We start from the raw sequence: 104,849 nt of genomic DNA, 5'->3' as shown, positions 1-104,849 counted from the left end.
TAGTTTTAGCTGTGGGGTTGGGGCTGTTTAAAATCAAGTGGTGTGATGTGGAGAGTGGGTGGTCTCTTTGCGAGCTCCAGCATGTTTTTGTCAAGACGTCTATGTCGATCAAACTATTGGGCGTAACTTACTGGAAGTTGTCAGTCGACTGTAGGAAATGACGCACCATGACGACGAAAAACATACAAAAATATCCATGGAGAAAGAGCTATGAGGACTTGTGTATGATCAAAATGGATGGACCCAACAGCTCTTAAACGTGAGTGTGTACACTTAGTTGCTACAAGTGTTTGTTTGAAAGTCTAAACATTTCAGTTGGAGCTCCTGACAGAGGGATTTGTGCCATGTCCATCTGTTAGATTCAGAGCAACAGAGCAGTGTGTTCTGGGAAAACCCACGGATTTGCATGACGCATCATCTACAGCAGGATTACACACTCAGTCCCACTCCCTCCATTCAGGAAGTGGCCTTCAGAACTGCCCCTTATGTGTAGAAAACAGATTGCTCTGTGGAGCATGTGATCATGGTGTGCTACGAATCGCAAGTCCCAGGCCGGGCAACACAAAAATGTGAATGAATGTGAACTGGCAGCTGGAAGGCTGCTGGTCTCTGATCCCATGTACCATTTCCTGCCGTTGTGCCCTTGAGCAAGACACTTAACCCCCCACAATTGCTCTCCATCCAGGGGCACTGTACTGCTGCTGACCCTGTGCCTCTCGACATGTGTGTGTGTCCGGCAGTGGAGGCTGGTGGGATGAGCTATAGGAGGACAGGCTCATTGTAATGTCTAGAATGGAATTGTGGTTTTCATATGTTAGATGTGTTTGATACCGTTCCATTAATTCCAATCCAGCCATTGCCCGTCCGTCTATATCTCCTCCCACCAGCCTCCTCTGGTATCTCAAGTGTTGGAAGAGGCTGAAAAACATTTAATTTTCAACTAATTGACAATACATTTGTTTTCGGTTCTATTGTTTGGTCACAGATATTCCTTTGAGTCACAGTTTAGTCTAGATTGGTGCCAGAAACATTGGTTCTGTTTATTGGGTGGGTCACAAGACATTGAAAAGGCTTTAGATGGGTCACATCCCCAAAACGGTCTGGAAACCACCGCCTTAAAGCGTTTACATTTTCCCATGCTCTCTCCATAATTAAACTTTACTTTAAATTCCTTCAATTTCAGGCCCTTTGGCACTTAACTGTAATATAGAATAGCCTGTGGAAAAAACGTTTATATGCCAATTATCACTATATGAAAAACTGAGCTGGCATTATTGAGTGGTGCATGCCATTGGATCACATTGAGGTCAGGTCTTGGTTGCTGATGACAAGATCATCAGGCCATTAAAGTTTGTACCAGAACTCAGTAAACTAGGCAAAATGGAATGGGTTAGCAGCGTCACACATTCTTCCCGCTATGTCATCATTTCATTAGAAAACAGAAAATGAAAGAACATAATTTAGAGCAGAGAAATTGTAGAACAAGAAATAAGATGTATATCAGAAAAACAACCACTTTTCGATGGCATTGTTATTGCCCGTTCGAGCAAACATTTACGTCCTTTCCCAATGTAATAAAAGGGTGCTTGGATCAGAATATAAACATCTCCCAAAGTTAAACCAGATGCTGGCCCAGTCAGTCCAGGAGTGGCTCTCAGTCAGAGTAAGGAAAACAAGGAAGGTATTTCATACAGAAAAGTGAGTCAGTCAGTGGCCCTCTGTCTCTCACCTCACCCACCTCCTCTCCTCCAGAGGAGGCTCCACAGGGACAGGAAACGGGGGCCTGTCCCCCTGCTTTCATGCTCCACCGCCCCTCTCCTCTGGTCTCCTCTCCTCTCCTCTGAGGCCTGTCAGTGGGCTGTCAGGCGCCAGGGCCATTGCACGCACAGAGGCTGCAGCATAGTAAAAGCCGTCCATCACTCTAGCCCACCTGCTGCTCTTCTGTGAGGGTAGTTAACGTGGACAGTTCACCACAGTTCATAATCATGAACGCGACCTCATTTTGGCAGTAAGTGATAGATGCTGTGCATATAAGCTTGTCACGGAGCCACATGAGGCTTGCAATGACTGCCATTGATACATTTCTTTACTATTGTGTGTATTTTTAGACTGGCAAAAGGCATGTAAACATTACATACAGAATGGTAATTACTGTGCATGCAGTGCCTGTACTGTAAGTGATATATTGTATGATAGAGAGTTAATAACAGAGGGTAGGACAAAGCCTTTCTGGAATTATACACTAAACCAGAGAGACCATAGCCGGAGTACCATTTTCTTTAGCTAACATTCCACTCCGTGTCATTGCCAATGAGACAATTCTGACTTGTGTAACAGGTGTTACTCATTTGTGCTGAATTTAAGTCGCACCAGAAATGAAAGAGGCCTCATGACAAATAGTATAGTTTATGTTGAGAGTACAAAAATACAAAAATAAGAAGATACATTGATCATTTAAATTTCACAGTAGGTACACTGGTACATGTACATGAAATGGAGTTGTATTTACAATAAACTACTTTTAATTGTTCAACAACAGTATGTATTTTTTTATTTTTTTATCCCAAAATCAATTAAATCATCTAGATAAATGGGAAGTACTATTCATTCACATTACAATAATCTGCCCATTTGGTTCAAATGGTTGACAGTATTTCAACATTGAACAGATATATTCAGCTGCAAAGTCTGGGGATCCGGTGAGTTAACTTGAGGTCATTTGGCATTCCCAGACAAATTTGATTCTGTTTTCAATTTGATAAGGCTAACAATATTTGTCAGATTTTTCAGTTCCACTGTTATGGTGTATTCAACAACCCGAATGGCATTATATTAAACTCGTATGACCTACAAACATATGAAATAAACAAAGCCAAGACTTCAACAGAGGAGGTATTGTAAAGGCGTGGTGTCAAACAAACAGCCTAATAAAACTGCTGCAGACAGAACTAAACTTTTAATTTCAGCAATCAGCGTGTGGCTCAGAGTTTTGATTGGGCTCCAGCGTAAACAGTATCATACTCTGTGTAGGCAGAGCAAGAGGAGACATGCTGTATACTTTGTTTTGGCTGAGTCTTCCCTCACCTCCAAACAAAGACTGAAACATACTTGACATACATGACTTCACATGATTGACATATACTAAATGTGGTATACAGTAACCAAACAAATTGAGGTTGCTTGCCATGTTGCTTTTAGGGGACTAATGCACTTCATTTAGGGATATGAAAAAACACAAAAATAAAAACAACTCTCTGAAATAAAAGAATGTCAGTGGCCATTGAAATACATGTACATCTGAAAACAAAACACAATAAATACATTTATTTGTAAAAGCTGACCTATGGATATATGGATTTGAATACAGAGTAAAAACATAAATATAACAGATTTGATACCTTCTCCAATAAATAGTAGTGGTATTTATTTACAATATACACATATCTTCCTCTACTCAAAGTCGACTAGATATTTATTTTTTAAGATATACGCCTTTCATCTGTTTCCACAGTTTCACGAGCAAATCATCCCATTTAACATACATTGCATGCATCAACAAATGCAGTATTGGTTTCCTTTTGGAATAAAAATGGTTTCTTCCAGCAGGTTCTCCCACATCAAATGTATCGTCATTCTATGTACAGGTGGTAGAGATGGAGGGGATAGGTGATTGTAAAAAAGATGTCAACATCAATCAGAGCTTGGGGAGTGAACAGCGGGACAACAACCTATCGAAGGTGATCTCTTGGAAATCTTCTTACCAGGTGGACTGTAGTACCAGGTGGACCACACCAGAACTGTCCCTCTAGAGTGAATTCTCCTCACTGCCCTCCAAATCCAGACTGTTCCTCGGAACACCTGAGAGAGAGAACCCAAGACAAAAATATCAAGCACAGCCAACACATGCCAAATCAATGCAAAGTACTAAATATCTAAAGTCACTAGAAAATGAATTGAGGTTGTTTATTCATTTCTATACTTAGGCTGTGTTGACAGATCAGGAAAGGTAAGGGGACTTACTAGAGCAGTTGCCATAGTGACGCACTCCTATGGAGCGCCCCAGAAAGCAGGTGGCTCTGCGGAGGTGGCAGGCGCTGGGGTAGGTGATGTTGTCATTGCCACAGATAGGCACCTCGGACTTCAGCGGTATTGGGCAGGGGGTCATGCGGCACATGACACAGTGGGCACTGTTAGTCTGGTCCGTCACACAGGTGTGGGTACCCGGGCACACCACGTTGGAGCACGACTCTGGACAGAACATGGACACATATTTGTATCCGATATTGTGTGTAATATTGCTTCAGTAGCACAATGAGTACTTAAAATAACCAAACTGCTGACACACGCAAGATAACTTGTTCGAAGCACAGGTGTCCTCACTTTTGCATTCTCCCTGGTACATGACCTCCAGATCAGGGTGGCCCTTACAGCGGGCCATCAGCAGAGCACACTCATCACGGTAGGACTTCCCATCGCTCCCACACACAGCACGCTTTATGGAGATGTTAGTGCAGTCAGGAGAACACACACACTGAGGACGTCCAACCATCATCTTACACACCTTCCCTGGGCCGCATTTCACACCATCACAGGTCTCTGCCCAACATAGAGTAGAAAGTCAGTATTATTGTCAAAGCGTTAACTTACATTCAATGTTCTGTTATCAAGTGATCCAGATCATCTGATGCTCAAGATTCATTCTCCACAGAACAGAATAAAATGGATGAAAAATGTTGCCTTCACCGCAGCATGATTCATCCAGCAAAACCTTTGCAATAAACACATATTTTGTTTATGGTCATACTCGAGGATGTCTAGTCTGTAGGAATGTGTCTGAGGTTGTGCCTGTTTCCATGACAGTGGAATGGATCCCTGCAATGGGCTAAGTCTCATAGATGGATGGAGGGGTGTTCGAGCAGACCGAGCCAGTTCAAAGGCCTGTCACTGGGTTTTACAGGCTGACAGATGTGGCAGGAGGAAACACAGGCTAAACGGACACTAGTAGACTGTCCAAGGCCCAGCCAGGTCAATAGGAAGTATCCTAGTACTGAGACCCTAAAACAACACAGATACCATCGTCACTTTTCAACAGGCTTCTCGGGACCTGTTTGATCCTGATACAGAGTGATGTTCGGCCCTGATCCCCGAGATCCTGTAAAAAAGCAGGACTTTATTTCCTTTCTCCGCGAGCACTTGCTTTAATATCCTGTTATTCTCCATCTCCAAAGAGGCCAACTCTCACACAAGTATTAGATTTATCCCCCTCCCTTCCAGGGAATCCAAGCAGTTCCCTTTTTCTGTTATGTTTTGGTCCGGCTTTACTGGCAGCCGGTTATGATTTTATACATTTTCACAAATCAATACAGATAGACAGATAGGCCAGTCATGGAGTTCTAGTCAACACCCAGGAATGCTTTGAACCACTGGAAATCAGTAGCCCCAAGAGGACCCACTGTGGAGGTTCAGTCTGAGTCTGACAGGGAGTGCTACAGTATGATAATAGAACAGCACTTCCCCACAGTATCACATGTACATTGATGCTTTAGTTTTGTTCTTTCAGTTGGACTAATGATCCAAATAGTGCTCCACATTATGAGGAACAGACGTCTGGGCATGTGGCAGACATTTCTCCTGTGGTAAACAGGAATGTGTTTTTTTTTCTCTGAGGGGAGGCAAACCAGGCCTGTGTCCCAGCCAGCATTGGGAAATAATTCATGCAGAGTGAATTAGAGGAGGGAGGAGGAGGAAGGTTATTTCCCATTTATTCCATTTTTTCAATGTCATTCACTTGCGCTGCAACTTTGAGGAGATATATTAGTGAATAATTCCATTGTGGTAGACCAGCCTCTCAATGGAGAGATAAAAATGCAGCAAAATGATTGAATTTTATAGCTTGTCTTTTATAACTTGTCTGCTTCTCATTCTGGATCACTTGAGTTCATTCACTTATCATTGAAGCATCATGTTATTAATGAGAACATTTCATTTTTTCCTTATGCTGACATGTCATTCTAATGCTGCTGTTGATTTGGCTCATACCATTTTGGTAATAAACAGCATGCTGGAATATACTTCATCTCCATTGAAAGAAAAAAACATGATCCATCATACACTAGTTGGCAGGGATGCTACTGCATTTTGAATCTACGATTCAATTGGTATTTGGTAGCAATTGGTATTTGGCTTCAGCTTTGCTGACACTAATCATCCTCACATGGCTTAAAATAATCATCTATACCCTGACCAGAGATCACATGCACATGTTCAGGTGCCTTAGTTCCTAAAAACAGGAATAAATATCCTTGAGTGAACCTGAATACCTGGCCAAGGCTTCCAATAGTGGGAGCGACTCAAGACAGCTGGACAGAGTTAGATGGAACGCCTGGCCCCGATCCACAGCTAAGTTTTCAAAAAACGTATAAGAGACCTCTGGAAATCAACTTAGCTTGGAAATTCCATTTGGATCAAAGTTATCCCAAGAAGAAGACAGGTGATCTGGTTATGGCCATATGAGCTGCCATTTGGAGCTATACTCAAATGTGGGCCCTAAACGTCTTTGCTTATGTCATTGTCAGTTATGTTGCTATGAATTAAATATGATCTATCTCTTATTCATCCAAATAGGCTCCAACACATCTAAATGAAATGTGGCAGTATGAAAAATGTTTTGAGAGGAACGCAAACTTAAGGAGGTTTTGGTGCTACATGTGAGCAGCTGTTTCTCATTTCAGATCGGCCACTGCTTCTCAGTGACTACGTTTTCCCACAATGACAAATGAAGACCTGCACCCAATCTTACATTTCGCCACTTCTTTGTCAGAGGCTGACAACAAGGGGGGACCATATGAAAAAGCTTAAACCAAACCTAACTTGTCTGAAGTACCTCCACTGCCTGGGATGGTGGCTTGCAATAAAATGGTAAAGCGTCAAGGACTGTGATAGTAGGGAATCATAATCAAAATAAATCAGCATCTACTTTTCAGTCAAATAGTTTGAGGAAAAAGCTAAACACCCTCATTGATGATAGGGTTGACTGATGTTGTCATTTTGACACAGTTGGTTCACAGCAGGTAATTGTGGGAACTGTAGTGTGCAGTTACCTTTGCAGAGTTTGCAGGACACGATTCCCAGGAAGCCCAGCAGGCTGACCTCATTGATGGGCAGACTGGTGTTGGACCAGGCCGTGTCTAGACGGCCCCCAGCGCAGCATTCCTCCCTGCTGACCCCACGCATCAGCACCATGTCACAGCGCTGCTCCTGGCTCTGCTGCAGCCAGCACATCCCCGCTGAACACACCACAACAAACACAAAAACACGTCTAGTTGGATTTTTTCATACATACTTGACATACATGACATACATGACTTCACATGATTGACATACTTAAAGTAGATATACTTAAGCAATAAGGCCCAAGGAGGTGTGGAATATGGCCAATATACCATGGCTAAGGGCCGTTTTTCTGCACAACGCAAAATGGAGTGTCTGGATACAGACCTTAGCCGTGGTATATTGGCCATCACAAACCCCAGGCCTTCCAAGTGTGGTCTAAGTGGTCTAAGGCACTGCATCGCAGTGCTAGCTATGCCACTAGAGATTCTGGGTTTGAGTCCAGGCTCTGTCGCAGCCGGCTATGACTGGGAGACCCATGGGGTGGTGCACAATTGGCCCAGGGTAGTCCGGGTTAGAGGAGGGTTTGGCCACCAGGGATGTCCTTGTCCTATCGCACACTAGTGACTCCTGTGGTGGGCCGGGCGCAGTGCACGCTGACACAGTCGCCAGGTACACGGTGTTTCCTCCGACACATTGGTGCGGCTGACTTCCGGGTTAAGTGAGCATTGTGTCAAGAACCTTGGTTGGGTTGTGTTTCGGAGGATGCACGGCTCTCAACATTTTCTCTCCCAATTTCGTACGGGAGTTGTAGCAATGAGACAAGACTGTAACTACCAACTGGATACCACGAAAATGGGGAGAAAAATGGGTGAAAGTAACAAACCCCAAAAATGTAAATATATATTTATCATAAACCCCAGAGGTGCCTTATTGCTATTATAAACTGGTTACCAATGTAATTAGAGCCTTAAAAATAAATGTTTTGTCATACCCATGGTATACGGTCTGATAGCCAATCAACATTCAGTGCTCGAATCACCCAGTTTATAATTGAATGTATACAATGGCCTCCAGGAAATACAAATAGCCCACTTCAGTTGACTTCAGAGCCAGAGCCCACTTGTATAATATTCAGGACTCTGTCTACTCTACATCAAAGTGGGCTGAATGGACCAGACCAGTCATAGTCAGACCTGGCTGACCTCTCTCTCCACACACAATACACTTTACCAGCATTTAATACACCAATTCAGACAGGAGAATAGAGACCTGCTGTTGCACTGTCATAGAGTTTTGTTTATAGGTTTTAGAACTCATCACTTACACATCTCTCATATTGTTAAAAAAATAATAGTAGACAAAATGAGACATTAAAATTACTTTGGAATCCATAAATGCAGTTCTGAATACTAATTCCAACCAGTGATGAAGTAGCTAACTGTATGTAATACATACATTATTATTAACCTGTAGTAACACCATGTGCACCTGCACTCTGTAAATATAGAATTCTCAGTATCAAGCGAGCAAAACTATGGCTTTAGTTGGTTTGTTTTCATTATACATTTTTTTACTATCAATTTTGAATGATACAAAACTTTGAATAACGTTTAAACATAAACTAATAAATTACTATTATTTTTTTAGAAAAACGTTCATAATGAATCATAATGTATAAAACATAATTTATTAGAAAATACATTTGAAAAGCTTTTACTCACCATTTACATGGTAACTTCCAAAGATTTGACACAAAGCAACAAGTGTCACACCAAAAAGAGCAGTCAAAAAGCCCATGGTGACAAGAAAATATAAAGTTCTAAAATAAAAGTTGTGGCAAAACTTGCAAAAAAATGTGTTTGTCCTTTTGCAAATGGTTTCAAATGTTTTGAACTTGCCAATGGAGAAGTTCGCAGAGTTCTCTCTCTTAAGTGAATGAATGTGTTGTAAGTGATGTTGTTCCCCTCTTTATAGATATTTAGGCCTAACCCACTGAGTTATGCTGCTGGGATAGGCAATGGTCTCAGCCAGTTAAAATGCTGGAACGGACAGTTTTCTACTTGAGACGTCCCCTCACCAGAGTGCAACAGATAACTGCACCATGCATCTTCTGATAATGTTATTGTGATTGTAAAGTAGGCATACCACATTTCAAATGGGTTTTCCATCATTTTAAATTATTATATGGAAATAAGTAATACATCATTTTTTCATATAAATATTTAAAATAATGTAGAACCACTTTAGCACTTTTCAGCTTTCAATTGTGTTACATAGAGATAATTTGCTCTGTGGACAATGTTAGCTATAATCAATAAGAACAATATCACATTTCTGTCTTTTAAAAAATGGTATACCGATAACAGGGTATACAGTTCCTTCGGGAAGTATTCAGACCCCTTGACTTTTTCCAAAATGGTTTACGTTACAGCCTTATTCTAAAATGGATTAAATCATGCTGTAGAGATGTTTTTCAGCAACAGGGACTGGGATACTAGTCAGGATTGAGGCAAGAATGAATGGAGCAAAGTACAGAGAGATCTTTGATGAAAACCTGCTCCAGAGCACTCAGGATCACACAAGTCTCTCAATGTCGAACATCTCTGGAGAGACTTGAAAATAGCTGTGCAGTATTGCTCCCCATCCAACTTGACAGAGCTTGGGAGGATCTGGAGAGAATGGGAGAAACTCCCCAAATACAGGTGTGCCAAGCTTGTAGCGTCATACCCAAGAAGACTCAAGGCTGTAATCGCTGCCAAATGTGCTTCAACAAAGTGCTGAGTAAAGGGTCTGAATATTTACCTGATATTTCAGTTTATATAATGTCATTGAGAAAACAGAAAGGCGTCATAATGTTTTTTTCTCTCTCAACGACATCCTTTCTGAATTGAAGGAATTATCAAGTTATTCAAAAGTATCTGTAATCTGCTTACAATATTTCTGCTGGTTAAGTAACTACAGTTAGATTATTTATTTTTGCAATCAAATTACATGTAACTGATTACTTGTAATACATGTAATCAGTTGATCCGTAACGCTGTCTGGCACTCACCGATAGAACCCCTAAGTGAGTATGGCAGAGTGAGCCCCATTTTAGCCACATGTATGCCTCTATCATTCTTCCTGCATCCCTGGTTCCCTGGTTGTTTATCAGAGAGCCGTCCTTGTGGTCTACATGGACACATCTGGCTGCTAGTCAATTGATTTCTGTGGAAATGAAATACCTTTCAGCCCCCCGCTTGGGAGCCAAAGTTGTGTCAATCTTCCCATCTGTCTGTCTCTGGCATTAATGTAGTCCCTTTGATGGTGGAGAAAATTAAAGTAGCACATGCTGTTGCTGTAAGTTGTGATGAATGATGTTGCCTTCTGTTGCTGTACAGAGACCCTAGGGCACAGCAGGAATGCAGACCCGTCAGAGTGGTGCAGTGGGTGGGCTGGAGCACTGGGTCACTGCAGCAGCTCACATGGTTTGGATCATTGGGCCACACAGATAATGAGGCCAGTGCATGACAACCCAGACTAACCACTTCAAATCTCCATTATTTATGTACTCTATGGTAAAGCAATACTGATGGGACCTTTCAAGTTGGAGAAATGTTGTGAAACAGCATGAAATTTAAGTATGTGTGGAATCTAGGGTTTTCTCAAAGCTATATGACTAAGGATATATGTTATATCAACCTATCAATCATATATTCTGTCTTCTGTTTGTCTTTTCTCTTTCCATCCATCTGTCTGTCTGTTTACTTGTAGGCTGTGTTGCAATGTGCCACTGTATCACTGGGGCCACTTTGCATTTGGTCCAGAAAAATATAATCTACCAGTGCTGCCATCAACTGGTGAGTGTTAACATCACATCCACATAAGAGAAGGCTGAATAAAATCATCATTATAATTTATTAGCATAATCCAATAATGTATTCATGCAGCCTCACCAGCTGATATTGACATGATAGGGCCCTTTCACAGGGCCCTCAATCCTTTGCTCATAGACATGTTTTCATTGAAGTCAGTTCACAGAAACAGTCCTGTTTCTACAGAAAAAAACTACACATGGTAAAAAGTATATATATATATATTTTTTTGTTGAGCATATAACCAACCTTAGTAGCAGACTACTGTATGACTTTCATATGGATAATTTTAACCCCTCGGAGGATCACGCCATGTATTCTTATACCACAATTCTTAGCGGTTGAAATATATTTCAGCATGGTGAATTTCTATGGTTTGGTCACAGCGTTTCTAAACCCAGAGGCCAACATCGCGAGACTTCCGGGAACGCTTGCGAAACCGACCAAACAGACCAGACCGGGGTTTGGGGCTTGATAAGTTAATGAGAGAAAATAAAAACTATTCCTTAGTTTTTCATTTTCTCGAAATCTGAATGCACAACCTAGATTCAAGACAAGTACTTAAGTAGCTGAACATGTTATTACTCCAACCTCGAGAAAGTGACAAACTGAAACATTTTTATTTTAGTCTACAACAACTTTATATCGAAGGAGTGCCTTTGATTTATTTGAGTTTAGCGCGAGACGACCATCAGACACGATGACGTTTTTATACGCATGCGCTTTGCTAGTCAACGTCGCCATGACATCGCCTACAACTGTGATCGGGGATTTCTATTGGAGAAGCAGTTTTACCCTATCTTCATATTGTACTGTCTTTGGTTTGGAGCATGGAGTGTGTAAACAAGATGGAGGCGTTTCTGACATCCAGCACTTCTACATGGGCAATCGATGATATCGGTCAAGTAGCATACAAGGTAAAGTTGACCTCTTTCAACACACAAAACATGTACCCCGTAACTGCAAATGTTATGAAAAATGATGTGGCGTGAAATAAATGTAGCGTTCGTTACGTTATCTAACAGGTTTGTCGTACATAGATAGATAGCTAGCTAGTATGTATGCTTGCTAAGCTAGCTAGCTGAATGCTAATAACATTGCTTGGTTTGTGGACGTGACTGCGAAGCGTTACAGTAGTGAATAGTTAGTTGTCAAACAGGCTAGCTAGTTGGGGAGATATTGTTATTACACGAGTTGGCTGCTACAATGAATCGAATCTCAGAAATGTTATTGTGCCTCTGTGCCATAGCCTCGCTAGCTATCTGCTGGTTTGCACTATCCTATCTCACTGATTACTGTATATTACCCATGGCCTGCTATTTTTGTTGAATGGATGTGATGTTCATAAGAATATTCAGCATTGCTTGTTGTAATTGGAGCTAGTATTCAAATGTAAATCGTTATGATAGCACATCCATATCATTGGTAGTGTGTATTTGTCATATTCCAAGCATTTGGAAGGTGCCATCTCATGATGTGAATTTCATCAAAATTCTTATGCGATTGTGCATTTGTAATGCAGATCTGAGGATCCCTGCAACGATTCATTGACGCTGGCAGACCAGTTTTGCAGTCTTGGCAAGTACCCCGGATTTATTCGGTACATGGGATGGAGGTAGAAAATTAGATCCGCTAAACATTGTAGAAGAACTCAATGAAAATCATATACCTGATTCACAATTAAGTTGCCCACAACATGACATTCACCAAGAACCAAAGAAAGCTGCACACATCACAACACCGCAGGTCCCAGGTGTCACAAGGACACGGCTAAGGAGGGAATAGGCCTATATCATCAGAGAACAAAGAACCAAACCATTCCCTCATACCATAACCAGACATTGTAATATTGGACAGTACCCAAACCCAGTCCACTCACTCCTTTGCTCAAGCAGTGCTGCATGGTCAGCAGGTTAAGAGGAACATTCTGTAGCCTTTCTGCAGTTGCAGCGTCCTGCATTTCAATATTCAGTATTGGAATATTTTTCTTGCAATTTCGTACAGTCCGACCCAGGGCATCCAGAAACAAACAGTACAGTAGTATTAAAGAACAGTCAAGTTGCTGAAGGGGCAACCATGAATGACGAGGACATCCATGAACACATGGACTATTTGGAGAATGACTTGACCATGTGCATGGAAACCTTCATCCACCGCATCGACTCCACTGAAGTCATCTACGAGCCGCGGAGGAAGAAGGCCAAGCTGATTGGGAAGTACCTGATGGGAGACCTGCTGGGGGAGGGCTCCTACGGGAAGGTGAAGGAGATGCTGGACTCTGAGACCCTCTGCAGGAGGGCAGTCAAGATCCTCAAGAAGAAGAAGCTGAGACGCATCCCCAATGGGGAGCAAAATGTAAAAAAGTATGTGGAATGCTTTGCATGGCCTTTCAGTGCTTTTAGTGTTGATCTACAGAATAAGCTAGCTGTGTTGATGGATTTGTTTTGGTGTGTGAATATGCTTCTAATCAAATTATGTACTTAAGGATTTACTCTGAGGAATTACTGAATGTAAAATTAACCTCACTATTGATTGAAGTGGGATGTAAATTGAGCTTTTAAGGACACTAATGTTTATCTCAATAAATCTTGCCTTTGAAAGGCCAGAAGATAAAACAACATGAAGGCTGTTCAAATTATCTTTGCCCTGTGTCTTTTGTTGTGAGTGCTGATGAAAATGCAGTATCATTCCATAGTGCAATTCCTCCAGTTTTCCTTTTACCATATATCTAAACACTTTTATTTCTTTACAGAGAGATTCAGCTGCTACGAAGATTAAGGCACAAGAATATTATCCAGTTGGTTGAAGTTTTGTATAATGAGGAGAAGCAAAAGATATATCCTTTAAAAAAATGTTTTTATTCTTTAGCATGAGTATCTAAACCAAGGGAGGGGGCAAAGTACGCCCCACGGTTCCTATCCGGCTCGCTGTGCACTTGAATCTGGCCAACTAGACATTAAATGTACTTTTTTTGTAGAAATGTGTATATATATATTATTATTTATTTTTCTTGCCAATTTTGTCATCCAATTGGTAGTTACAGACTTGTCCCATCGCTGCAACTCCCTTATGGACTCAGTAGAGGTAAGGGTCGAGAGCCGTGCGTCCTCCGAAACACGACCTAGCCAAGCGGCACTGCTTCTTGACACAATGTCCGCTTCACCCAGCCGCACCAATATGTCAGCGGAAACACTGTGCACTGTCTGCCAAACCCTCTCCTAACCCGGATGACGCTGGGCCAATTGTGCGCTGCCTCATGGGTCTCCCGGTCACGGCCAGCTGTAGGGATACCTCAAGCACTGCGATGCAGTGCCTTAGACCGCTGCGCCACTTAGGATGCCCCTGCAAATTGATTTTAACAAACAATTGGTCCCCCCAAAAAATGCGGTCCTCTGTTGAATTTCAAAAATCTCGATGTGGCCCTCAACCCAAAAGTTTGCCCACCCCTGATCTAAACCATAGTGATGTGTCATACAAATCGCACTAACAAAGCCTTCAAGCACTGCATAAGATTTGCCCAAGCATAACGTGTGGATAGTTGTTTAGGCTCGTCTATTTTGGGGTGACTTTTTCCTCACATCTGGAGAATTATCTTGTCCCATGGAACAGTTGTCGAGTAAGCTGTGCAGATCAACTGTAAAAACAATGCACTGTCCTTCAAAGCTCATGTTACTGTAATTCAGCGGTATGGCCACAAGGTGTCTCTGTTGGCCTCTTGGGGAGAAAAAGGCAAAGTTAAATCAGATGGACTAACTAACTTCACAAGTTTACCTTCTGCCCCCCCAACTCACTGTCTTTGATTTGTAATGATCTCTGGCTTGTCCTTAGTCTGCTGCTCTACACCACATAAACACTCAGTAACCTTTGTCTCTGACATGAAAAGGGTCTCCCCAATACATTTTAGTACAGTTGACACTTAAGATGGCTTTAGCACTTGCTTTTTAGGACCATGAAGGATTCTGCCAATGTAGGGTCAAGTAAATCCCAATTGGCATTTTAGTGTAATTGTTGAGGTGAGAACATTATTATAGGAACTAATGATCCCCTTTCACACCTCCTTCCTTCCCGCTCTGGCTGAGGATGCTGGCTAGATGAGTGCCTTCTATGCTGGCTAGATAAGTGACCCTGAGGAGTGTGAATACAGAAATGAGTATTGTTTAGACATTAATTTTCACGATTTGTACGCTTGTCATCTTCGGTCCATTCAGGAAGATTAATGTATTCTCAAGGACATTGCATGTTCCCAGACTTGGATCGATTTATATTTTGTGTATCTAGCTAGTTTCATGGATTAGTGACTAGTCAGTCAACCACATATTGATCAGTACTGTAGTAGACATTAGGATTCAAGGTTATTTGTGTAGAATTAATACAGATCCTTTGGTGATGATGTATAGCACGTTTGTTTTGGCGCTTTGCTAAATTACCAGTATGAAACATTGCCACCTTGTCTCTTTTCCTTGACTCTGCCTACGTATATGGTGATGGAATATTGTGTATGTGGAATGCAGGAGATGTTGGACAGTGTTGATGAGAAAAGGTTTCCAGTCTTTCAAGCTCATGGGTATGTGTATCTTTCATCTCAATTCAATAGTTCTAGATATGTGGCCTAAAGATATCTGTCCGAACACCAAACAGTGACATTAATACAGATGTATTGCTATTTTTCCCCAGGTACTTTTGCCAGCTGCTAGATGGCTTGGAATATTTGCACAGCCAAGGAATAGTTCACAAAGATATTAAACCAGGGAATCTACTGCTGACGACGGATGGCGCACTAAGAATCTCCGACCTGGGTGTAGCAGAGGTGAGCCCCTAGTCCTCTGACTGTTTTCCGATATCCACTTTATATTGCAGTTTAATTGGGTTACCTTTATGGGGCCGAATGATTATCTGTGTATTCCTGTTCTCCCTCCCAAGGCGCTGCACCCATTTGCAGAGGACGACACGTGTTGTACGAGCCAGGGCTCTCCGGCCTTCCAGCCCCCAGAGATTGCCAACGGCCTGGACACCTTCTCAGGGTTCAAAGTGGACATCTGGTCTGCTGGTGTCACACTGTGAGTGGCCACTCTGACATTAATTGTTTCAGCTGGTATATTTATTTCATGCCTCTTGGGTGAAAAATACAATTTATTGAATTGAACATGCTTTGCTGTCTAATAATGTGATTTGAATTGCAAATTATCAGGGGCATAACTTTGGTTTTAGAAGTGTGGGTGATATGTGTATATATATTACCCAGTTGGATAAACACTCCAAACAGCCTTCATGACTGTTCGGAGGTGTCCGCATGGTCCTAAACCACACTGTTGCCTTGTTTTTGTGTCAAATTCCAATGATAATACTGGGGGGGGCAAAAATGCCATTTTAGAGCGGGGGGGGGGGGGGCTCCCCAGTGAAAGTTGCGCCCCTGCAGATTATTCTTCATTAAAGTACTCTTCTTGATTTTGGAATTGTATTTTTTTTTTCAGTTATAACATAACAACCAGCCTGTACCCTTTCGAAGGTGACAACATCTATAAGCTGTTTGAGAACATTGGGAAGGGAGACTACAGTGTTCCAGAGGAGTGTGGCCCTCTGCTCTCTGGCCTGTTAAGAGGTAAGAGTCTAGACCAGGGCTCTCCAACCTTGTTGCTGGAGAACTAACCCTACTCACTCCAACCCTACTCGAGGTCACCTGATTCTAATAATTAGCTGGTGGATAAGCTTAATCAGGTTAGTTAATAGCTGGGGTTGGACTGAACATACAGGAGGGTAACTCCAGGAACAGGGTTCAAGAGCCCTGGTCTAGACTGACTAACACTGCTGCTGGCACTCCCAATATTCTATTTCATGTTATTAAGCCTTATTAGAGATGAAAGCAGTAGTAAGAGTATTTGAGGGATGCCAACGTTGATCAATTATTTCTCAATTATGCTTTTAGATATATATATATATATGTCAACAATTATTCCTCCAAATGACCATTCAGTGGATAACATTTTGTGAAAATCCCCCAAATCATGGCGTCTTTTTGTCCCGGTTTCGTGAGGAATCACTCATTACAAGAAGCGTATGGCCACAGAATTATAAATGTTCCTCTTTATTTGACTTAATTTGACCACTCAAATGTACTTAGTAGTTAGTAGTGATTCATTCTTGGAGGTTTGTCTTTTGGAGATGGTTTTGTGGTGATTGTACCTTCGGGGCCACAACAGTTGTTGTTTTGATGTATCACGAATATGCAGTGTATTGAAAAAATTTCTCAGATAAAGACGTGTTTGAAGGACAGCCACTCTGTTTTTCTCGATGGAAACGTTCATTATGCTCAAGTTGTTTTCATTGTTGTCAAATAGCCCTGATTTTAAACACTGCACAAAAATAAGGACATAATGAAAGGAATAAATGCATCATCAAATTGTTACATAGCTGTCAATTTAATTTTTGTATTTTTCTTACAGGAATGCTTGAGTATGACCCTGAGAAGAGGTTCTCAATACAAAACATTAGACAACACAAGTAAGTCATCGTGCTCCCTTTCTAGCTGAAGCAGCAGTTGAACTTACCTCCATACTTGCTGAAGAGAGTGCTCTTAATTGAAATGCAAATTCAATCGGAGATTGGGGGGGGGGGTGGCAGCAGCAGCAGTCCGGTGATGAGCGATGTCCAATCTATTTCTTTTCAACATAGGATGATGAATGTAAAGTGCTCGAGGAAACAAGCTGTCACTTTAGTGATTGATTTGTTGTCATTTGCATCTGTGCTCTGCTGAAGGCCAAATTGTATCACTTCGATAATGATGGGAGGAGAAAACAGAACCCACTGCCTCTTTCTTGTATCATGTGGAGGTCTAATGTGAGGCCCATTGTGTTGGAACAGGCTTTTATGGTAATGCAGCTCCTGTTTGTTTACAATACATAACCTATATGATATAGGCTACTGCACATTACCCACCACAGGAAAACATAATGGCCCATGTGGCTTACAAAGTTACAAGTATGGGCTAGCAAATGTAATGGGACCTGTTTATGTAATTAGTAGGCTGATGCATATATATCAAATATTTCCCCTAATGTTAGAGCCTACCTCTTTCTATTGTTGCTTCATTCCTTCCTCGCTTTCAACAGTTAAATGAAATATGTTTTGTTGTCCTTATCTTCATCATTCTAATAACATCCTTGAATAACATAGGTTTAGAATTAGACGCAAAAGGCTTTAACTTCTCTTCACAAAGATTGAACGGTTAAGGGTCTGAACCGTTAACTGCTACAAACCGCTATTGCGCGTTCGCTCTTCTTTCAAACTACCCATGAGTTCGATTGGCTGCTGTATTTAGCATTCAGGGAACAAGAGCTTGCGTCCCTATTCGAATAGTCTTTTGGTATAAGAAATCATGTCCAGCAAGCTATTCCAGTCTAGCTTTTCCTGCATGGGACTCCAAGAACTAAGGAACGTTATTTAAGGAGAGAGGCCAGTGGAACACAGGAGGTTCCGTATTGCGCAAGAGACCGAGGCTGTAAGTTAGAAGCTTATTATGCATAACCCATCATTAATTAGACTAATATAAAAGCTGATACTGCATTGAATTTATTACCTGAAAGAGGTAGACTAGGACATCTATATATAAATCTAGATCTGTTTTGGAAGCAATTTGAATGTAGTTGATGGAGAGCGAGGACATGGAGAGAGTGCTCGCGCGTGCAATGATTTAAAGTAAAGATAATCGAGTGATACGCCAGCTGGATGGGTAAATTAGGCACCCATGCTGTCTTTATATTATTGTAACATAGGCTATGTTGTAGCAAGTGTAGGCCTACCTGTCACAGGAAGAAAAGGGAAAAAAAGGTTACCGTGATGAGTTCATAGGTCTATATGCCTCCATAGTGAGATGGGCTGTCTGTCCCCACCCTGAGGATTGATTCATCATGCAGAGTTCGTAGCTAAGCTAGATTTAGACATTGCATATCATTTAACAGTTCCATTTCACGCCATGCTTTTCATAAATAATTTACCGGGTTCTCACAGCTATTTTATCCTGGGAGAAGTGAGTGGTTTTGGGAAATAAATATCGATAACCGGGTTCCCGCCATTCAACCTTAGTTACAACCAATTATGCTTCCAACCTTTTGTATGCCTCTATCTAACATCATCAAGAAGTCATGTGGTAGTGAGATCCTTTGCCTTATTTGGTGCTACCTCAGGGCTTCTGATGAGCTGTAGTTAAAAAGGCATCAGTCAGACAGGCAGCATTTCCCTGCCCAGCCAATCTATCGCTCCTCTCTCTCTCTCTCTCTCTCTCCTAACTTTCCATTTTTTTCCCCCAAGCCCTTAAAGACTCTTGACTACATGGGCTGATGCTCTGGTGAATGCCGGCTGCAGTTACCATGGCAACATGTGACTGAAGTGTATCTGTGTGATGCTAGAGCTCGGGGAGGGAGGGAAAATCACGTATTGTATTCACCGTGGGCGTCTCAAAACTGCTTTAAAATCATATTTCATTTTGGCTCGCTGTATTGGGTGCAAAATGGAATGAGAGAAAAATGATGAAAACAGGTAGTGTAGATACATACACATGCTTGTAATGAACTATGTTGGCATCCCGAGTGGCTCTGCGGTCTACGGCACTGCATCGCATTAAATGAACTGTGCTTGAGAGTTGGTTTAGATACCTCTAGCATATGCTTTTTCAATATTCAGTTTATTAACATGGCTTATTCATAGTTTATTAATTTGATAGCAAATGTGTTTTAACTTCATGTTTCTTTCACTTCCATGTATGGATTGCACATCATGATAGGATGTAGTGCGTCCCGTGTTGCCTAACCTACCTTAGTGCATGTTAATAGCAATTATTCAAGAGTACGTAATCAATCGCTCCTTCATATGTGGTCCTTCTATGTGTGGCCAAAATAAACCAAGGATAAGGAGACGTAAATAGGAGCTGGAGAAAAATGACAGTATAAATATTTAACCAGGGAAAAGGGCAGATGGGTCTTTAAAATGAATTACCCAGCTCTGTGCAAATATTAACATTAAGGAGAATTACAATGGGTAGCGACACCATGCTGGAGTCAATGCAACTTTAATGTCCCGGCTCCTTAGGGGCCCCCTTCTCGTTAAGTGAAGCAGTTTCACTAGGCTGCTTTATGGAGACTTGATACTTATTATACTACCCTACACACACACACACAACATTATTATACTACCCTACACACACACACACAACATTATTATACTACCCTACACACACACACACAACATTATTATACTACCCTACACACACACACGCACAACATTATTATACTACCCTACACACACACACAACATTATTATACTACCCTACACACACACACAACATTATTATACTACCCTATTATACTACCCTACACACACACACACAACATTACACACACACACACAACATTATTATACTACCCTACACACACACACAACATTATTATACTACCCTACACACACACACAACATTATTATACTACACACTTATTATACACACACACACACAACATTATTATACTACCCTACACACACACACACAACATTATTATACTACCCTACACACACACACAACATTATTATACTACCCTACACACACACACACAACATTATTATACTACCCTACACACACACACAACATTATTATACTACCCTACACACACACACAACATTATTATACTACCCTACACACACACACAACATTATTATACTACCCTACACACACACACACACACACACAACATTATTATACTACCCTACACACACACACAACATTATTATACTACCCCGACCTACACACACACACACACACATTATTATACTACCCTACACACACACACACAACATTATTATACTACCCTACACACACACACACACACACATTATTATACTACCCTACACACACACACACAACATTATTATACTACCCTACACACACACACAAACATTATTATACTACCCTACACACACACACACAACATTATTATACTACCCTACACACACACACACACAACATTATTATACTACCCTACACACACACACACAACATTATTATACTACCCTACACACACACACACACATTATTATACTACCCTACACACACACACACATTATTATACTACCCTACACACACACACATTATTATACACAACACACAACATTATACTACCCTACACACATTATTATACACCCTACACACAACATTATTATACTACACACAACATTATTATACTACCCTACACACACACTACACACACATTATTATACTTATTATACTACCCTACACACACACACACAACATTATTATACTACACACACACATTATACTACACACACACATTATTATACTACCCTACCACACACACAACATATTATACACACACACACACAACATTATTATACTACCCTACACACACACACACACATTATTATACTACCCTTACACACACACAACATTATTATACTACCCTACACACACAACATTATTATACTACACACACACACAACATTATTATACTACCCTACACACACAACATTACACACACACACATTATTATACTACCCTACTACCCTACACACACACAACATTATTATACTACCCTACACACACACACACAACATTATTATACTACACACACACACACACACGCACAACATTATTATACTACCCTACACACACACACAACATTATTATACTACACACAACATTATTATACTACCCTACACACACACACATTATTATACTACCCTACACACACAACATTATTATCCTACACACACACACAACATTATTATCCTACACACACACACAACATTATTATACTACCCTACACACACACACACAACATTATTATACTACCCTACACACACACACACAACATTATTATACTACACACACACACATTATTATACTACCCTACACACACACACAACATTATTATACTACCCTACACACACACACATTATTATACTACCCTACACACACAACATTATTATCCTACACACACACACAACATTATTATACTACCCTACACACACAACATTATTATACTACCCTACACACACAACATTATTATACTACCCTACACACACAACATTATTATACTACCCTACACACACACACACACACAACATTATTATACTACCCTACACACACAACATTATTATACTACCCTACACACACAACATTATTATACTACCCTACACACACAACATTATTATACTACCCTACACACACAACATTATTATACTACCCTACACACACAACATTATTATACTACCCTACACACACAACATTATTATACTACCCTACACACACAACATTATTATACTACACACACACAACATTATTATACTACCCTACACACACAACATTATTATACTACACACACACAACATTATTATACTACCCTACACGCGCAACATTATTATACTACCCTACACGCGCAGCATTATTATACTACCCTACACGCGCAGCATTATTATACTACCCTACACGCGCAGCATTATTATACTACCCTACACGCGCAGCATTATTATACTACCCTACACACACACGCACAACATTATTATACTACCCTACACACACACGCACAACATTATTATACTACCCTACACGCGCAACATTATTATACTACCCTACACGCGCAACATTGTTATACTACCCTACACACACACGCACAACATTATTATACTACCCTACACGCACAACATTATTATACTACCCTACACGCGCAACATTATTATACTACCCTACACACACACACGCACAACATTATTATACTACCCTACACACAACATTATTATACTACCCTACACACACACACACACAACATTATTATACTACCCTACACACACACGCGCAACATTATTATACTACCCTACACGCGCAACATTATTATACTACCCTACACACAATGTATTATCCTACCCTACACATTTTACTGGCCTTGTCTTAAATGCACATCACAATTATACACTGAACACAAATATAAACGCAACATGCAACAATTTCAAATATTTTACTGAGTTACAGTTCATATAAGGAAATCAGTCAATTGAAATACATTAAATAGGCCCTAATCTATGGATTTCACATGACTGGGAATACAGATATGCATCTGTTAGTCACAGATACCCTTTTTAAATGTAAAAAAAAAAAGGAAAAAAATGATGTAGGGGCATGGATCAGAAAACCAGCCAGTATCTGGTGTGACCACCACTTGCCTCTTGCTGTGCTACACATTTCCTTCTCATAGAGTTGATCAGGCTGTTGATTGTGGCCTGTGGAATGTTGTATGGAACATTTCTGTGATCTTTTATTTCAGCTCATGACCCATGGGACCAACACTTTTGCATTTTATATTTTTGTTCAGTATACGTATATCAGTTGCTTTAAGTAACTGCTTATTCCATTGGTTAGCCTTCTTTATATAACTAGTGAGCGGAGGTGGAGGAGAATGGCTGCAGCACTTGATCAGCAAATAGCAGTGAGTGGGAGTGTGTCCTGTTATAATCATGGAAAAGCTGGAGAAGATTTTCGACGGAGGTGTAGATTGAACGTAAAAGAGTTGTACACACAACACACTCAATCCCACGTCACAATGTACAGAAAACGCATGCACCCACACAAGCACTCGTACTGTGCGCACATACACCTACCTCTGTGGCCCCATGGCAAGGCTGTCGTCACTGATGCTCCATGTGTTACGAAACAAAAGGCCAAGGTCTCCACAGGCCTCTCTACCATTACTCACTCCTCTCAGAAAGGAAGCTGCCTGTTACATCGTGTGTTGCTTAGCTCTTTACTATTTCTAGCAATAGGAGGAAGGGGACGTGGGACATCTGTCTCCTAAAATATGAGCCCTGTCAAGGTGATTCTGTTTCATGACATGCAGGAGATTTAGTGGTGACACATACTGCAGTGCAAATGACAAAGAAATCCTTGGTCAGTTGTCATGACACATCGCTCTATTGTTGTGCATTGCGGCTCTGCTTCTGTTGTCCTCAATCCACACTTATAGTCTGCCCACTTCAGAGCAAATCATGCCTGGCTGCAAAGACTACTTTGTTGTCCTGTATTTACTAGGGCTGGGAATTTCTAGGGACTTCGCCATACGATATCATCCCGATACTGTATTGTGATTTTATTGCAATTTGGTGTTCCAAACATATTGCTCACCATATGTCTGCTGCAGAGAGACGAGGGAACCCCCCATTACTAGTAGTTAGCCCAATGTGAGGACACTGGAGATTTGGCTTTGAAGCTGGCTTGGGAGTAGGCTTTTCACACTAACAAGTCTCTCTCTATCTCTGTACTGTACTTCAGTACAGGAGTTGAGTATTTGCATATCAAATTACTATGATAGTAATGGATGACAGGGAGTGTCTTTTTAATTTTTTTATATGAAACACATGAAAGGCCGGTGCTCTTGAGAGAGCAGCTGTTTCCACCATGCCCCCTAATTAGGAGACCCTAGTGTGTGTGCACGCTATTTGATGTGTAAATGAGTAAGCGAACCAGACCTGGCTTCAAATACATTATCTAAGTATTTGTTATTTAAATACTTACTCTATGTATTTGATTATTTTCCAGTAATGTGGTGCTGAATCAACTATCTGTATTAGGAGTATTTTTAAAACAATTTTATAAACAGCCTGCTATTTGAAACCATTTTCAAATACTTATTTCCCAATACTTTATTTCAAAACTCTAGGACCAAACCGACCTGGATTTTTATGCAAGGGAGTATTTGTATTTGAAAATACACTTGCCTGTGTATTTGAGTATTTTCAAATACACGCCGATACTTTCCAACTGTATTTCCAAATACAATTAGTGGAATATTAGAATGTATCTTCAAAGGAAAAAAATCTAGAAATTCTTACTTTGAAATGTATTTAAAATAATTGAAATTGTATTTGAACCCCGGTCTGGAGAGAACACACACTGCCTAATGACGTGGTATATGACAGAAGCTTGCCTCTTTGTCATAGAGATGTCAAAGCCTGTCCCCATGTTCCCCTACATGTCAGCTGCAGAGCCCTGGGACATTCCCCCTTTAGTAGTTTCTTTCACACATTTAACAAGGATGTTACATATACAGTGCCTTCAGAACGCATTCATACCCCATTTTGTTGCATTCAAAATGGATTCTACAAATTAGAATTCACCCATCTACACACAATACTCCATAATGACAAAGTGAAAACATGTTTTTTAATTTAAAATACGGAAATATCGAATTGACATAAATATTCACAACACTGAGGCAATGCATGTTAGAATCACCTTTGTCTTTCTGGGTAAGTCTCTAAGAGCTTTGCACACCTGGATTGTACAATATTTGCACATTCTTCTTTTTAAAATTCTTCAAGCTCCGTCAAGTTGGTTGTTGATCATTGCTAGACAGGCATTTTCAAGTGTGCCATTAAAATCGGCTTGAAATTCTAAGTCAAAACTAGAACGTGGAACATTCAACAGTCATCTTGGTAAGCAACTCAAATGTGTAGGATTTGCCCCAAACACAACGCTTTGTATTCAGTATTTTTTTTTGCAGTTTTACTTTAGTACCTTATTGCAAACAGGATGCATGTTTTGGAATATCTTTATTCTGTACAGGCTTCCTTCTTTTCACTCTGTCATTTAGGTTAGCATTCTTGAGTAACTACAATTTTGTTGATCCATCTTCAGTTTTCTCCTATCACAGCCATTAAACTCTGTAACTGTTTTAAAATCAGCTTTGGCCTCGTGAAATCCCTGGGCGGTTTCCTTCCTCTCCGGCAACTGAGTTAGGAAGGATGCCTGTATCTTTGTAGTGACTGGACGTATTGATACACCATCAAAATTGTATTTAATAACTTCACCATGGATATTCAATGTCTGCTTTTAAAAAGTTTACCCATCTACCAATCGGTGTCTTACTTTGCAAGCCATTTATTTATTTCACCTTTATTTAATCAGGTAGGGTAGTTGAGAACAAGTTCTCATTTACGAGCATTGGAAAACCTTCCTGGTCTTACTGGTTGAAATCCACTGTTCAACTGCGGGACCTTACAATTATCTATATGTGTGGGGAAACGGATGTGGAAGTAATTCAAAAATCATGTTAAACACTATTATTGCACATGCAACTTATGTGACTTAAGCAAAGTTTTACTCCTGAATTTATTTAGGCTTGCCATAACAAAGGGGTTGAATACTTATTGACTTGAGACATTTCCACTTTTCATTTTTAGTTAATTTGTTAAAATTAAAAATTAAAAAAAACATTATTCCACTTTGACATTATGGGGTTGTGGGGTTGTGTGAGGCCAGTAACGCACAATCTCAATTGAATACATTTTAAATTCCGGTTGTAACACATTTCTTGGGAGAAAAAAGTAAAGGGATGTTAATACTTTCTAAAGGCACTTTATTGTGATGTTTCCATAAGCAAATCCTCTTGTTTAAGGGGATACTTCGGGATTTTGAAAATGGGGTGCTTTATCTACTTCCCCTGAGTCCGATGTTTGAAGGAAGTTGCTAACAAGCATTAGCGCAATGACTTGAAGCAGATACCCATAGACTTACAGTCATTGTGCTAACTCTATTTAGCATTGTCTCGGGGAAACTACCTCTAACATACTGGACACAGAGATACACATTTTATCCACAAGTTAATCTGACTCTGGTTAAGTAGATAAAGGGTCTAATGGCTAAAATCCCAAAGTATCCCTTTAAGCAAATAAGGTGTCACTGAGTTTTTTTGCCTTGGGCATCTCGAGCATTATTAAGAATTGGTTCTCAACTGACTCACCTAGCTAAATAAATGCTAAATTAGCTGCACAAACAAAGAATAAGCTTGATGGGTCCAAACTGAAAGGCATATGTCACCCCCAAAAATGAGGTAGGGGCCCACAATCTTTATTTTATCTTATTTTAAGTTTCTGGAATTTTTTATTCTGTAACCAATGTTCTGTGGTTTCAGCTGGGTAAGGAAGAAACACCCTGCAACGGAGCCTCTGGTGCCCATGCCCCCTAGTGCTGATCGGAAGGACGCGTGGCGTAGCATGACCGTACTGCCCTACCTGGAGCACCTGCACGGCTATGCCGACCAGGACGACGAGGATGACGACGAACTCTTCTACGGAGACGGAGAGATCATCTACTCTCAGGGTTTCACTATGACAGGTGAGAGGCGGAGGGATAGAGATCGATGGAGAGGTGGAGCGATAGAGAAATGGAGAAGAATCTTTGATTTCTGAACTTTACAGCTGGTAGGCAGATAAGGTACAAACAACATAAATACAGTATGTTATTGTTACAACAGCATTATGTTGGTGGAGGCTTCAAGTAAAGTGTTCCCTGGACAATAGTGTCAACTGTGTATTACATCCATGAGAATATAAACATCTACAGTTGAAGTCGGGAAGTTTACATACACCAGTTTTTCACAATTCCTGACATCTAATCCTAGATTTTCCAGCTTTTATTTCTTTCATCACATTCCCAGTGGGTCAGAGGTTTACATGCACTCAAATAGTATTTGGTAGCATTGCCTTTAAATTGTTTAACTTGGGTCAAATGTTTTTGGTAGTCTTCCACAAGCTTCCCGAAATAAGTTGGGTGAATTTCCTCCTAACAGAGCTGGTGTAACTGAGTCAGGTTTGTAAGCCCCCTTGCTCGCACACGCTTTTTCAGTTCTGCCCACAAATTTTCTATAGGATGAGGTCAGGGCTTTGTGATGGCCACTCCAATACCTTGACTAACTTGTCCTTAAGAACTTTGGAAGTATGCTTGGGGTCATTGTCCATTTGGAGGACCCATTTGCAACCAAGCTTTAACTTCCTGACCGATGTCTTGAGATGTTGCTTCAATAAATCCACATTTTCTTTCCTCATGACGCCATCTATTTTGTGAAGTGCAACAGTCTCCTGCAGCAAAGCATCCCCACAACATGATGCTGCCACCCCCGTGCTTCACGGTTGGGATGGTGTTCTTCGGCTTGCAAGCGCCTCCCTTTTTCCTCCAAACATAACAATGGTCATTATGGCCAAACAGTTCTATTTTTGTTTCATCAGACCAGAGGACATTTCTCCAAAAAATGCGATCTTTGTCCCCATGTGCAGTTGCAAACCGTAATCTGGGTTTTTTTATGGTGGTTTTGGAGCAGTGGCTTCTTCCTTGCTGAGCAGCCTTTCAGGTTATGTCGATTATAGGACTTGTTTTTACTGTGGATATAGATACTTTTGTACCCGTTTCCTCCAGTATCTTCACAAGGTGCTTTGCTGTTGTTCTGGGATTGATTTGCATTTTTTGCACTAAAGTACGTTCATCTCTAGGAGACAGAACACGTCTCCTTCCTGAGCGGTATGACGGCTGCGTGGTCCAATGGTGTTTATACTTGCATACTATTGTTTGTACAGATGAACATGGTACCTTCAGGCATTTGGAAATTGCTCCCAAGGATGAACCAGACTCGTGGAGGTCTACAATGTTTTTTTTCCTGAAGTCCTGATTTCTTTTGATTTTCCCATAATGTCAAGCAAAGAGGCACTGAGTTTGAAGGTAGGCCTTGAAATACATCCACAGGTACACCTCCAATTGACTCAAATGATGTCAATTAGGATATCAGAAGATTCTAAAGCCATGACATAATTTTCTTGAATTTTCCAAGCTGTTTAAAGGCACAGTCAACTTAATGTATGTAAACTTCTGACCCACTGGAATTGTAATACAGTGAATTATAAGTGTAATAATCTGTCTGTAAACAATTGTTGGAAAAATGACTTGTGTCATGCACAAAGTAGATGTCCTAAGACGAGGGGGGGGGGTGCATATTTGTAAACAACAGCTGGTGCATGAAATCTGAGGAAGTCTAGATTTTGCTCGCCTGAAATAGATTGCTGGCCACGCTACTTGCCTAGAGTTTTCAGCTATACTTTTCGTGGCTGTTTATTTACCACCACAGACAGATGCTGGCACTAAGACCGCACTCAGTCCGCTGTATAAGGAAATAAGCAAACCGGAAACCACTCACCCAGAGGCGGCGATCCTAGTGGCCCGGAGACTTTAATGTGGGAAAACTTAAATCAGTTATACCAAATTTCTATCAACATGTTAAATGTGCAAGCAGAGGGAAAAAAATTCTAGATCACCTGTACTCCACACACAGAGACGTGTACAAAGCTCTCCCTCGCCCTCCATTTGGTAAATCCTACCACAACTCTATCCTCCTGATTCCGGCTTACAAGCAAAAATTAAAGCAGGAAGCACCAGTGACTCGGTCTATAAAAAAGTGGTCAGATGAAGCAGTAAGTGCATCGAGGACGTCGTCCCCACAGTGACTGTACGTACATACCCCAACCAGAAGCCATGGATTACAGGCAACATTCGCACTGAGCTAAAGGGCAGAGCTGTCGCTTTCAAGGTGTGGGACTCTAACCCGGGAGCTTACAAGAAATCCTGCTATGCCCTGCGACAAACCATCAAACAGGCAAAGCGTCAATATAGAGCTAAGATTGAATCGTATTACACCGGCTCCGACACTTGTCTTATGAGGCAGGGCTTGCAAACTATTACATACTACAAAGGGAAGCACAGCCGCAAGCTGTCTAGTGACATGAGCCTGCCAGACGAGCTAAGTCACTAATATGCTCGTTTCAAGGCAAGCAACACTGAGGCATGAGAGCATCAGCTGTTCCTGATGACTGTGTTCACGCTCTCCGTAGCCGACGTGAGTAAGACCTTTTAAACAGGTCAACATACACAAGGCTGCGGGGCCAGATGGATTACCAGGATGTGTGCTCCGGGCATGTGCTGACCAACTGGCAGGTGTCTTCACTGACATTTTAAACATGTCCCTGATTGAGTCTATAATACCAACATGTTTCAAGCAGACCACCATAGTCCCTGTGCCCAAGAACACAAAGTAGCACTCATGTCCGTAGCCATGAAGTGCTTTGAAAGGCTGGTAATGGCTCACATCAACACCATTATCCCAGAAACCCTAGACCCACTCCAATTTGCATACCGCCCAAACAGATCCACAGACGATCTCTATTGCACTCCACACTGTCCTTTCCCACCTGGACAAAAGGAACACCTACATGAGAATGCTATTCATTGACTACAGCTCAGCGTTCAACACCATAGTGCCCTCAAAGCTCATATCTAAGCTAAGGATCCTGGGACTAAACACCTCCCTCTGCAACTGGATCCTGGACTTCCTGACGGGCCGTCCCCAGGTGGTGCGGGTAGGTAGCAACACATCTGCCACGCTGATCCTCAACACTGGAGCCCCCCAGGGGTGCGTGCTCAGTCCCCTCCTGTACTCCCTGTTCACCCACGACTGCATGGCCAGGCACGACTCCAACACCATCATTAAGTTTGCAGACGACACAACAGCCTGATCAACGACGAGACAGCCTATAGGGAGGAGGTCAGAGACCTGGCCGGGATTCCAGAATAACAACCTATTCCTCAACGTAACCAAGACTAAAGAGATGATTGTGGACTACAGAAAAAGGAGGACCTCTTTCTCTCTCTCTCTGCCACCTTTTGTTCTTGTCACAAATCCACAGACACACACAGGGGAGGAAGTGGCTTCTCTCCAGCCTGATTTAGTAATTAGTCATCTCTGGGTAGACTAGATGGTAATGGGAGGTGATTGTCTGTGGATTTCGTTCTGTTCTGTCTCCATTTGTTTTTTCCTCATCCTCCCATTTCTCTTTCATAATAATCTGATGTAACCAGTAGCCAGATGCTTATCTAGTGCAGGAGAGGAGACCGCCAGGTCTGGTGGAGCCAAGGGAATGCTGCTGACATTGTGCACTGCACTACGACCTACTAAGGACCCACACCATGACACAAATGTCAATGTTTTGTGGAGTTATGAAAAAAAAAGTTGAAGTACTATGTAGGTAAGGGGTGAAAAGCAGAAAGTCCGGGTAGCCATTTGGTTAACTGTTCAGCAGTCTTATGGCTTTGGGGTAGAAGCCTTTTTGTACCAGACTTGGCGCTCCGGTACCACTTGCTGTGCAGTAGCAGAGAGAACAGACTGACTTTGACCATTTTTAGGGCTTCTTCTGACACTGCTTCCTATAGAGGTCCTGGATGGCAGGGAGTTCGGCCCCAGTGATGTACTGGGCCATACGCATTACCCTCTAGCACCTTGCTGTCGGATGCCGAGCAGTTGCCATACCAAGCGCTGATGCAGCCATTCAAGATGCTATTAATGGTGCAGTTGTATAACTTTTGAGGATTCGAGGGCCCATGACAAATCTTTTCAGCCTCCTGAGGGGGAAGAGGCATTGTTGTGCCCTCTTTACGACTGTGTTGGTGTGTTTGGGCCATGATTGGTCCTTCGTGATGTGAACACGGGGGAACTTGAAGCTCTTGATCGTTTCCATTATTGTCCTGTCGATGTAAATGGGGGTGTGTTTTGCCTTTTGTTTCCTGTAGTCCACAATAAGCTAATTTTGTCTTGCTGGTGTTGAGGGAGAGGTTGTTGTTCTGGCATCACACTGCCAGGTCTCTGACCTCCCTGTAGGCTGTCTCATCATCGTCAGTGATCAGTTCTACTCCCGTTGTGTTGTCAGCAAAGTTAATGATGGTGTTGGAGTCATGTGCGGCCACACAGTCGTGGGCAAACAGGGACTGCAGGAGGGGGCTAAGCACACGACCCTGAGGTTAGGTGATTGATTGGGTTTGAGGGTCAGCACTGCGAATGTGTTGTTGCCTAGCCTCAGCATCCTGTCAAATTCTATTATCCAATTGCAGAGGGAGTTTAATCCCAGGGTCCTTATTAGTGAGCTTGGAGGGCACTATGGTGTTGAACGCTGAGCTGTAGTCAATGAACAGCATTCACATGTAGGTGTTATTTTTGTCCAGGTGGGAATGGGCAGTGTGGCGTACGATAGAGATGGCGTCATCTGTGGATCTGTTGGGTAGGTATGCGAATTCGAGTGGGTCCAGGGTGTCTGGGATGATGGTGTTGATATGGGCCATGACCATCCTTTCAAAGCATTTCATGACTGTAGATGGGATTGCTACAGGTGATTAGTAATTTAGACAGTGTTCTTGGGCACGGGGACTATGGTGGTCTGCTTGAAACATGTAGGTATTACAGACCAGGTCAGGGTTAGGTTGAAAATGTCAAGACACTTGCCAGTTGGTCAGCGCATGCTCGGAATACCCATCCTGGTAATCTGTCTGACCCTGCGGCCTTGTGAATGTTAACTTGTTTAAAGGACTTATTCACATCGGCTATGGAGAGAGTGATCACACAGTCATCCGGAACAGCTGGTGCTCTCATGCATGGTTCAGTGTTGCTGGCCTTGAAGCATGTATAGAAGGCATTTCGTTAGTCTGGTAGGCTTGTGTCACTGGGAAGCTCGCGGCTCTGTTTCCCTTTGTAATCTGTGATAGTTTGCAAACCATACCACATCTGACGAGTTTAGTAATCACTGTTTTGATGTCTAGAAGCTCTTTTCGGTCATTTGAAACGATGGGAGATTTTTTATTTTTATTTTTTAAACCCATCAAATAAAGAAACGTCCCTTTTTCAGGACCCTGTCCTTTCAAAGATAATTCTTAAAATCCAAGTAACTTCACAGATATTTATTGTAAAGGGTTTAAACACTGCTTCCCATGCTTGAGAGAGGCTGGACTGAGGGCTTGTAAGCCTGTTGTAAGGCAGGTCCTCACCAGACATCACCGGCAACAACGTCGGTTATGGGCACAAACCCACTGCCGCTGGACCAGACAGGACTGGCAAAAAGTTCTCTTCACTGACGAGTTGCAGAATTGTCTCACCAGGGGTGATGGTCAGATTTGTGTTTATCATCGAAGGAATGAGCGTTACACCGAGGCCTGTACTCTGGAGTGGGATCGATTTGGAGGTGGAGGGTCCGTCATGGTCTGGGGCGGTGTGTCACAGCATCATCGGACTGAGCTTGTTGTCATTGCAGGCAATCTCAATGCTGTGCGTTACAGGGAAGACATCCTCCTCCCTCATGTGGTACCCTTCCCGCAGGCTCATCCTGACATGACCCTCCAGCATGACAATGCCACCAGCCATACTGCTCGTTCTGTGTGTGATTTCCTGCAAGACAGGAATGTCAGTGTTCTGCCATGGCCAGTGAAGAGCCTGGATCTCAGGTCTGGGACCTGTTGGATTGGAGGGTGAGGGCTTGGGCCATTTCACCCCCCCAGACATGTCTGTGAACTTGCAGGTGCCTTGGTGGAAGAGTGGGGTAACATATCACAGAAAGAACTGACGAATCTGGTGCAGTCCATGAGGAGGAGATGCACTGCAGTACTTAATGCAGCTGGTGGCCACACCAAATACTGACTGTTACTTTTGATTTTGAACCCCCCCCAGTCACATGTCTGTGTGACTTGTTCCGTTTATGCCTGTTGTTTGATCTTGTTATGTTCATACAAATATTTACACATGTTAAGTTTGCTGAAAATAAATGCAGTTGACGGTGAGAGGATTTTTTTTTTTTTGCTGAGTTATATATATATATATATATATATATATATATATATATATATATATATATATATCCTCTTACTGTCAACAGCATTTATTTTCAGCAAATTTAACATGTTATGTTCATACAAATATTTACACAAGAAAAAAAAGCTCAGTCCGATGACGCTGTAACACACCGCCCCACACCATGAAGGACCCTCCACCTCCAAATCGATGCCATCCCCTCTGTCACCGTTATTTGATTAGAACAGGGCTCTCCATCCCTGTTCCTGGAGAGCAATCCACCTGTATTTTTACTTTTGCTCCAACCCCTGTTTTAACTATCCCGATTCAGCTTGTCAACCAGGTAATTATTAGGTAAGGATGGGTAGATTAGGGTTTGATCGAAGACCTACAGGATGGTAGCTCTTCGGGGACAGGTTTGGAGAGCCCTGGATTAGATGATCATCCCAGATCTGTCCTCAGGAGGATATTGAATTGTCCCAGGTGTTATCTATATATTGTCGAGTGAGTGAGTCCATCCGTCTCTCCGGAAGAGCTGGTCAGTCTATCTGTAATTGTATCAGCCCAGTGAGTGTGGGCTGGCTGCTACTATGGACCAGTAAGTCACTTTGCCCCGGCTGAGATTAGTGATTGGACAAGGTCATCGCTGAGAGGAGTCTGGAAGAGGAGGGAGCAGATGAAGTTGAGTACCTCATGCTCTGAGAATGTCCATGGACTTGGTTGTTGGGTTCATTTCCACTGTCCTTAGTAGAACTCTTTTTCTCTCTTTCTGTGATGTGCACATATTTATATGGATTATTGATATATTTCCCTTTTGCATTGAGGACATTGGTTTAGCATTGGTCATTTCTCACATTCTAACAGTTTGTCATAGTAATATAGTATAGCAGTAGCTAATGCCTGAAGGTAGACTTATATTTGCTGTCTTGTACAAATGTTGTAACATAAGGTGCTAGAAGCGCTCAATAAGTCCTCGCCTACCTCTGCTAATTACTGCATGCTGTTGGTGTCGTGGGTCCGGTTAGAGACACGGTATAGTCATTCTTGGCCCACTGTTAAAGCCCTAGGCACCGGCTGTGATGTAGGATACATTACACACTATGTATTTCAAGGCTATAGCAACTATGCGTTTCACTCAAAGCGACAGGGATCCAGTATCGAATTAATACAAAAAGCCCATCAGGCATATTATATCAAAAGATAAGATGGAAACGGGGAAGATTAGATTGTATGGCTTCTAGGAATCTAATCTGAAATCGGATTGTTCCTGTGTTCTGATTTGTTAACTGATAGCAGCACATTTGATAGATGCCGTGATAAGACCACACAGCTATTTGCCTGTTTTTAATGACTCATTCTAGTATGGGTTAGTTTTGGGTTAATGTTTTACTTTTTCCTATTGACTGCAGTGATTCGCCTACCTGAGTCATAATATAGAAGATTGGACAAATCGCCTCCTCTCTTATAACCACTGTGAAGTTCAAAACACTAAATCAGCCATTCCTAGCCATTCTGTCTTAGAGATAAGAAGGGATGGAAATTGTTTTCATTAGCTTTTTTAAAAATTATATTGGTTTTCAAGGAGATTACATTATTTATCTTTCCACAATAGACATTTATGGGCTTGTTTGAACTGTGGTAATGTTTCCAATCGGTCCATAACCAATTACATGAGGACAGCATGCAGAGAGAGTATCCATCATTCTTTTCATTTTTTTCCTTTCAATTCACTATTTCCTGGCAGTCTTTTATGAAGTGATTTGTCTGCCTTGGCTTCTTGTGCATTGTGTGTTGCCAATTAAAGTTAAGTCAATTTAAACCGGAATCTTGTTTATGTTCAGAGTACATTTTATTCCCTACTCTCCTCTTTAAAGGGAAGCACAAAAATATTTATTTGTATTTTTTGATTTGATTCACCATTGCTTCCTCTTGGGTGTCCTGTGGAGGATATTTTGCGAAATTATACCCACTACCCTTAAGAGTCCGACCGATATATCGGTTCACCGATATAATCTGCCAATATTGGCCTTTTACTTCCCATAACGGTATCGGACGATAAATCCACCGATAACCAATATTTAATAAATAGGATGAAAAAAGGGAATCTTATGCTTATCTGAACACTTGCAGTCATTCTCATGTTATTAATTTCACAATGTAAGAAATCAACATTTGAAGCATATTTATTGGACAATTGCTGGTTTTGGATGGCAATTTATAAGAATTCCGTGTGGAAAACATACACTTTTTAATTTCTCTGACATAAAATAGAATATCAGCAGATATGTCAGTATCGGTAAGTTTGTCCCCCCCAAAATGGGTATCAGATTTAAAACATTTTTTTAAAATTATTTCCCCTCACTCATCGGAGTCTGTTTGCTCTCTGACATGCTGGAGCTGTTTAAATTTGGAAAATAGGGCTTTAAAATAACCGGAATCACAGCGGGCAATGCCTGTTGGGAGGCTGATTTGCGAGAAAGGTGAACAACCGTGTGAGTGTGTAGGGGAACAACGGTGTGATAGAAATGTTCATTAGAATTTGTATCTGTCATATAGTAGTAGTCAGTTTTTTTTTTCTTGCCCCCAGTCTGAGCCTCCTATACTGCACACCACTCACTTCTGTATTCTCTCTCTCTCTCTTTCTCTCTCTATTCCTCTTACCGTTGAAGCATTCTTAAGCAATTTAAGAACTCCTAAAGGATTTGTATGTGTGTAGGGATGCGTAGTACATGGTTGCTACTCATTTAGTGCATAGAAACCACCCCAGCAGCACCCACTCATACTGTGCAACAATGCAACCCATTATAGAGGGAGCACAGCTTGACTGCATTAGAGAGGTGAGGTGTTTTAGAGAAAGAGAGGGAGGTGTATGTATGGCCTGGGGTGTATTTGACGTCAAACGTCCTAGTTTGTGACCCCGGCGTCAGCCTTGTGCTCATTTTGTGCATACTCACACACACCACCACGTATTTCAATTATTTCCGGAAACATAAACACCCCCCTCTCTCCGCTCGCCGGCTCCATGAGCAGCAGTTCAAAATCGCCGATTAGAGAGTAGCGAGTGTTTAAGTTGCCATGGCAACTAGGTGAGTCATCCTACTGCAGTTCGTTAAGTCACTTGCACTTTATATCCCCCCCTTCCTCCGCCTCTCTCTCTCCTCCCTCTCTTTATGCTCTGACACTATGATTCTACCTGTTCTTTTGTCACCTTTGCTGTTGTCAGAAAGGGGGTGACAGGCACAGGTCTTCACAGGTTAGCCATTGTTGGAGTAAAGGGGAGGAGAGGTGCTGTGAGGGGGAGGTTAATGAGAGCGAGCCTGGTGTCGCTGTGCTGCCTTTGATTACATATTTATGGCCCAGGCTAATCAGTAAGCCCAGTGTCGACAGCTTCACAGGGGGTTTAGCGGGAGAGCGAGGGCCCAGTCAGACTTCATTTAGCTGGTGTTCAATTACTGAGAGTACCGGAAGCACTTTGATTTCTGATTGAACAAGTCTAATAATGTGCAGATGTCAATTGTGGTTAATTATGGTGATGATTGTCGTTATGACCGGGGTTTTAGTCATCTTTTGCCTGGTGAACTTGTGTGCATAAATCAGGGTGACTTCATCACCCCATTCATGAAAGGTCATGATTAATGATTATTAATGTCATGTAGTTTGCTTTGAGAAAATTTAGTTTCCTTTTTCAACTTGTGTGTTTTACTAACCTGTTGCACACTTTATCTTGGTTCCTGGAGCAACATATCACTGAGATTTGTCATGTTCTGCTCTCTATAATGAAGCGAAACCAGTTCAGACAAGAAACACGAGTATTTGCATCATCTAAGATGGCAGCAAACATTTCTTACCTTATGACAGTCTATTTAAGTTGACAAGTTCTGTACACACATCCGAACTAGGCAATCTGGGAAGAAGGGCCTTGGTCAGGGAGGTGACCAAGAACCGAATGGTCACTCTGACAGAGCTCTAGAGTTCCTCTAAGGAGATGGGAGAATCTTCCAGAAGGACAACCATCTCTGCAGCACTCCACCAATCAGGCCTTTATGGTAGAGTGGCCAGACGTAAGCCACACTAGAGTAAAAAGAACATGACAGCCCGCTTGGAGTTTGCCAAAAGGCACGTCAAGGACACAGACCATGAGAAACAAGATTCTCTGGTCTGTTGAAATCTAGATTGAACTATTTGGCCTGAATGCCAAGCGTCACATCTGGAGGAAACCTACGTTAAAGCATGGTGGTGGCAGCATCATGCTGTGTTATTTTTTTTTTCAGCAGTAGGGACTGGTATACCAGTCAGGATCGAGAGAAAGATGAACGGAGCAAAGTACAGAGATCCTTGATGAAAACCTGCTCCAAAGCGCTCAGGACCTCCAACTGGGGTGAAGGTTCACCTTCCAACAGGACAACGACCCTAAGCACACAGCCCAGACAATGCAGGAGTGACTTTGGGACAAGTCTCTGAATGTCCTTGAGTGGCCCAGCCAGAGCCTGGACATGAACTCGATCTAATATCTCTGGAGAGACCTGAAAATAGCTGTGCAGCAACGTTCTCCAACCAACTTGACAGTGCTCGAAGAGGATCTGCAGACAAGATTGGGAGGAACTCTCCAAATACAGGTGTGCTAAGCTTGTAGCGTCATACCCAAGAGACTCTAGGCTGTAGTCGCTGCCAAAGTTGCATCAACAAAGTACTGAGTAAAGGGTCTGAATACTTATGTACATGTGATCTTTCTATCTATACATACAGTTGAGGTTGGAGTCAATTTAAACTCATTTTTCAACCATTCCACCAATTTCTTAACAAACTATAGTTTTGGCAGTTTGTTTAGGACACTTACTTTGCATGACACAAGTCATTCTTCCAAAAATGTGTTTAGACAGATTATTTCACTTATAATTCACCGAAAAAAAATCGTGTTTGGTTCATCCTTGGGAGCAATTTCCAAGCGCCTGAAGGTACCACGTTCATCTGTACAAACAATAGTACGCAAGTATAAACACCATGGGACCATGCAGCCGTCATACCGCTCACGAAGGAGACGCGTTCTGCCTCCTAGAGATGAACGTACATTGGTGCGAAATGTGCCAATCCCAGAACAACAGCAAAGGACCTTGTGAAGATGCTGGAGGAAACGGGTACAAAAGTATCTATATCCACAGTAAAACAAGTTCTATATTGACAACCTGAAAGGCTGCTCAGCAAGGAAGAAGCCACTGCGCCAAAACCGCCATAAAAAAGCCAGACTATTGTTTGCAACTGCACATGGGGACAAAGATTGCGCTTTTTGTAGAAATGTCCTCTGGTCTGTTTGGCCATAAGGACCATTGTTATGTTGGGAGGAAAATGGGTGAGGATTGTAAGCTGAAGAACACTATCCCAACTGTGAAGCATGGGTGTGGCAGCACCATGTTGTGGGGGTGCTTTTCTGCAGAAGGGACTGGTGAACTTTACAAAATGGATGGCATCATGAGGAGGGAAATTATGTGGATATATTTTAGACACGTCTCTACATCAACTGCATGAATCAGGCCTTCATGGTCAAATTTCTGCAAAGAGGCCGCTACAAAAAGATACCAATCAGAAGAAGAGGCTTGCGCCAAGAAACACAAGTCTTTTTTTTTTTTTGGCTGAGTCCGAATTTGCGATTTTTGGTTCCAACCGCTGTCTTTGAGACGCAGAGTAGGTGAACGTATGTTCTCTGCATGTGTGGTTCCCACCGTGAAGCATGGAGGAGGTGTGGAGGCGCTTTGCTGGTGACACTCGGTCTGTGATTTTATTTAGAATTCAAGGCACACTTAACCAGCATGTCTACCACAGCATTCTGCAGCGATACGCATCCCTTCTGGTTTGCTCTTAGTGGGACTATCATTTGTTTTTCAATACAAAACCTAGGAGGCTCATGGTTCTCACCCACTTCCATAGACTTACACAATAATTATGACAACTTCTGGAGAAATTACACCCACCTATCAGAGCACTTGCAGCATGAACTGAAATGTTGTCCACCCAATCAAAGGATCAGATAATTAATCTAATACTGAAAGCATAAGCTACAGGTAGCTAGCACTGCAGTGTATAAAATGTGGTGAGTATTTGACTCAGAGGGAAAGACCATAGTTGAACAAATTGAATTCCTTACAAAAATGAGGAAGAAGCAAGAGGGAAATAGAGATTTCATTTCTTTTTCAGTTTCACTTAACGTTACTTAGCTAGCAAATGCAGCTAGGTAGTTTAGCCTACTGAAGGAATCCCTCTGTTTGAGCAGGGTGTATGTTAGCTCACTGGGTTTGACCTTCCAACACAATGTAAGCTTTTGTTATTACAAATATATTGCCACGAGGCCCGCTGGTGTAACTGCTTACTGACTGTACACTAACGTTGATGTAGGCTGTGTAGCGGTTCTGTTTGGAAAGGTGTTTTTTTTTTTTTTTTTTGCCTGGTCACATACAGCTGACGTGTTGTCCACACATGAAGAGAAAAGGTGAGAGGAGAAGAGTGCAGAGTGAATACAACGTGGCTGCTATGATCAGGGGTGTATTCATCCACCGATTCTGTTGAAAAATGTTTCTTAAACGGAAGTAAACAAAACGGGATGAAAATGCCTGAATTTGTCCAATCGAAATGAATTTGCAAGCTAGATGCAGGCAAGATTGTGCAAGGCAGTATATAATGTGTAACTGTCTGTCACTGTGTGACCTCCATATTTCTCTATCGACCTGGTGTGCGTGTTCCTACGTTGTAAACTTTCATTCATAGGCTCGGTTGTGGCAACCTCATGATGGGTATAGGGAGAATTTGAGTATCTTGTAGTAGCCTAAACCTATCCATGTTACATTGAACTGGGTGAATGGAATATGAATGACAGTCATCCAATATGCTGTAATAGAAATAAGGCCATGCTCATGAAAAAACATTTGTCCTCACTTATCTTTAAACGACACTGACCGCCACTGCGTAACATGTGGTAGGCTATGTATTGTATAACAGCGCAATCATTTTTAATTCTGTTTTTTCTTTCGGGCTTGGGCTCATATATAGGCATGTGCATAAGCCCTGATATTCGTATGGGTGTTCTACATGCAATGTCTTAATTGAAGGCCTGTTGAATGAATCATCACCGTAGAAAGCGCTGTCCATTTCATTGTGTTTGGCTTTGAAACAACATCTACAACAACCATGTTTTCCATTCAGATCCAACCTGTTGAACTTCTTTCTTCAAATTGATAATCACAGATGTAACAAAATGTAGCCTAGTGGTGAGTTAAAAAAAAAAAGAAGCATGATACTGTTTTGATAAGTGTTTGATGTGATTCTAGATTGCATTTGCATTAACGTCAGAGTGGTTAGAGGGACAATAGAGCCCTGAGTGTCAGGCCATTAGTAACCTGAAGTTCATTAGTGAATTTAATAGGCCTACTACCAACACATTCTTGAGTCACGTGGTTTTTGACTGCAGTCATGACTCCCGGTGTGGTGGCAATACTGTCACCGCAACAGCCCTAACTCAACTCCCGGACATAGAAGCACAGTCTTGGACTGAAAAACAGGACTGGTGAGAATACTGTTCGTGTCTGAAGGATTTGATTTCGCAAGCGGACCCAAATGTGCTCAGTCACTACTTAAGCTAAAGCCCACCTCACCTTAGTTTTGCAAGACTTTTGCAACTTTAGAAGAACTGCATCTTAAATAAAGCAGGCTGTTTTGGGTTTGTGTCCACAGAAATGGCATGAAACGCTTTAGCATTATTTAGTAAATGTATTCTCTTTAGGTGAGACATTTGGCATTTTCTGGGATATGTGCGAATGTGCTATTCTTGTCATGTAGTGTTTTATTTATATGCTACATTTGCTAATAAAATTATATTGGGAGCGACCCTGAACAGTCTCTTTTGTAAAAATGCAAACTGCTGAACAGAGTAAAAATATGCTTACATTTAATAAAGGTCTCCCAACAGTTTTTGCCAGTCTACAAGCTTTCTTCAAGGCTGCTCAGTGCTCACCTCCCCCATTTATCTCGGGTCACTCTGACCTGTTACTAACAGTGTGGAGGAGAAACGTCCTCCTAGATACTTATCTGACAATGATTTAAGGGCATTTTTTTATTTCCACCTAATGGTTTGGGGGGAGTAAGCTGATCCCAGATCTGTGCATAAAGCTGACTTCCACCAGGAGTCAAACCTGATGGCTGACAGCGTATGTTTCCCTGAGTCAGCTTAGACCACTGACTTGCAACCTCTAATTCTCGTCTCTGTGTTCTCTCCCCAGGTCGGGTGCATGAGGATGGGCTGGAGCAGAACGGGCACCAGGGGGGTTGTGTGGGGCCGGGGCTGGGGCTGGGGCTCAGGACCCTATGTGTGAACGGCACGGAGACAGACCAGGACCACTACCCAACCACCAGCAGGACCAGGTCTCGATCAGAACGCCTCTCCTCCTCCTCCTCCTCCAACCCCTCACGCAAAGGAGTGTCCACCTACAGCCGCATCCGCAAGCTGTCCAACTGCAAGCAGCAATGAGGGCAGCCCCTGGACCCCCAGCCCTGAACACATATACTGGACAGGTGAGTAGGAGGAGGCATTGGGGGAGTGTTTAACAGCTGTACAATATGGTGTAGTTTAGACATTGTGGCATCCCTGTGACCTTCAGATGATAATGCTACTAAATCCAAGTAAGCTAACATTTTTATCAATTTAACTGAGATGACATACTCCTTTGATCCCCTCCTGAAACATACAGCTAATTGTATACAAAAAAGCAAATGGAAGTAAGATTCTGGCTACACGTCTGCCTGGTGTAATTACGCATGTGTGCCTTGATTGCCTTCCAAGCTGCTCTCAAGGTTAAAAAAAACACAGGCCTGAGGAGTCTAATTATGGAGCCGAACAGTAGAGTGGCGTCTCCAGGGAGGGAGAGGAGAGGGGAGGAAGGCTCGGTTATTGGAGAGGCAGGATTGGGCTGGTTGATGCAGCGTATGGTGCTAGGGACGGGGTGGGGTTGGAAGAGCCCTGACTGACGCTGATGCTCTCCTCTGTATGGATGGAGAGCATGAGTGTGTGGGCGGACTGCGTGGGAGGGAGATACAGCATAATCTGCTTTCTAGGCTTCTCTCTTCCCATTCCCCCTCCTCTCTCTGTGTTCCCCCCGAGGCACCTGCTCATTCATGTGGGTTCCCCTCTTTCTCCCTCCGTCTCCCTCACTCTCTCTTTCTTTCTCTCCCGATGAGTCATTGCTGAGTACGGGCTCTGACTCTTTAACAAACTCCCCCTGCCTCACATTCCTCTTTCTGAAGGAAAAATGAAGGATCCCATCATGCACTCCTGCCTGGTTAACAGGTTCATACAAATGCATTGCAACCGTCACACCATTTCCTGAGCCAATAGGGGATTCTGATGCTAATTTGAATAATATCCCTTCCTAACAAACATGTGTCGTGCTATATGCAACACATTTAACATATTTGTTAAAATAATTATATAATACAGTACCCCTTGAAACACTACATCTACAGTGCTGTATGAAATTGAAGATGACATCATTTCCCACTCACTGCGAATGGCCACAGAGGCTTACAGCACCAACTGAGTGGAGAAGCAATACAGATGCAGAATACTATCCATACAATCTTGGTTCCATTGTTCTTTTAGACTGTAATACTATGTGAGTCCTCCATTATTTAGACTAATACTATATGAATCCTCCATTATTTAGACTGTAATACTATGTGAGTCCTCCATTATTTAGACTGTAATACTATGTGAGTCCTCCATTATTTAGACTGTAATACTATGTGAATCCTCCATTATTTAGACTAATACTATATGAATCCTCCATTATTTAGACTGTAATACTATGTGAGTCCTCCATTATTTAGACTGTAATACTATGTGAGTCCTCCATTATTTAGACTGTAATACTATGTGAGTCCTCCATTATTTAGACTAATACTATGTGAGTCCTCCATTATTTAGACTAATACTATGTGAGTCCTCCATTTAGACTAATACTATGTGAATCCTCCATTATTTAGACTAATACTATGTGAATCCTCCATTATTTAGACTAATACTATGTGAGTCCTCCATTTAGACTGTAATACTATGTGATTCCTCCATTATTTAGACTAATACTATGTGAATCCTCCATTATTTAGACTAATACTATGTGAATCCTCCATTATTTAGACTAATACTATATGAATCCTCCATTATTTAGACTAATACTATGTGAGTCCTCCATTTAGACTGTAATACTATGTGAATCCTCCATTATTTAGACTGTAATACTATGTGAATCCTCCATTATTTAGACTAATACTATATGAATCCTCCATTATTTAGACTGTAATACTATGTGAGTCCTCCATTATTTAGACTGTAATACTATGTGAGTCCTCCATTATTTAGACTAATACTATGTGAGTCCTCCATTATTTAGACTAATACTATGTGAATCCTCCATTATTTAGACTGTAATACTATGTGAATCCTCCATTATTTAGACTGTAATACTATGTGAATCCTCCATTATTTAGACTAATACTATGTGAATCCTCCATTATTTAGACTGTAATACTATGTGAGTCCTCTATTTAGACTGTAATACTATGCGAGTCCTCCATTTAGACTAATACTATGTGAGTCCTCCATTATTTAGACTGTAATACTATGTGAGTCCTCCATTTAGACTGTAATACTATGTGAATCATCCATTATTTAGACTGTAATACTATGTGAATCCTCCATTATTTAGACTGTAATACTATGTGAATCCTCCATTATTTAGACTGTAATACTATGTGAGTCCTCCATTATTTAGACTGTAATACTATGTGAGTCCTCCATTATTTACTATGACTGACTAATACTATGTGAATCCTCCATTATTTAGACTGTAATACTATGTGAGTCCTCCATTATTTAGACTAATACTATGTGAGCCCTCCATTATTTAGACTAATACTATGTGAGTCCTCCATTATTTAGACTGTAATACTATGTGAGTCCTCCATTATTTAGACTGTAATACTATGTGAGTCCTCCATTATTTAGACTGTAATACTATGTGAGTCCTCCATTATTTAGACTGTAATACTATGTGAGTCCTCCATTATTTAGACTGTAATACTATGTGAGTCCTCCATTATTTAGACTGTAATACTATGTGAATCCTCCATTATTTAGACTGTAATACTATGTGAATCCTCCATTATTTAGACTGTAATACTATGTGAGTCCTCCATTATTTAGACTGTAATACTATGTGAGTCCTCCATTATTTAGACTGTAATACTATGTGAGTCCTCCATTTAGACTGTAATACTATGTGAGTCCTCCATTTAGACTGTAATACTATGTGAGTCCTCCATTATTTAGACTGTAATACTATGTGAATCCTCCATTATTTAGACTGTAATACTATGTGAATCCTCCATTTAGACTGTAATACTATGTGAATCCTCCATTATTTAGACTGTAATACTATGTGAATCCTCCATTATTTAGACTGTAATACTATGTGAATCCTCCATTTAGACTGTAATACTATGTGAATCCTCCATTATTTAGACTGTAATACTATGTGAATCCTCCATTATTTAGACTGTAATACTATGTGAATCCTCCATTTAGACTGTAATACTATGTGAATCCTCCATTATTTAGACTGTAATACTATGTGAATCCTCCATTATTTAGACTGTAATACTATGTGAGTCCTCCATTATTTAGACTGTAATACTATGTGAATCCTCCATTATTTAGACTAATACTATGTGAATCCTCCATTATTTAGACTAATACTATGTGAATCCTCCATTATTTAGACTGTAATACTATGTGAATCCTCCATTATTTAGACTGTAATACTATGTGAATCCTCCATTATTTAGACTGTAATACTATATGAATCCTCCATTATTTAGACTGTAATACTATATGAATCCTCCATTATTTAGACTAATACTATGTGAATCCTCCATTATTTAGACTGTAATACTATGTGAGTCCTCCATTTAGACTGTAATACTATGTGAGTCCTCCATTTAGACTGTAATACTATGTGAATCCTCCATTTTTAGACTAATACTATGTGAGTCCTCCATTTTTAGACTGTAATACTATGTGAGTCCTCCATTATTTAGACTGTAATACTATGTGAATCCTCCATTATTTAGACTGTAATACTATGTGAGTCCTCCATTTAGACTGTAATACTATGTGAGTCCTCCATTTAGACTGTAATACTATGTGAATCCTCCATTATTTAGACTAATACTATTTGAGTCCTCCATTTAGACTGTAATACTATGTGAGTCCTCCATTTAGACTGTAATACTATGTGAGTCCTCCATTTAGACTGTAATACTATGAGTCCTCCATTATTTAGACTGTAATACTATGTGAATCCTCCATTATTTAGACTGTAATACTATGTGAGTCCTCCATTATTTAGACTGTAATACTATGTGAGTCCTCCATTATTTAGACTGTAATACTATGTGAATCCTCCATTATTTAGACTGTAATACTATGTGAATCCTCCATTATTTAGACTGTAATACTATGTGAGTCCTCCATTATTTAGACTGTAATACTATGACTGAGTCCTCCATTATTTAGACTGTAATACTATGTGAGTCCTCCATTATTTACTATGTGACCTCCATTATTTAGTAATACTATGTGAATCCTCCATTATTTAGACTGTAATACTATGTGAGTCCTCCATTATTTAGACTGTAATACTATGTGAATCCTCCATTATTTAGACTGTAATACTATGTGAATCCTCCATTATTTAGACTAATACTATGTGAATCCTCCATTATTTAGACTGTAATACTATGTGAGTCCTCTATTTAGACTGTAATACTATGCGAGTCCTCCATTTAGACTAATACTATGTGAGTCCTCCATTATTTAGACTGTAATACTATGTGAGTCCTCCATTTAGACTGTAATACTATGTGAATCATCCATTATTTAGACTGTAATACTATGTGAATCCTCCATTATTTAGACTGTAATACTATGTGAATCCTCCATTATTTAGACTGTAATACTATGTGAGTCCTCCATTATTTAGACTGTAATACTATGTGAGTCCTCCATTTAGACTGTAATACTATGTGAGTCCTCCATTTAGACTGTAATACTATGTGAGTCCTCCATTATTTAGACTGTAATACTATGTGAGTCCTCCATTATTTAGACTGTAATACTATGTGAGTCCTCCATTATTTAGACTAATACTATGTGAGTCCTCCATTATTTAGACTAATACTATGTGAGTCCTCCATTATTTAGACTGTAATACTATGTGAGTCCTCCATTATTTAGACTGTAATACTATGTGAGTCCTCCATTATTTAGACTGTAATACTATGTGAGTCCTCCATTATTTAGACTGTAATACTATGTGAATCCTCCATTATTTAGACTGTAATACTATGTGAATCCTCCATTATTTAGACTGTAATACTATGTGAATCCTCCATTATTTAGACTGTAATACTATGTGAGTCCTCCATTATTTAGACTGTAATACTATGTGAGTCCTCCATTTAGACTGTAATACTATGTGAGTCCTCCATTTAGACTGTAATACTATGTGAGTCCTCCATTTAGACTGTAATACTATGTGAATCCTCCATTATTTAGACTGTAATACTATGTGAATCCTCCATTATTTAGACTGTAATACTATGTGAATCCTCCATTATTTAGACTGTAATACTATGTGAATCCTCCATTATTTAGACTGTAATACTATGTGAGTCCTCCATTATTTAGACTGTAATACTATGTGAGTCCTCCATTATTTAGACTAATACTATGTGAGTCCTCCATTATTTAGACTAATACTATGTGAGTCCTCCATTATTTAGACTAATACTATGTGAATCCTCCATTATTTAGACTGTAATACTATGTGAATCCTCCATTATTTAGACTAATACTATGTGAATCCTCCATTATTTAGACTGTAATACTATGTGAATCCTCCATTATTTAGACTGTAATACTATGTGAATCCTCCATTATTTAGACTGTAATACTATGTGAATCCTCCATTATTTAGACTGTAATACTATGTGAATCCTCCATTATTTAGACTGTAATACTATGTGAGTCCTCCATTTAGACTGTATACTATGTGAATCCTCCATTATTTAGACTGTAATACTATGTGAGTCCTCCATTATTTAGACTAATACTATGTGAGTCCTCCATTTAGACTGTAATACTATGTGAGTCCTCCATTATTTAGACTGTAATACTATGTGAGTCCTCCATTTAGACTGTAATACTATGTGAGTCCTCCATTTAGACTGTAATACTATGTGAGTCCTCCATTTAGACTGTAATGCTATGTGAGTCCTCCATTATTTAGACTGTAATACTATGTGAGTCCTCCATTTAGACTGTAATACTATGTGAGTCCTCCATTATTTAGACTGTAATACTATGTGAGTCCTCCATTTAGACTGTAATACTATGTGAGTCCTCCATTTAGACTGTAATACTATGTGAGTCCTCCATTTAGACTGTAATGCTATGTGAGTCCTCCATTATTTAGACTGTAATACTATGTGAGTCCTCCATTATTTAGACTGTAATACTATGTGAATCCTCCATTATTTAGACTGTAATACTATGTGAGTCCTCCATTATTTAGACTGTAATACTATGTGAATCCTCCATTATTTAGACTGTAATACTATGTGAGTCCTCCATTATTTAGACTGTAATACTATGTGAATCCTCCATTATTTAGACTGTAATACTATGTGAATCCTCCATTATTTAGACTGTAATACTATGTGAATCCTCCATTATTTAGACTGTAATACTATGTGAATCCTCCATTATTTAGACTGTAATACTATATGAATCCTCCATTATTTAGACTGTAATACTATGTGAGTCCTCCATTTAGACTGTAATACTATGTGAGTCCTCCATTTAGACTGTAATACTATGTGAGTCCTCCATTTAGACTGTAATACTATGTGAGTCCTCCATTTAGACTGTAATACTATGTGAGTCCTCCATTTAGACTGTATTACTATGTGAGTCCTCCATTATTTAGACTGTAATACTATGTCAATTTGTAAGTCGCTCTGGATAAGAGCGTCTGCTAAATGACTTAAATGTAAATGTAAATATGTGAGTCCTCCATTATTTAGACTGTAATACTATGTGAATCCTCCATTATTTAGACTGTAATACTATGTGAGTCCTCCATTATTTAGACTGTAATACTATGTGAGTCCTCCATTATTTAGACTGTAATACTATGTGAGTCCTCCATTATTTAGACTAATACTATGTGAATCCTCCATTATTTAGACTAATACTATGTGAATCCTCCATTATTTAGACTAATACTATGTGAATCCTCCATTATTTAGACTAATACTATGTGAATCCTCCATTATTTAGACTAATACTATGTGAATCCTCCATTATTTAGACTGTAATACTATGTGAATCCTCCATTATTTAGACTGTAATACTATGTGAATCCTCCATTTAGACTGTAATACTTTAGACTGTAATACTATGTGAGTCCTCCATTATTTAGACTGTAATACTATGTGAGTCCTCCATTATTTAGACTGTAATACTATGTGAGTCCTCCATTATTTAGACTGTAATACTATGTGAATCCTCCATTATTTAGACTAATACTATGTGAATCCTCCATTATTTAGACTAATACTATTATTTAGACTGAATCCTCCATTATTTAGACTAATACTATGTGAATCCTCCATTATTTAGACTGTAATACTATGTGAATCCTCCATTATTTAGACTGTAATACTATGTGAATCCTCCATTATTTAGACTAATACTATGTGAATCCTCCATTATTTAGACTGTAATACTATATGAATCCTCCATTATTTAGACTAATACTATGTGAATCCTCCATTATTTAGACTAATACTATGTGAATCCTCCATTATTTAGACTGTAATACTATGTGAGTCCTCCATTTAGACTGTAATACTATGTGAGTCCTCCATTTAGACTGTAATACTATGTGAATCCTCCATTATTCAGACTAATACTATGTGAGTCCTCCATTTAGACTGTAATACTATGTGAGTCCTCCATTATTTAGACTGTAATACTATGTGAGTCCTCCATTATTTAGACTGTAATACTATGTGAATCCTCCATTATTTAGACTGTAATACTATGTGAGTCCTCCATTATTTAGACTAATACTATGTGAATCCTCCATTATTTAGACTAATACTATGTGAATCCTCCATTATTTAGACTGTAATACTATGTGAATCCTCCATTATTTAGACTGTAATACTATGTGAATCGGCCATTATTTAGACTAATACTATGTGAATCCTCCATTATTTAGACTGTAATACTATGTGAGTCCTCCATTTAGACTGTAATACTATGTGAGTCCTCCATTATTTAGACTGTAATACTATGTGAGTCCTCCATTTAGACTGTAATACTATGTGAGTCCTCCATTTAGACTGTAATACTATGTGAATCCTCCATTATTCAGACTAATACTATGTGAGTCCTCCATTTAGACTGTAATACTATGTGAGTCCTCCATTATTTAGACTGTAATACTATGTGAGTCCTCCATTATTTAGACTGTAATACTATGTGAATCCTCCATTATTTAGACTGTAATACTATGTGAGTCCTGCATTTAGACGGTAATACTATGTGAATCCTCCATTATTTAGACTGTAATACTATGTGAGTCCTGCATTTAGACGGTAATACTATGTGAATCCTCCATTATTTAGACTGTAATACTATGTGAGTCCTGCATTTAGACGGTAATACTATGTGAATCCTCCATTATTTAGACTGTAATACTATGTGAGTCCTGCATTTAGACTGTAATACTATGTGAGTCCTGCATTTAGACTGTAATACTATGTGAATCCTCCATTATTTAGACTAATACTATGTGAATCCTCCATTATTTAGACTGTAATACTATGTGAATCCTCCATTATTTAGACTGTAATACTATGTGAGTCCTCCATTTAGACTGTAATACTATGTGAGTCCTCCATTTAGACTGTAAATCTATGTGAATCCTCCATTATTTAGACTGTAATACTATGTGAATCATCTATTATTCAGTCATCTTGAACTGTATTGTGCAAATGTTTAATTGAGGGGTGCTGATAACTCATTGAGTAATACTGTAAATGATTGTAGCTAATTGTCGGTTTTTGATTCCCTCAGGTTTGTGTTCTCTATTTTCCGGCTCCCTGACGTTTGGGTGATGAATGTTTTGACAGCCTGGTCTGCAGCATGCAATAACAGGACATGATGCACTACAGTGGTTTATTTCACTAGTTATTTTCTGTCTGACAACGTGATGATGTAAGTGAAGAGGCTAGGACTTACCCCCTTCTGCAAATCATACTGGGAATCCCACCCCTCACTGTATGAATGTAGCTCGTTTTAGACTACTACACTGTTTCTCCTACAGTTACTCTGTATTAAAGCGCACATTGTGATGTGTATTGAATGACATGGATCATTTCAATAAACTACAATATTTGTAACGGTAATAAGTATGGTCATTTAATAAAAAATGCATTAACGGCATATACAGGCTAAAGGAAAGGGAACTATAGACAAGCCAAGGATGCAGAACTATTCAAGAATGTCTTTGCTTGAGATTTTTTTGCATCTTTAGTTTTGTTTTGGTGTTTTAGTCCCCAAATGGGTTTTAATGATTATTTATATAAAATGCACCCCAACCTCACCAGCTGTTTGTTCTGTGATGTTCTCTTTTATTTGTGGCTGTATTATAAATAAATGTATCTTGTCAATCAAACAATAGGCAGTGTGAAACTTTATGACCGACTCGTCCCCAGGCTCAATTGTTAGGTTCTGAGAGCGAGCCAGTTGATAAACTGACATTTCACTGAGATTGATCAGTTCTGTAACTAATTTTGTTTGGTTTTTCTAAGAAGTGGTAATCTGTTCTATGTGTGCTCTTCCTATGCTTCCCGTTGAGTTTCCTTTCTGCGTCTTTTACTTTCGGTTTTGTACACCAGCTGAAAACACTATTTGGTACAATGATTGATTCTCTACGCTATACTTGCTTGTTTGTCACATATCTAAAATTAGGCGAACTATTATAATTTTTGCAACCAGGAAATGACCATTTCTGCATAGTGCATCTTAAAGGAACATCCTGTATTTGCTCATGCTAGTGTGCTGCTGCAGTCAAACCTGCAGGTTCCTCTGGCACTACAACGCTATACTGCAGATTGCTTCACCTTGACTTTGATGTATTATTCTGATTGGTGTATTGGCTGGTGGGAGGGTTGGCTGCAGCCTACTTTGATAAGATGATCTGTGGCTCCTGCTGTGATGGGCTTGTTTTAGTGGAGCTGGCCTTGCCACTATTGATCTGGACTGTCAAACCTTGTACTGAACAGGACCATCCCTGAGAGTGATGTTCACACAGACCAAAAAGGCTACCCCTACCCCAACACTGCATCTTTTATAAATCCAAGGGCAAAAGCGAACAGAAGTCATAGCTTTGCTGCAGGTTGGTAAATAAATCCACAGGGTATTAGTGGTTGATCATAGCAATATTGGAGTAAAGCTATTGGGGAATCTGATGGAATGTTGGCATTTTTTATATTTCATTTTATATTTCATTTTGTCATATTTGCTGATGTGGTGTTGGTGATGCAGTTCATATGGAGGTTGAGACTGCTGTCCTACTTTCACTCTGCTTTGCAATCGATTGGGAACCCTAATCACTGTGAAGTCATTCATTGATGTGCATGGGCTCTGGTGCATATTAACAGCTCCACACACTGTCAGACCCTCAACACCTGAAATGAACAACACATGGAGTGGGATGGAGAAGAGGGAGGATAGTGTTGCAGTCCCCTTGTCTTCCTCTTCTTCCCACTCTTTTGCTTTTGAGTACCATTAAAAAGTAAATATGAGACACAACCATTAATGCCTTTATTCATTTATTTACTTATTGGAAAATCGCCAAATAACGGTTTAATTGTTTGGTCCCTCAAGGCTCATATAGTTATGGGTCAACAAATCAGTTATTTATAAAGCTCTACTTAACTAGTTTGAGAAATATAGCAGTTATAACAAGCAGGAATACAGAAATAGATTGTATATTTTTGTCTTTCATGGAAATAAAACTCAATTGTAGATTATCAGTTAGCATGGCATGACTCCTAAACAACAAAGGTAGATTAAGTACCAGTGATGATTTAAATGTCTGTTCTGTCGACCGACGACCATGGAATCATTCATTTGGTGCAGTAGTTCTGAGAAATCATGAATATATGTACTAAAACGATTCATTATCATGCAAACCTATGCACAGTAATGCGTCAATGCATTGGACAGGCTACTTGTGTACAAAACGTCTTTCACCACAGTGTCCCCAGTTACGTCTACACCTAATAAAAGAGACTACACTAGTTCCTGCAACATTGTGCTTGTATACACAACAAAGTTACTCTTTGTACAAATGTACTAATTTATTTGCGCCTCTAATCTTTTTCATTAGGTTGGTGTTCTCACCCCCTTGCTAAGTCCAGAAATGATGCACCATTCCTCTCATTACTGACAATCAGAGAATGCTGAGTAACCAGTAACCTCAAAGGCATCTGATCTTGTTTGTTCCCAAGGCGACTGGCGAAAGGATCCGTCTCATTCCTTGACGTTCTAACACCTCCATAAAAGGCACCTGGTAATGACACAAAATGGTGCTGAGACATGTGAAGCCCCTGGGTTTCCTTCCCATGGTGACATAATGTGCACTGTCTACTGTGTGGGCTATGTGAAGTAGGTGAGAGAAAGGAAGGATATCACTAGCCTCCAAGCTAGAAGACCAATTCAAGCCCTCTCACCAGCTTTCATCTTAGGCCATTGTTCCCCTAATGAGTTAAGGTACCTTCTGCCTGTGAGTCCACTCAGCTATAACAAGGAGGTATCTGATGTCCCTATTAGAGGAAACATATCTGATTCACCGGGGCTGTGAAGTAGCACGGTCACACCCAAAAGGAGGGAAATGAAAGCTAGAAATATCTCCCTCTTTTCCATTTACGGCAATTTCTCTATCTTAATTGTGTTACACCCTCAGCAATAGACCAGGCAGAGTGGACTTCAACTACGGGAGGGGGACTCCCCTTGTTTTTGATCAAATATTCCTGCTGATTGTGGGATGTAGGAGAAGCAGACTCCCAGCCACTACACAGTGCAAAATAGTTTCCAAGGTAATTCTGGAACGGGCATGCCATTCCTTGCCTTCTTTTGGCACATAAGACATAATCTGATAATGGGGTTACACTTGAATGGCATTGGGTTGCAAAGTCCACACAGAGGATGTCAAAGGAGAAGGTGTGGAATTTGCTCCAAATAACAACTTTGTTCTGGTTTGGTAACAGACAAGAAGTGCAGTCCTTATAGCCCAGAGGGATGCGCTGCTGCGTTATCAACTTTCACAGGAGAAGGAGGGGAAAGAAAAGAAAGTGAGCAAACAAATAAAGCCTGTTTGGTAAACCCATGCACAAGAAAGTATGCCTTTATGAATAAATTCAATAAACGCAAATGTCTGCGAGGGCAACATCGGCCCCATTCAAAGCCTTCATTTAAACCTTTACAGCTATAGACCAGCACTAACCAACACTGTCGTGGGGGAGGCCAAGGGAGCCTTGCCTTTGATGTGTGATTCTAACAGCAGGGGTTGGAAGAAAGGAACAACATTTCATTTCAAGGAACAGAAACGGAACCTGGAATGAAAGTGATCCTTACTGTTCCAGAACATACCAGTTATTTTTCAAAGCTTTGGAACCGATTAATAACGTTATGTTACATTCCAGGCATTTGTTTTTAGGCCCACAACAAAACGCCTATGCAAAGCCCTCACTCAAACTTATTCCAGTGTCTGCCTGCAAGCTGAACATCTTTGTGTGGGTGTGTGAGAGAGAGACACCTGCTCCTCTCCAAAGCATAGGCTCCTGTACTGAGGTTACAAGCTTGATTCAGAAGTCAGGAGACCTTTTTAATTAGCTAGAAAATAAAGGATGAACTTTTTCAATGATAGTTAAGGATACTATAGGCTTATTTAGCATGTTTCATGTCGAATTTATTAACTACAAAAATATGTTTTTAATTATGGTGTGGCTCTGTACACACTAACTAGCTGGCTTGCTCGAAGGACATTCAACGTTCCTCCATAGAAGCCGCTCCGTAGGTATAATTCTGTGGACCAAATTCAGATAATTCATGTCATAACAAGATGCCCAGCACTTCAACCCTCTCTCGCTCTCTCCACCCGCAAAATTTCTGTTGCATCTTGCACCATAGGCTACACTTGCCTGTCCATCACGCATGTAAACAACTAGCTTGCCTGTCCATCACGCATGTAAACAACTAGCTTGCCTGTCCATCACGCATGTAAACAACTAGCTTGCCTGTCCATCACGCATGTAAACAACTAGCTTGCCTGCTCTGTCTGCACTGATTGGTGAAGTCATTTAATGAGCTAAATGTAAAGAAATTAAATATATGATTTGACAGGTTAAAAAAGGAACAATATAAACCAGTACTTTTTTGGGGGTTCTAAACTCTTGCTGGTCGGAAAAGTGGAACAAAATGAAAGATTTGCGGTTGTGTTCAAAACTAAACGATTGGAAAAAATGTTTTAGTTCCAACCCCTGGTTCAGTAACACTTGAGATGCCTCCATTAGCTAACAAGGTATTTTTGGCACAGGAATGAGGTAAAAACCTGTCATTTAAGTTGTTCTAACCCTGGCCTCCAATATGCCAGTTACTACAGTCACAACCAGCTGTGAAATGTAAAACAAGCATAGACAAACAACAACAAATACAAAGAACAACATGTCCTAACAACCATCACTTTTCTGGAAAGCAGTAAGACATTTTTTTTTATGGAAACATGAGGCCAGACATTAAGCAACAAGGATACTTGATGAAGAATATTCTCTGATCCAGTGTGGATATGACGAGGCAGTCCTAATATGGATACTGCAATTTATTTGGTGTCCAAATTAGGAGAGCATCTTCATACCCATTTAATGATCGTTTATGAGGGAAAAAAATTGCATTTTCAAATTCATCTGTTTCTGTTCCTAGTACCATAGATTCAGATTAAATTACATCACATTACAATTAAACAGTCTTGGCTGGCCTATCAGTCAAGACTGGCCTATTACACCCAGATAAACTTTGTATCCAGATCTTGAGATGATTTCAAAGCTAATAGCACCTAGTTTCACAGTGGATAGACTAGTGCAGAGAGCATACTGGCTCTTTACATCATCACTTCTCTAAGAGGAGAAAGGAATCACAGCAGTAAGAGACACTATGGTACTGTAAATACTATCTAGGGGTGTATTCTTCATATAGCCTACATGATACTGTGTAGTGTAGCCTGTTTTCTTGTTACTGGTCTGGGACCAGCTAATTCAGACAGACAGACAGAGAAATTGTAGTTACCCGGCGTAGACTGAAATCAAATGAAACACAAAAGATCAGGGAGGAGTGGAGGAGGACTGGAGACATGCTACACTGGGCTGTGGTCGGGGGAGACGTGAACGACCTTCACCATACACTCTGTCACCACCACTGTGTCCTTGGTCCGTTGCAGGCCTGTGTACAGCCGCTCATCCAGAGTGGCGCACAGCTTGTCCGTCAGCTCGGCTGTGATGGTCTGTCGGCTGTTGCCCGTGTCAGGAGGCTGGGGGGGCTCGTAAGGGGCCTCAGGGGGGTGTACCGCCTGCCTAGTGTCTTCCTGGGGGTTGGGCTGCTCCCCTAGCAGGCCCTCTCTATCCGGAACAGTGGGAGGGGAACAGGATGCCCTCCCTTCCAGGTCTCTAATGGTCACGGTGCTGCTGCCACAGCTACTGCTGGGACTCGCTCTCCTCCTGTCTCCTTCCTCCACCTCTCCTGCCCCGCCCGCCACCACCTCGGCCTTTGGCGTCTGGGGGGTACTGGGGGCCCCCTCGCTGGCCTCCTCATCAGGCGCACTGCCGATGCGTGGCAGTGTGCTGTGGAAGCCTGTGTCCAGAGGGTAGTTGACGCTATCGCCTCGTCGCAGGGGGGTCCGCTGCCTCTCAAAGGAGTGGTACTGGTAGCGAACGCCCGGGTCACTGTACTGCTTGTTGCGCTGCCACTGTTTGCGGAGGTGGATGCGCGAGCGATGTTTCCTCGGTGACTCCTGCTGGTCGAACTGGGGGTCGTGGCGGAGGAATTCATGGAAGAGCGCGTCAGTTTTCTTGTCGATGCTGTAGTCGCGGCGGTGTAATGATAAGGGTGGGTGGGAGTGCGGCTGCACCTCTCGTGGAGTGAACATCTGCCCATACGGAGACCAGCCCAGGGGAGACCTGGACGTTTCTATTGCGATGCCGCCCGTCGCCCCCACCAGCATCTCCTCGCCTGGCTCTTCCTCGAAGATGCGGGCTTCGAAGCTCTCGCCCACTGTGCCCGTGTGCCCTGCACTGGTGAAGTAGTGTCTCTTCTCCAGGGCCGTCCTGTCTATACTGCCACTACTGCCAAACAGTCTTAGCTCCTCTGGCGCCCGAGATGGAGCCTCTATAGACGTATAGCCACTGTCCATCTGCATGAGCTTACGATTGCCTGACTCCCCGTCACTGACCCTCTCTGACTCCACACTGTCCTGCTTCCCCCCTTTCTTCTTCTCTTCCTTCTCCTCTCCCATCCCATCATCCATGGGCAGCTCTACATCCCCTTCGGGTTCATCCCCGATGTCCTGGGAGGGGTTACTGGGCAGTTCCTCCCTCTCGGTCCGGCCCCCCAGGGAGCTGACACTGTCGGCGTCGCTGCGAACAGAGTCCCTGTCGTTGATCTGGTCTGAGGAGCCGTACTGCTCTAGAGAGGCCCGGAGCGTCCAGATGTCTCTGTACAAGGCCTGGTGGTCTGAGGCCAAGCTCTCCTGTCTACAGTCCCCCAGGCTCGCTGCCTCGTCCTGGGACTCTGGGGACAGGCCGATCAACCCCGCCACTTGGCCCCTGCTGCAGTTGGGCTCCACCACCACCTCCACCTCTAACCTGCATTGACACACACGTACAAAGACGCACACACACACGCACACAAACAGTATAACAGTCAGTCACAGAGCGCCCATACACAGATCTGATGTCTGATGTTTGAGTATGTTTGCAGCCACTGTGATTACAAGTGATCACCATGACATCTTAAGGTTGTAGCATGTTTTCCACAAACCACTGAACTGCAATGCACAAATGTCATGTGTTTTGCAAATGTGTAGAATTTCCCTACATTGTGATTTTACTGGTCCCAGTTAGTTATCCATTAGAAGCATGACATATGGCTTGCATTATGTTAGCAGCTATGCATGTTCAGGAATCAACATGAATGCTTCCAGCACTGTAGAAGAAACAAATATGGATAGGCTTTGATTATTACTCATTTTTATTCAGTATACAAATACATATTTGTATTCCTTAAAATCCATCACAGCTCTGCGTCCACAGTAAATTCAAGTAAGGGGGTCACTAATGGAAAATCTTAATTGCATACTGCTTGGGTCCCCTCGCGAGGAGAGGAGAGAGGATGCGAGGAGTTGGCAGTTGAGATTCTCCCATTGACCCCAAAAACTATTCCTGTCCATGCCATCATCACTCTGCATCAGCGATGGAATGGGCTGGCTTGTTAAGCAGCTGTGGGTAAAAGTTCCCTGTAGGCACAGATCTAGGATCAGCTTACTCTCCTCAAATCCTAACCGTGACAGGTAAAACATACACAAAGCTATCCATAATACTGTTAGTTACCGTAATGATGACTGAGGCAAAGCGGTGAGGTGGAAGGATGGCGAGGGAATTAAAGATACCTGCCGAGGGGAGGGTGGTGGCTTGGGGGAGAGGAGGCGGGCGGAGGGGCTGGGGTGGTAGGTGACGTCTTGGGTGCGGGCGATGTACTGGATGAGGTACATGTGGTGGGCGTCGTTATCCTCCTGGTCCATGCTCTCGCTGGCGGCGCGCTGCCGCTGGAACTGCCTCCTCTTAGGGGACCCTGACACGCAGGACGAAGCAGGTCAAACATTAGTCCAAGGCCACAGAGAGACATGGGATGTTGGTACCAACATTCACCATGGTATATCAAGTTTCAAGTTGTATTAGGTGTATGAACGGGATACACATGGTAAACACCATCCAACGAAATGCTTACTTGCAGGTTCCTTCAAGAATAAGAAATAATAAAAGATAAGAATACGAACATAATGTAAATGGCTCAGTAGAATAGAAAACATTTTAGCATAAGTATAATACAGGAAGGCACAAGTTATAGTCCAATATTTTCATGCGTTTTGGGGGACTGGGGGCAAGTGTTTAAATTGTGCAGTATTTAGCAATCATAATAAGAGTCTGGTAGCGACAGTTGTGCTGTGTGAATACATTGCCTTCAGAACATACTCATACCCCCGGACTTATTCCACATTTTCTTATGTTACAGCCTGAATTCAAAATGGATGAAATAGATGTTTTTTTACTCATCTACACACAAACCCGATAATGACAAAGTGAAAACTTGTTTTTGACATTCTTGCACATTTATTGACAATGAAATACAGAAATATCTTTATGGGTAAGTCTCTCAGAGCTTTGCACACCTGGATTGTACAATATTTGCCCATTATTCTTTTCAAAATTCTTCAAACTGTCAAATTGACCACTCAGGAACATTCACTGTCTTCTTGGTAAGCAACTCTAGTGTAGATTTGGCCTTGTGTTTGAGGTTATTGTTCTGCTGAAAGGTGAAATAATCTCCCAGTGCTAGGTGGAAAGCCAACTGAACAAGGTTTTCCTCAGGATTTTGCCTGTGTTAAGCTCCATTACGTGTATCCTGAAAAACTCCCCAGTCCTTAAAGAATACAAGCATACCCATAACATGATGAAGCCACTAGTATGCTTGAAAATATGGAGAGTGGGACTAAGTAATGTGTTGTATTGGATTTGCCCCAAACATATACTGTAGGTTAGCTACAAAAGTATTGGGGACAGTGACACATTTGTTGTTTTGGTTCTGTACTCCAGCACTTTGGATTTGATATGATACAATGACTAGGGGTTAAAGTGCAGACTGACAGCTTTAAGGGTATTTTCATCCATATCGGGTGAACCGTTTAAAAATGATAGAACTGTTTGTACATAGACCCCATATTTTAGAGGACCAAAATGTTTAAATGTTTTTTTTACTTATGTGTATACTCTAAAACCATGTGTACAAGAGTATGTGTATACTCTTGTAACTCTAAAAACTTGTTGGATGCAATAGAAATTAAAATGGTAAATAATGTAGTATCAATTTTATTGTAAAAGAGAATAGAATATCTTTCTAAACACTTCCACATTAATGTGGATGCTACCATGATTACGCATAGTCCTGAATGAATCGTGAATAATGATGAGTGACAAAGTTAGATGCACAAATATCCTACCCCCCCAGAAATGCTAACCTCCCCTATTATTGTAATGGTGAGAGGTTAGCATCTCTTATCTACTTATGTACTGTAGCAGTCAGCTGAAGAGATAGCAGCAGGCATTGAGATACACTACATGACCAAAAGTATGTGGACACCTGCTCGTCAAACATCTAATTCCAAAATCATGGGCATTAGTAGGAGGTTGGGAAGGCTTTCCACTAGATGTTGGAACATTGCTGCAAGGATTTGCTTCCCTTCAGCCACAAGAGCATTAGTGATGTTGGGCAATTAGGCCTGGCTCGCAGTCGGCGTTCTAATTCAGCCCAAAGATGTTTGATGGTGTTAAGGTCAGGGCTCTGTGCAGGCCAGTCAAATTCTTCCACACCGATCTTGACAAACCATTTCTGTATGGACCTCGCTTTGTGCACGGGGGCATTGTCATGCTGAAACAGGAAAGGGCCTTCCCCAAACTGTTGCCACAAAGTTGGAAGCACAGAATCATCGACAATGTCATTGTATGCTGTAGCGTTAAGATTTCCCTTCACTGGAACCTAAAGTCCCTAGTCCAAAACATGAAAAACAGCCTCAGACTATTATTCCTCCTCCACCATACTCTACAGTTGGCACTATGCATTGGGGCAGGTAGCGGTTCATTCGTCAGACTGCCAGATGGTGAAGCGTGATTCATCACTCCAGAGAAAGCGTATCCACTGCTCCAGAGTCTAATAGCGGTGAGCTTTACACCAGTCCAGCTGGCATTGCGCATGGTGATCTTAGGCTTGTGTGTGGTTGATCGGCCATGGAAAACCATTTCACAAAGCTCCCGCTAAACGTTTCAGCGGCCCCGTTCTTGGAGCCTGTGTGGCCTACAACTTCGCGGCTGAGCCGTTGTTGCTCCTAGATGTTTCCACTTCACAATATTAGCATCCTATAAAGGTGGCATCCTATAACAGTGCTAAGTTGGAAGTCACTGATCTCTTCAGTAAAGCCATTCTACTGCCAATGTTTGTCTATGGAGATTGCATGGCTTTGTGCACATTTTTATATACCTGTCAGCAACGGGTGTGATTGAAATAGCCAAATCCACTAATTTGAAGGAGTGTCCACACACTTTTGTATATATAGTCTATTTGGGGGGTGTTAGTCCTGTGTGCTCTGTTAGCTGTGTGTAGGGGGAGCAGGAGAGGGAGCAGCATTTATGTGTTTGTGAGGAAAGCTGTGGGGAGGCTTCAGTTAGGCTCACAATGCCTTGGAAGAGAAGAGTCCTGCGTCATAAAGCCATCTGTCAGAGGGTGTGTATGTGTGTGTGTGTATGTTTGTGTGGTGTACACAACGCGCCTTGGCAGTTAAGTGAAGCCTCTTGCAGTTGAACCTCATTCTTAAGAAGCATTGTCTTTAAAATAGAATTTCTACACTAAATTTGAGGGCAAAGAACCATTTTAATGAGGCCGATGCTCCATCCATCATTCTGTACATACAGTAAACCTGAAACATACCATACATAAATATGAATAAGTCTGTTCTACCTCTGGTGTCCAGACTAGAAGCCCGCTGGCTGCTGTCCAGCTTCCACTTCTTGATCTTGAAGTATGGGCTGGCCCCCTCTAGGCTGGCATGGCGCCTCAGCTTGGTGAAGAACTGCAGGACCGGGCCCTGCCCCACTCCCGCGCTAGGGGACGCACCCGTCACAGACGTCACCGACGCCCCATCACTCAAAGACGGACTGCCCCCATTCCTGGAGCCTGAAACCATCACCTCAATCTGGGGGAGAGAGAGAGAGAGGGAAAGGGGAAACCTAGTCAGTTGCACAACTGAATGTATTCAACCGAAATGGGTATTCCGCATTTAACCCTCTGAATCAGAGAGGTGCGGGGGGCTGCCTTAAATCCACGTCCACGTCAAGGAGGGGATGAACAGCCAGGAGCGATGAAGAGATGTGGGGAGCAGTGGTGTCTGTAATCTTCCCCGAACAAGGCCTTTCCAGAGCCTCTCCCTTGTTGACCCATCATCCTCCACCACTGTGGATGCACATGCTTTACTTCTCCTCTATTGGTTCAGAGGCTTCATGATGACCTCTAGGCTCCAACGTTTCCAGACCAATTAATACTTGTGATTAGCGGCTAACTGTCTTCCATAGTTAAATTAGGATTTTAATTTAAACGTAAGGGTTCACATCCAACCCAATAATACGGTCATTCAATATTCGGTCCTACCATACGTACATTGTCTTCAGAAAGTATTCATACCCCTTGACTTATTCCACATTTTGGTGTGTTACAGCCTTGAATTCAAATGGATTAAATTAGTTTTTTTTTTTTTTTCCCTCTACACACTATAATGACAAAGTGAAAACATATTTTAGGAATTGTTTGCAAATGTATTTCAAATTAATTTACTAATACTAATTTACGTAAGTATTCACACCCCTGTGTCAATACTTTGAAGAAGCACCTACGGCAGCGATTAGAGATTTGAGTCTTTCTGGGTAAGTCTCTAAGAGCTATCCACACCTGGATTGTGTAACATTGTTCAAAATTCTGAAGGTCTATCAAATTGGTTGTTGATCATTGCTTGACAACCATTTTCAGGTCTTGCCATAGATTTTCAAGTAGATTTATTAAGACAAAACTGTGACTCTGCCACTCAGGAACCGTCACTGTCTTCTTGGTATGCAACTCCAGGGTAGATTTGGCCTTGTGTTTTAGGTTATTGTCCTAAAAGGTGAATTCATCTCCCTGTGTCTGGTGCAAAGCAGACTGAAGCAGGTTTTCCTCCATCCATCCTCCATTCCATTGATTAAAAAAAAATATCCTGAAAAACTCCCCAGTTTTTAACAATTACAAGCATACCCATAACATGATAACACTGCTATGCTTGAAAATATGGAGAGTTTTACGAAGTAATGTGTTGTATTGGATTAGCCCCAAACAACACTGTATTCAGGCCAAGAAGTTAATTGCTTTGTTACATTTTTTGCAGTAATACTTTAGTGCCTTGATGCAAACAGGATGCATGTTTTGGAATATTTTTTATTCTGTACAGGCTTCCTTCTTTCTTTATGTCAGACCCTTTTCCAGTACATGACACACTGACCTCACACACAGATGTGTGCAACTCTTTGCCTAGATTTACGTATTTTTAATTCTGAACAATATAACTTTTTTAGGGTTCTCATAAACTTACAATTATGTTTTTATTCCAGCTTGTACAGTCACTAAGATTATGCACTACCGGTCAAAAGTTTTAGAACATCTACTCATTCAAGGGTTTTTCTTTATTTTTACGATTTTCTTCATTGTAGAATAATAGTGAAGACATCAAAACTACAAAAAAAAAACACATATGGAATCATGTAGTAACCAAAAAAAGTGTTAAACAAATCCAAATATCCTCCATTTGCCTTGATGACAGCTCTGCACACTCTTGGCATTCTCTCAACCAGCTTCACCTGGAATGCATTTCCAACAGTCTTGAAGGAGTTCCCACATATGCTGAGCACTTGTTGTTTGCTTTTCCTTCACTCTGCGGTCCGACTCATCCCAAACCATCTCAATTGGGTTGAGGTCGGGGATTGTGGAGGCCAGGTCATCTGATGCAGCACTCCATCACTCTCCTTCTTGGTAAAATAGCCCTTACACAGCCTGGAGGTGTTTTGGGTCATTGTCCTGAAAAACAAATGATCGTCCCACTAAGCGCAAACCAGATGGGATGGTGTATTTCTGCAGAATGCTGTGGTAGCCATGCTGGTTAAATGTGCCTTGAATTCTAAATAAATCACAATGTTACTAGCAAAGCACCTCCACACCATAACATCTGCTCCATGCTTTACGGTGGGAAAAACACATGCGGAGACCATCCTTTCACACATACCGTGTCTCACGAAGACACAACGGTTGGAACCAAAAATCTCCAAATTGGACTCATCAGACCAAGGACAGATTTCCACCGGTCTAATATCCATTGCTCGTGTTTCTTGGCTCAAGCAAGTCTTTTCTTATTATTGGTGTCCTTCAGTAGTGTTTTTTGCAGCAAATTGAAGGACAGATACACACAGTCTACTCTGAACAGTTTATGTTGAGATGTGTCTGTTACTTGAACTCTGTGAAGCATTTATTTGGGCTGCAATTTCTGAGGCTGGTAACTCTAATGAACTTATCTTTTGCAGCAGAGGTAACTCTGGGTCTTCCATTCCTGTGGCGGTCCTCATGAGAGCCAGTTTCGTCATAGCGCTTGATGGTTTTTGTGACTTCACTTGAAGAAATTTCAAAGTTCTTTAAATTTTCTGTACTGACTGACCTTCATGTCTTAAAGTAATGATGCTGTCGTTTCTCTTTGCTTATTTGAGCTGGGTCTTACCATAATATAGACTTGGTCTTTTACCAAATAGGGCTATCTTCTGTATACCATCCCTACCTTGTCACAAGACAACTGATTGGCTCAAACGCATTAAGAAGGAAAGAAATTTGACAAATTAACTTTTAAGAAGGCACACCTGTTAATTGAAATGCATTCCAGGTGATTACCTCATGAAGCTGGTTGAGAGAATGCCAAGAGTGTGCAAACCTGTCATCAAGGCAAAGGGTGGTTATTGGAAGAATCTCAAATAGAAAATATATTTGGATTTTTTTTTAAACACCTTTTTGGTTACTACAGGATTCCATATGTGTTATTTCATAGTTTTGATGTCTTCACTATTATTCTAAAATAGTAAAAATAAGAAACTTTGAATGAGTAGGTGTTCTAAAACTTTTGACCAGCAGTGTATTTGATTGTGATCTTTGCAAAATAACTATTTTGGATGCAGCAGTTGTTAGCTAGAATGCTAACTCTCATTGATATAGGATGTAGCAAAAGCTAGGCAAAGATCCATTTTACTGGTTGAAGTTGATGTGTTTTTAAGAATAATGCAGTTGACTTGATGATGACAAACATTATATTAAGAAGAACATTCATACCAGCCTTTACAATCCAATTATAATCCAAAAGTTGTTGCTTATGAGTGCACATCACACATGTAAATAGAGACCTATAATGAACTCCCTCTTGTTCTGCCATCAACTTAAGCGCATCACCCTCGTGTGGCAATGTTTACAAACACAGAAAGGGTCTATTAGGTTAGTATTGTGGGGTAACTACAATGTTGTTGATTCATTCTCAGTTATCTCCTATCACAGCCATTACACTTTGTAACTGTTGGCCCCATGGTAAAATCTCTGAGCAGTTTCCTTCCTCTTCTGTAACTGAGTTAGGAAGGACGCCTGTATTTTTGTAGAGACTGTGTGTGTTGATACACTATCCAAAGTGTAATTAATAACTTCAATGTTCAAAGGGATATTCAATGTCGGCTTTATTTATTTTTACCCAAACACCAATAGGTGCCCTTCTTAGCGAGGCATTGGAAAACCTCCCTGGTCTTTGTGGTTGAATTTGTGGTTGAAATCACTGATAAACTGAGGGACCTCACAGATAATTGTATGTTTGGCGTACATAGATGAGGTAGTCATTAAACACTATTATTGCACACTAAGTGAGTCCAAGCAACTTATTATGTGACTTTTTACTCCTGAACTTATTTAGGCTTACTTAAAAAAAATAAAAATCAATAAATCAAATCCCACTGACATTATGGGGTATTGTGTGTAGGCCGGTGATAAAAAATATATTTTTAATACATTTCAAATTTAGGCTGTAACACAACAAAATGTGTCAAGGGGGTGAACACTTTCTGAAGGAACTGTAAATATACCCTTTATGTGATGATGAGGGAATAACTGAGTCGCTTAATGTAGTGTTTAATACTGTAGATAACATTTGATTGATTGGTTCGGTGGGTGGGTGGGTGGGTGGATAGGTGGATGGGTGGATAGATGGATAGATAGATAGATAGATAGATAGATAGATAGATAGATAGGGGAAAGTGACTCACGCTGCTGCTGGGCTCCTTGGGTCCCGGGACCAGGGAACTCTCACTGAAGCTGGAGTCCACCACCGAGTTGAGGGTGTCCCCAGGGAGGGCTGAGCTGGGGCTGACACTCAGACTGGTCAACGCTGTCTGGGGTAGGGGCCGCAGGGCACACAGTGCCGGCTATACACATAATTATTGAGAAACCTCAGTTAAAGGCAAAATGTATATGTCTCATTGGAAAGAGGAGGCAGAATGATCCATAGGCTGTATCTGATAGGGCTGAAACACGCTGTGGGACCCACATTGATGGATGGCCTAATTGGTCAAGTCATGACTAATGATGTATCAATGCTAATAGCAGCACGGCTGTCACCTGGAAGATGGAAAGGCTGGACTTGGCGGCGGGGCGGGTCGTCATGGCGATGCTGATCTCTGATGACTCACACTCGTGGATAGTGACGATCTTGAGGGCCAGGGGCGGGATGTGGAGGTGTGTGAGTCGCGCATTCTTCAGGTGGTGGAAGTCACCCTCAGTCAACGTGAACCTGAGGTGGAACACAGTTGAGAAACAGTTCAGAGAGTTCAAGGCTGATGCAATATAAATGCTATTGTGCAATCCCTTGCAAGGAATCTTCTTCTATCCTTGTCCTCGGGAGCCACAAGGAGTGAAGTATTTTGTTCTCAGCTATCACTACACCTGATGAGATCGTTTCCTTTGTTGGAAGTTTTTAGTACTGGGCTGGAAAAAAAGCTTGCACACACTGTAGGTTCCTGGGACCAGAATCAGAGAACATTAGTTTAGGGAGAGATGGTGAATAGAGAATGCTGATGCAACATGGGTGCAGTTACTGAGCTGTGTTAACTTTCAAGTGATAAAAAAAAAAAATATTTTCTCACTTCAAACTGAAGGCTCAGCTGTAATATGTATTTTGCCCTACAGAATCTCTCAACTTAATTTGCATATCAGAATGAGGTGGGGCTCATGCAAAGAACCCGGACAGTCAGAAAGAGAGAGCACACAGAGCTTAGTTACCATACATAATACATTTAAGCAATAAGGCCAGAGGTGTGGTATATGGCCAATATAACATGGATAAGGACTGTTCTTACGCACGACGCAACACTGAGTGCCTGGACACAGTCATTAGCCGTCATATATTGGCCAAATGTCACAAACCCCTGAGGTTCCCAATTGCCATTATAAACTGGTTACCAATGTAATCAGAACAGTAAATAGTACATTTCTGTCCAACCCGTGGGGTACAGACCCACATCCTATAGCTAAAGTGGGCTACATTGCCCAATTATGCTACACGAGTATGTCTGCATTTTGGAAACCCTTTCTATGAATGTGTATAATTCATTTTCAGAGCATCAGTCCCTATAATTATCCTGCAATAAAACCATCCATAAAAACACTTTTAAAACTGCCTTTATAATGTATTACACAGTTGTCTCCATAATGTCTTCCAATGTAACAAACTATGCGCCAATCTTCTCACAGATTTTTAAAACAAACACTTTATTGCCAAGGCAGTCATTGTCTTGTAGCGCAGAATATGAGCATATTCAGCGTGGTCTAGTGCGGGGGAGTGAGTGGGCGTCTGGATCTGTCTGACCTGCGGCCTTTATCCAGGGCCTTCTTGCCGTGGTTGAAGAGCGCCGCCTCGTTGAAGGAGACCCGGCGGCCGCCCTGGGTGCCCGTGGACAGGAAGCGCTCCGTCTCCATGTCCATGCGGGAGCTGGCGGCCGACAGGCAGTCTGACTCGTCGACCCGGATGGTGATCTCTGCTGGGGGAGAGTGGGGTGTATAGAGGGAGAGGTAAAGGTCTGTTGGAAGAACAGCACCACCACTCATTTACTACTGTCTTGTTGTCATGCAAATGTGTCTATGTCTAGTATTTTATGTATTCTAAATGGAGCTGTGCTTGTTCTAATATATTCAGAGACATAACAGATCTGATAGTGTAGTAAATGTATTTTTTATTAGGGACAGAGCCTTCAGAAAGTATTCACACCCCTTGACTTTTTCCTCAATTTGTTGTTACAGCCTTAATTTAAAATGGTTTTAATTGAGATGTTTTGTGTCACTGGCTTATACACAATACTCCATAACGTCAAAGTGGAGTTATGTTTTTAGAAATGTTTACAAATTAAATAATTAAAGCTAAAATGTCTTGAGTCAATAAGTATTCAACCCTTTTGTTATGGCAAGCCTAAATACACAGAACAGAAACGCAACATGTAAAGTGTTGGTCCCATGTTTCATGAGCTGAAATAAAAGATCCCAGAAATGTTCCATACGCACAAAAAGCTTAATTTTCTAAAATGTTGTGCACAAATTTGTTTATATCCCTGTTAGTGAGCATTTCTCCTTCGCCAAGATAATCCATCCACCTGACAGGTGTGGCATATCAAAAAGCTGATTAAACAACATGATCATTACACAGGTGCACCTTGTGCGGGGGACAATACAAGTCCACTCTAAAATGTACAGTTGTGTCACACAACACAATACCACAGACGTCTCAAGTTTTGAGAGAGTGTGCAATTGGCTTGCTGACTGCTGGAATGTCCACCAGAGCCGTGGCCAGAAAATGGAATGTTCATTTCTCTACCATAAGTCGCCTCCAACGTCGTTTTAGAGAATTTGGCAGTACGACCAACTGGCCTCACAAACGCAGACCACGTGTATGGCGTTTTGTGGCGAGCGGTTTGGTCATGTCAACATTGTGAACAGAATTCCCCATGGTGGCAGTGGGGTTATGGTATGGGCAGGCATAAGCTACATACAATGAACACAATTGCATTTTATCAATGGCAATTTGAATGCACAGAGATACCATGACGAGATCCTGAGGCCCATTGTCATGCCATTCATCCGCCGCCATCACCTCAAGTTTCAGCATGATAATGCACAGCTCCATGTCCCAAGGATCTGAACCCAAATCCTGGAAGTTGAAAATGTCCCAGTTCTTCCAAGGCTTGCATACTCACCAGACATATTTGGGATGCTCTGGTTCGATGTGTAAGACAGCGTGTTCCCGCCCAATATAAAGCAGCATTGCAAAGTCATTGAAGAAGATTGGGACAACATTCCACAATCAACCGCCTGATCAACGCTCTGCGAAGGAGATGTCAGGCTGCATGAGGTAAATGGTGGTCACACCAGATACGGACTGGTTTTCTGATCCACACCCCTACCTTTCTTTTAAAGGTACAGTTGAAGTCAGAAGTTTACATACACCTTAGCCAAATACATTTAAACTCAGTTTCTCACAATTCCTGACATTTAATCCTCGTAAAAATTCCATGTCTTAGGTCAGTTAGGATCACCACTTTATTTTAAGAATGTGAAATGTCAAAATAATAGTAGAGAATGATTTATTTCAGCTTTTATTTCTTTTATCGCATTCCCAGTGGGTCAGAAGTTTACATACACTCAATTAGTATTTGGTAGCATTGCCTTTAAATTGTTTAACTTGGGTCAAATGTTTCAGGTAGCCTTCCACAAGCTTCCCACAATAAATTGGGTGAATTTTGGCCCATTCATCCTGACAGAGCTGGTGTAATTGAGTCAGGTTTGTAGGCTGGTGTTCTTCAGCTTACAAGCTTCACACTTTTTCCTCCAAACATAACAATGGTCATTATGGCCAAACAGTTCTATTTTTGTTTCATCAGACCAGAAGACATTTCTCCTAAAAGTACGATCTTTGTCCCCATGTGCAGTTGCAAACCGTAGTCTGGCTTTGTTATGGTGGTTTTGGAGCAGTGGCTTCTTCCTTGCTGAGCGGCCTTCAGGTTATGTCGATATAGGACTTGTTTTACTGTGGATATAGATACTTTTGTACCTGTTTCCTCCATCATCTTCACAAGGTAGTCTGCTGTTGTCCTGGGATTGATTTGCACTTTTCACACCAAAGTACGTTCATCTCTAGGAGACAGAACACGTCTCCTTCCTGAGCGATATGACGGCTGCTTGGTTCCATGGTATTTATACTTGCGTACTATTGTTTGTACAGATAAACGTGGTACCTTCAGGCGCTTGGAAATCGTGCCCAAGGATGAACCAGACTTGTGGAGGTCTACACATTTTTTCTGAGGTCTTGGCTGATTTCTTTTGATTTTCCCCTGATGTCAAGCAAAGAGGCACTGAGTTTGAAGGTAGGCCTTGAAATACATCCACAGGTACACCTCCAATTGACTCAAATGATGTCAATTAGCCAATCAGAAGCTTCTAAAGCCATGACATCATTTTCTGGAATTTCTCCAAGAGGTTTAAAGGCACAGTCAACTTAGTGTATGTAAACTTCTGACCCACTGGAATTGTGATACAGTGAATGATAAGTGAAAATCTGTCTGTAAACAATTGTTTGGAAAAATTACTTGTGTCATGCACAAAGTAGATTTCCGAACCGACTTGCCAAAACTATAGTTTGTTAACAAGACATTTGTGGAGTGATTGAAAAACAAGTTTTAATGACTCCAACCTAAGTGTATGTAAACTTCTGACTTCAACTGTATCAGTGACCAACAGGTATATCTGTATTCCCAGTCATGTGAAATCCATAGATTAGGGCCTAATGAATTTATTTCAATTGACTGATTTTCTTATATCAACTGTAACTCAGTAAAATCTTTTCAATTGTTGCATTTATATTTTTGTTCAGTATAGATTTCAGTGGGGCCGTGGAAATCTACTCTAGTGGCATGATTTAAAAAAAAGACTACCTCATCTTTGTACCCCACACATACAATTATCTGTAAAGTTCCTCAGTCGAGCAGTGCATTTCAAAAACAGGTTCAACCACAAAGACCTGGGAGGTTTTCCAATGCCTTGCAAAGAAGGGCACCTATTGGTAGATGGGGTATAAATAAAAAAGTCAGATATTGAATATCCCCTTGAGCATGGGGAAGTTATTCTTTGCAAAAAATAAAACCCTAGAGGAAAACCTGTTTCAGTCTGCTTTCCAACTGACACTGGGAGACAAATTCACCATTCAGCAGGACAATAACCTAAAACCCAAGGCCATACAGTGCCTTGCGAAAGTATTCGGCCCCCTTGAACTTTGCGACCTTTTGCCACATTTCAGGCTTCAAACATAAAGATATAAAACTGTATTTTTTTGTGAAGAATCAACAACAAGTGGGACACAATCATGAATGTTCCTGAATGTTCCTGAGTTGCCTAGCTAGTCAGAACTTGACTTAAATCAGCTTGAAAATCTATGGCAAGCCATTCTCAAGGCTGTCTAGCAATGGCAGAGCTTGAAGAATTTTTTAAAGAATGTGCCAATATTGTATACTGAACAAAAATAAACACAACAATTTCAAAGATGTTACTGAGTTACAGTTCATATAAGGAAATCAGTCAATTGAAATAAATGAATTAGGCCCTAATCTATGGATTTCACATGACTGGTGCAGATCCTACCACTCATGAGCCAGGTCCAGCCAATCAGAATGAGTTTATCCCCAGAAAAGGGCTTTATTAAAGACAGAAATCTTCCTCAGCACCCCCCCCCCCCCCCCCCTCAAGTGAAGAAACTGGATGTGGAGGCCCCGGGCTGGCGTGATTGCATGTGGTCTGTGGTTGTGAGGCCGGTTGGATGTACTGCCAAATTCTCTACAAAATGTCTGTTTTTTTATTTTTATTTCAGCTCATGAAAAATGGGACCAACAGTTTACATGTTGCGTTTACATGTTTGTTCAGTATACAATCCAGGTGTGCAAAGTTCCTAGAGATTTACCCCCAAAAGACTGACAGCCGTAATGTGATTCTAACATGTATTGACTCAGGGGGTTGAATACTTATGTAATCAAGATTCTTTATATTAGCTTTTTATTTATAATATATATGTTTTATAAATGTTCAAATTTTTCTTCCACTTTGACATTACAGATTATTTTGTGTAGATCGTTTACAAAACTGACATTTAAAGCCATTTTAATCCCACTTCGTAACACAACAAAATGTGGTAAAAGGGGTGTGAATACTTTCTGAAGGCACTTTAAGTGCTTTGTCTCGCTTAATGAATGTAATGTGTTACTGAATTATCATACCCAGTAGAGAGCGGAGATCCTCAGAAAACCCTAAAATGTTTGTATTTACACCGCATGATTACGTATCAGAGGAGCATGACCTTTTATCCCTGTTCTTGGGATAAAACATGGCAGCTAGCTGCCGAAACAGTGACTTTAAAGAAATTATTTGCATCGGAGCAAAAGTTTCTATTTTATTCGGCTGCTATACATTCTATTCCCAAGTGCGGAAGAATGATAATCATGGTTTTGACTCTCCCTCACTCACCATGGACTGGTTGAGACGCCTCAGTGTAGGTCGTGTTGGTTTTCTCAGGGTCGTCGCTGGCACTGCAGCACAGAGGAGCAGATCAATGCACAGACATTATTACCACTGATGTCTATGGCTGTGTCTCAAATCATACGCTAGTCTCTATTTAGTGCAGTACTTTTGACCTATATAGGGAATAAGGTTAAATTTGAGATGTTTCCTATGCATTTAGAACTTTAGGCCAGCTGACAGTAGCACATAGAGAGGACCAGGATACTCTCACAGCAAGGTCAATCAGACTAGTAGCAGTAGAATCAATGCACATGTAAATCATGTCAGGTGACATGGAAACCTTCAGGGAGAAGGAACCTCCTGACCTCTTCAATAGAGAATGGGATGTCAGTTCTATACTATGGGTTTCAGTGGAGGCTGCTGAGGGGAGGATGGATCATAATAATGGCTGGAACGGAGCAAATGGAAACCATGTGTTTGATTCCATTCCATTGATTCTACCTCAGCCAATACCACGAGCCCGTCCTCCCCAATTAAGGTGCACCAACCTCCTGTGATGGGTTTTCTACTAATAAATATTACTAGATTAAATCTATGATCTGCAGTTCTAATGATTTATGATCTGCAGTTCTAATCATATACATTTCTCTAAGGGGAGGAATTGTTTATTCCTATATTATTGCTAATTGCCCTGAATGCACTGTGTTTTTGACCCCCCCACCACAGCCTTCTACTGGAGCAGTAGAGCAGCGGAGGTCTCTTCCCTGTCAGTGCGTCTGCGGTTCCTTTGTGCTATATTATCTGTGAGAGAATGACTTGAGGGATTTCTCTGTCCGCCCGGCTCTGTGCTTTCATTTCCTCTGTGCGCTCTGCCTGCGGTGTGTGTGTTTCACAGGGCTGCAGCCACAGGTTATAGCAGTGTGAGACGCAAGATGAATCACCGCCGATGGCTGCTATGAAATCTCATTACACTCATCATTTGTACCAGTCAGCACTACTCTACCCTGGCCAGCCTGCAGCTGCCTCTGCCTCTATATGTGCTGCTGTGTACAGAAAGGAGAGGCGCATGGTAATGGAATAAACATGGCTTTCTATTCAAATATTTGGATGGTCTCCATCTCACTCAGACATACATAGCTACATCACTAAACCATGCAGACTGGTGGTCTGACCTGTTATAGCTGCGGTCTCCATCTCACTCAGACATACATAGCTACATCACTAAACCATGCAGACTGGTGGTCTGACCTGTTATAGCTGCGGTCTCCATCACAGCAGCGTCTGGAGACAATTAGGATGACAGACAGCAGGACCAGTGTTCCCCCTAGGAAGATGGACAGGAGCACCAGCAGTAGGACGTAACCATTCTGTTGTTTACCAGGCTCAAATGGGACCCCCTGGAGAAACATTGGAGAGGATGAGGGACACCTGGGTGCACAGGTGTGCTGATTGTTCTGGGGTTGAGGCTAAGTGCATGACGAAGTTCCCGAGAGGAATGGGTGTTTACTGAGAGACAGGGACCACTGAGGCTGTGTGTGTAGGGTAGAGTGGAGAAGAATAAGAAAAAAAAAAACTGTCTTTCTCACATGAACATCAAAGCCCAGAGTATAGCTACTTGTAGCAGGGCCTCCTGGCTAATTGCTCCCCTGATCTCTGTATGATCAGGCTATTCATGTGAGACAAGGCAGCAGGAAGCCTAAATGGGGGAAAAAATAAATAAAAAATAAAAAAAACTACACTTTCCTCAGCAACAGTTCTCCTTTTAATTGCTTTTACTTGTTAGAGAGCAATTATTAAGCTCTACATACAGTACCAGTCAAAAGTTTGGACACACCTACTCATTCAAGGGTTTCTTTATTTTTACTATTTTCTACATTGTACAATAATATTGAATACATATGGAATCATGTAGTAACCAAAAAAAAGTGTTAAATCACAAATATTTTATACTTGAGATGCTTCAAATTAGCCAGCTTTTGCCTTGATGACAGCTTTGTACACTCTGGTCATTCAATCAACCAGCTTCATGGGGTAGTCACATGGAATGCATTTCAATTTACAGGAGTGCCTTGTTAAAAGGAATTGGTGAAATGTCTTTCTTAATGCATTTGAGCCAATCAGTTGTGTTGTGACAAGGTAGGGTTGGTATACAGAAGACAGCTGTAATGAAGACACTGAGACAAGAAGCAGATGAAACGTTTAATAAAACAAACATGGAACCAGACAACATAACATAGTGTTTTTGCATAAACACAGGATCAATGCTGACTGGGGAAGGAACCTAAGGGTGTGCCAGATATAGGAGAGGTAATAAGTGAGGTAACGGAGTCCAGGTGTGCCTCATGACGTACAAGTGTGTGTAATGATGGATCCCAGGATCGGTGGTTAGTATACCGGTGACGCCGGAGGGGACGAGCAGACGAGTCAGTACCCCGGCGAGCGGCTCCAGCCGCAGGATGACGCCGACCAAAGGGATGGCCCCGAGGACGAGGAGCGGGCCAGTCCAGGCGGTAAAGATGGTATTCACGGATGGTGTTGGGATCCAGAATGTCCTCCACCAGGAATCCAACACCGCTCCTCTGGGCTATACCCCTAGCAGTCCACCAGGTACTGAAGCCGACCCTCACAACAGTCGGGAGTCCAGTAGAGATCTGACGGCATGAAAAACAGTGAGATACGGTAGTCACTGCAAAGCTGTAACCTGTACGTCACCTCGTTGATCCTCCAGAGAACCTTGAACGGCCCCACAAACCGGGGTCTCAGCTTCTTGCAGGGCAGGCGAAGTGGGAGTGTTTGAGCAATGGGGTGTAGGTGAAAAGTCCCTTCAGTAGACGGAAGGTCTTGTTGGCTGCAGGGCTCCATACCAACCTACAGGGCCCACCCTTGAGGAGAGGTGACCTGAAGTTCCTGATAAAATGGAGGTAGAAGTTGGCAAACCCCAAAAACCATTGTAACCCCTTTATGGTGGTTGGAACTGGCCATGACCTGACCACATCTACCTTCTTGTCATCCATCCTCACTTCCTGCAGGCTGATTTTGTAGCCTAAGAAGGAGACAGCCTTCTGACAAAATTGGCACTTGTCAGCCTTGAAGAACAGGTGGTTAGCCAGGAGATGTTCCAGGACTGCTCAAACGTTAGTGATGTGATCCTCCAGGGTAGCCTAGTAGACCAGGATGTCATCGATATACACGACCACCTGGCATCCGAGCATGTTCCTGAACACCTCATTAATGAATGCCTGGACCACTGACAGAGCATTAGCTAAACCAAATAGCAGTGACCAGACATCGTGCTAAATGCAGTCTTCTACTCATCCCCCTCCCGGAACCGGATGAAATTGTATGCACACCTCAGTTCCAGTTTGGTAAAGAACCTGGCCTCGCGGAGCTGTTCAATGGCTGCCGGCACTAACGGGAGAGGGTAAGGTACTTTGCTGTGATTGTGTTGATTCCTATGTACTCAATACATGGGCGTAACCTTCAATTTTTTGGGGCCACGAAGAAGAAACCAGCCAACACAGGAGAAGTGGACGTGCGGATTAAACTTTGTTGGAGCGCCTCTTGGATGTAATCATTCATGGCCTGGGTCTCAACCACTGACAGAGGGTAAATGAATCTGTGCAGAGGCACAGACCCTACCAGCAGGTTGATGGCACAGTGCCAGGGGATGATGAGGAGAAAGACAGGTGGCGCCGGTCTTGGAGAATACCTCCCGCAGGTCCTGGTATACCTCCGGGATATTGGGCTGAAGGGAAACCACAGGACTTTCAACTGTGGTGGAACCACATGGGATGGGGAAGCAGATCCTCTGGCATTCGGGTGACCAGTCTGATTCTCATCCTCGGTCATGAGATTATGGCATTAAAGCCATAATGTTAAGATGATGTTAAGAGAGGAGGCAAGGGTCTGGTCAAGGCACCGGAATCCATGAACGCTGTAGACAGTACATGAGGGACAGTCAACAAGTGTGATGGACACCAAAAAGAGAGTTTAGTAGAAAGTGATGAAGATGGAATACTCACTCCTGTCCTATGAGGTGGAAGATCACGTTGACCATCCCTCTGCTCCTGTGGATCCCGGATTAGCAAGTGCCGGACACCGCTGCAACTGGTGCCCTCCTTGACCACAATACAGCCCCCGTCTGCATCGTTCAGCCGCAGGGAGGTGTGAGACCCCTACCTCCATGGGTTCAGGCTCTGATCCAGAGTGTTCTCCGAGGGAGGGAGAGAAGCGATGAGAGTTCCGACACTCACGTAGTATGGCCATCCATCTGGAGGACCATCGCAATGAGTGTGTCCAAAGAGGTTGTCATCTCAACAGGCCAATTCCGTCTGGACCACCTCGCACAGACCTCTTTGGAAAAGCATATGAAGCGCCGGCTCATTCCATCTGCTGGATGCTGCTACTGTCCGGAAGGTGAGCATGTACTCGGCAGCCGTCTGGTCCCCCTGCCGTAATTGGAATAAGCACTCAGCCCTCTCTGCCCTTCGGGGGATGCTCAAAGATGCATTTGAACAGAGCCATGAACCCCTCATATGAATCTAGCTCGTCCTCTCTCCCAGGCAGCCATGGCCCATTCCAAAGCCCGCACAGTCAGAGAAATAACCATGGCAATCTTGGACCTCTAGGTGGTGGGGCTCCCCTTTGGTGCATAATGAAGAGGAAGCACTGAAGTAGGAAGCCACAACATTTAGATGGGGTGCTGTCATATTTATCCGGGGAGGGACAGATGGGTATCACTGACCTGAGTGGGTTGCTGAATGGGCTGTTGTGCTGGCGCAACTGTTTGTAGAGTATCCTCCACTAGTTGACGGCAATGTATGTTCGAGACTGAAGAAACTCTCCCATAGCCGTCCCCAGTTGTGCCAGCTGGTCCTGGTGTTGACGTAGAAGGTATCCCTGCTGGTTTGGACCAAGTCCATATTATGGCAAGAACCGCTTAAATAAGCAAGAGAAACGACAGTCCATCACTTTAAGACATGAAGATTTCAAGAACTTTGGAAGTTCTCAAGTGCAGTCACAAAAGCCATCAAGCGTTGTGATGAAACTTTCATGAGGACCGCCACAGGAAAGGAAGACCCAGAGTTACCTCTGCTGCAGAGGATAAGTTCATTAGAGTTACCAGCCTCAGATAATTGGCAATTAACTGCACCGCAGATTGCAGCCCAAATAAATGCTACAGAGTTCAAGTAACAGACATCTCAACATCAACTATTCAGAGAAGACTGCGTGAATCAGGCCTTCATGGTCGAATTGCTGCAAAGAAACCACTAGTAAAGGACAATAATAATAAGAGACTTGCTTGGTCCAAGAAACACGAGCAATGGACATTAGACCGGTGTAAATCTGTCCTTTGGTCTGATGAGTTCAAATTTGAGGTTTTTGGTTCCAACCGCAATGTCTTTGTGAGACAGAGTAGGTGAACAGATCTCCGCATTTGTGGTTCCCACCATGAAGCATGGAGGTGGTGTAATGGTGCTTTGCTGGTGACACGGTCAGCGATTTTAATTTTAAATTTAATTTTTTTAGAATTCAAGGCACACTTAACCAGCATGGCTACCACAGCAGTCTGCAGCAATACGCCGTCCCATCTGGTTTGTGCTTAGTTGGACTATCATTGGTTTTTCAACAGGACAATGACCCAAAATACACCTCCAGGCTGTGTAAAGGATATTTGATGGAGTGCTGCATCAGATGACCTGGCCGCCACAATCACCCAACCTCAACCTAATTGAGATGGTTGGGATGAGTTGGACCACAGAGTGAAGGAAAAGCAGCCAACAAGTGCTCAGCATATGTGAACTCCTTCAAGACTGTTGGAAATGCATTCCAGGTGACTACCTCATGAAGCTGGTTGAGAGAATGCCAAGAATGTGCAAAGCTGTCAAGGCAAAGGGTGGCTACTTTGAAGATTCTCAAATATAATTTTGACTTGTTTAACCTCTTCAATCTATGGGTGCGCTATGTCATTATTGGATAAAAAGACGTGCCCGTTTTAAGCGCAATATTTTGTGACGAAAAGATGCTCGACAGCCTTGGAAAGACAAAACTCTGACGTCTTCAAAACGGCAAAGATATTATCTGTGCGTGCCCCAGAACTAATGCAACAGGCGAAACCAAGATGAAGTTTCATACAGGAAATGCCCCAGATTCTGAAGGCGCTGTGTTCCAATGTCTCCTTATATGGCTGTGAATGCGCCAGGAATGAGCCTGCGGTTTCTGTCTATTCCCCGAGGTGTCTGCAGCATTGTGATGTGTTTGTAGGCATATCATTGGAAGATTGACCATAAGAGACTACATTTACCTGGTGTCCCGCCCAGTGTCCTGTGTGCGTAATCTGTAGGTCCATGCACGTTCCATTTCTTCAGAAGAGAAAGTAAACTGCCACGATGGATTTTATCGTCGATAGATGTGAAAAACACCTTGAGGATTGATTCTAAACATCGGTTTGCCATGTTTCTGTCGATATTATGGAGTTAATTTGGAAAAAAGTTCACGTTTTAATGACTTAATATATATATATTTTTTTCCCCTCCCCAAATGTGATTAACAAAACGGAGCGATTAGTCGACACAAATCATATTTTTTGTAAAAACGGAACATTTGCTATCTAACAGAGTCTCCTCATTGAAAACATCTGAAGTTCTTCAAAGGTAAATTATTTTATTTGAATTCTTTTCTGGTTTTTGTGGAAAATGTTGCATGCTGAATGCTAGGCTTAATGCAATGCTAGGCTATCAATACTCTTACACAAATGCTTGTTTAGCTATGGTTCAAAAGCATATTTTGAAAATCTGAGATGACAGTGTTGTTAACAAAAGGCTAAGCTTGAGAGCAAATAGATTAATTTCATTTCATTTGCGATTTTCATGAATAGTTAACGTTGTGTTATGCTAATGAGCTTGCGGATAAATTTACACAATCCTGGATACAGGTTTTTTTTGGTAGCTAAACGTGACTCAGAAAACGGAGCGATTTGTCCTAAACAAATAATCTTTCAGGAAAAACTGAACATTTGCTATCTGAGAGTCTCCTCATTGAAAACATCCGAAGTTCTTCAAAGGTAAATGATTTTATTTGAATTCTTTTTCTAGTTTTTGTGGAAAATGTTGCCTGCTGAATGCTAACGCTAAATGCTACGCTAAATGCTACATTAGCTATCAATACTGTTACACAAATGCTTGTTTTGCAATGGTTGAGAAGCATATTTTGAAAATCTGAGATGACAGTGTTCTTAACAAAAGGCTAAGCTTGAGAGCAAATAGATTAATTTCATTTCATTTGCGATTTTCATGAATAGTTAACGTTGCGTTATGGTAATGAGCTTGAGGCTGTAGTCACGATACCGGATCCGGGATGGCTCGACGCAAGAAGTTAATATTTTGCTTACTACATGATTCCATGTGTTATTTCATAGTTTTGCTGTCTTCATTATTATTCTACAATATAAAGAAAACTACTTGAATGAGTAGGTGAGTCCAAACTTGACTGGTACTGTACTTCTGCCTATTGTGTAAGACCAGGTATGGTAAGGGTGATCAAAACTCTAGTAGCTTTCAGATGTTAAAAACAGACCATGCTATGAGAAATACAAACAATCCACTGTGCAGATGCATAACCTTACCAATTACAGCATGCAGGTTGACGCCATTGATTTACACCCACTGGTTTGTGCACCGTGAATCTATAAATGCCACAGAGCAATTTATCAATTGTGGCCTGTGCTATTAACCTGTCTGCACCTAAGACAGGAAAAGGTGCTCTGATGGTGGCGCTGGAGCTGACTGAATACAACAGGGAGGAGATTTTAGGCTGGCTGTTCAACGCATAGTTTAGGTTCGACCAAGAAGGTCATTCTGAAGGAGGTTGGACTTCCATATGATAGAAATGTGTCTACCTAAAAGCTTTACAAAGAGGTAGGAGCTTCCTTTCAGACAGTAAACCTTCACCCCGCCAACAGCATGTCAAGGCACTTTGGCTCTAGAGAAGCTGTGTGTGGCTAATTGAAAAAGCATCAGACAAACAGAAAGTCCCTTTTGATAGACTACTATCCAAACAAAAGCCTTAGAAACGCTCCAGCTAGTTGACTCAGAAACAAACTTTTGGGACTTCCTTCATCCATTGCATTGTTAGATGCAAACCACTCAAGGGCAGCAGTACAACTGTTGTACAAAGGCATGCTGCTATTGTAAGCATGTTTAATACCAGTCACAAAGGCTACAGTCCATGCAGTAACCAAGGTTAAAAACTGTAGTCTGTACCATAAACTCAGTAATATTCATGTTACCCCAGTGTTGACTGCTGACATCAGAAAATAATTTCTCTAAGGAGGAATTACATTTCAGATTAGATCAGCGATTTAATCATTTCAGACCCAGCCCAGGATGTTCCCTCTATCAGCCATTCAGGCAGAATAGAGGAAGAAGTCAGCTCTGTCAGTTAGCAGAAAACCCACACAGAAGGGGTTCTGGCAGTGACTTACGGTGGAGTTCTCGATGAGGTTGTTCCAGACGGTAGACTCATTGCTCATGGTCCAGGCAAGCGTGAGCGTCCCCCTGAGACAACAAACAAAAAGTAAGGCAGCTGTTGGAATAGACACCACAAAACACCAGTTATATCTGAGAGCTCTACTGTAAATATATCTGCAGACATATGTCCCTCTATAAATAATATGCAGAAAAACAAACTTAAACTAATAAACAAGTATACATTTATGTCTTTATTGAACACACCGTGTAAACCTTCAGTGCAGGGTGGAAAAATTATGTGAACCGTAGGATTTAATAACTGGTTGACCCTCCTTTGGAAGCAATAGCCTCAACCAAACATGTTCCGTAGTTATGGATCAGACCTGCACAACGGTCAGGAGGAATTTTGGACCATTCCTCTTTACAAAACCGTTTCAGTTCAGCAATATTCTTGTGATGTCTGGTGTGAGGCACTCGAGGTCATGCAACTGCATCTCAAATCAGGTTGAGGTCAGGATTCTGACTAGGCCACTATTTTCTTCTGTTGAAGCCATTCTGGTTGTTGATTTACTTCTGTGTTTTGGGTCGTGTCCTGTTGCATCACCCAACTTCTGTTGAGCTTCAATTGGTGGACAGATAGCTTTATATTCTTCTGCAAAATGTCTTGATAAACTTGGGAATTCATTTTTCCGTCATGATAGCAAGCTGTCCAGGCCCTGAGGAAGCAAAGCAGCCCCAAACCATAATGCTCCCTCCACCATACTTTACAGTTGGGATGAGTTGTTGATGTTTGTGTGCTGTGCCTTTTTTTTCTCTCCATAGTGTTGTGTGTTCCTTCCAAACAACTCAACTTTTGTTTAATTAGTCCACAGGATATTTTGCCAGTAGCGCTGTGGAATATCAAGGTGCTCTTTTGCAAACTTCAGACGTGCAGCAATGTTTTTTTTGGACAGCAGTGGTTCCATGGTGTCCTCCCATGAACACCATTCTTGTTTAGTGTTTTGCATATCATAGACACAGAAATCTCTGGAACATGCTAACATCTATAAGTCTTTAGCTGACACTCTAGGATTCTTTTTTTACCCCTTTTTTCTCCCCAATTTCGTGGTATCCAATTGTTGTAGTAGCTAATATCTTGTCTCATCTCTACAACTCCCGTACGGGCTCGGGAGAGACGAAGGTTGAAAGTCATGTATCCTCCGATACACAACCCAACCCAACTGCTTCTTAACACAGCGCTCATCCAACCCGGAAACCAGCCGCACCAATGTGTCGGAGGGTACACAGTGCACCTGGCAACCTTGGTTAGCGCGCACTGCGCCCGGCCCGCCACAGGAGTCGCTGGTGCACGATGAGACAAGGACATCCCTACCGACCAAGCCCTCCCTAACCCGGACGACGCTAGGCCAATTGTGCGTCGCCCCACGGACCTCCCGGTCGCGGCCGGTTACGACAGAGCCTGGGCGCGAACCCAGGGACTCTGATGGCACAGCTGGCACTGCAGTACAGCGCCCTTAACCACTGCGCCACCCGGGAGGCCCCTCTAGGATTCTTCTTAACCTCATTGTGCATTCTGCGCTGTGCTCTTGTCTCATTTTTGCAGGACGGCCACTCCTAGGGAGAGTAGCAAAAGTGCTGAACTTTCTCCATTTATAGACAATTTGTCTTACTGTGGACTGATGACCATCAAGGCTTTTAGAGATATTTTTGTAACCTTTTCCAGCTTTATGAAAGTCAACAATTCTTAAATCTTAATCTTTTGTTTGAGCCATGATTCACATCAGGCAATGCTTCTTGTGAATAGCAAACTCCAATTTTGTGTGTTTTTTACAGGACCGGGCAGCTCTAACCAACATCTCCAATCTCGTCTCATTGATTGGACTCTAGGTTAGCTGACTCTTGATTCCAATTAGCTTTTGGAGAAGTCATTAACCTAGGGGGGTTGACATACTTTTTCCACCATACACTGTGAATGTTTAAATGATGTATTCAATATGGACAAGGAAAATGCAATAATTTGTGTTTTATTAGTTTAAGCACACTGTCTATTGTTGTGACTTTGATGAAGGTCAGATGACATTTTATGACCAATTTATGCAGAAATTCATGGCAATTCCAAACAGTTTACTTTGTATGTACATACAGTGGCAAGACCACTTCAAATATAAATAAAACCCAGCAAACTGGGAATATTCCCAAGATATTATCGAACATTACTATTAAGTTCTCATTAGGGTTTGAGCTAACATTAGGATGATAACAACCCATAAACATTAAAAATTGTTTTTTTTAAATCACCAAATATTTAATATCAAAGAAAATGTTTGGAATTACATTTCCTTGGGATTCTAACATTCACAAAAATGTTGTTCATAGCATCTGTAAAAAAACACCACAGAACATTCTCGTACGGATCTCAGCTTGCCAGGGAACATATGCTGAACAAAAATATCAATGCAACAATTTCAAAGACTTGACTGAGTTAGTTCATATAAGGAAATAAGTCAATTGAAATAAATACATTTGGCCCTAATCAATGGATTTCACATGCCTGGGAATACAGATACGCATCAGTTGATCACAGATACAGTGCATTTGGAAAGTATTCAAACCCCTTGACATAGTTTTTAATTTTACCTTTATTTAACTAGGCAAATTCTTATTTTCAATGACAGCCTAGGAACAGTGGGTTAACTGAATTGTTCAGTGGCAGAACGACAGATTGACCTTGTCAGCTCAGTGATTTGATCTTGCAACCTTTCGGTTACAAGTCCAACGCTCTAACCACTAGACTACCTGCCGCTTACTGTAAAGTAAACAAAAAATGTGTCACGTTACAGACTTATTCTAAAATTGATTGAATTCCCCCATCAAATCAACACCTCATTATGACATAGCAAATACAGGTTTAGACATTTTTGCAAATGTATTAAAAATTAACATTTGTATTCACTCTTTACTCAGTACTTCGTTGAAGCACCTTTGCCTGCGATTACAGCCTTGAGTATGATGTTACAAGCTTGGCAAACCTGTATTTGGAGAGTTTCTCACATTCTTCTGTGCAGATCCTCTCAAGTTGTCAGGTTGGATGGGGAGCGTCGCTGTACAGCTATTTTCAGGTCTCTCCAGAGATGTTCAATCGGGTTCAAGTCCGGGCTCTGGCTGGCCCACTCAAGGACATTGAGACTTATCCCGAAGCCACTGCTGCGTTGTCTTGGCTGTGTGCTTAAGGACATTGTCCTGTTGGAAGGTGAATTTGTGCCCCAGTCTGAGGTCCTGAGAGCTCTGGAGCAGGTTGTCATCAAGGATCTCTGTACTTTACTCCGTTTATATCTTTCCCTCGATCCTGACTAGTCATCAGACCAGAGAATCTTGTTTCTCTTGGTCTGAGAGTCCTTTAGGTGCCTTTTGGCAAACTCCAAGTGGGCTGTTATATGCCTTTTACTGAGGAGTGGCTTCTGTCTGGCTCTCTACCAAAGGCTTAATTGGTAGACTGTTGCAGAGATGGGAGAACCTTCCAGAAGGACAACCATCTCCACAGAGGAACTCTAGAGCTCTGTCAGAGTGAACATCAGGTTCTTGGTCCCTTCCCTGACCAAGGCCCTTCTCCCCCGATTGCTCAGTTTGGCTGGGTGGCCAGCTCAAGGAAGAGTCTTGGTGGTTCCAAACTTCTTCCATTTAAGAATGATGGAAGCCACGGTGTTCTTGGAGACCTTCATTTATGCAGATTTATTTTGGTACCGTTCCCCAGATCTGTGCCTCGACACAATCCTGTCTGGGAGCTCTATGGACAATTCCTTCGACCTCATGGCTTGGTTTTTGCTCTGACATGCTCAGTAAACTGTGGGATAGATATATATATATATATATATATATATAGGACAGGTGTGCGCATTTCTAAATCATATCCAATCAATTTAATTTACTACAGGTGGACTCCAAATCAAGTTGTAGAAGGATGATCAATGGAAACAGGATGTACTGGATCTCAATTTGAGTCTCATAACAAGGGTCTGAATACATCTGTAAATAAATACATTTGAAAAATGTATTTCAAGGAGCGGGACGGATGTGGCAGTGCTTGAAAACTATTACGGCCTACAAAGGGAAACACAGACGTGAGCCTACCAGACGAGCTAAATACCATTTATCTTCGCATCGAGGCAAGCAACACTGACGCATGCACAAGAGCACCAGCTGTGTTTTAACGCTCTCGGTAGCCATTATGAGCAAGACCTTTAAAACAGGTCAAATTTCAAAGCCGCAGGGCCAGATGGATTACCAGGACGTGTACTCAAAGCATGCACGGACCAACTGGCAAGTGTCTTCACTGACAGTTTCAACCGCTCCCTGACTGAGTCTGTAATACCTACATGTTTCAAGCAGACCACCATAGTCGCTGTGCCCAAGGAAGCAAAAGGTAACCTGCCTAAATGATTACCACCCGTAGCACTCACGTCGGTAGCCATGAAGTGCTTTGAAAGGCTGGACATGGCTCACATCAACACCATCATGCCAGAAACCCTAGACCCACTCCAATTCGCATACCACCAACAGATCCATAGATGACGCAATCTCAATCGCACTCCACATTGCCTTTTCCCACCTGGACAAAAAGAACACCTGTGTGAGAATGCTGTTCCTTGACTACAGCTCAGCGTTCAACACCATAGTGCCCACAAAGCTCATCACTAAGCTTAGGACCCTGGGACTAAACACCTCCCTCTGCAACTGGATCCTGGACTTCCGGACGGGCTGCCCCCAGGTGGTGAGGGTAGGCAACTACACATCTGCCACTTATCCTCAATACTGGGGCCCCTCAGGGTTGTGTACTTAGTCCCCTCCTGTACTCCCTTGTTCACCTACGACTGCGTGGTCAAACGACTCCAACACCATAATTAAGTTTGCTGACGACAACAGTGGTAGGCCTGATCACGAACAATGAGAGCCTATAGGGAGGAGGTCAGAGAACTAGCTGTGTGGTTCCAGGACAACCGCGCCCTCAATGTGAGCAAGACAAAGGACCTGATCGTGGACTACAGGAAAAGGCAGGCCGAACAGGCCCCCATTAACATCAACGGGGCTGTAGCGGAGTGGGTCGAGAGTTAAGTTCCTTGGTGTCCACGTCACCAACAATATATCATGGTCCAAACACACCAAGACAGTCGTGATTTGGGCACAACAAAACCTTTTCCCCCTCAAGAGACTTTAAAGATTTGACATGGATCCCCAGATCCTCAAAAGGTTCTACAGCTGCATCCTGAGAGCATCCTGACCGGTTTCATCACCGTCTGGTATGGCAACTGCTCGACATCTGACCGTAAGGCACTACAGAGGGTAGCGCATATGGCCCAGTACATCACTGGGTCCAAGCTTCCTTCAATCCAGGACATATTTAATAGGCAGCAACAGAGGAAAGACAACTTTTTTTTACATTTTAATTTTATTTGTCAGAGACTCCAGTCACCCAAGTCATTGACTGTTCTCTCTGCTACCGCACAGCAAGCGGTACCGGAGCGCCAAGTCTGGGTCCAAAAGTCTCCTTAATAACAGCTTCTACCCCCAAGCCATAAGACTGCTGAACAATTAATCAAATGGCCACCAGACTATTACATTGACCCCCCCTCCATTTGTTTTGTACACTGCTGCTACTCTCTATTTATTATCTATGCCTAGTCACTTCACCCCTACCTACATGTACAAATGACCTCTAACCTGTACCCCCGCATACTGACTCGGTACCCCCTGTTATTGTGTTAATGTTTACAGCCGGGCACCAGAGGGTAATAGGGATTTTCTTTTTTACTCTGACTGAAACTTCACTAGTCAAATGTATACATAACACAATATATTGTATTGAAAGTTAATTATGTTTAAATATGCAAATGAGGCAAACTGTCCTTAAATATGCACTAATTTGCATATTACGATAATAGTTTTTCAACACTGTTTCAAGGCAGAATGTTTTTTTATGATAAGACACTCAATGGTCAGACTTTTACAGATCAGTATATAAAAAGTCATTTCATGGCATTTTTTAAATATTTTTTATTAAAAAACACTTCACATGTATGAAGGATGCATATTTTGCATATACAATGACACTTAAAATCAAGATATAAAAAAAGCCTCTAAATATGACTATAAGAACCCTTGTGTGGAATAATGTGAATGCACATCCTTTGAAGCCTGAGAAATGAATTGGGGCACATGTCATTTTTAGAAAATGGCTGATAAAGATATGCTAATGCAATTAAAATGTACTTATCTATAAATAAGAGTTAATTAATGTGACAACTTCTAAACATCAAATATACCTTGACCTACATTTGTTTCAAGCAACAGCACATATGCTTTGAATACTGGTCTGTTGGGCAGTTTTGGGCAAATTCTCATATCACTTTACTCAATTTGTCACATACAAGGATTTTGTATGGCTGTTGAAATGTGCAGAACATTAATCAGCTATGCCTGCCCCATATGTAAGGCCCTCTGAGTTGTTGCTGGTGCCGCTTTATTCTCTTGACTGTGTCATGGGACCTGCGCCTACGCTTGGCACACTCCATTGAAGAAAAGTCAGCTCTCGCAACATGCCTTGCATCCTCCTCTCTGATTGCTTCCAGTGTCACCAATGTGCTGTCAAGCCACAATTTGTTCATCACATTTGATATAGCAGTGGCTCCCTCATTGAACGTGGCTACTGCCATACTGCCTGCTCCGTCAATGTGACTTTTGCCCACAAAGACAGTTTTGGGGCATCGCAACCATATTACAGAGTTCAGACAACCATTTGCATTCTGGGTTCCTCCGTGCTACATTCTTTTGAGGACGTTATCATTTGACATCCTATGATATACAGGTATCCTTTTCTGTGCAACCTCTCTATTAAAAAATGTATGGCCTCCAAGGTTGTGACAGGGTGGATCTTCACCATTTTCTATGGCTCGCTGGTACCAGCACCAATCATAAAGCCCTTTTAATATCAGCCGATGTCAAAGTGCTATACCGAAACCCACCCTAAAACCCCAAACAGCAAGCAATGCAAATGTCGAAGCACGGTGGCTAGGAAAAACTCCCTAGAAAGGCAGGAACCTAAAAAGAAACCAGGTTCTGAGGGGTCCTCTCCTGGCTGTGCCGGGTGGAGATAACAGTACATGACCAAGCTGTTCAAGCGTTCATAGACGACCAGTAGGGTCAAATAATAATAATCACAGTGGTTGTGGAGGGTGCAACAGGTTAGCACCTCAGGAGTAAATGTCAGTTGGCTTTTCATAGCCGATCATTCAGAGTTAGAGACAGCAGGTGCGGTAGACAGCGAGAGTCAAAAACAGCAGGTCCGGGACAAGGTAGCACATTCGGTGAACAGGTCACACCTATCCCGTAGTTGGAAGGGAATGCTCTCGTGCCAAGTGCCATCAAAGGATACATTAAGGTCTATGATGGCATCCTCATCCAACAACTCTGCTATGTCTGGGTCTATATCTGCATATGCTCTTCTAATTGCAGAACTCTCCATCGACTGTAGCCCTCTCTGAATCTAAAGAGGGGGGGGGATAAAGTACTTATGTCTGTCGACATCAGTCATAACTGCAGAACTAAATATCAGCATATTACCCAATGTTAATATTAGCATATATTTACATTATTGTAAAGCATTTTTTTTCCATTAATCACATTAGCCTACAGTGTCATAGGGCTGTAGCCTAATGTGAAACTAATTGTATACAGTGGAGCAAAAAAGTATTTAGTCAGCCACCAATTGTGCAAGTTCCCCCACTTAAAAAGATGAGGCCTGTAATTTTCCTCATAGGCACACTTCAACTATGACAGGCAAAATTAGAAGAAAAAAAAAAATCCAGAAAATCACATTGTAGGATTTTTAATGAATTTATTTGAAAGTTATGGTGGAAAATAAGTATTTGGTCAATAACAAAAGTTTCTCAATACTTTGTTATATACCCTTTGTTGGCAATGACAGCGGTCAAACGTTTTCTGCAAGTCTTCACAAGGTTTTCACACACTGTTTGCTGGTATTTTGGCCCATTCCTCCATGCAGAACTCCTCTAGAGCAGTGATATTTTGGGGCTGTTGCTGGGCAACACGGACTTTCAACTCCCTCCAAAGATTTTCTGTGGGGTTGAGATCTGGAGACTGGCTAGGCCACTCCAGGACCTTGAAATGCTTCTTACGAAGCCACTCCTTCATTGCTGTGTTTGGGATCATTGTCATGCTGAAAGACCCAGCCACGTTTCATCTTCAATGCCCTTGCTGATGGAAGGAGGTTTTCACTCAAAATCTCACGATACATGGCCCCATTCATTCTTTCCTTTACACAGATCCCTTTGCAGAAAAACAGCCCCGAAGCAGCCCCAAAGCATGATGTTTCCACCCCCATGCTTCACAGTAGGTATGGTGTTCTTTGGATGCAACTCAGCATTCTTTGTCCTCCAAACACGACGAGTTGAGTTTTTACCAAAAAGTTATATTTTGGTTTCATCTGACCATATGACATTCTCCCAATCTTCTTCTGGATCATCCAAATGCTCTCTAGCAAACTTCAGACGGGCCTGGACACATACTGGCTTAAGCAGGGGGACACGTCTGGCACTACAGGATTTGAGTCCCTGGCGGCGTAGTGTGTTACTGATGGTAGGCTTTGTTACTTTGGTCCCAGCTCTCTGCAGGTCTTTCACTAGGTCCCCCCGTGTGGTTCTGGGATTTTTGCTCACCATTCGTGATCATTTTGACCCCACGGGGTGAGATCTTGCGTGGAGCCCCAGATCGAGGGAGATTATCAGTGGTCTTGTATGTCTTCCATTTCCTAATAATTGCTCCCACAGTTGATTTCTTCAAACCAAGCTGCTTACCTATTGCAGATTCAGTCTTCCCAGCCTGGCGCAGGTCTACAATTTTGTTTCTGGTGTCCTTTGACAGCTCTTTGATCTTGGCCATAGTAGAGTTTGGAGTGTGACTGTTTGAGGTTGTGGACAGGTGTCTTTTAGACTGATAACAAGTTCAAAACAGGTGCCATTAATACAGGTAATGAGTGGAGGACAGAGGAGCCTCTTAAAGAAGAAGTTACAGGTCTGTGAGAGCCAGAAATCTTGCTTGTTTGTAGGTGACCAAATTTTCCACCATAATTTGCTAATTAATTCATTAAAAATCCTACAATGTGATTTTCTGGATTTTTTTTCCTCATTTTGTCAGTCATAGTTGAAGTGTACCTAGGATGAAAATGACAGGCCTCTCATCTTTTTAAGCAGGAGAACTTGCCCAATTGGTGGCTGACTAAATACTTCTTTGCTCCACTGTAGGTCTGTTTTCCTATCACTTCGTTTTGTTAACTTTGAAAACATTTGCTGGAGCAAGGAAATAAATATTATTTATACACAGCAAGTCACCTGACAATCATGGGCTACTCTCCCTTTTTATTTACCTGTCACTCTGGTCATTTCTCTGATATAAGCAGAGACTCAAGGAAGGAATCCCTAGGACTTTTCTTTAGATCTGCATAACCAAGTCCAAGTTCGTGAGCTAGAAGAACCATCCTCACATTTATATCAAATGCCACATCTCCCCTGGAGCACTCCTGCAGCCTGGAGGAAGTGTAAACACTCCTCCTAAATTCATCACGATCACCTCATTCTATCATGACGGAATCCCTGGTTGGTGAAGTCTATGGTGATTTTCAGTCCAGTGTTTAGACACTTCTGGCAAATCAAATCATATTGTTTTATTTCAGACGTGGGAAAAAAATAGAAAAAGAAATGGCTTTTTAAAGGGGTTGATCAGCTTTAACATAGTGTATAGATTGTTGCTTCGATCAATGTGAATTGTCTGCATCATTTCCAATCCCCATATATATTGGGGGTAAATACACATTTTTAGAATATACCGTTATTATTCCCGGCAAACCCTACCAGCCCTCCCCCAATTGGAGTAAACACTTAGGCTTCTACCTATAGTTTATACATATTATACACGTTTTACAGACTCAATAGTTATATTTTGTTTATTTTTAGTACTTCCTCTATTTCTGATGTCCATCCAGTTTGATTTCTATTTGTAACTGTGCTATTTCACAACATCTCTGAACCTATATACACATTTTACAGACCCCGTATGTTTTACATTTGTTCTCTTGTTGTTATTAGTCCCAACCTTCAGCTTCATTCAACCCCTCCCATCTCTTAACACCATCCATTTTGGATTTCTACTTGCCATATATTTTTCAACTGTGCTGTGAAAAATACTGACCCTTTGTTCTCATAGCTTCTACAGATTTGAAATTAATAATATTCATTTTTAAATAAATAATAACTTTAAGAATTGAAGTTTTGAATCCGGCATTGTTCTGCGTGTCAGTTCATAAACCATGGAATCGGTAGGTCGAAAATGTCAACTATTTTGCAAATTATAATTGACACAGTTGTCAATATTTTTGTCCTTAAATGAAATTGGTATATGTTTTTATATCACAATTTTCTTTAACCATTTATAATCTTTAATGCAGGACCAACAGACAAGTTCCTTACACCCCCCCCCTTACTTGCCCCTTCCAATTGTGGTAATACTGCAATTAGTTGGTTGTAATTTTGGCTAGTGCAGACATTTCCATGTCTATGTTAACTGCATGTGTGACCATTTACAAAAATTATACTTTTATTTTTATCATCAAAATTAAAAAAGTTATTTAAAAAAATAAATCTATTAGTATATTTGAGTTTAACCACAATATTTGTTCTGTCTTCTGAAATTGCAACCAACTTAAAGGCTTGTTAAGATTTTAAAACATTTGGAGATAATTGTTTTCAAATAACCAAAAGTGAAGAGTTGGAATCTGAATAAAGGGAAATGGACCATTCTTGAACATGGGGTGAGACATTCTTACTAATTTACTAGAGAACCAGTTTGGATTTAAGTATAACTTTTGTATGACTGAAGCCTTTAGTGAGAGGTATAATGCTTTAATATTTAATAATTTCTGCCCTCTGAATTCTTATACAAAACAGGCCCTTCTAATTTTGTCTAGCTTGCCATTCCAAATAAAATATTTTGGGATCATATAATTTAAAAAGCAGGTCACTAGGTGTAGGCAAAACCATAAGCAAATAGGTACACTGATATGATTAAAGAGTTAAATCAGGGTGATTTTTTCCACAAATAGACAGGTATTTTCCTTTCCATGGTAGCAAGATCTTATCTATTTTTGCTAACTTTCTATAAAAATTTGTTGGAGTGAGATTATTTCTTTCTGGATTTGTATACCAATTATGTCCACATCCTCGTCAGACCATTTTATTGGTAAACTACATGGTAATACAAAAAGTTGAATTTTTTAGTGATCCAATACGTAATATAGTACACTTAGAATTTGGTTTTAATCCAAAGAGGTTAGCAAAAATAATCTAGATCCTCTGAGGCTGTGGAGGGATTATAATTGTGGTTTTAAAAGAAAACATGAATCAGCATACGACACCTTTGTTTTTAAGCCACGGATTTCTAATCCCTTAAAATTTAGATCCAACAATAATATTAACAACTAACATTTCGATGGCAATAATAAATAGATATGCAGATAGTGGACAACCTTGTTTTACTCCTCCTGACAGTTTAAAAAAAACTGAGACGTAGCCATTATTTACTAAACTAAAAAAAAGAAGAAACGTCCCTTTTTCAGGACCCGGTCTTTAAAGATAATTGGTAAAAATCCAAATAACGTCACAGATCTTCACTGTAAAGTGTTTAAACACCATTTCCTCATGCTTGTTCAATGAACCATAAACAATTAATGAACATGGCACCTGAAGAACGGTCGTTAAGACACTAACAGCATACAGACAATTAAGGTTACAGTTATGAAAACTTAGGACAATAAAAGGAGGCCTTTCTACTGACGCTGAAAAATACCAAAAGAGAGATGCCCAGGGTCCCTGCTCATCCTCGCCTTAAGCATGAGGACTGCAGATGTGGCCAGGGCAATAAATTGCAATGTCCGTACTGTGAGACGCCTAAGACAGCGCTACAGGAAGACCGGACGGACAGCTGATCGTCCTCGCAGTGGCAGACCACGTGTAACACCTGTACAGGCTCGGAACATCCAAATATCACACCTTCGGTACAGGTACAGGATGGCAACAACTGCCCAAGTTACACCGGGAACGCACAATCCCTCCATCAGTGCTCAGACGGTCCGCAATAAGCTGAGAGGCTGGACTGAGGGCTTGTAGCCCTGTTGCAGGTCCTCAGACATCACCGTAGCCTATGGGCACAAACCCACCGCCACTGGACCAGACAGGACTGGCAAAAAGTGCTCTTCACTGACAAGTCGTGGTTTTGTCTCACCAGGGGTGATGGTCTGATTCGTCAAAGGAATGAGCGGTACACCGAGGCCTGTACTCTGGAGTGGGATCGATTTGGAGGTGGAGGGTCCGTCATGATCTGGGGCGGTGTGTCACAGCATCATCGGACTGAGCTTGTTGTCATTGCAGGCAATCTCAATGCTGTGAGGTACAGGGAAGACATACTCCTCCCTCATGTGGTACCCTTCCTGCAGGCCGATCCTGATATGACCCTCCAGCATGAAAATGCCACCAGCCATACTGCTTAATCTGTGAGTGATTTCCTGCAAGACAGGAATGTCAGTGTTCTGCCATGGCCAGCAAAGAGCCCGGATCTCAATCCCATTGAGCACGTCTGGGACCTGTTGGATCAGAGTGTGAGGGCTAGGGCCAGGGCCATTCCCCCCAGAAATGTCTGAACTTGCCTTGATGGAAGGGTGGGGTAACATATCACAGTGAGGAACTGGCAAATCTTTTGAAGTCCAGGAGGAGTAGATGCACTGCCGTACTTAATGCAGCTGGTGGCCACACCAGATACTGACACTAACTTCTGAAACCCCCCCCCTCTTTGTTCAGGTAGACATTATTCAATTTCTGTTAGTCACAAGTCTGTAACTTGTTCAGTTTGTGTCTCAGTTGTTGAATCTTATGTAAATATTAAATATTGACATGTTAATTAAGTTTGCTGAAAATAAAACAGTTGTCAGTGAGAGGTTTCTTTTTTTGCTTTATTTTACACCTAGGGTTACTATACATAACTTTTACCCATTTTATAAAGACATTCTCCAAATTGAAATATTCTAGGCATATATATATATATTATATAAACTCCAGTTGTACTTTATCAAAAGACTTTTCAAAATCAGCTATGAAAACCAGGCCTGGTTTCCCCAATATTTCTTAGTATATTATTAGTAGTATAATATTTATTTCTAGCATTTCCAGTACTCGTCTTATCTCCAATGTATCGTCCATGCAAAAATCCTGTCTGATGATGAATATCTGACAATACCTTTTTAAATTCCTCCATTTATTTTTCCTCTAACTTATTCTGTGCCTCTATTGCTATCTAACTGTACTGTTAGTCCTTCAACTTCCTTTGTTAATATGGGCTCGATCTAAATTGCTTTGGTTTTATAGAGGAGTACTGAATTGCATGGCCTCTAAAGGCCCATTTAAAAAGTGTCCCATAACATAGGTACAGCAGATCCCCTTATTGTATGTTGGAAAAAGTCAGTTATAAAATCTACTATCCTAGTGATAATATCATCATATCAGCTTTGATTAAATTTCCAATATCCTCGCCCACGTGGAAATTCTGTAAGAGTAATATATATGCCAATTATATGATGATCCGACTGTATTCTGTCCCCTATCAACACCAACTTTTGGTGCCGGAGAGAATGACATAAGAAAGTAATCAAGATGACTAGCTTGATTAAGCCTCCGCCACGTCTATCTCAGTAGGTCAGAGTATTTAAGCTTCTATATATCCACTAATTCCAATTTATCCATGACATTCATGATATCCTTAAGTACATGAGGGTGATAGTGTGATTTCCTTTACGGTCCATAGAGGTATTGAAAACTGTATTAAAATCCCCCATCATAATAAGAGGATCATTATAGGTTAAGCCATATCTGTTTATTGTCCAATCACATTTTTTTTTAAAAATCCATCTACCCTGATCTTTTAGACAATAGATTATATATTCCTTCTATTTTAGCCAGGTAAATACTGAGTCTTTTCTTATCATCTGCTAAGCCATTACCATTTTAACTGGCTATACTTATCGCACACTTACCATAGAGACAAGTTTAATTCTATTTATCAAAATATACAGTTGAAGTCAGAAGTTCACATGAACAAGTTAATGATGCCAATCTAAGTGTTTCAACCACTCCACAAATCTCTTGTTAACAAACTATAGTTTTGGCAAGTCGGTTAGGACATCTACTTTGCGCATGACACAAGTAGTTTTTCCAACAATTGTTTACAGACAGTGAAATGAACTATCACAATTCCAGTGGGTCAGAAGTTAACATACAACACTAAGTTGATTGTGCCTTTAAACAGCTTGGAAAATTCCAGAAAAGAATGTCATGGCTTTAGAAGCTTGTGATAGGCTAATTGACATCATGAGTCAATTAGAGGTGTACCTGTGGATGTATTTCAAGGCCTACCTTCCAACTCAGTGCCTCTTTGCTTGACAGCATGGGAAAAATCTAAAGAAATCAGCCAAGACCTCAGCATTTTTTTGTAGACCTCCACAAGTCTGGTTCATCCTTGGGAGCAATTTCCAAACGCCTGAAGGTACCACGTTCATCTGTACAAACAATAGTACGCAAGTATAAACACCATGGGACCACGCAGCCATCATACTGCTCAGGAAGGAGACACGGTCTGTCTCCTAGAGATGAACGTACTTTGGTGCGAAAAGAGCAAAGGACCTTGTGAAGATGCTGGAGGAAACAGGTACAAAAGTATCTATATCCACAGTAAAACAAGTCCTATAAATCAGGTGGAGCAGTGGTTAAGGGCGCTGTACTGCAGCGCCAGCTGTGCCATTAGAGACTCTGGGTTCGCGCCCAGGCTCTGTCGGACCTCCCGGTCGCGGCCGGTTACATGGGGTGACGCACAATTGGCCTAGCGTCGTCTGGGTTAGGGAGGGCTTGGCCGGTAGGGATGTCCTTGTCTCATCGCGCAACAGCGACTCCTGTGGCGGGCCGGGCGCAGTGCGCGCTAACCAAGGTTGCCAGGTGCACGGTGTACCCTCCGACACATTGGTGCGGCTGGCTTCCAGGTTGGATGCGCGCTGTGTTAAGAAGCAGTGCGGCTTGGTTGGGTTGTGTATCGGAGGACGCATGACTTTCAACCTTAGTCTCTCCTGAGCCCGTACGGGAGTTGTAGCGATGAGACAAGATAGTAGCTACGAAAAACAATTGGATACCACAAAATTGTGGAGAAAAAGGGGTCAAATAAAAAAAAGAGACTACGGTTTGCAACTGCACATGCACAATATTGTACTTTTTGGAGAAATGTCCTCTGGTCTGATGAAACAAAAATAGAATTGTTTGGCCACAATGACCATCCTTATGTTTGGAGAAAAAAGGGGGAGGCTTGCAAGCCAAAGAACACCATCCCACCCGTGAAGCACAGGTGTGAAAGAATCATGTTGTGGGGGTGTTTTGCTGCAGGAGGGACTGGTGCACTTCACAAAATAGATGGCATCATGAGTATTGAAAAGAAAAATTGCATATATTGAAGCAACATCTCAAGACATCATCCAGGAAATCAAAGCTTGGTCACAAATGGGTCTTCCAAATGGACAATGACCATACTTCCAAAGTTGTGGCAAAATGGCTTAAGGACAACAAAGTCAAGGTATTGGAGTGGCCATCAAAGCCCTGACCTCAATCCTATAGAAAATGTGTGGGCAGAACTGAAAAGGCGTGTGCGAGCAAGGAGGCCTACAAACCTGACTCAGTTACACAAGCTCTGTCAGGAGGAATGGGACAAACTTCAACCAACTTATTGTGGGAAGCTACCTGAAACGTTTGACCCAAGTTAAACAATTTAAAGGGAATGCTACCAAATACTAATTGAGTGTATATAAACTTCTGACCCACTGGGAATGTGATGAAAGAAATAAAAGCTGAAATAAATCATTCTCTACTATTATTCTGACATTTCACATTCTTTAAATAAAAGTGGTGATCCTAACTGACCTAAGACAATTAATTTTTACTAGGATTAAATGTCAGGAACTGAGTTTAAATGTATTAGGTGTATGTAAACTTCCGACTTCAAATGTATATATATATATATATATATATATATATTTAACTTGTCATGTATACTCACTGTTCTCACAACATTTTGGGAACTTTAAAATAAATCAAATGTGTGCCATTAACATTTTCCACCTTAATACCATCATTGTATAATCGTCAACACAACTAGATAGTGTTTTTTACATTTAAATGTTTTATTCTGAAAAATGTTTCATTACAACTTTTAGGGGAAATGATCTTACACCTTCCCTACACCTTTTGGTTTGCTGGGATGACTACAAGTCAACATCTCCAGACATGAAATACTGCCAAGAAGCAGAACCAAAACTAGCGTCGGTCTGCCGAATAGCGAAAGAGTCACCAGCCAGGCAGTCTAGCTTCAATGCGTAAATCATCCTTCCATCTCAGCCCCCTCTACATCAAAGAACATCACATTACTAAAAGACAGCTTTGGTGGTCCAACAGCTGAGGCCCAATGCATTCCCTCATACAAAACAAATCATAGCCAGTCATTCGGCTGCAACACACACACCACGGGGAGAAGCAGCATGGCAGCAGCACTCTTTGCCTGGCACAGCACCTATTCTTCCTCCCCCAGCACTGGTGCCTTTGCTACAGGGGAGATGCCTGTCGGAATGACTTACCCTGATGGAGGGCTGTGTGCAGCAGCTCTGGATGTGAGTCTCTCCTTCTCAGCTTCCTTGCTGCATGCTCAGCCTGCCTCTGCCCACCCACCTGGCTGGCTAGCTAGCCTCCTCAGGGCTGTAGTAACCTCTCCGTATAGGCTTGCCTGGGCTCTGACCAGCAGCTCAGTTGCTTAGGAAGCAACAAGGCACTGCCAAATCATATACACTGCTGCTAGCACAACAATACTTTGCATTCACATTTTTATTTATTTTAAGCCAAGGAAACAGACATTTCCCAATGTGTTACTTGTTGTGTATTAGGGATGTATCATTTGCACCTCCGTACTTAAGGTAGTTGTATAGGCAGAGCATCATGGGTAATATGTGTTGAGATGAGCACGATAAAGATAAATGTTTGAACTGATTCCGGTCTCATCAGTATTGACTTGTTATAAAGATGTGGTTGAAGATATCCCTCTAGTGGTGTGGGGGCTGTGCTTTGGCAAAGTGGGTGGGGTTATATCCTGCATGTTTGGCCCTGTCCAGGGGCATCAACGGATGGGGCCACAGTCTCTCCTGACCCCTCCGGTCTCAGCCTCCAGTATTTATGCTGCAGTAGTTAATGTCAGGGGGCTAGGGTCAGTCTGTTATATCTGGAGTATTTCTCCTGTCTAAATAAGTATGCTCTCTCTAACTGTCTCTTTCGCTCTCTCAGAGGACCTGAGCCCTAGGACCATGCCTCAGGACTACCTGGCATGATGACTCCTTGTTGTCCCCAGTCCACCTGGCCGTGTTGCTGCTCCAGTTTCAACTGTTCTGCCTGCGGCTATGGAACCCTGACCTGTTCACTATTATTTGACCATGCTGGTCATTTATGAACATTTTACCATCTTGGCCATGTTCTGTTATAATCTCCACCCCGCACAACCAGAAGAGGACTGGCCACCCCTCATAACCTAGAGAGGAACCAGGCTTCGGCCTTTCTAGGGAGTTTTTCCTAGCCACCGTGCTTCTGCACCTGCATTGCTTGCTGATTGGGGTTTTAGGCTGAGTTTCTGTATAGCACTTTGAGATATCAGCTGATGTAAGAAGGGCTATATAAATACATTTGGTTATGAAACCCACGAGACATAAAATATTGATGAGTAAGTCCGAACCTACAGAAACTATTCTGTCCAGAAGAGGTCCGTTTAAACACATTTTCCTTGGTACAGTCTAGGCTAATAGCTCAGTGTATTGCTAGCAGAGGCAAGTGCATTGTCGAACTAGCTAAGAGGGAGTTAGCGTCGCCATGGATGGCAGAAACAGATTTGAGAAGGACGTTGGAGCGAGAAAAAGTGATTAAAGGGAGGATATTTAGTTCAACTGTGAAGACTAACTTGAATAAAAAGAGACAATCAGGAGCCTATTGAGAAACTAAAAACATCTGGAATGGTTGGAAATATTGGACAGTTTGCTGAAAGTATTGAGCAGTGGAGCTCATATACAGAACGGTTTGGATATTTTGTTCTTGCAAATAACATTGATGAGGACAAAAATTGGGCCTACATTCAATTTACTTCGCAGCCTGCTACAGCCAGGCACTTTTTTTTACTAAAACCACTAGTTATTGCACAAAGGTTTAGGTGCCACAGAAGAAATCAGAAAGGAGAATCAGGGACAATGTTTGCTGTGGCATAAAAATAAATAAGAGTACTGGGAGTTTAATGATGTTCTAAATGACACCAGAGACCGACTAGTATGTGGGCTACGGAGCGAAACTACACAAAAGAGACTATTGACTGAAAGTAATCTGATTTTGGCAAAGGCAATTGAAGTCAGTGTGGCCATGGAAGAGGCTCAGCATTAGAGATCATCAGGATAAGTGCACAGTTGCAACTGAAAAGCAGAAAAGTGAAATCAAGGCACATGCTTCCACTGTGGCAAAGCAGGACTTCATGTGCTCGTTTAAGTACATGGATTGCTTAGCCAGTGGTAAAAAAGGTAAAAAAAAAATTAAGAATGAAAGTCGCACACTAATTTTGCTGCCAAACATTTAATGGGTATAGCAACCAATGTTTTGGCACACAGTGCCTTTTCACTTGAAGGCACCAAAACACTGGTTTCTATGCCCATTAAATGTCTGGCAGCATAATTGTTGTGAAACATTTTCTTATAAATTATTCTGTTAGTCAGCACCTCTACAAAAAATGTTGGGGTGTGGGTCAGCGTATGCCTTTCACTAGCCTCTGGTAAGGGCCACATCAAACAAGCCTGCAGAAACAAAAAGAGATCAGAGAAAGCATCAGACTGAAAACAAGAGACATTCCAACAAAAGAGCAAGAGAACACAGAAGGAATCCAATGAGGAAGTCACACTGAAAATACTTACTGTTGCTGGGGGGGGGCATGGCTGTCTCTCTTGCGAGGTGCTTGCTAGTGCGTATGGAGATTGTCTGACACGAGATACAGCTGCTCCTGTGTCAGTCTACAAAAAGACACTGAAACACCTTCCACTTCAGCCAGCACACATTGTGTTAAGGACTTACACAGGTGAAACCGTTGCTCTGAGGCCTCAGTTCAGTTAAACAGAAACGCTGCCACTCTACATCATGGAAGGAGAATATCCATCACTACTGGGTTGTTTGCAGTTAGATCACACTGGACTGGCAATCAGTGCGTACAATGACCGATGGAGACAGGCCTATCCACCATCTTAAAGAAACATGGAGAGGTATTTAATGGAGGACTGCATCATGAAATACATTACAGTGAAGCTCAGCATTAAGCCAGACGGCATACCAAAGTTTCTGAAAACATGACCTGTACCTTATGCTATCAGACCAAAAGTCGAGATGGACTTGGACACTAGTCAAGAACAATGTACTGAAGCCGGTCAGCGTGAGTGAATGGGCTACCCTCATTGTACCAGTCCTAAAGGAGGATGTAGGAATCAGGATATGTGGAGACTTCAAAGTCAGTTAACCCGGTGTAGTGAGCTAAGCAGTATCCATTACACATAGATGACCTTTTCACAGTTTTAGCTGGGGGTCAAAAGTTTGAAATCGACCTCTGCCAAACCTACTTACAGATGCACATGGATGAAAAGTCAAAAGGAGCTGCTGACCGTCAAGACACACAAGGGGCTCTTCAGGTATTGTCGTCTACCATTTGGAATCACAAGTGCGCCAGTGCTGTTCCAGAGGGTGACCATATCTTGAGTGGATTGCCGGGAGTACAATGCTACCTGGATGACATCCTCATTACTGGAAAGGATGAGAACCATCTCCAGAACTTGGAATCTTCCTTAAAGAGATTGAAGGACTACGAGTTCGTAAGAACAAATGTGCATTCTTCCAATCGGTTCAATACCTCGGTCACATCAGGTGTGATGAGACTTAGCCTTGACCTTGGATGGAGCCTTGTTATCTTGGATGCCCCAGCTCCTCAGATACTTTATCCTGAGCTTGGCAACAAAACAGAAGTCACTGCATCAGTTGCTTTGTCAGGACAAAACATGAAAATGGACAGAACAATGTGAGGAAGCAATCGTCAAAAAGCAAGGAAATACTCCTGAAAACTGAGTTACTGACACACGTCGACAAGTCATTGCCCATCCAACTAGCTTGAGATGCTAGTCCCTAGGTTGTGGGAGCCGTCGTCCCATATCATGCCTTCAGATAAAAAGAAGCCGACTGCTTTCACATCAAGGACATTAAAGAAAGCAGAAACTACACAGCTGAAACGGAAATCTCTAGGCATCATTTTTGGAGTGGATTTCACCAGTATCTGTAAGGGAGGAAGTTCAGCTACACTCCTTTGCATTCTGCTTGCAGAATGTGGGCTTTGTTCTTGTCAGCACACACATGACATCAAGTACCATAAGGCAGAACTGCATTACAACACAGATTGACTCTCCAGGTTACCACTACATGTGGTCAAACCGGAGTCACATCTACCTCAGACAAGTGGGAAACGCACCAGTCACTTCAACACAAGTGCAGAGAAACACCAGAAATCACCCAGTGTTATCTGAAGGGATGGACATCAAAAGTAAAGCCACAGGTGATGCTCCAGAACTGAACCCTTACCAGGAGAACTGAGCTGTCAGTACAGTCTGGTTGTCTGCTGTGGGAGAAGAGTCACCATTCTGCCGTCAGTGAGGAAACCAGTGTTGCAACAGCTAAACTGTGAAATGGTTTGCATGAAGGAAATTGCACAAAGCTACTTCTGGTGGCCTGGATTGGATGGAAGCATTGAGGAGAAAGCAAAAACATGTTCCTCATGTCAGAAGGTTCACAAAGTACCTCAACTTGAATCTCTTCATCCATGGGATTGGCCGGAGGAGGCGTGGCATCACATAAGTGAATTTCGCAGGTCCATCCAAAGACAAATTGTTTCTCATGGATGCTCATAGCAAAATGGCCAGAGTTTGCCATCATGAGGTCTACTACTGCTGAGAAGACCAGCAAGAAGCTTGTAGAAGAAGTGTTTAGTCGGTTGAGAACCCCACGCCAACTCATTAGCGACAAAACGGACCAGAGCTAGTGTCCCAAGAAATTGCCACATTTCTACAGGTGAATGGTGTACAGCACATCAGGTCTGCACCGTTTTGCAATTCGTTCCAGTCATTGGCAGGAGAGAACTGGAAGGAAAGGCGGCCAAAGGAGATGTTGGCTTTGGTGATGACCAGTGAGATATACCTGCTGGAGTGCATGCTACAGGTGAGTGTTGTTATCGCGACTAATATGTAGCGAGGGCCAGCCGACTAGAGCATACAGATCGCAGTGGTGGGTGGTATTAGGGGCTTTGGTGACAAAATGGATGGCACTGTGATAGCAAATTGGATGCAGTCTGAGTAGAGTACTGGAAGCTATTTTGTAAATGACGTCGCCGAAGTCGAGGATCGGTAGGATAGTCAGTTTTACGAAGACATGTTTAGCGGCGTGAGTGAAGGAGGCTTTGTTGCGAAATAGGAAGCCAATTCTAGATTTAATTTTGGATTGGAGGGGTTTACACCTATGTCATCACCCCAGTCCAAAGACATGGTTGTTGGGAGTCAGCTTGACCGTTGTTACGCTACGAGGGATTGGTGGGTACCTAGATGCTTGAACTTGTAAAACAGACTCTCTCAACAGTTCATGTAGGAGGGGAGGAGGTGTTGTGTATTAGGGTTGTGCCATTTGCACCTCCACACTTACTGTGTTTTCTAGACACAGCACATCATGTGTTGTAATGAGTACTTTCTAGACAAATGGTTTAACGGATTCCTGTCTCATCATTATAAAGATGTGATGCACCCCAAAAATGTAAGGGGCACAAAAAGCTTCTGGATCCGCACTTGAGACAGCATTTTTCACCACAACCATTAAAAAAATTCTCAGAGAAGAATAGTGTTTCATCCCTCCAATAGCATTTCAGACACTTGTAGAACCAATGCCAAGGTGCATTGAAGCTGATCTGGCTACCTGGGCAGCAGGTAGCTGAGAGGTCAAGAGTGTTGGGACAGTAACTGAAAGGTTGCTGGTTCAAATCCCTGAGCCAACTAGGGTAGAAATTTGTCACTGTGCCCTTGAGCAACACACTTAACCCTAAATGTGCTAGATAAGTGTCTACTAAAATGTAAGACACTTTGTTAGTATTTCCTTTATTTAGTAAGACAAGCCATCTACTCTAATTTGATTGAAAGCCAGAAATGTATTTTTGTTAATTAGTTATGAGGTTGGGAACATATCTGGGCTAGCTAAAAGCAACTTCATAAACTTGCTAGTTGGCAAGTATTATTATATGTAACAGGACACATCTGAGGGGGGGGCACACATCCCTGTGCCCCCTATGGGTATGACACCCCTGATGAAACCCACAAGGAAAACCTGAACTGTAACATCACTCAAGCTGGCTTTTATAGGCAATACAATAAAGATAATAAGAAAGCATCAGTCAATGTATATGTTGTATTTCCATGGTACTGTAGGATTCCTACGAATTTCCCCTCCCCATATTAAGATGCATTAGACTACAGTAACTCTCAAAGTGTGAAGCAAACCCCATGAATGTTTACTGTAATTTAAGTAGCTTACTGTAAAAACCATGCATGCAAATAAGCCACCCACCATGTACAGTTCACCACATGTCTGAATGCTGTTACATGCATAATGATGAATCATGTCTGATTTGACAAGGTGACTGTTCAGTTGACTGCTACTGTAAGTCAGTAGGAAAACAAAATTACAGCCTTTTCTTGCTCTTTGAATCCGCTGCATTCCTCATAAACATGGCTATGGCAATAAACCTTCGAAAATACTTTGAATTCAAAATGTTTGCCTTTGTTGCTATAAAAATCACATCACTTCTTAATGGGTTGTCTCTGTATGGATCCATCTCATGCTATTTCATTTGTACAGTCCAAGACGTTGGGATGAATTTGCTGTGATCAACAGAAAGGTGTAACGCTCGCTCCAAATAATAGCCTATTCTAGAAGAACGCGTATCGGTGCGTGCCTCATGTTCCACAGGCTCTTCCATTTCGTTAAGAGTGTTATGGAGCGCCTGCTCTAGAAGCGACTATTCCAATTACATTGATTTCCTTCCATCTACACAAATACATAATTATAGAAAAGCTTTCCTTATACTGCAAACTGTTTCCATCCTTTCTATACGGACTATCTGCAATATCTGCAGACTTAGGCTGGTATTCAATGTGCAACCGAAAAGCTACGGGTTGATGTTCCTCACAAACATGCATGTGCAAAAGAAACTGAAATGCCACTCACCTAATTACAATTCAGGTGATCCATGTATTGAGACGTACAGTAGGCAGAAGCCAATAGCGCCAAACCTTCGCAGAACACCGTAATGTTGCTTTAACAGCTAAAACTATTTATGAATGAAACCCTATGCTTAAGACACACCCACCACCAGTCAGAGACGCACCACGTGACGTAAGTGATTGACGAGCAGGCGGAGGCGCGTGCTGAAGATCATCAGCATCTCCCCCTTCAATTCAAGTATTTGGGGGTGATGTTATTATGAATAGGCTTCTGGTGGAACATAATGAAAATAGGTACACCTAAATTCATATTATGTTTGGAATGAAGAATCGGTTCATTAATTAATTGAAGAGGTATATACAGATCGACAAGATGACAAGTGAATAGGTCTTCTGGATGATAAGGTTATGTTCTGAACATTCTTATGTAGTAGACTACTTTAATGTAGGCCATTTGAGCACCCATGGTGGGTAGGCCTGCTTGCAGCTCTATATTATTTACTAACATCTGGTAAGACAGATCAGTAGGCTATCACAAGGGAACTTCTGATTTTCTTTAACAAGGCAAGTCAGTTAAAAACAAATCATTTACAATGAAGGCCTACCAAAAGGCAAAAGTCCTCCTGCAGGAGCGAGGCCTGGGATTAAAAATAAAACAAATGAAATATATAGAAATATAAAACACACATCACGACAAGAGACAACATAATACTACATAAAGAGAGACCTAAG

At 41.7% G+C, this 104,849-nt stretch overlaps 3 protein-coding genes across 3 annotated transcripts; 1 reads left to right on the top strand and 2 right to left on the bottom strand.

Moving 5' to 3' along the window:
- Window positions 1-2,390: 2,390 nt before the first annotated feature.
- fstl3 (follistatin-like 3 (secreted glycoprotein)) lies at window positions 2,391-9,050 on the bottom strand. Its single transcript, XM_029632437.2, has 5 exons — window positions 8,835-9,050; window positions 7,101-7,286; window positions 4,381-4,596; window positions 4,021-4,248; window positions 2,391-3,858 (listed from the first exon to the last, which is right to left on the bottom strand). Exons 1-5 carry the CDS (start codon window positions 8,908-8,910, stop codon window positions 3,806-3,808), a joined length of 759 nt encoding a protein of 252 aa, XP_029488297.1. The 5' UTR covers window positions 8,911-9,050; the 3' UTR covers window positions 2,391-3,805.
- Window positions 9,051-11,764: 2,714 nt separating this feature from the next.
- LOC115108285 (serine/threonine-protein kinase STK11-like) lies at window positions 11,765-52,430 on the top strand. Its single transcript, XM_029632436.2, has 11 exons — window positions 11,765-11,884; window positions 12,490-13,330; window positions 13,720-13,803; window positions 15,442-15,531; window positions 15,642-15,774; window positions 15,888-16,024; window positions 16,439-16,566; window positions 17,408-17,465; window positions 26,930-27,132; window positions 41,710-42,001; window positions 50,691-52,430. The coding sequence occupies exons 2-10, from the start codon at window positions 13,044-13,046 to the stop codon at window positions 41,955-41,957; spliced, it is 1,368 nt and encodes a 455-aa protein (XP_029488296.1). The 5' UTR covers window positions 11,765-11,884; window positions 12,490-13,043; the 3' UTR covers window positions 41,958-42,001; window positions 50,691-52,430.
- A 7-nt stretch (window positions 52,431-52,437) lies between these two features.
- LOC115108284 (voltage-dependent calcium channel beta subunit-associated regulatory protein-like) lies at window positions 52,438-82,141 on the bottom strand. Its single transcript, XM_065008998.1, has 9 exons — window positions 80,623-82,141; window positions 73,389-73,537; window positions 72,147-72,208; window positions 67,456-67,627; window positions 66,210-66,381; window positions 65,858-66,016; window positions 61,458-61,692; window positions 58,343-58,520; window positions 52,438-57,535 (listed from the first exon to the last, which is right to left on the bottom strand). The coding sequence occupies exons 1-9, from the start codon at window positions 80,668-80,670 to the stop codon at window positions 56,032-56,034; spliced, it is 2,679 nt and encodes an 892-aa protein (XP_064865070.1). The 5' UTR covers window positions 80,671-82,141; the 3' UTR covers window positions 52,438-56,031.
- Window positions 82,142-104,849: the final 22,708 nt, after the last annotated feature.

The sequence above is a fragment of the Oncorhynchus nerka genome, linkage group LG24 (assembly GCF_034236695.1).
Source record: "Oncorhynchus nerka isolate Pitt River linkage group LG24, Oner_Uvic_2.0, whole genome shotgun sequence".
Taxonomy (NCBI): domain Eukaryota; kingdom Metazoa; phylum Chordata; class Actinopteri; order Salmoniformes; family Salmonidae; genus Oncorhynchus; species Oncorhynchus nerka.
The sequence above is the reverse complement of the archived record's forward strand: the minus strand, read 5'-3'. Positions and strand labels throughout refer to the sequence as shown.

Coding starts and splice junctions, on each gene's coding strand:
- fstl3 (XM_029632437.2), bottom strand. CDS start 8,910: ATGGGCTTTTTGACTGCTCTTTTTGGTGTGACACTTGTTGCTTTGTGT. Junction 7,287..8,834: donor TGGAAGTTACCATGTAAATG/GTGAGTAAAAGC, acceptor TGGTGTGTTCAG/CGGGGATGTGCTGGCTGCAG. Junction 4,249..4,380: donor GTACCAGGGAGAATGCAAAA/GTGAGGACACCT, acceptor TGTTCTGTCCAG/AGTCGTGCTCCAACGTGGTG.
- LOC115108285 (XM_029632436.2), top strand. CDS start 13,044: ATGAATGACGAGGACATCCATGAACACATGGACTATTTGGAGAATGAC. Junction 16,567..17,407: donor GCTCTCTGGCCTGTTAAGAG/GTAAGAGTCTAG, acceptor TTTTTCTTACAG/GAATGCTTGAGTATGACCCT. Junction 27,133..41,709: donor TCAGGGTTTCACTATGACAG/GTGAGAGGCGGA, acceptor TTCTCTCCCCAG/GTCGGGTGCATGAGGATGGG.
- LOC115108284 (XM_065008998.1), bottom strand. CDS start 80,670: ATGAGCAATGAGTCTACCGTCTGGAACAACCTCATCGAGAACTCCACC. Junction 61,693..65,857: donor CCAAGGAGCCCAGCAGCAGC/GTGAGTCACTTT, acceptor TCTCTCCCCCAG/ATTGAGGTGATGGTTTCAGG. Junction 57,536..58,342: donor AAGCCACCACCCTCCCCTCG/GCAGGTATCTTT, acceptor GTGTCAATGCAG/GTTAGAGGTGGAGGTGGTGG.